This window comes from Lissotriton vulgaris, chromosome 6 (genome assembly GCF_964263255.1).
Source record: "Lissotriton vulgaris chromosome 6, aLisVul1.2, whole genome shotgun sequence".
Lineage (NCBI taxonomy): Eukaryota > Metazoa > Chordata > Amphibia > Caudata > Salamandridae > Lissotriton > Lissotriton vulgaris.
In genome coordinates, this window is record NC_141694.1 from 848,785,774 (window position 1) to 848,929,952 (window position 144,179).

A 144,179-nucleotide genomic window follows, 5' to 3' on the forward strand; every position below is an offset into this window, starting at 1 on the left:
AGAATAAGGTTTTTCAATGCGCAAATTAAAGTGACAAAATGGTTAAAAATGTCTTAGCTGCCTCAACCCCCGGCTTTCCACCTCAGGGGAGAGTTTTACACACTTAAAGGTACACACACTTAAAGGTACACATTAGCAAAAATACTGCCTATGAACTCCACCCAAGGAAGCTTGAATTGCCTACCAGCGTGGGGGAGAGTTGTGTTAAAAACTGACACAGAAGACCACTTATGTTAGAATACCAAACGACCGTACGAGTTTTCTTAAGTATTAAATTCTAACTAGAGTTACATTCATGGAGGAAGCATTCCGTAGAAGTGTTTAGAGTAAAGATTTCACGTGTAGATGGTCACAATCTTTTGTTCATACACATACCATATGTAATGACCTTCCAGTCTCTTTTTATGTTCATGAAGAAAGTGAAAAGTTCACAGGAGGGAGGGAGGGAGAGAGGGAGAGAGAGAGAGAGTGTCTCAATACTTCTACCCACAGATTCCTCACCTTTACCTTATTCCTCAGGTGCTAGACCGAATCTAGAAACTTTTAATAGCAGTACACCTTCACGCCAGTAGCTGGCACAATGCAGCTCCACACCGACTTCGTTCCATCCACAGAAGAGACTGAGCAGAGCTGCATATGATAAGCGGGATACCTCTGTGCTGATGTTGGTTAATTTTCTTTCCGCACCTTGAACGCGGATCTGGAGCTACGCTCCCACTTTTATGCGCTTCTTTAACAGCTCCCAAAATAAAATCAAGGGAGCAATGTTCCCTTCTACAACTACGAGCTTCAAACTGTGACTGCAGAAAACAGATGTCAGTAACGAACACACATGAGGTGTCTTTGGTGTTTGAGATCGGCAATACCTCAGCAAGTTGAGGCATTTAAAGAGGCTATGCTGCTTATCTTTGGCACTCTTCTGGCTCCCTCCAACACGGCTTTGGACCCCGAGGATCTGCTGGGGCTCTCAGTCAGATTTGTGGTGGATCAGTCCTCTGTGCCTTCTGAACCCCTCACTGGTTTAGTGCTGATGCAGACTTCCACCCCAGCTCGGACACCAGCTTTGGTCCCTTCTTCATCAACACCAGTGCTGGTGCTGCCGGAGGAGAATCCAATACTGACTATGATGTCTGACCCTGAACCTGCGGCTGCTTGGTCCCAACCGAGGTGAGGCTACAAATTCGCTGCAGCACACTCAGTCTCCATAAAACCGGAGTCTGAGCTTCAACTTCTGCAGAGGTGCCCTCAGAGGCTCCACTGTCTTTTTAGCTCGGACTATGACAATATGTTCCACCACCCAGAGACAAGGATGTTGGGAATGGGGGATGATCCCTGTGATGAATACAGATCATACGAACTCCAAACACAACATAGCCAATAGATCTCGCTTTTGGGACCTTATAAGTGTTTAGCCATGCAACAGTTGATGTTGTTGCACCATGGATATTGTGCTGGATAACTAAACGCTTATAAGGTCCCAAAGGCGAGACCTATTGGCTATGCCAATGCTTGTTTTGATAAGGTCAAGGCTAGTGTCTTGCCCCCACATCGGAACTTTGATTTGGCCCATTTATTTGGTTCCAGGGGCTACTTTGCCATGTAGTCATATTTATGCACTTCCTGAACCAGAAGAGCGGCATTTGCGGACTTATATGGATGAGATGTTGGCAGCCGGGTTTATTAGACACTCCTCTTCACCTGTGTCATCTCCTATCTTTTTCATACCAAAGAAAGAAGGAGATCTCTGTGCCTGTATTGATTATAGTGCTCTCAATAAGGTGACTATTAAAAACAAATATCTGCTCCCTTTGATTCCGGTGTTAATGGATCAATTGCGGCATTCCCGTTTTTACTAAACTTGATCTGCAGTGAGCTTATCATCTCATTTGTGTTCGCAAGGGGGACGAATGGAAGACCGCTTTCGTACAAAGTTTGGTTTGTGTGAGTACTGTGTTATACCTTTCGGTCTGTGTAACGCCCCTGCTTCTTTTCAGTTTTTTATTAATGAAGTATCACAAGAGTATCTGCATTTGAGTGTTATCGTTTATATCGATGACATATTAATTTTGTCCGAAAATGCGGAGGAACTTGACTTACATGTAACACAGGTGGTGCAGAAACTGCGTGACAATTGTTTGTTTGTGAAATTGGACTAGTGCAAATTTCGGGGTTCTTGTGTGGAGTTTTTGGGTTTTCTTATTTCCTCCTTAGGGTATTAATTTGGACCCTAAGAAGACTGTGGCGATCACTACATGGCCAGTTCCTAATTGTGTGAGAGATATACAGGTACTTTTAGGATTTGCCAATTTCTATAGTTACTTTATCTCCCATGTCTCAGATATTATAACTCCTATGACTAACCTGTTGAGGAAAGGAGTGCCCATTGTTTGGTCTTCTGCAGCCCAACTTGGTTTGGAGATATTGGTGGAAAAGTTTACTTCTGCTACCATCCTCAATCATCCTGATCCCGCCCTCCCTTTTTTTGTTGCCCCAGATGCTTCTCAGTGTACTGTGGGTGGGGTATTGCCACAACGGGATGTAGATTTGGGACTTATGCATCCCATTGCTTTCTTTTCCAAGAATTTGTTACCGGCTGAACAGAATTACACTGTGGCCGAAAGAGAGCTGATGGCTATAAAAATGTCCTTTCAGGAATGGCAACATCATCTGTGGGGAGCCAGACATACCCTCATGATTTACACAGACAATACAAATTTGGAGTTCTTTCGATCTGCACAGGCTTTAACTCCAAGGCAGATGAGATGGGTGTTGCTTTTCAATTAATATGATTTTACGATTACGTATAGACCTGCTGTTCAACAAGCTAAATCAGATGCTCTATCACTGTGGCTCCTTTGGATGATGTCTCTGTTCTCGAGGATAGGCCTATGATTTCTAAGGAAAAGACCGGGGTGTAGCTCCACTGATGAATTCCTTATTAAGGTCAAGGAACAGTTGATAGCCATTGACATGACTCAGTGGTTGATTAATCTCATCTTTCAGTTGACGGATGGGTTGTTGTATCATGGGGACCAGATGTTTATACCACTGGAGCAGAAGAACCAAGTACTTACCTGGTGTCATTTCTCTACATTAGCGGGACATCCTGGGATGACTAAGACAAAGGAGTTTTGTCTTTGTTGGTTTTGTTGGAACACGTTAGGGCATGATATATAGGTGTTTGTGGCATTGTGTCCTGTTTGTGCTGGCAGTAAAGCCACATTCTCCTCCTGTAGGTCTTTTACACAGTGGCGGCTCGCTGAGGGAGTGCTGCGGGTGGTGAGACGGGTGGGGAGGGGCAGGCTAGGGAGTAGTGGACTCGGACATACGATGGACAGGATTAAAGTAAGTAATTAAATAAATAAAACTATTTACCTTGTGCTCGCTGCATCGCCAACTCGAAGATGCAGAGTGCAAGGTAAATAGTTTTATTTTTATAATTTCTAACTTTACTTCTGTTTGTCGTATGTCCGAGTCCACTACCCCCCACCCAGCCCCTCCCCGCCCCACCTCACCACCCGCAGCACTCCCTCTGCAAGCAGCCACTGCTTTTACACACACTAAAAGTACCCCCTTCTCCGTGGCATACTATTAGTATAGATTTTGTTACCGATCTTCCCTTGGAAGTAGGGTACACTACCATATTGGTGGTTGTAGATCTGTTTACAAAAAATAGCTAATTTTAGACCTCTGCCTAAAGTGCCTACAGCTAGGGGATTAGCTAATGTTTTCATTTCTCAGGTGTTGTATTGATGGTATTCCCGCTGCCATTGTTTCTGATCGGCGAGTACAGTTAATTTCCCTTTTTTTAAGGGAACTGTGTTCCTCATTAAAGATGGAGCTCCGGTTGTCCACAGCTTACCATCCGCAATCAGATGAGCAAACAGAGCGTACCAACCAGACTATTGAACAGTATATCGTTGTTTATTGTCCACTTTGACAGGTAGTTGGGTAACTCCCTATTGCTGAGTTTGCATATAACAACAGTATACACTCGGCCTTTGGTATGACCCCTTTTTTTGTTCAATGGGTTTGCATCTCAAAGCTATACCCATTCAACCCTCGGGCATGTACCAGCAGTAGACACCTTGAGCCAAGCTATGATGGAATTTTGAAAAAAGGCACTAAAACATCTATTGGTAGCCAAGTATAGCATGAAGGTACAGGCAGACAGACATCGCGGTCCGGCTCCCTCCTATGCCCCAGGGGATATAGTTTGGTTGGCTACCGGGAATTTGAGATTGGGGGTCCTAGGAAATTACAGCTTCGTTATGTTGGTTCCTTTAAGATTGTGCGGGTGGTAACCCAGTTACCATGAAACTAGAATTGCCTGATGACTACGGGATTCACCCTGTTTTTTATACTTCTCTATTAAAACCTTACACTCCCAAGCCTTGCCCCGCCTCCTCCTGTGGTGGTTGATAAGCATGAGGGGTATGGGGTTAATGCCATTTTGGATTCCCGGAGAAGGCGGGGTAGACTGTTTTATTTGGTGGACTGGAAAGGTTATACCCCTGATGAATGTACTGGGGAACCTGGCAGTTATGTGCATGCCCACAGTTTGGTGCGCTTATTTCATGCACAGCACCCTTCTAAGTCTGTCCAGTAGGGGGTCGCTTGGGAGGGGGTACTGTTATGCCCTGAAGCTAGTGTACTTTCAGTCCCTGAAGCTAGTTAGCGTTTTGAGAGGTTGGGTCTGTTTCCCTTCTATTTTCGTTTCTTACCTTTTTGGCTTTTGACCGCTACCTTTCTTTTCCTGGTGCTAGGAGCAATGTTCCCTCTAATTTTTTTACTCTGTGTGCGGCAGTGTAGGGTCTCTGTGCACTTCAGCCGTGGCTATGTGCGCCAGGAAACACAGCACGCGTGTGTGCAGCGCCAAAAATCGGATGTACGTTGTTACAACGCATGCTTTTACCACGCATGCTGTTAAAACGCAAGTTTTACAACGCAAGCCATTACAACGCATTGCTTTGGGGGGTGCTGGATAGTGAATAGTTTAATTTACTATTCCAACTCCAGTCCCCGTGGATAGTAGGGAAGGTGTTGGATAGTAAATTAAAACTATTCTCTATCCTAGAGCGCCCCCCAGTGCAATGCGTTGTAATGGTTTTCATTGTAAAACCTGCGTTGTAAAGGTACTGCGTGGTAAAAGTTGCGTGGTAAAGGATGTTTCCCCCAAATATCACTCCAAACGTTTGCTTAAAACCCTAGCAGCCCAGCTCTGTTGAGAAAAGACATTCTATTCCTCTCTCAGATGTAACATTTCCTATACATTGATTTACACACTATGATTCAGTGTCCCTGTGTAATGTGTATGTGATGTAAAGTGCTTAACACCTTACACTGGTATGAGTGGCGCTATTAAACAATATAAATATGAAAGAAAGAGGGGTTTTGGAGACTTGAGGGTCACTGTTAAAGGTTGGTAATGAGAGTATCCGTGGCTGAGGTGGTCATTGGGTCGCCAACAAACACGGTCACAGCAGGCGCCACCAGCACTAAAGCCGGCCCTGTTCAAATGGCACTAATAATTACAGTGAAAGTATGAAAACATCCCACATTGCAATTTGAAAAATTGGCAGCTATGTTGCTGTATTTCTTTTCATAATAGGGTTGGGCTGCGGGGTGATTGTGAGCATTTGTTAATGTTTTCATGTTAATTGCAGCTCATGATGGGTGCTGCGATTAACATGAAAACTTTAACAAATGCACAGGATTTTGAGTGCCACGGACAAACTTATTTCCGGGGTCCCTGATTTGAACAGCTTTGGATTTATTTCAGCTTTTTCATGTCCTTTTTGGCCAGGTCACCGACACTGCAGAGGCACACTGGTCCAAATTCTAAATGTGCTTCCATGTAATATTCAGAGATAGTTGGATGTAAGTAAGTAAGTAAACTGAGGTTATAAAGTGCATGGTTACACTGGCCAGTGTGTCCCTTCGCTGTAGTACCAGCCTAGCACAGCCTCCCTTGCCATCATATATCCCATTCCCCCGGACAAACCTCTCTGGCCTACCCCCTATGGAATAAGTAGGTTTCCAGCTCTTTACGAAAAGCCAGCTCTAAGGTTTCCAACCAAAGCGTCAGAGGTAATCTGTTCCATTGTTGTGCTGTCAGAAAGCAAAACGAGCGCCCTCCCATTCTCGCTCTTCTGATCTTAGGGACCTTAACCTGTCCCGTCCCGCTAGATCTCAATTTCCGGGTCGGATTGTATAGGGTTAGCAGGTTCTGGAGATAACAGGGCCCTTTCCCCTGTGTGATCCGATGACTCACACATAGGGCTTTGAACTGCACCCGTTCTTTCACTGACAGCTAGTGTAGCATCTCCAGAGCTTTCTTAGAGGGAGCTCTCCTTGGCAGCATCAATACCAGATGAGCTGCCGCATTCTGTATCCGCTGAAGCCTCTGGATGCACCTCACATTTGCTCCCAAATAGAGGGCATTACCATAGTCCAGCCTCGAAGTGACCAAGGCATGGACTAAGGGCACGAATTCTAGTTACCTGAAATAACTATAACTGGTGAGTTTCTGTGGTTCCTAGAGTCCAAAACGTTATCCTGCTACTAAACATTTCACCTAATTACAGCATTACTTCAACCTTTGTATTTTTTCAGTGAATTTCTATTTTTTTTTAATGTAAAGAAAATAACCTGGGGGCAGCACCACTTCCCAATAAAAATAACCAAAAAATAACCATGTGTCATCCCCTGGGACCTGGCTCACCCTGGGATTTTTTATAAAAAGTGTGGGTGCCTGTGCTTCTTTCTCTAAAATGTTGCTGCAGATTTGCAGATCCTCCAGCAAAATGTAATTTATTTTTTTTAGAAAATAAAAGTTTGGGGCCCAAGGCGTGTTTCTGTATGATGATAAACAGTATATCAACGCATGGAGACAAAGTTACTGCGCTATTCCTGGTTTCGGTGGTCTCCTATCAAAGCCCGTCACATCTCAGCCTGAAACACATCTGATTACAGATGTCGGTGCACTCCTGTGCGCCTGGAATGTCCAGCCATCTCCAGGTGGAAAGTAGCACTTGGGTGTGAGCACACTGAGGAAGAGGGAAGAACAGCACATGTGGAAGAGGGCATCTGCAGGCTGCAACAGAAACCTACTGCTGTCTCCTGACAAATATAAGTGTAATCAAATAAAGATGGCTCGGTCTCGGTTTTGTAAAGGGCCGCTCCTGACAAAAGCATTATTCCAGGAATACTCTTACGTGGCTCTGTGATGTGCTCCAAAGCATCTAAAACGTGAATATTCCGCGACTTTTCATTTACAAATAGTACAAATCGAAAGGGACTGTGCCCTCTGCCCTTTAACTACTAAAGGCTGGTTCACAAAGGCATGAATAGAGTGTAAAAGAGCCCTTCTATAATACTACTTCTGGGCCTCATCAATGCTGGTGTGACTCTGCCCCTGCGTGTCTAAAGGGAGGACACGCGTGGAAGGGGCATTGGTTTGTCTATGTGTTCATCAGCCATGCCTACTCGAACGACAGAGCCATTAAACAAGAACATCGCAAAATGTAGCATCTCAGGGACAAGACAAATACATTCGGTTGGAACATTTTAAGACTTGTAAAATCCCAAATTCCACATGGAGCTAAGATTAGGAAGGATCGGATAGAAGTGGTAACAAATCCAGAGAATATACACAAAATGTGCCTAAACAACCAATTTTTTATCCTGGCATATGGGGAGATTCAGGGCACCTCAACAATAACAATGGTTATTCCACGTTCTTCGTGTATCACCAAACGTCCCTTGATTTTTCACGATAAGACTGACAGTAGATTTCAGGTTAATCACAGCGCCCGTCTGGGCTGTGATTAACCTGAAATCTTTAACAAAGCCCCACAATCACCCTGCAGCCCAGCTCTGTTAAGAAAAGAAATGCAGCAACTCTACAAACACGACGTGAAAAGCACACATCGAGTTTGTAGAGTTGCTGCATTTCTTTTCATAATAGAGCGCAGCTCCAAGGTGATGGGCACATTGTTTGCTTCTGTTTAAAGTGTTCATGTTAATTGCAGCTTGTGACGGCGCTGCAATTAACATGAGCACTTTAAACAAAAGCACACATTAAAGAAATGCCCGGTTTCGCGCCGCCCGCTTTTAAAAGCAGCCGCGCTGAATGTTGTTGATTGATGTGCTGTGTGTGTGCGCGCTCCACACACAGCACTGCGCGCTTCATACTATAGACGTGGGCGCGCGCCCACGCGCGCACGTTATTGGGAACAGTGGCTAGGAGTATGTGGTACAGCTGCAATGGTGCCTGTGTGCAGCCAGCGGGTATTTATACACCGCCCACCATCGCCTCTTTGCTTGGTTTTGTTTCCCATTTTCACCTCCGGAAGGACTACACCGACAGAGTCTCCTGGATACATGTTGTTCCCTGCTTTCTTCTGCCCCTTGCTGGAGTCGCTTGCCAGTTTCTTGGCTCCTGTGGCATTTCTACAGATTTCCTTAGTGAATTCATGAAGCTTGCAATACAGTATTCATGCTGGTGAGGTGACGGGGTTGTTCATTTGTTTCCCAGAGGAAGGGTCCATTTTGTTGCTTCTTCACTTCGCTGTGAGTTTTTTGGTGCTTTTTATGAATCACAGAGAAACAGATTATTTTTGTTAACGGATCCCTTATTTTTTAGTATAGTAGGTGTGGGTTTTTTGCCGTTTAGGTTTTTTCCCGCAAGGAGATGGTGGTACTAAATTAAAGGTAGACTTTCAAGGATCACTATACATTTTTGCTGGAACAGTATCTTGTGTGCCTTGTCTACCCTCAATGGATTGAGTTGAACTTTGTTTGCCCTGATTACCTTCATTGACTAGGTTTTGCTTTTTAAAGGGCTACCAGTGCTTAACCTGAGATCCATCATCAGCCAGACAGGGGAGCATAGGACTGGCAGTCCATACCTCGTTTTTCTCTTCCCTTATTTCCTCACCTTCTCCCGGTGCACTCTTCAACATTTGTCTTTATATATTCAGGCGGCTGTGATTAGTGCAAGGGTAGTGGAATGGGACGTTCTTTGCTCCTGCAGTGCTGGTTTTATATGTGAGTGTGGGTGGAACAACAGCAAAGGCTTCTCTCTCTCTCAATAGATGACCAATGTTTCTCTCTGGGGGTCAACCTTCTCCTAATAAAAGCTACTGGTTGATCTTGACCCTCTGCATTAAGTTGTGACAACACAACCCCTACCCCAACTCAGATGCATCCGTTTGGACAATAAATTGCTTGGAGTAGTCAGGACTCTGCAGAATGGGAGCAGTGCACATGGCTTGCTTGAGATCATCAAATGCCTTCTGACAGCTAACTGTCCACTGAATGTGGGCATTTTCTTGGAGGTGAGATCATTCAAGGGAGTCACTATGGACCCATACCCTTTTACAAATTCTCTGTAATACCCAGTCAGAAAGCTCTGACCTGAGTTTGGGTAGTTGGAGCAACCCAGTCCATTATGGTCTGGATTTTGCTTTGAAGTGGATGACCCTGGCCTCCACCCACAAGGTGGCCCAGGTGCACTACCTTGCTCTGCCCTATCTGGCACTTAGTAGCCTTGATAGTGATGCGTGATTTCTGCAGAGCCTCCAAAACCTTCTTCAGGTGGATCAGGTGATCCTCCCAGGTGGAGCTAAAGACAGCTATTTCATATGCTGCACTATAGGCTTCCAGACCTGTGAGAACTTTGTTCACCAGCCTCTGGAATGTGGCTGGGACATTCGTCAAACCAAAGGGCATCAAAATTAATTGATAATGGCCACTAGGAGAGAATGCTGTTTTTAGTTTGGCATCTTCAGCTAGTCTGATTTGCCAATAACCAGCAGTAAGGTAAAATGTGCTGAAGAACTTGGCTGAGGTCAAGGTGTCAATAAGCTCATCTGCCCTTGGAATTGGGTGAGAATCAGTCCTAGTGACTGCATTGAGTCCCCTGTAGTCAACACAAAACCTCATCTCTCTCTTACCACCCTGGGTGTGAGGCTTTGGTACCAAGACCACTGTACTAGCCCAAGGACTATCTGAGGGCTCAATTACCCCCAATTCAAGCATCTTGTCGACCTCTGTCCTGATGCAATCTCTGGCATGGTCAGGCTGCCTGTAGATTTTATTCTTAATAGGTAGACTCTCCCCTGTATCCACTCCATGGGTACACCAGGTGGTTTGACTGGGTATCAGAAAAAACATATGCCTGTACTGATTGAGGACCTTCCTGCAATCAATCTGCTGTTGGTCAGTGAGGCAGCCTACCACGGATAGACTGCCATGGATTAACCATCAACTGACCTATCATCAGGGTTCTGTGAGAAGAGATCAAGGGGAGGGTCACTCTCTTCCTCCTGTCCCTCATCAGTTGCCACGAGCAAACCCATTTCAGCCCTGTCCACAAAAGGTTTGAACCTGTTCTCATGGAGCACCCTGTGGGGGTTCCTGTGAGTGCCTAAGTCCGCCAAATAGGTGACCTCACCTTTTTGCTCAATAATAGTGTGGGGTCCACCCCATTAGTCTTGGAGAGCTGCTGGGGACACAGGCTCCAACAACCACACCTTCTGGTCTGGCTGGTAAAAAGTCAGGACAGCCTTTTGGTCATGCCATGCTTTTTGCAATTCTTGACTGGCCTCCAGGTTTTTGCTTGCCTTCTTCATGTACTCAGCCATCCTGGAGTTGAGACCAAGTATGTAGTCCACTATGTCTTGTTTTGGAGGTTTTAGAGGTAACTCCCATCCCTACTTCACCAAACACAAGGGACCCCTAACTGGATGCCCAAACAGAAGTTCAAAAGGGTTGTAGCCAACCCCCTTCTGAGGGACCTCTCTGTAAGCAAAGGAAAAGCAGGGCAGAAGAACATCCCATTTTTGCTTAAGCTTTTCTGGGAGGCCCGTGATCATGCCCTTGAGGGGTTTGTTGAACCTTTCAACTAACCCATTACATTGTGGGTGATAGGGTATGATGAATTTGTAGTTCACTCCATACTCCTTCCACATTGCAGTGATTTAACTTGGCATGAAGTTTGTAACTCTGTCAGTTAAAACCTTCTTAGGGAAACCCACTCTGGAAAAAATTCCCAAGAGGGCCCTGGCCACCACAGGGGCTATGGTGGTTCTAAGGGGGATGGCTTCTGGGTACCTAGTGGCATGGTCCACCACAAATAGAATGTAACTGTGCGCAGATGCTGTAGGAGGGTTCATGGGACCAATTATGTCAATCCCAACCCTTTCAAAGGGAACCCCCACCAATGGAAGTGGTATCAGAGTGGCCTTTGTGGTGCCACCTGCCTTACCACTGGTTTGGCAAGTGGTGCAGGAGCGACAAAACTCCTTTGTGTCTTCAGACATGTGAGGCCAGTGAAAGTGAGGTACACACCTGTCCCAAGTCTTAATTTGACCTAAGTGTCCTGCCAAGGAAATGTCATGTGCCAGAGTGAGTAGGAAGCCCCTAAACGTCAGAGGTATAAGCAACCTCCTGGAGGCACCAGGCTTGGGTTCTCTATCCTTTGAGCAAAGAGTCCCTCATCCCAGTAGATCCTGTGGGACCAACTCACACTCACAGCAGCCTCAGCAGCAGCTTGCTGTCTGAGGGGTTCAAGGGAGGGGCAGGTTTGCTGCTCCAAAGTCCAGTCAGCCTTGAAAGAGCCCTTTGTCCACAATAACTCAACCTGATCAGGCTCAATCTCATCTGGAGAGTTCCTTCACAGGGACTGAGATCATCTCCCTCAAGAAACGGATCCTCACTCTGAGTCTGGGGGGAAGGCTCAGCCTTACCCCTCTTGCTCCTTCTCTTGGAAGGCACCACATCCATTGTTCTAGGATCCAGGGCCTGTTCAGTGGATGTCAGTTCTGCTTGTGACCTGGTCACAACAAACACATCTGCAGAGATGCCCAACATTGCTCGTTGAGTCCTAAATTCCACATCAGCCCATGCTGAAGTCTCCAAACAATTGTCCAGCAAACAATCTACTTGTAGCTCAGAACTTACCACAACCTTTTTAGGGCCAGTTACCCCGCCCCAGCTAAAATTAACAACTGCCAAGGAATGGTCAGTCCTGGCATTGTTTGCATTGGTCACTTTCATCAAGTATGATCTATCCAGGAGAAAAAAGGTTCTCTTTCACCATTGTGACACTGGCCCCTGTGTCCCTGTAGGCCATTTCTTCTGTTCCATTAATCAAAGGCTGTTGCCTGTACTTGCCCAGGCTACTGGGACTGACAAGCAAGGTGGCAATATCTATGCCCCCATCACAGACTAGCGCAACCTGAGCTGGAGTTCTGACTAAGCCAGAACCCACCTCAGTTCCCAAGGTTAACCCCGCTGATCCCTTGTTCACTGTGCCACCACTTGTACTTGTGCTAGGAGAGCGGTTGCCTTGGGGGCAGTGGTGGTAGTAGTTTCCTTGGCTTTTGGACAATCAGCATCTCTTGTCCAATGGGTTTTCTGTTTACAGAGAGAGCACCAAGGTTTATGTTTGTCTTTTCCCTTGTTGGATTGTGACTCCCCCTCAGATGCAGGTGTTGGGGTCATAATGACTCTTTGTCTTTACCCTTGTCCACACCCTTATCCTGAGCTCTGAAGAATCTTGCTTCTTCTGGTCACCACCATGGTTCTGATTTTTCTGCTTCACCCTGGGTCTGATCCATTTATAAGCCTTCTTTCCCAATTATTTGGGAGAAGTCAGATCTAAATCTACCAGGTACTGATGCAATAGCTGATTCTGCCAATTATTAAGGATCTGCTCCCTCATAATCAAATTGTACAATCCATCAAAATCATGCACTTTGCTGCCAAGCAATCAACCTTCCAGAGCCTTGATATCATTGTCCACAAAGTCTACCCAGTCCTGATTCTGCTTCTTCCGAGTGTCTCTGAACTTAATTGTGTACTGTTCAGTAGTTAAGCCAAACCCACCAAGGAGAGAATTCTTCAGGACTGAGTAATTGTCAGCATCCTCCTCTCTAACAGTGAGGAGCTCATCTCCAATAGCTCGCTTAATCTTCCAGACGGCCCCAGCACCGGGACACCTCACACAGAGGTAGCTGTGTGCTTTAAAAATACTGGACATCTCCACCTTTGTCAGCAAAGGAGAGCCACAAGATAGCTGCCCACTGCTCTTGAGGGACCCTCTGAACTTTACAGGCCCTCTCTAAAGCAGATATCCATTTATGGATGTCAGCCCCAACATGTTAGGAAGGGACAATCTTGCTTAGGTTTCTATTATCAAAGGAATGTTCTTTATCTCTAGGGACACTATTACTGCCACCATGGGACTCTAGTCCCAACTTTTCCCTAGCCTTCTGGACTTCTAGGGACTCTCTGTCAAGGCCAAATGCTCTTTCCTGAGTCTAAGCCTAGCTTTCTCAAGTTTAAGCATTTGGTACTTCCTATCCAAAGAGTTCCCCCTTTATTAGAAATGGAGGTCCCTACTGACTGTCTAGAAGCATAGACGTGTGTGGACTCTGCAGAGGATGATCTAGACCTCCTTGGTCTACTCTGCACCTTCCCAGGAGGATAAAAGGGGGCATCCTTTTGTCGCTCTGTGTTCTCCTCTCTGAGGTCTGAATTGTCCAGGTGGGAGCCATCAGGCTCCACCTGGTTAGGGTTAGATTCTTGGTCAAAGAGGGATTCCCCTCCAGCCCTATCTTCATACCCTGCCCTACCCACTCTGCCTTGTTCACCTGACCCAGGGGTTTTCCTCAAGTCATCTAACAGTAACACTTCTACCAGGCATTGAGTGTTGGCACTCCTCCCTGTCTTCAACTTCCTAGAGGCACACTGTGCAGCAGACTGAGAGGGAAACAAAGTCAGGCCCAAACGAATTCCAGCAAAGTTCAGAGTGCCCAGGCGGCCGAAGTGCAGTGGTTTCAGTTCTGAATCTTGTCCACAATGAATCTAAAGTCCTACAGCCAAATAAGACCTTAAGTACCCTAAGGAAATGGTTGGGACGCTTCAGGGGAGGGTTTGGACGGGGGGAGGTTACTCCCATGTCCTTTGTCCAGTTTCACACCAGAGTGGGCGCCAACTGCTCCCAGGACTCGTTTGACCTGGACTATGCACAGGGACACCAAATTTGTCCCTGATGCAGACTTTCAAGCGCAGGCAAGTGCACCCATCAAGCCATAATACACTAAATCCTGTCTGGCAGGTGGTCACACCTCCCTGTGACAGGATGCCTATTGTCCTGCCTTCCTCTGCTCCAGCTCTGTTCAGCAGCAGGAGAGCAGAAATGTGTCTCTGGTCGGCAGCAACCATTTAGTGCTATCCGGAGCTAGAAGGCTGGTACCGGGAACACAGAAAGCCCCAAGGAGGGCTTTCTTGGTGAGTGAAATCATACCTCCCACACGGGTTACCAGTGTGGGGGTTTGATTCTAACATGTTTGACACCAAACACAATAGGGTTCGTTGCAGCCATTTTCGAGATGGTCATCGCACGGTCACTTAATGCCCCTCTATATTAGTATATGGCTGCTTCACTGACAACCAAGGAGAATGGACTCTGTAGGCTGCAGGGATATCCTGCTCATGCAGGGGCGCCCTTGCACATAGATCCAAGCACCCTGTCGTCAGGATTGTAAAGGCCTGCTATAGGGGTGACTTATAAGTTTTAAGTGCTGTTACCCTTAGATATAGGAAATCCATATCTTAAGTAAGTGGTGCATGCACCAACGTACACAGGCTGCAATGATAGGCCTGTGGTTTCATTTTGAATGGTCTCTCGTGGGTGGCATAATACATGCTGCAGCCCATGGGAGAACTCTGGGGTACCTATGCCCTGGGTACATGGGTAACATATACTAGGGACTGACAAGGGTACCCCAGTATCCAATCTGGGGTGTAGCTAAGTGCATAACATAACAGTTGAGGAAGAAAGTAGATTGACTGGAGTCCTGATTAGCAAGATCCCAGTCAGACTAGTCCAAAACATCATCCCATCAAGCAAAAGGTGGGGGTAACCATAAGAAGCAGATCCTACTGTCCTACAGGAACTGCGAAGAGTATGAGAAATCTTGGATTTGGTTGCTGTGAACTTCGACTGCGTGGCAATTGAAGAATTTATTGGAAAACCTGGGAATTCGATATGTTGAGAAGGTGTGAGAATGTACTTTTCCGTGTTCAAGAGGAAACCGAGATCTGAAAGAAGGGAACAAGTGAGATGCAGATGTGAGAAAAGAGTCTGACTGCCCTGACTCATGAGCAAGATGTCATCCAAGTATATAATGTGTCTGACTCTGAGAGATCTGAGGTAAGTTACTACAGGTTTCATTATCTTTGTAAAGCACCAAGGTGCTGAAGACAGACCGAAAGGAAGAGAGGAAGACTGGTAAGTTAAACCAAGCCACAGGAACTGAAGGAATTTTCTGTGAGTATGATGAATGGGAATCGTGAGGTAAGCATCTTGTAGGCCTAGTCTAACCATCCAGTCGTGTTGTCGTGGAGAGTCTCTGAGATAAATAATTGTTTCCTTCTTGAAATGACAGTATACCACAAACTGGTTGAATAGACACATCTTTTTGTTTTTCTTATGCACCAGGAAGATGGAACTGAGGAACCAAGAAGGATCTAGATGGGATATCTGGATTGCTTGCTTTTGCAAAAGAGATTCAATTCTTTGAGAGATGAGATCAGTAATGTCTATGGAGAAGATTGGAGGAGGATGAAAAACCATTGGAAAGGTGGAGCGTAAAATTCTATAAGGTAACCTTGGATGGTTTCGAGAACCCAGGAATCTGCAGTTAGAGTTTGCCACTTTGAAAGAAACAACTTTAGAGGCTCCCTACAGGAGGATGGCAAGAAGAGAGACTCACCTTGTTGGTTGTAATTTCTGTAGCTCTTACTCATGTGGGTGGCACAACCAGCGCTGCAGGTCCACTAGTAGCATTTGATTTACAGGCCCTGGGCACACACCGTGCACTTTACTAGGGACTTACCAGTAAATCAAATATACCAATCAGGGATAAACCAATCACCATTACAATTTAGACAGAGAGCATATGCACTTTAGCACTGATTAGCAGTGGTAAAGTGCTCAGAGTCCTAGAACCAACAAAACAAAAAAGGGGCAAAAGAATTGAGGATAACCCTGCAAAAAGGGCTTGGTCCAACATATGGCAACACAGGTCTTCTATCTCCTGAGACCCAAATGTCATCTTCAGCTCTTTTGACACACCCTGCTCTGACCCAATCTTGCTGTTCTGCTTCAGATGCTTTTTCCTGTAACCTCTCAACTTCCTCTCAGGTATCAACTACAGACAACAACAGATTGCAATCTGTATGTCAGGATCAATGGTGGTTAGTGACCCACAAAAATGGTGGGGTGACATAAATACAAATAAATACAAACAAATAAACATTTAAAAATGAAAAAAAGAGTTTCACTTACCATAGCCTGCAGCACGTCTATGGCGTTCTCCAGTCCTTTGCTCCAGACTCCTCCATTCGCGAGGTCTCAATGGTCTTTAATCAACCTAGACACTGCGCTCATGCTACACGAGTGAAGCATTAGGATTGGCTGGAGAAGGCTACCTCAGCACTCTGAAGACAACTAAAGGAATGTGTCTGCACTTTAACCCAGATGTCTGAGACAGTTAGTTTTGAGAGGTTGAATTGCACTTATTGTAGCAGGGTATCCGGCCAAACCAACATGCGCTATTCTTACTGAGGGGCAACCCGTCATTGCTGCCAATCAGCAGCAAAGACACACTAGCTGCGCCCTGCCCTCTCCGTTCAGCAGAAAGCCGGAAATATAAAATTGTAATAAAATCCTTTGTTTACCATGGTGGAGGGGGGGCAGTCCTCCTTCCCCATGGAGGAACCGCTGCTGGGCAGGATTAGGCTTGATTCACAGTTCAGTACCATCTAGGGAGTCATGCTTCACTTCACCTTCACCCATTTTGTTCTCAGGAAGGGGTAATAGGGTATCAGGATTTAGTACAGTACATTGAGGGATGCATTTTCGGCACCAAGTATGACTTGTTCATGCTTGGTAAGTCAACTATTGGTATGGTGCTGTGTCCGAGTACATGTTAGGAACACCTCAACAGAGTGGGGTATGAGCACTGTCAAGGGGTGACTCATAACAATGCTCTCGCACTGCTCGATGATAATGCTTGTGGAGGTAACAGCTTTAAGACATCCAGGCAAAGCATCAGCTACGGTGTAAAGTGTGGCAGAAAAATAAGCCACAGGTCTGTGAGCATTGCTGTGCATCTGGGTTAGCACTGAGTGAGCGCAGCACTCTCTCACTGCAAAACAAAGCAACGCATTTATTATAATCAGGCATTCCCAGTGTCGGGAGTGGCAGAGACATTCTCTTAGGTCTGAGAAGGCACGCATGCAGTTATCATTCCAATGTTACCGGATCTGACACATCTTTGTGTGTCAGCCTCTGTAAAGGCTTGGCCATCAGGGAAAATTGGGAATCCTTTGTCGGCATTAGCCACCATTCCCAAAAACATTTTGACTTCTTTCTAGGTTGTTGGTGGATTCATTCTCAGAATTGCCAAGATTCTCTCTTGTGACACCTTCCTTGATCCTTTCTCAATGTGATGTCATAGATACAGGACTTCTTTCCTTACAGAACTGCAGTTTGGTCAGGGTCACATTATGTCCATTCTCAGCTAAGTGGTTCAGCAATGCAATAGTGTCACGTTTGCAAGTATGCTGCATATTTGACACCACCAATAGGTTGTCAATGTATTGGACCAGAACAGAGTGATAGGGCATCAGCAAGAACTCTAGATATTTTTTGAGTATCTGATTAAAGATTGAGAGGCTCTCTGTGAGAAGTTGGCCCGATATGCAGCGTTCGCTATTCTAGCGACCACTATGTATCGTTCCAAACGACCCTTATGGTGATTGGTTGTAAGTCAACCTTAGACCAGCTATCCTAGTAGCGTGGATACGAGCAGTCTTCGGGCTAAACTCTAGAGGGCGTGTTAAGCCAGCTGTAATACCATCACATACCCCTTGAACACCAAGTGAAAGGACACCACACAAGAGTTATGAAAATAAACAGTATATTTATTAGAATCACAACAGCCCTGGACTCTTTATGAGGACAGGGTACTAAGCACAGAACAAAAAGCTCTTAGAAAATACTTCAAGTGCGCAATTTAAAACAAGTGCCCGAGGGCACGGAAAGTTTAGTGGTCTCGGGCGGACCCGATAAGGCAAGTCGGAAGCGAGGGACTCGGGACCCTAGAGTAAGGAGGCTATGCAGGCACCGAAATGCCGAAGTTACCTAGCCACGAGGGCTGCGGCTGCACAAGTCTTACAGGCGTCGGGGGTCTTCGCTGACGAGCCAGGAGCCGGAAGAAAAGGAGTTGCTGGCCGGCGACCAGTGATGAATAGTTCGTAGAGATCCAAGCCTGGATCAGAGATCGATGATACCTGAAAGCAGAGGGGACCAAGTTCGTACTACTAGCCAGTAGTCAGAGGGTACCAGGAAGGCACCGGATGGCCGTCACCTCGACTAGGTGAGTGGGCGACGCTAGGCTCTGCAGTCTCACGGACCAGGAGGCGTTGTCGGCGACCAGGATGGAGGTGCGAGCTGTCCCACAAAGGTTGGTGCTGTCGGCGTCGCTGGACCCAAGATTGGGGCAACAAGCCTTGGCAGATCTCAGGGCCACGTGGTGGGCCTAAGATGGCGTCTGGAGTGGACCAGGAGGGTCCGGGGTGCTCCTCTCGAAAAAGGGAGCAAGGGCCGATCTGGAGCAACCAGACCAGCAGCGTTGGTTGTCGGATGTCGTCAAAGAAGGGCACAAGCCAGCGGCTAGTGACCAGACAACGTGCTGAGCAGCGAGCAGAAGGGCCCCACGCAGATCGTGGAGATGCTGGGAGACTGCACTTCGGTGCTGGAGCTGCTCAGGGTCGGGGCTTCTCGGACCCCAGAGCACTCACCAGAGAATTGCTTCGATGGTCGTGCTGGTTAAGAAAGCGTGCAGGTTTTGATGATGGCCGGTCCCTCGAGGTCTCGTCGCACCCACAGAGCTCAGCTGAGCTGACGACGTGGGTAGAGGTCAGAGGTGCCAGGGAAGCCGGTTCTCGTCGAGCTGGGCCGTCGGATCCTTGAGGAAGGACTTGCAGCAAACCGCAGAGTTCTTAGATGGTGCCTGCGGATGCAGGGTGACTACTCCTTAGCCACAAGGGAGAAATCTTGAAAAGAGTCTCGAAGTCCTTTCGTAGAAAGTATTCTTGATTCAAAGATGGTCTAATTTGGAAGGGTCCCCGCTCCGGCCTTTATCCTAAAGAAAGGGGCGGATACATGACTAGGTCCTGCCCTAAGGGTGGGACCAGGAAGGGGGGTAGTTACACCCCTCTCCCCCTGCTGGACTTTCCCCAGGTCAGGGGCTGCGCGCCCCTGGAACTGGTTCTAGCCGGCAGATGCGTAGTGAGCACCGGGGTGCCACTCCGCAGTCACCTTCTTGCAAAGCCCTACCTACCCAGAATACACAAACCGTGTCTGGGACGGTGCGAACACCGCCCTTGACAGGAAACCCTTTGTCCAAGCTCTCCTCGCTGGAAGGACTCCCAGCAGCAGGAGGTCAGACTCGTGTCTATGGTGGCAGCATCCATTTTGTGGAGCTGAGGCTTCAGTTGACTTTAACCGGGGTTCACAGTTACGTACATGTCGTGTCCCTCTAGAAGGGCGGAAGGCTAACCTCGTCACCAGGGTTGGTGAGAGGGCAGCACCCCGATTCGTATGACACCTTACTCGACATGTCTTGATAACGCGATACCGAAGTTACCGATATGATACGCGTTATCATGGAACAGCCATTGGGTCTTGGTTCCGCAAGCTGCACCCGGGCTCGGCTCGTGCCAGAGCCCAATTCACACGGTTCCATGCACTCTGCCTTCAGGATTGTCAAGGCCTGCCATAGGAGTGACTGATAGGAACTCGGGTGTCCATTTTAAGGTTAGGTATAGGGATACTACACCTACAGCAACGGGCGAGTACGCCACGTTGCCCCAGCTGTCGTGCAGCCAGTTGTGTCAGATTTAGATGGCCATCCAGGGGTGGCATAATACATGCTTCAGCCCCTGGTAGGCCCTGGGTACACCGATGCCCTGAGTTACAGGGTCTGACAGGGTGGCCCAGTTCCAATTGGGTAATGCACCTAAGGTACACACAGCAATTTAGCGAGAGAACAGCTAGGCTGTGGGTCTGATTGGCAGGCCCACAGCCCGAGAAAGTCGTAAACCAGTGAAACAAAAGCAAAAAGTCCGGGTGATCATAGGATTGCAGACCCTACTCTCCTACACTCTCCGTATACCTTTGTGGGACTCAGCACGATGCCAACCACAGCTGCTGTAACAGAAAGCGAAGAAAAAATAACTATCCTCATGCAATGGTATAGAAAAGCAGACTTGACTCAAATCTATGACAGAGAACCCCTCGGCCTCACATGGAATCGGAAACAAAATCCCAGCTGAATTTGGTTCCACAGGACAGCAAGGAACAACGAAGTTCACCTTCCTCAAATCTTGAACAATGCAGTACTTGCCATGGACTCCCCATAATTTCCTTCAAGATTCCTTGCTCATTCATTGAGTCAATCATAGGAGTAATCCCAGCAATAGCTTCAGGGGTCAGATTATATTGTAAGATTCTTGGGATACTCCACAGTTGGCTTCACAGCAATGCGGACTGGTTCAACACCTTTGATAAGTCTGATGTCTTTACCTGAAAAGTCTCAGACTCCAGGTAACATTATGTCTCTCAATTCTTGGGGCAAATCGTCTTTTGTCAACATGAGATACATTTTGATTTCTGCTATCGGTCTGATAAGTTTAAAGACAATGTTCTCATTATGGGTCTGGAATTCAAGCCCATGTGGGGTGCAGTAAATGGAGCAATTCAGCCTTACACAATAAATGTTGTCTAAGCAAATTTACAGGACTAGAGTCACATACGAAAATATCTTGATCGGTACCGCTTCTGAAACTGGACAAGTCATTTGTTTGTTTGCAACTCCTAAAACTTGGATTCTTTGTCCCGAGAGGGGTAGGTTAGGAACCACTGCTGTTCTTACAGTGGAGATGGTAGCACCAGCAACACCTGTCCTCAGACCCATCAGGACAACTCGTCCTCTACCCTGCGGTTGAAACCCTTGCTGTTGAAACTCATTAACACCTTGCATCATAGGAACTCCCTGTTGATACACTCCCTTCATGGGACCTGCATTATCAACAAACAACTGGTTCTGACCTCGCCATGCAGCATTTCTTTGTGCTATCATTAATTTTTCCTTCAATTTCTTGTGTTTCGTCTCACATTCATTGCAGCAATACTTTGTGAATCTAAATATTTTGTCAATAGGCTTGCTCTGCTAGCAAATCAAATGCCGCTCAATTATGGAACTAACCTCAGGCTTCAGTCCATACACAAAATGCCCTATGTCTTTTGCTTCAATAGTTTTGGTCCACTGAACTGTTTAAATTCCTGCAACAATCTCTCATGGGAAGCGTGTATTGACTCTTCTGTTTCTTGAGTCGTTCTGTCAATTTTGACCCAGTCAATCTCTTTAGGAGAGATTTTTGATTAAAAATATGTAGTCACCTTTTCATTATCAGTCCTGATGGAGGATATGATTGAGTATTTCTTATGGACTCCACCACGAGCCAATTCACAGAAACCTTGCATTCAACCCAAAGGTCACTTGGAACCACCATTTCAAATAAAGTATCTAAATGTTTCCACAAATTTGTTGATATTTTCAAAAATTGACCAACCTGTCTGTAATATTCCACTGTAACCTCACTCAATTGCGAAAAATCATTTGTTAAGGATGCAAGATATGATCTGCTTCATGGAATATGGACATACTCCCAACAGGTATGTCTCTCATCTTCCTCCTCTGTTTCAAACAGAGGGATATGTAATCTGACGTTCTTTGGTTCCTTTTTCTTTGACCATCTGCCTTCCCATTTATCTAATTCACTCCACTTTCGAACATAAGCAATTTATTCCTTAACCTGTAATTTCATTGCTGTCAGAAGCATATTTGCATGATCTCTGTCACTAAAGCTTAACATATAATTCCTTTGTAGTGCTTTAGATTTCTGTATTTCAATTCCATGTCTCTGAGACAATCCAGACAACTGGTCATGAGCTTGTCTTGCACGTCTTTGCACAGGATCAAAAGTTCATCATCCTAGTAAGCATTCAGTTGTGATAAGTCAAGGGTCCCAATTGTAAGTTCTTCTAATTCTACTTTCACTTTGGTCACATCCATCACCCTTTCTCTCTGGGGTTTGAGCAGCTGTCCCACATGTTCCCCGATTTCCACTGTTTGTCTAATCATCAAAAACTACCTACCATAATAACCAAAATACACTAACAACAAATTTAATTAAAAGTTTTAAAATATATTTATTATGTCAAAAATGAAATAATAGTTTAACCATAATAATTGACATAATATAAATAAAATTAAAATAAACATTACTGACAAGTAACCAAATAAAAAAATGAAACAAACTAAATCAACCATGAATAAAAATAAATCCATCACACATAAATTAGTACATAAAATGTATTAATAACAAAACACCTAAAAAATATTTCATTTTCCAGCCATATATAAAAAAATTGAAATAACTTACAATTTTGTGGAGGTAGATCATCCTTAAAAAAAGTTGAAATCCCAAACAACAGCGATCCAAATCATATTCCATAAAAAGACAAAATCCCCCCAAAAATGAAAAAATACAACTACACAATTCTCTCTGTAGTCAAACCACCAGAAACCCAAAAAATACATTTAAAAAAGAAACTCTCCAGGAAACCAGAAAAATAAAAGGAAATGTAATTTAAATTAACAGTTTCAATAAAACGATATAACATTTCCTCATTAAACATAAATAAAATGCATCTTTGTTTCCACAATAACTTTGGAACGTAAACCTGCAAAAAAGAAACACAACACCCTCCAGCAAAAACAAATACATTCCCACATCATAATTTAGGACAATAAAACATAAATTACCAAACATAACATAATTAATAACACGTAGTAGTAGTAAAATCAAAGTTTATTTAGACAATAGTCTATAAACCATACACAAGACCATGGATCCACTTAGCAATATAAATTTTACATCATAGTTCATTTTAACACTCAGTACACATTTAAAACCATAAAAGCACTAAATTGACATTTTCCATTTTTTAAAATCTTAATATCTTAAAATTTCCCAACTTCCTTGGTTGTCTCCTTTACAGCTTCTCTTATTGCTTTCAAAAATTTCCCCAACGCAATTGTGATATCTATAAACGACATTTCAGTAAGGAGAACAACAGCCTCTGATCGTGTGTTTACCTTATACTTTAAAAATATTGGACGTAAAAACATTTTACACGCTGTTAAAATCCATGTAATAACACATAACTAATAAATTACTACATTATCCACCAATAACAAATCCCGAAACTAACACTAATGGCCTGATTACGATGTAGGTCGGAAAGCTTCTTTAAAGTCTACCTTAAAGAAATAATAAGCCCCACTGGCAAATGGTCCAAAAATGGGAACTCAGGAAGAAATTGCTAGTGAAATTAAAGACATATCTGCTACTCAGGAAAAAGTACAAATGGTTGAACTGTTTCCAATGATAATATTTCTAAGGGGTCTGAAAAACAACCAAGGCACAGTACAACATCTATCAATAAGTCCAACAAGCAAGCTAGTCAGCAATGCCAGTCCATTTTCCATCACAGGGTATTGATATACTCCCATTTGGGAAGAATACAGACCAAAATGTGGAAGACATAACTGATAAACAGGAGTCATCGAAAGCGAATAAAGGAGCAATCACAGCTGTGAAGGCTACGGTACCTAGGGGAAATAGCAGCAGCAACATCATAGAAGATGCATGGAGGCCCCATTTGTTGAATCTGGACCAAGAGCAAGACTGGGCTACTCCCAAAAATGGGCAGCTACAACCTAATGAGCAAGAGGATGAAAGCCTGCGAGTCAGCTAAAACAATGGAGTGCATTTTGTAGAGTGAAGTGTGATGTTATAAAGTGGTGTGCCGTACAATGTCTTATGGTGGGGGGGCTTGAAATGGAGTGGTGTAGAATGGAGTGGCATAGAGTGGAGTGGCATAGAGTGGAATAGCGTAGAGTGGAGTGGCCTACGGTATTGTGACGTAGAATGTTGTGGCCTAGAGTGTTGTGGTGTACAATGGTATTGAGTACAGAGGATAGGCGTAGAGTGAAGTGGCACAGAGGAGAGTGGCGTAGAGTTGAGTGGGGTACAGTAGAATGTTGTAGATTGGCATAGACTGGAGTACAGGGTCACAGAGGTAGAATACGGCAGTGTAGAGAATCATAGAGGGGAGTCTAGTGTCTTAAAGTGGTGTAGGGTGGAGTGGCATAGAGTGGAGTGACATGTCGTATAGTGGAGTAGCGTTTGTAGAGTGGAGCATCATGTCATAGAGTGGAATACCATGTCATAGAGTGGAGTGGCGTGGCGTGGAGTGTTGTAGAGTGGAGTTGAGCGTTGTACAGTGGTATGTTGTAGGGTAGAGTGGTGTGTCATAGAGTTGAGTGGAGTGTCAGAGTGGAGTGGCATGTTACAGAGTATCATAAAGTGGAGTAGAGTGGTGTACAGTGGAGGGCGTACAGTAGAGTGTTGCGGAGTGGCGTAAAGTGTATTGGCATTTCGTACACTAGAGTAGAGTGGTGTGTCATAGAGTGGCGTGATATACAGTGTTTTAGAGTGGAGGGGCATAGACTGGAGTGTCATAGAGTAAAGAGGGATGTTGTAGAGTGGAGCGGCGTAGGGTGGAGTGGCGTGTGGTAGAGTGGAGTGGCATATCATATAGTGGAGTTGAGTGCCATTCAATGGAGTGGACTGCCTTAGAGTGGATTGGCGTGCTGTAGAGTGGAGTGGCATAGAGTGCAGTGGCGTGGTGTACATTAGACTGGAGTGACATGTCAAAGAGTGGTGTTTGGGACAGTGTCTTAGAGTAGAGGGGCATAGAGTAGATTGATATAGAGTGAACTGGAATGTCTTAGAGTGGCATGTCGTAGAGTGGAGTGGCATGTGGTAGATTGGAGTGGCATGTCATACAGTGGAGTGGCATTAAGTGTCAAATTGGAGTGGCATGTCATCGAGTTGAGTGGCATGCGGTAGAGTGGAGTGGCATGTCGTAGAGTATAGTGACATAGAGTGGAGTGGCGTGGAACTGTGTTTAGTACAGTGGAGTTGTAGTGTGGGCTGGGCCTTGTTATTCACACTGCTAAGTTAGCATAGGCTTATTAGAAGTTGAAAAGCCATTTTTCCTTTTTGCTGCTTTTGCACACGACACTGCATATAGCTGTTGTTGTAAGTTAGGCTGCGTGAAATGCTTCACATGAGAATGGCTTGTTTTCAGCATCCCTAGACTTACATCGTGACTCTAGTCTGCACACTGAGTGCTAAAGCCTCCAAGGTTATGATAACAAGGTAGCTGTTGTTCGAGCTGAACGGCTCACGTTCTAACCATAACATATATGCAGCTGCAAGCCAACGTAATTCTGGAACAAACTGAGGTTCTAACTCCCAACAATCTCTACTATGTATCGCTTCGAGTTTGGAAGCGATACATAGATGACATTTTTGTAGTTTGGCGAGGTTCGGGCGCAGACCTTATGGAGTTCCACCAGTGGTTGAACTCACGTAACATCTATTTAAAATTTACGGTTGAACCCAGTAAGACACGTTTACCCTTCCTAGATCTCACCATTCTGGCCACGACAGAAGGTTTGGGCTCTGAATTGTATAGGAAGCCCATGGCCCGCAACACACTTTTAAGTTACGAAAGTTGCCATCCTAGTGCACTTAGGAACAACTTGCCCTTTGGGCAATTTGTAAGGGTCCAGAGAAATTGCTCTACCAAATAGGCTTTTGAGGTTCATTCCGCTAAACTGGCAAAACAACTACGAGAGAAGAAGTATCCCAACAAGATTATGCGCCAGTCTAAGAAAAGGGCGTCCAAGAACAACCGTGAGGCCCTTCTTGAACTGGCAGCACCCAAAGAGAAAACAGAGAGGATAACATTTGTAAATACTTTCCACACAAGGTCGAATCAGGTCCAGAGGATTGTGAAAAAACACTGGTCCATCTTGAATACTGGGGGTGACAATTTGCCCATGCCACTTTTTGCATTTAAAAGAGGGCAGAATATAAAATACCTACTTGTACATACCAGACCAAAAAATAAAATTACAAGACAAGTGGGAACACTGTGGGATCTCCCCCCGGTAGAAGGTCATCACCCTTGTTCCGATTGTCCTCAAACCACCAAATCCACTACTGTAGATATCGGTACAAGTAGACCATGGCAGCAGCTGAAGTTCACAAATTGCAATAGTGCAAACATCATTTATCTTATCACTTGCCCATGCCACAAAAGGTATGTAGGCATGAAGACAAGAAAAGTAAAGACTCGATTCTGTGAACATAAAAGTACTGTGCGCTGTCGCAAACAAGCAACCCGCTTAACATCACACTTCTTAGAAGCGGTTCATGGTCCGAATGATTTTACCTGGACGTTACTGGAACGACCCACAATTCCGGACCTTTGCCCTGATGTGAGCAAATTTTTTTTTCAAGAGAGAACAAAAGTGGGTTTATAAATTAAGCGACAAAGGAGGTTTGAATGAGCCGATACCTTGGCTGTCGCTGTAACCCATCGAAGATCGAAACATTTAAATGAATTGTCCGTTCTACTATAAGTTTTTGTGGCTTCGTTCTCTCCTTTTCTCAAAAACTCTTGGGTTTTACATAAGACACTCATGAATATATTTGACCAAGCAAGTCTTTTTTCTTAGGAAGTTTTTTAGCAATATTAGTTTTAACTGATATATTCAATAGTCCAGGAAACATGTGTGAACCTATAGGGTATCACTTTTGTCCCAATTCTTTGCAAATCCGCTACACTTATTAAAAATATCCCTTCGAAACAAGGCGCCAATGTGTAACATCAGAACGATTGGTAGCATTGTGTAAACTCTACATGCATTTATACTCTCTGAGGTTTCCTTATCCCCTTCTGCTGCTTTTTTGTATGTATATCATGCAGCATAAAGTAAAGTGATAGCATCCTCTTTTTCTTGTAGAAGTTTAAAAATCCAGATATGGAACGCACTAAGGAATGTCCATACTACGATATGTGGTGTTCCGCACTACAACTCCCAGAATCCTTAGGTGCGTTCATGTGTGCGGAAGGGTGGTTCCAACAAATAAGTCGCTCTAGAGACGCCTCCTCAGATAGCGCAGAGGAACGCCGGGAGACACCGACGGATAGGCAAGGAGTGAAGCCGTTACAGCGCTTTTGCTGCACCTTTTTTGCCTTTGCAGCTTTTTGGCTTTGATACTAACAAGAACGGACTCGTGTGGAGCCGGTTGTTCCAGCCACTTCGGCTTAAACTTTGATCATCTGTGTTTGGATACAAATACAATTGCTCTCGCGTCTTTTGAGTTACCGATTAGGAATAGTATGGCGCTGTTTAAACATAAGGGGTCACATCTTTGAGTTTGATACTTATATGTGATGCTAATCGAATACATAAAACGATTAACAATAAACACCCCGGAATAGATCGGTGTTTGGTACAAAAAATGAAAAATAGAATTCTGCATGTTGACGTTTGTCTGTTGATTCTATGACGAAATTGAAGACAATTAATTTGTCGCCCTCGTGACCAAACTGACATCTTGCAGTCTCTTTTCTTTTGAGAATACGGTATTCACTAGTAATATAATCTATTGAGTACAGTTCCTGACTACACTGTTAGGACCTTAATGAATAGATTAACAACAGAATGCTTATACATATAATTTATTTCAAACAGAGCGGTGCTCCTCATTACCTGAGCTGCAGCCAGGTAGGATGAGGCGCCATCTCCACAAACATTGGGTGAATGGCTATACACTAACATGTGTATGAGGATGATCTGATTAAATCTCAGAAATGACATATACATTACATATGAGTGTATTATGAAATGTTTCTAATTTTCTTTTTGTCTCTCTTCATTGTTTTCCCTTTGACATGACATTACAGTAGGATTGTGGTGGAGTATTCAACCTGAAATGCAGGTGATATAATACCTTTTAAACTTTTTTCACTCACTGAACAGCAATAGCAACATCTAGGTCCTGACGAATGCAGTGGTACATCATCCACTTATGCAGAAACATGTCGACCATTAATTACTGAACAGATATTTTGTTAAATCTGTTTCCATTTGCACTTGATTTTAGATTTGGAGGAGCTGAGAGAAAATATTAAAAATCATATCTCTACTCAGCTTGATCTAACTTTATCTTATCATCACTTACACTTTTTGCACTGCTTTTTTCAGTTGCCTATTTACATTTATTCTTTATCTGCACCACCAATTTGCTGATATATGAGTCATAGGGTTCCCACAGTCCCCACTATATCCCTTCGACTGTGAAAGTCCTGACTTCTGGGTAAGGAGAACCCATATGCTGTAAAAAATGGCGGAACAGATCGGCAACTGATGGAAAATTTCACCTACCCTCGAGGTTTTTCTTTCCTAGTTTTGCATGACCACGTGTATTTAACCTGATTAAACTACACATAATGGATCTTGTGGTGTTCCCACCAACTAGAAACTAACACTTGCTATTTCATTGGTTTTCTTTGGATTGAGCTTTCTCTTCTTTTTCTCTGACTCCTAGATACTGTTTGTGTATTAGTGTTTTTTGGTACACCACAATTCACTGAGGTCCTGGGTCTCTGTGCACAGTTCTGTGTAGGAACAGAATCCCTGCGACATGGTGGTCGCAGGGATTGTGGTCTTATTGTGAGACTCTCAAGTAGTGCTTATATCAGTCCACGACCCCCTCGCTGTTGTTTCCGGTTGACGGTGGTGACGGATAAACCTACCTATAGTTAAATAGGTCTTTTCATGCTTGATAATTTAAAAACTGTTTCTATTGGATTACTTCCCAGTTGTGCAATTTTCTTTGCATTGTTCTTTTTTCATTCTGTGTCATAATGGCGGCCGTTGACATCCCGCAGCAGAGTAGGATGGCGGTACGTAATCATTTACAGGCTTATAACGTCGCCTTAAAAGGCATGGCAGTTGTTTTGGTTGCAAGTGCTGACGCGGCTTACCCATTTGAGCTTTTCTACTCATGGGTTACGTTTCCTGCGGTCAATGCAGATACCAATTTGTTTCATACTTACACTCCCACTGCCATGCCTATGGAGTATACTCCTTATAGGACACAAGAAATTCTGATTTCTGCTTGGCAGCACGTAATTTGGTTTGATGGCGCCCTTCCTTACCCTCTAACTGCAATTAGATTGGGTCCTTTGTCCACTACAGGCGCTTCTTGGTCTGTTTTGGCTGGATTTACCCTGCACCCGCGTGCAGGGAAATGTCCCTTACTTGAATTGAGGCCCCTTTATACCTCTCAGTAGCGGTTATTAGGGCTTTGGTTCATTAAATTTCCCGCAACATGCCAGGTGGGGGCCCTCTTGTTGCGGCGCATCCAGTTGGGCCAAACGGGTTGAAGCTTAGTCCTGTTATGGTTAATGCGGTTATGGGCAAGCGTCGCCAAGATAAGGATGAAATGCCTTTTTGGCTTGCCGAGAAATTTGACCAACTGGAGGTAGTATTTCCTAATACGACTCCTGTGGAGAAACACAGGATTCTTACGATTAGTTTGCAGAAATACTTAGTACCTGAAGTGACTGATGTACCACATGGGGTATGATTTTTGCGACAGTCTATACAAGATGCTTCGGCACCCCATCAATGTCTGTCCTACCCTCGGTCATTAAGCGTGTTCAGGATAAGCAGGGACCGGAGGCGGCTGTTGAATTGGGAATGAGACTCGTTGGAGTGTTTGATGTAGTTTCCGATCTTGTCCTTGCGAACGTTAAGGGAAATGCAGTAAACTTCGAGGTGTCGAATGCTTTGTGCGATGTCCCCGATGCAGAGAAACCCCGTCAGTTACAGAGAATTATCACGGCAGCTTATAAGACCGTTGGCTGCAATAGTTTAGGTGTTAAGCCTTTTGCCGAGGCAGCGCAAAAGCAAACACAGGCGGCGAAGTCTGACAAAGATGTTCGCCCCTCAGGTCCAAAACAAACTTGAACTAAAAATTAAAAACAGGGGAAAAAGCAACAGAAACAGGGGTCCCTTTCTGCCTCGCCCATACCAGTGTCTACGGAGCACGCTTATGAATTGCGCGACCGCGCTACGATTAAGTTACGTGATCAGTTTCAGGTTCCTGAACAACGTTCTCCTTGTTCTTTGCAGGATTCATCAGTCTCACCCACCGGTGGAGGAGACGACGGCCGCGGGAAGGGTGCGAAGCAAGACCCACCGTGCAAGACTGACGGTAAAGGCAAGCAGGGCGACTCTTCACGTCAGCGACCCCAGTTTCAAAAGAAGAAACTTGCCTCTGTAACAGCGAGATATGCCACAGATAGTGAGAACGCAGCTTCAGAATCTGACATGGACGCTGACGCTGTTGGACAGCACGGCGGAGATTACCATAGTGCGAGAGGCCCTGCATCCACTAATGAAGGTGACAGCAACTGACACGTTTGTTATAGATGAGACAGCTGACACTAGAGTGGCTCCCCCTGAAAGACTCTTTGAAATTGTCCTTTTAATTGAAGGTGACATGCAACATACCATAAAAAGGGTATTTTGGGAAAATCTAACTACTACCTATGACATTTTGTTGGCAGAGGTCGACTGGCCCCCACCGTTTGTTTTAGCAGCTCCGCAAAGGGAGGAGGTAATCCCCCCTAGTTTCGCACACACAGTCCCGAAGGAGCAGGCCATGCATTTTGCAGAAGATTGGGCTAAGGCGCTTGCGCCGGCTTTGTACGGTACTCACTGTGGGTGGGACAAATTTTCCCCCAGAGATGAGATTCCCTTATGGTCTATGACAAACTCAGCATCTTTTTCCACCACAAAATCAAGAGCATCTACGACAACTTCGACGAAGACAACCAACACACTGAACCCTCACCAACCACCCCCGACACCTGGAAACCAGCGCTTGATGACTGGACAGCCCTCACCACCGAAGACACACTGAAGACAATGAAGTCAATCCACTCAGGGGCCCCCACGGACCCCTGCCCCCACCACATCTTCAACAGAGCCGCCAACACCATCGCACCCATGCTCCGCCAAACCATCAACCGCTCCCTGGCGACCGCCTCGTTCCCCGACGACTGGAAACACGCCGAGGTCAACCCCCCCCTAAAGAAACCCTCAGCGGACCCCACCGACCTCAAAAACTACAGACCCATCTCCCTGCTCCCGTTCCCAGCGAAAGTCATCGAGAAAGCCATCAACAGCCAACTCGCCACATTCATTGAAGAACACAACATCCTCGACTCCTCCCAATCCGGCTTCAGAAAAAACCACAGTACGGAAACCGCCCTCCTCGCCGCAACAGACGACATCCGCACCTTACTGGACAAAGGAGAAACAGTAGCCCTCATCATCCTCGACCTATCAGCGGCGTTCGACACAGTCTCCCACCGCACCCTAATACGCAGACTCTACGATGCAGGAATCCAGGACAAGGCCCTCGACTGGATCTGCTCCTTCCTCTCCGGCAGGACGCAGCGGGTCAGACTCCCCCCTTTCCTCTCGGACCCCACACCGATCACCTGCGGAGTCCCCCAGGGCTCCTCCCTCAGCCCGACTCTCTTCAACGTCTACATGGCTCCACTTGCCCCCATCGTCAGAACCTACGGACTCAACATCGTGTCATATGCAGACAACACCCAGCTCATCCTCTCCCTATCCAACGAGCCCAACACCGCCAGACGCAACTTTCGAGAAGGCATGGAAGCCGTCGCCAAATGGATGAAAAACAGCTGCCTTCAACTAAACACCAACAAAACAGAAGTATTCATCATGGGCCCAAACCCCGACGCCTGGAGCGACACCCGGTGGCCCACCGCCCTCGGAAACCCGCCAACCCCCACAGACCACGCACGCAACCTGGGAATCATCCTGGACTCCGAGCTCAAAATGGACCGCCAGATCAACTCTGTCTCATCTTACTGCTTCCACACCCTCCGCCTCCTTCGTAAGACCTTCAAATGGATCCCCCTCGAACACCGAAAGACAGTCACTCACGCCCTGGTCACCAGCAGACTCGACTACGGCAACGCACTCTACGCCGGAATAAACAAAAACCTAATCCGCAAGCTACAGAACATCCAGAACGCCGCCGCAAGACTGGTCCTCAACCTGCCAAAACACTGCCACATCTTCCAGCACCTGCACACACTCCACTGGCTCCCCGTTGAGGCGAGAATCTCCTTTAAGATGCTCACCCACGCACACAAGGCCCTCCACGGCACCGGACCAGCATACCTGAACAGCTGACTCAAATTCCATGCACCCCAAAGGACCCTACGATCAGCCCAGCTTTCCTATGCCGTGGTCCCCCGCACCAGAAAGACCAGATCAGGAGGCCGCTCCTTCTCCTTCCTCACGGCCAAAGCATGGAACGCCCTTCCGCTCCACCTCAGACAGACAACATCGCTCCCCATCTTCGCAAGAAACCTTAAAACCTGGCTCTTCGACAGACCCCCTCCTTGATGGAATGGAACCTGCACCCCCCACCCCTCCCACCCCTAGTGCCTTGAGACCCTTACGGGTGAGTAGTCGCGCTCTAACAAACTCCTGATTGATTGATTGATATGCCACAACTTCAACCCCAATCCACCATGCGGCGTGAAGCGAAAGCTCCCGTGGCTGAGCTCCTTGAACAATTTGAATATCAAGGTGTGATTGAAATGTGTGTGTCTCCGATGAATAACCCTCTTTTAACTGTGACTAAGCCTGATGGCACGTACCATTTCGTATTGGATTACTGCCACCTGAACTCACACTGTCGTACGTGTGCGTAACAGAATACTCAGAGTTCTGCTCTTGTGGATAGTCTCGTGCGCAAAAGGTGTAAAGCCACACTTGACATATCCAATGGCTTCTTTGCCCACAATCAGTCCCCTATTAGTAGTAAATGGACCGCTTTTACCAGTGGTGGCAAAGAACGCCAATTCCGACTTTTGGCTATGGGCTATAAAAATAGTCCAGGCGTCTTTGCCGCCCACATAGTCTCTCTTTTAGAGGGGCTCAACCCAGATGCCTGTTCGTGTGGGATGACATTTATCTCACAGACGACGAATTGTGGCCGCATCTGTGTCGTGTAGACCGCATTGTTTGCTGTTTGGCGGACGTTAGCTATAAATTCAACTTTGCAAAATCTCACATTGCAGAGTACACAGTGTTGTTCCTGGGCTATGAGCTCAACAATGAAGGTCAAGGTTTGGCTCCTCACTTACTGGAGAAATGCGCACAGCTGCACGCTCCAATAACACTGAAAAAACTACAATCTTTATGGGCTTTTTGAATTTCAGGCTTACTTACATTCCCGATTATGCCCAGCGTATCAAGCCTCTTTACGCTTTGGTACAACCTACTTCCTCAAATCTGCGCTGGCTGCCTGAACATTCAGCCATCTTGCAATCTTTGCAGTCTGATCTTCTAGAATCTAAATTCTTGTTGACTCGTGATAACAACACCAACCTGGTGATAAGAGTCGTACCAGGCGCAGTGGGTTTCACGTACCTCACTTTTAATGAGAGTGACACAGTCCCTATCGCTCACAAGTCACACTTGTACACTTCGGCTGAGTTGCGGTTTTCCACTGTGGAAAAAGTTTTGACAGCAGTGAAAATGGGGATTCTTAAGGAACGTCCACTGTCGCAGGGAAAACGGATTATGGTTGTTATACCGTATCCTACCTTAGATGCAGTGACGAAAGCCAGTGTACCAAATTCAAAGGCTTTGCACCCGAGGTGGATACAATGGGCCACGTCCTAAACATCTCCGGATGTCACGTTCATTTTTGATTCCTCTCTGCAGACTTAAGAGTTTTTGCAGTATGAATTCGTTCATCCTGCTCCTCTGACCATGCGACCATTAGAGGATTTCCATTGTATCATTTACACTGACGGTTCCCCACAAGCGGCTACCGGTTCAAAGCACGCATATTCTTTGGCCTGCGCAATAGTGGTTGGTACTATGGTGGATGGTGAATTCAAATCCGATGTCGTGCATACACAGACATTAGGGGACTCTACCGCTCAATTGGCAGAGCTTCGTGCTCTGATGCTTGCATTGGAGTACACAGATCTTGTTGTGACTACTATTATCATAAGTGACTCTTACTATTGTGTGCAATCATACAATGACAATTTATCCTTTTGGACTCAAAATTACTATCATGACTCCAAAGGTAACACAATAAAACATAAAATGATCTGGGTTCAAGTGGCTGAGCTTAAAGAAAGGCTCCCACTAATTTTTGTAATTCATACTCTTGGTCACCAGCGTGTTAGAGTTCACGCTGTTGGCAATAGTCTTGCAGATGAAGCGGCCAAGACAGCAGTTGCAGCATACTCAGTAGCAACAGTTACATGTTCCAAAAGTAAGATTCATGATGACATCTTGGCAGCTATTGCCGTAACAGAGAAGGGAGGTAATTACCCAAAAGGTTTCCCTTCTACATACTCTTATAATTTAAGTCCTGATAAAGTTCCTTATGTGAGAATTAACTACGTTGGTGACAGGTTGATTCCCAACGCGGACCGCAGGCAGACTTTGATAACAGCAGCTCACGAGGGCATGGCATCAACGCATGCCGGCGTGTTGACTACTGTATCTCTCCTATAGCAGCGTTACTGGTGGCACAGATTGTACAAACAGATGCATGATTATGTCCTTCATTGTGACATTTGCCAGCAGATACAACCTTCTACTGCTGCACACCCGCCCTAGACACAGTTGTACATATCTAATAAACCACTTGCACGTGTTTATTTAGATCACTGCTGTCCTTTCTCCTCTGATACTGCGTATAAGTACATCTTAGTTGCAGTTAATATGTGCACACGCTTTGTGTGGTTGTGGCCGCAACGGAGTGCTGATTCTCGAACTGTTGTAAGGGATTTGCGTGTCTTTGTGGGAATTTTTGCATATGGTACCTTCCATTCAGACCAGGGTCCAGCGTTTGCCTCTAAGGCATACAAGGATGCCATGCGTTCATTGGGGGTCCAAGTCAAACTTTCGTCTCCATATCGGCCTGAGGGCAATAGTGTTGTGGAGCGGATGAACCGTGACTTAAAACAATCCTTGACAGCTAGGGTTTTAGGTACAGGCTAACTGGCTCACCCACCTCAATAGCGTTCAGCGTGCATTTAATAATCTCCCTAGAAGGTCTCTGGATGGGCGGACCCCATACGAAATGCTCTTTGGCATCAAAATGTTTGTTCCAGACCTTGAGGGTCTAGACATGGCGGCATCAGCCGTATCCTTTAACGTAGATGACCATTCTACTGTTTTACGGAACCTACAAAAGACCAGAGACAGTCTTGCAAAGGAACATTTGCCCTCCACATCTGATGCTGCGTTGCAGATTCGGGTAGTTGGCTGGCTACCCCGAGTTGGTGAACTGGTCTGAGAAAAGGTCGCCAACAAGAAGCAGTTTGGTCCCTCATACCTTGCTCCAGTTCCTGTGCTTGGCGTGCAGGGTACAGGAACAGTCATTTTACCTCCACTTCCTGGTCGAAAGGAATACAGGTACATTTCTATTGACAATGTCAAACTACACAGAGTGTCTGATTCTTCTTAGTATGACCCCTGCGGTCTCTTGTCCAGCTATGGTGCAAAACTCTGTTTTGGCTCCGACACCTGCTGCTGGACCTGATGTTGCCATCGAGATGACTACAGTATCAAATCCTTTATTGAATCCTCCTGCTGGTGAATCTCTTGATGTTACTGAGTACACTTATTCCACAGACTTATCTATGCCCGATTTAGAGACTTGTGTGGCTAATCAATCACGTTTTTCATTTGACATTAACTCTACCACATCAAAGTCCCCTTCGAAAGTTTCGATTTTTGTTTGGTTTAAAAAAACATTTTTTAATTCCCCCCTGGACTTACATTTGACTGGTGCTTTTTTCAATTTTTGTATTCATGTCCATTGGATTTGTGGTGTATTTTTTCCGTTTTGTGAATGGACATTATGTTAAAGAAAGAACTACAATTAGACTAATTGCTGGAACTTTGGCACCCCACTCCTCATAGCATAGAATAAAGAGGGACCAGACTTTGGTGAATATCACTGCTTGGCCTGTCTTAGATGGGATAGTATGGGATGCTGTAAAATTTCAAATCCACTGACCCACCGAAGTTATTAATGTCCCTAATGTACTTCGTGTTTCAATGGGGGATGTGGTTAAACAAAATATTCACTCTGATGATTGTGACGCCCAAGCCGTAGAGGCTCTGTTTTCTGATTTGAAATATGCTGCCTTTGATGCTGAAGATTTGTACTTAGATTCTGCTAATTATGCTGATTTGTACTGTTACCAACACTATGGCAATCACTTTCTGCACAAAGCAAACACATTTAGAAATGTGGTTAATTACACATAATGGACACATTGTCCCACTCCTGTTGAAGGCAGTTCCAAAACTCTTTTGAAAAAGTTTTTTTACTTTACTAATTTAAATCAATTAAATCCTGATGCATTTTATTTTAAGATGACTGAGAAGTCCTCTTCCAAGGTTACACTCACCCACACAAAACTATTGTATTTGCAGTCCTTTATCGAGCAATTAGCTGTAGGGGGCTATGAGCTGTCGAGAGATACTATTGATCTTAAATCTGTTTGGGGTTCTAAAAGTTGGCAAGTGCAAGGCACCGAGGCTTAGCATCGTGCATGTCGCATCCCAAACCATATGTTGTTTCTGAATTAGACTATTTCACAAACCACCTGCTTTGGATTGGCTACGTCTAAAAGATTAAATGCTCCTTCTGTTCTTGATTTGGGTGAAACCTCCAATTAGAATAATCAAACAAGTAGGTCCCTTAGTGATTTACAGGCTCTATTACATAATACATCCTTTAACATTTCCAGTTTGGATCCCAAAGGCTGGCTTTTATGGCAAAAAAAGTGCAGATTCATGCCAGCATCGTTTTCTAGGTTTGACCCCTGGCTATACACAAGTTCAAGTTGACCCCCGTTTTGCAAATGACCATTCTGTCACTGCCTACTCTGTAGGCAAGCTATGCCAGTCCTGGCTCAAACATTCCACCTTAGCGTCAGTTAAACTCCATTTGTCCAAATTGACTGACGCCGTTGACTTGAATGACTTTGTAAAAGGTCCTGCAAAAAGGAAGGTCCAAAAGATGGATTTATGCAGTGTACAACGAGGTTTGGAAGCTGTCCCAAATTGAAGCTGCTTAAGGTTACGTGCTATTGGTCAAGCTTTTGAAGTTTGAAGTTTTTATTAATTTAGGACAGTTACTTTAAACCATTGCTATAAAAAGCAGCATTAGCACATTTGTCGTATTAAAAAAGACAAAGCTGAAAAACAACTCTCCAAGCTTAATGACCATTACACTTATAAAGGAAACAGTCTTGTAGCTGCCAAAGAAAACGTATTACTGTGCTAGACCTAAAATAAAAGATAGATTATGACAAAGGATGCTAAACCAGGGGACAGAAAAAGTCTGTGATGAGTTTTTGAGGGGGAGGGGGAGGGAACACAGAAACCAAAGAAGGTAAAAAAAGATTGCCCAAAAGTTTCACAAATTTTCCAGACCTTGCAAGTACTTGAGTGTCTGTGGACGTGAAGCACAGGGCCGATGCCTACCAGCATGTCCTGATGCCCCATTTTAAATACAAAGGTTTTAAGAGAGACCTTCTAGGGGCAGCCAGGGCGGGGCAGAGGCACAAAAGATGCAGCCATGATTCAGAGTGGTAGTTGCACAGTCTGTAAGCCCCCCGCCCCCTCACTTGCTGGAGCCCATCTGTTAAAGGCCGTCGAACGCAGGCCTAGAAGTCGCATAAACATTATGTTCTTCCGTGCCGCTGCATTCAAATTTTCCTAGAGATAGAATTGCGGTTTCCCGGGAAGATACGAGGAGTTCAAGGGAAGCAAAATGGTAGATGTTTTTACAGCTTGAAGGTCCATACGATGGGAGATTAGTTTGACCTGCTTATTGATAAGTTTTTTCCAGACTGAGTATGGAATAGTGCCTGAAAAAAGAGATAAGTTGTCAATCTCTAGCACTGTTATGGCCTTTACAATCTGAGTGTTCCAAGTGTTACCAGGGCTAGAAAGAGTTTCTTTTAGCAGGGATTTTAAGGTATTATCTCCAGCTTTTAGTGTCCTTATAAAATATTTTAGGGTGTCTGCCTCACAATAGATTGATTGTCTTTGTAAGCCCAGCTCCAAACGTAGTCTTGCCCGCTGGATGAAACTTAGGAGATGGAAGATTTTTTTAAAGGTGGAGATTTGAGCTTGATCAAGACTAACAGAGCATGCACCGGGGAAGGCCTGATGCCCGTAGGTTAGGGCAGGAAGTAGAGTAGCTTTGGTCACTTTCAGAATGGATTCTGCGGAGGGGCCGTTCAGGGACAAGTTCAATCGTGTCAGGGAGTATGTAATTGCTCCTGCTCTCTTTTTCAAGGCGGCTAGCTGAGCTGCTGGTCTAGACGTCTCGTTGAACCAAACTCCCAGGTAATTATATTTTAGGGTTGTGTTAATCCTGGCAGGCCCAATATTCCACTTTAAACTTTTCTTATTCTTGCATCCGCCAAATATCATTACCTTGGTTTTTTCCTGGTTAATTTTTAGGGCGTTGACGGTATTGTATGTGTGGAGCATACTTAAGGCTCTTTGGAGACCCGATTTTGCTTGGTCCATTATTAGCGTATTGTAATATATGCAGAGTCTTTTTTGCAGGGCCCAATCTTGGCGGAAGAGGATTACTATTCTCCAGGAATGCTCCAAGGTCAGCTGTGTAAAGATTGAACAAGAGAGGGGCAAGAACGCAGCCTTGCTTTAGCCCGTCTTCAATGGCAATTTTTGAAGAGACTGTCTTTGGGCCGGTTTTAATTTGCACCCACGTGTTCTTATGCAGGGAAATGAGTGCTCCTAGAAGGCTCTGCGGGATCCCCCACTTGTTCAGCTTCCTCCATAGGATGTTACAAGACACTTTATCAAAGGCCGCACTGTAGTCTATAAAGCAGCAGTAACGTGGGAGATGTTTTTTTTGTGCTGCTTGTTGACTCAGAATGGCTAGAGTTGTAATGTTGTCTATTGTAGAGGCCAATGCCCGAAACCCTGTTTGGTAATAGGGTATGATGTTATTTTCTGCAACCCATTTTTCAAGTGACCTTAGAAGACACCGGGCGTATGCCTTTGCCTCAAGATCTAGTAGGGCGATGAGTCGATAATTGGCCGGTAGCGTGGGGTCTCCTTTCTTAAATATGGCGCACAGAGTCGAGCCTAACCATGAGTCCGGTAGCTGACATGACTTAAACACGTTGTTATATAGGGGAGTCAAGCATTCCGCCCACTCTTCCAGGGCACATTTGAATACCCCAGCAGGAAGGCCATTGGGCCCTGGGGCACCGTCGTTCTTCATGGCTCGCAGATATTTGGAGACCTCAGCTACAGTGGTCAGCTCCTAAATTTCTATTTGGATGGAATCATCGCGGTCTCTTAATTCAATCACCACGGGGTCCGAGGTGTCACTGCGATATAGCTGAGTCACGTGCAGGGCCCAATCTTCTTCACGAACCGCGTTACCTCTCATCTTGTTCGTGGAGCGGAGCTTGTTCATGTAACTCCAAAACTGGGACTGATTGTTGCCTTTTAGCAGGGTGAATATTTTTAGCTACTCATTCTGATCTTTTAGTCTCTTGGCCTCCCATGAAAATTTCTTGAAGGCCTTTCGCAGTGAGGCTATATTATTGGCAATGTGTACAGTTCCGATCAATTTGTGCTGGCGCACAGCCCTCCTAAGGGTCTTTCTTTGAGAGGCAAATCCTGGATCATAGGTTTGCTTCGGGTGTAGCCCGGGTAATCTATGATGAGCCACAGGGCCCACTAGGAGATCTTGTAAGTTAACAATGGCATTGTCCCACCGGTGATGTAAATCTGTGGGAGGATTGTTCCTGAAATTAGGAGTTTCGCCCTAAAGCCAAGTTCCCACCTTGACAGAACCCGATGAGTCCCATTTGATTCTTCTAGCCGGGTGTGGAGTTCGACCCGTGTTGAGTACCCCACTTCTGTTATTTCAACGACGACTTGCATTTGCAGGTGCATTGTTACCGTTAGGGGTTTGTGGTTTGTGGTCGCTCTCCGAGCGATAGGGAATTTCCATCCTGGCCAGGTTATTTCCCAGAAGCGGTGATAGAAAGATGTAATCAATAGCAAGAAATGAGCACCCGGGTGCTGTTCCAGGGGAATTTGCTGAGCAGAGCGGAGGTTGTGAATTGTTAGAAAGGTGGTCATCGCTTCTTGCTCGTTGGTTTTCATTGGTGATAGGGAGTTGGTAGCAAGGTCTTTGATGTTAAAGTCCCCTAATAACAGTACCTCCGTAGACGCAAATTCCAGTAAAAGATCTTCCAAGTGTTTTATCAGTAGATCTGTTACAATTGATTTTGTGGTTTTTGTTGCATTATGGTAACAGTTAATTAGGAGCATGGAAAAGGCCCTGCCTGAGGATGAGAGGCCGGTGATAAGTGCAGTCTGCCCTGTCGTCATATTCCGAAGAATAGGTGTTGCCGTTATCTTACACCTGTGCTTGAGTTGGCCTGGACGGCTGGTTGAAAAAGTTCGTAATAGCCGAACAGAGGCGATGGGGATAAGGACCAGGTTTTCTGGAAACAAATGATGTTGCTTTTGTTCAGAAATTCCATGTCTGATTTTGAGGCAAGAATTGACTTAAGCCCGGCCACATTCCAGGACGTGATTGCTAGTTTAGAGTCAGACCGGTTGGCTTCCTTGTTAGGAAGGACGCTGCTGGGCGGAATTGGTTGGAGATTCAGGGGCAGGATGCCCGTGGCGGCTATCATTAGCGTAGGAGACAGGGCAGTTGAGTTTGCAACTTATTAGGCGTTGATTGTTGTGGCATGCGATGTTTATAAGATTGTCCGCTTTCGACGCTTTTGGAAGCCAGGCATGGATAGCACCCCGGGACCCCTTCAGTACGCTAGTGATTTGCTTCATAGGGGCCTGCGGGAGAAGAACGTGGGGATATTTTTGTTGAGTAGGGACCCACATTTCGATGCCCCAATTTTCAAATAGACTGGCTTCCCTGAAAATTGCATTTCTGATAGATTCCTGGGACCATGTTGTAATGGTGGCCTCTGAGCCCCCTTTCCCTGATATTGAGGAGAACTTGACCGATATAAGGTCTGAGGAAGTGACCCCAGACAGTGCTGGAACACAGTTAAATAAACGGATAAGGTTATTTCTGCTAAGAATGTCATATGGACCCTTATGGTCGTAGTGAGGAAAAAAGATGAGTTCTGCTCCATTTTCCGGGTGCTGATGATTCTGACTCCTAGCTATTTCAGTTAGAAGTGCTGGCACCTTCAGATGTTGGGGACGAGCTTCGAGTGAATAATTGTTCCCCCCCGGTTGGTTTGTCATTCCCGGGACTTGTGTCAGTTCGGGCAAAAAATGCCTCTGCATGTGCATGGAGGAATCCCAACCGATTTTATTTGGATCCTCTAGTAGATGACACGCGGCCTATCGCTTTACCTTCTTTCGCACTTTGAAGGTCCGTGTTCAACATTTTTGCCATTCCCTGGCATTTGAGTGGAATATTCCGTGCTTCTGGCGTTGCTGCTGCGGACTGTACAGTGTTGTTCTGACTGCCAAGGCTTTGGTCATGGATGATTGTTCCTATGGTTTTGTTTGGCAGTGATCCATTCGCTGCCGTTGTAGAATATAATTCGATAGCTCTTGTGGCCCCAGGTGCTCCCTGTGTTGATAGCCTGGGCTGTTCACTGGAATCCTTTGGACCCACGGGGGTTGTGTTTGTCTCGGTGGTTTTTGTTTTGAATTTTGAAGACAGGTTGAAGATGGGGAAGTAAAGGGGCCCCTTGTTTTGATAGCTAGCGTACTGGGTACCACTGACCCTTCAAGCCCCACTCTCCTTTTCGCTAATCATTGTTTTTTTAATTGTTTTTTAAGTTTCTTTCTCTCCCTCCTTGACAATGAAGGTTTCGTTTGAAGATTAAAGAACTGTGGGTCAAATCAGTATGGGCAATATCAGCACAGTCCGGTCGCATAGTTACTAACTGTGTTGTTGTTAGATAGCTAGTGTCAGTGAGTTCCGAGCCGAGGCTGGTTGTCGGTAGCAAACAAGCCGAATTTTTAGTAGCTTGATCGGCAAGGGGGGGAGTATTTTTTCTCCCTGGTAGTGGACCGGCTGATGTAGTGGAGCATAAAGGCTCTTCAAAGGTGAATGGAACTTGAAACTCTTGCGTGGACTTAGGTGACCCATATCCGTTAATGTGACACTTCATGCTTTTCATGATTGCTCCCAAGATTTCGGGGAGAGACAAAAGTTTATTGATTATTGGAGAGCAAGAGCAGGAAGTCAAGTTGTCCATTGGCCCCACCAAGCCTTCGAGAGAGCTTATTCTGGAACCCAGGTCCGACAGTGCTGAAGCCAAAGTTTGCATTAGATCGATCTGCAGTTCCATTTTCTGCGACTGCCATAGCGTGGCTTTAGCAATTGCATCTTGTTTTGCATGAAGGGAGGTCAATGAGACTGAGATAGAGTTTATGCGGTCCAAAGAGGCAAACACGGGTGATTCCTGGTCCTCTAGTAGAGTTCTAAAAGAATTTGAGTGCAGGCCGAAGCCCGGAGAGTGGGCGAGTGATTCTTCAATTCGGGTTTCTAAGGAAGCCAAGAATCGGTTGGATAATTTATTAGATGACAAAGGGCCTTTATAGTTTGGGCTCTTATTTAAAAATGGAGGTTCATTATGGCTGATTGGAAGTGCCCCTGGACATAAACCTAGGCTATGTTGTGATGGGGGCTTCGATGATATATCATCCGCGTTGCAATTGTCGGAGTATTCTGGCGATGTGGACAAGGCGCTGCCGTGGACTTGAGCTTGGACTTGGAGTTTGGTTGCGGTGTTTAGTGCAGTGATGTTTAAGGAATCAGAGCCGAAAACTGGTGAAGGTAGATTTCCCAGGGCTGTAGAGGAGGCACTTAGTGAGACAAAAAACTGTCCTGGGTCATAATGACGTCTTCCTGGGAGAGCGTATGCAGCTGGTGAGACTCATGTAAAGCAGAGGATTTGGGCAAGGGTGGAGGGGGGTTCTCCGGGGTTGGGCTTTTGATGTAGGCAAGGCTGGGAGAGCAATGATTGTCTGTCTGAGTATCAGCATTTGAATCCGCATCGTGCTGTATTGTTTGGGTAGACGGAGAGCCATTTTGGAAAACAGTTTTACCAAAAAAGTCAAGCTAATTTAGAAAAAGTGCTTGCAGTTGTAGATAATAGCATTAACACCCTTTCTTCCCGAATTTACACATTTGATAATCTTGTTTCTTCTGTTGTTGATACTGTGCAAGGTGAAGTATCAGTTTTATACCATGGTCAAAAACAATTGCATTCTATTATGCAGTTTGCATGGACTTTACAAACGGGTAAGGCTGGGAAGGTACCTTGGGACTAAATGAACACTTCCTTACTGTTTTTACCATTTAATCTGACGGTTAAACAACAATTTATGTCGATGAAAGATGCCACGTTTTCACTTTTGCATATTGAAAAGTTAGAACCCTTACCATTTTCTGTGGGCCAGACAAATTCTGCAGTTTGGCTTATTCATGGATTAATAACGTTCCCTTTCCCGCTGTTTAAATTTGAAGCATGCACGAAACACTATGCCATAGGCAGATATGAGCCATTAGGTAGTGCATACCTCCATGAGGTTTGTCCTCTTCCTTTCACCTATAGTTGTCTGAGAGAGGGAATAGAAGTTTATTTAAAAGGTGAAGATTGCACATCCACACCTGATCACTCATTGGTCTGTAGGAATATACAATTGCACGGTTCTTGCAACCAGGAAGCACCAAATTTGGCCTGTATTTTAAAAGGTACACCTGCCCAGGCTATTACACCTACTTTCACATTATTAGCAAACGGTAGTTATTTACTTTTAAGTAATGAAGATTGCTGTGGTATGCTGGCAGGAATTCTGTACATCGTGACTGTTTCCTAAAGTGCTGTCTGCTGTAAGAATGTACTGTTTCCTCCTCCACATGGGAAGCTCAATGTATCCATCTGGTCTTCTATTCCGACCTTGAAAGTAGAGTTCAACAAGATGAGTCGAATAAGAGCGCTTTTGTCTCAAAAGGAAGTCGCCCTTACATCTGCCCGTGAAACATTCGTCCTTCACGTGGCTAATACTCGTACTGAGATACATGCTTTGATAAACACAGATCTCCCCCTGCATTTTGAGGTGTTGATTCACACAATCTTTAATGTCTCTTCGACTGAAGGCTTGGCACACTTTTTCAAAGAAGTAAATTCTGGCCTTGTCACTTCATTCCAGACTATATTTGGTGTGATACCTGCATTTTTTCATTCTATTTTTTCCAGAGTCTTTGTCGATTTTGCGTTAATTTTCGCCTTAGCTGCCCGGGTACTGTTGTTAATTTGCTTGCTGCAAAAAGGTAGCACATTCTGTGCCCCACGACGGTCTGCCCCGGCTGCTCCTGCTTCGTAACCGGATGCTTGAATACTATGGATCGCCACCTCTGGCGACTGAGTGTGGCGTATGGTTGATCTTTCCAGTTTTCGTATTTTACATGCGTGCAGCCAGTTTTCCACTGCCTGGATTGCAGATTTGAATGGGCTCTGGGTTTGTGTCGCTGCAACACGGTGTCTCCTAACACGGATTATGATCTACTAATGAGTCCCTTAGTTGCTTATGAACTAGATGGTTCTGGAGTCGGGATTAAGGCCTGGGCAGCGGCTCATGGGGTCCTGGGCAATTGGAACATACGGACTGCAGCCCTTGACTTTCTGGCACAGAGTTATCTCGAAGAACACCTGAGTTTTCCTCTGATGGTGCTGGAGACCCCGGCTGTTGAGGAACATGTGTGTTCTTTTCCATTGTTAATTTGGAGGGCTGAAATGTTCACTGACGAAAACAACGACTTCCTGTTGGAGGCGGTTGCAACGTACTGTGCCTAGACGCTGTTGGTTTGAAGTTGCAACTTTTTTAAGCTTCATAGACATGTATTGCTATGATGGCCTTTTTCCCTTCAAATTTTAGCTTTTATTAAGTCGACAAGTTACATGTGTTTTGACAAATATACATCCCTGTTGGGTTTTAAAAAAACATTTTTGGTTACTAATTCGGATTTTACTCCCAATTATCCACTTTGGCAAACCTTTGAACTTGGTTCTGTCCCATTTGAACTTGAACGGGCGCCATTTTGGGACAACATTCGAGTTGTCAGGCGGTCACCTAAGACGCCTATTTAAACCTGCTACATGCTAGCGCGCCGTGTTTGCATGCAGCGTGCGCGCCGTGGGCGCGCCTGAGGCTCGCCAAAGGCGAGCCCATCTGCGCCCATCTGCGACCTAACGGGACCAGGGGCCATAAACCCTGGCCCGTTTGTCAGGTATAGTAGATCGGAGCTGATGAATTTACATCAGGGGAATCCACAGCTCAGTAGGGATTGTCTAACATTGCTGCGGAAGGAAGGATGTGGTGGCCTCCCTCCCTCCCAATTATATGGCTATTTGTCAGAATCGAGCAAATGCCAAGAGAGGAGGGGGGGTCGCTTTCCTCTTTAATAGCTGCTGCAAGGCTGAAAAAGTCTGTGCTGAAAGTTTGGGCTGTGCAGATGTCTTAGGGGTTAAATTCGAGGTGGGTACGGACTGTTTGGTCATCCTACTGGTGTACCGTCCTCCTCGGGCTGCTCCAGACTTTATGGATGGTTTTGTTGAGTTGGTGTATGACCTTAGGTCTTGTTATAAGGACCTGCTGGTCATGGGAGATTTTAACTTCCTTTGGGAGATATCTCCCAAAGAGGGGAAGGCAAGCCATCTAGAGGAAGCATTAACAGCGCTTGGACTGATACAACATGTAGCAGGTCCCACCCATGACAAGGGCCACACGCTGGATCTGGTGTGGTCGACTGACCCCGGGGTCAGGCTGGTAGTTAGTAGATCATGTGTATGGTCTGACCATTATTTAACCAGGGTACAGAAGGTGGCACTAAAATGTGGAGGGAAATCCAGGGTAGCCTGGAAAATGGATGAGGAAATGGAACTCTATAAACGAGGAAGAATTGGTGGGAAACTTACTAAATTCCGCCGCACCAACCACATGTGACGATAATATAGAGGTCACTTGTCAGAAGGTAGTGGACAAATTAAAATTAACCATCGAAGTGGTGGCACCGGCTAGAAAGGTGAAAATGGTGGACAAAGGAGCAGGAGCTCCTTGGTTTAATGACTCGCTGAGGTTAAGGAAACAGGCCCTTCGGAAGGCTGAGAGAGCATGGAGGAGGGACTATAATACGACGGCACAGAACCTATATCTGCAAGAGCTTGCCGCGTATAAAAAAGCTATCCTAGCACGAAAATCTGAGTTTTTTGAGACTAGGATTGCAACAGCCCGAAATCCGCAGAAAGAAGTCTTCAAGGTGCTCTCTGAATTGAGGAAGAACAGGGAGCAAAGGCCTGAATTTTTGCAGGAGGATTGTCCAAAATTCCAGGATTTCTTCACTAATAAAATTGAAGATCCCCTGTTAGAAATCTCTCGCTCTCCCGTCCTAGAATGTTCACTACAAGGTACGCCTCTTAGTCCTAAAGTCGATAACCCCCTGAATACTATTCCCTTGATTATGAAGGAGACGCTAGCCAGCCTGGTAGGGAGGGTGAAGTCAGGCTCTCAGGCGGATCCTTGCCCCCTGAGGGTTTTTAAGCTAGCTATGCCAGGGATGGAAGAGGATGTTCTTAACCTCCTAAATAAGTCTTTGGAAAACTGGACAAGTTCCGTCTATGCTTAAGGAGGCCCGGTTGATTCCGCTGCTCAAGAAGCCCGGGCGGATGTCAAAATTCTAAAGAACTTCAGGCCCATCTCCCAATTACCCTTCTTAGCAAAGGTTTTGGAACAGCATGTGCTGACATACCTCTCAAAGCATCTGGAGACCAATGATCTGTTAGAGCAGAATCAGGCTGTATTTTGGGTACATCATAGTACGGAGCTGGTGATGGTGTCCATTTTGGATGAATTGAGGTGTAGAGCTGATAAAAAGATCCCAGGGGCCCTGGTGCTACTTGATCTGTCTGCGGCTTTTAACACGGTATGTCATAGTCAATTGCTGTCGCGTGTGAGAGATCTGGGCATCGGGGGGACCGCACTAGGTTGGCTTACCTCTTTCTTGCAAGATAGATCGCAGAAAGTGCAGTTGTCCGACCTAGTATCAACATCAGCGGCCATCACCTGTGGAGTGCCGCAAGGCTCGGCTCTCTCACCGCTCCTATTTAACATTTACCTGCAGCCATTGATTTCAGCTCTTAATCAGATGGAATATCAGATCAATAATTACGCTGACGACACGCAGATCGTCATCCAAATAGAGGATTTTCCAGGAGCACAAGCCAGGTTGCATAACATCTTGAGGTACACGGTAAACTGGATGTCCGCCAACTCCTTGAAGATTAACCCTGACAAAACCGAGGTGCTGCCTATAACCATCTCAGGCAGCCCTTGGAATGCTGGGTTTTGGCCCAAGGAGTTGGGTAGGACGCCGGTACCAGCAACCGTGGTGAAAAGCTTGGGAATCCACATTGACAGCAATCTGTCTATGAAGAAGCACGTGTCTGTAGTGGTAGGCACGTGTGTTGGCCTTCTGGGACAGCTTCGTAAGATCTCCCAATTGCTGTTGTTTCCCACCCTAAGAAGCGCTGTGTCAGCTATGATTCTGGGGCGAGTGGATTACGGCAATGCGCTGTATATAGGGCTGCCCCAGCAACAACTCTCGAGGCTTGAGACAGTAATGAATGATTCTGCGAGATTGATCTTTAAGAAGCCCAGGAAGACGCATGCCTCACCTCTCCTGCGTCAGTTACACTGGCTCCCTGTTAGACAGAGGGCATTGTTTAAAGGATTGTGTATCTCCCACAAGGCACTCTACGGTAACGCGCCCAGTTACATTAAAACTAGACTATCTGGCTATACCCCTGGTAGGGTGCTGCGGTCTTCTGAAGCCACTCTCCTGGTCAATCCACGTTTCCGCCTGTCTACTTAGGGCGGGTGTGCTTTCTCCACTTTGCTTCCTGCAGCATGGAATAAACTACCTCTTAATCTCCGCAAGAAGCCAAATCTTCTGCCATTCTGCCAAATGTTAAAAACCATACTCTTCCGAGAAGCATGGGGAGTGTTGTAAGTTGGCTACCTGTTTTTGTAGAGTTGTTTTTTTCTCTTGTACAAGCGCTTAGAGACCCCGGGTGATAATGCGCTATACAAATTGAAATAAATAAACTCTGCGTTCTAAAAATTGCCCCCGCTATTGTCCCGTCTCCAATCAAGAGAGGGTGTAGTGTGGGCTGGGCCTTGTTATTCACACTGCTAAGTTATCATAGGCTTATTAGAAGTTTAAACGCCATTTTTTCTTTTTGCTGCTTTTGCACACAACACTGCATATGACTGTTGTTGTAAGTTAGGCTGCGTGAAATGCTTCACATGAGAATGGCTTGTTTTCAGCATCCCTAGACTTACATCGTGACTCTAGTCTGCACACTGAGTGCTAATGCCTCCAAGGTTATCACAACAAGGTAGCTGTTGTTCGAGCTGATGGGCTCACGTTCTAGCCATAACATATATGCAGCTGCAAGCCAACGTGATTCTGGCGCCTTTAATATCACGCTGTAAGCATGATTTCAGGTACTTGGAAGAAGCCCTTTTTTCCAGCGAGACAGAGAGCTTTTGCAGATCCTGATGTGATTCACACCTGCTGATCTTGGAGGTATGGGGTCCCCCAAACAAGCCTAAGAGACCTTCTATATTTTATAAAACATAGTCCCTAGCTAGGGAGGGTGATTTACTAGGCGCTATGGTACCTATTATCACCATCATTGTAATATGATTTCTCCTTTTGTGTTTTATGGAATTGTAACAACACTGATAATATTATTTCTAATCATATGTCTGCTTATGTTAGCAAAAATACTGCATCTCAGAGCACGTCATTAAAATAAATATTTTAACCTTTCTGTGTCTCTTTTTTACTCCTGTTGTGGACTGGTATGAGAGAATAACGAAAGAATTTTCTTGCTTCCCACCATTCCTGAGTATAACCTAAGTTGCATATTCTGGGTTGTCTAATCATTGGTTCCTTTGCTATAGGACGAAGAGCTAATGTGACACTGATGCTAGGTGGTTAGGGGTTCTAGGTACTGAGGTGAGTTTTTTGGTAAACCACAATTCAATGAGGTCCTGGGTCTCTGTGCACAGTTCTGTGTAGAAGCAGAATCCCTGCGACAGAGTGATCTCTCATAGAATGGAGTGTCATACAGTGGAGTGGAGTGGGGTGTCATATCGTAGAGTGCCGTTTGCACAGACATAGCGGGTAAATGGCAGAAACTATTTAGGATTCAATCGTTTTTTTATTGGCAGAATATATTTCAAAAAAATACACTGCTTCATCGCCTACAACACAGTTGGCCGGCAGCGTTAGAGATCATCAAATGAAAACCAGGAAGGTGAAGGATAAGGAATTACTGTAGCAAGTTAAATACACTGCACGTTGCCTACAACCCTTCCAGGGCCGGCTGCGTAAAGAAAAGGATAAATCAACCAAAAGGAAACCAGATCAAATTAGACTTCATACCTCAAGCGTACCCACATTAACCACTGTAAAATGCCCTTGTAGAGAGATCTGATGCAAATGCTACAGGTGTTGAATCAAAGAATCTGCGTTTTCATAAACTACAAACAAAAATACAACAAAAGAAACACTGAAGATTCCTCACTAGAGGGTTCCCCTAACCCCCCCAACCCCTTCTCCCCTCACTTCTCCAGATGAGCCAAAGTACAAAATCAGAAGCATGAAAACCCCCCAGCCGGGGGCCCACAAAGTAACCCTCCCTTCATACGGTTTAACCCGAAACCTCGGTCCCATGCCCTCCCTGCAAGTCCGGTATCCATTTCAAAATACGCAAATAATTAGGACAGGTTAATTCTTAGAACTCTGAGGGAAGAATGGTTATAAAGGGAGACTAGATCTTAGCATAATCAAATTTATCCCCCAGAGTGGCCATTGATAATCTTTACATCCCTAAGAGAGACCACAATTGATGAAGCCACTGTGTGTGCTCCGGGAATCTATCCGTCTTCCAACAGGCCAAAAGTGCTCGGTGGGCGGCGTGAAGTACGAGGGCCACCTGCCTCCCTCTGAGGGAGCGCAAGGGGAAAATCAGTGCGTTGGGTAGGCCTAATATTGTATAGGCAAGGAACCTCGGGTTATAAGTGACAAAAGCCCTGTCCACGTCATCCAGAATTCTCTCCCAATACCTAGAAAGTTTCAGGCAATTCCACAGCAAGTGAAGAAGACCCAGGGCTCCCACATCCCCTCCAGCATAAGCCATCACACGAGAACTCCACTTCGTCATCCGAGAAGGGGTATAATACCAGTAAGTAATAATCTTTTATGCTGTTTTGGTATGTCTCATAGAGTGAGCAGTGTGGTGAGCCATGTAGTAAATGTCTTCCCACTCTTTGTCCGACAGAGTCTGGCCGATTTTTGCTTCTCACCGCCTCTGTCCAGCAGATCTACTCTTACCAATGCCCTGGGAAAGAAGTGAGTACAGTTTAGAGATACGTTTGTGATCATCATTCTTAAGGAATAGCCATTTTTCAAATGGAAGCATTGGTCTGCCTACCAGGGGATGAATGGATGCCTCCAAAACCCAAAGTAACATTTGTGTGTGTGAAGAAAGTGGTTCGACTGGGAAAGGTCATAGTCCTCCATAAGTTGCGCAAATGGGATATAGCCTTTAAGGTCAAAGAGACAGTATAATCGCTTGCAGCCACCCTTTATCCAGCTCGAGCCCACCCCCTTGGCCATACCAGGCGAGAAATCACGATTGGAGAATATTGGGGCCAAGGATGACAGAAACATTGTTAGGTTCGCTGACTGGGATACCCTATCCCAGGCCTGAAATGTCGGCATTGTAACAGGAGATTAGTACAGCCCCCTCGCACAGGAGGCCCTAGGTAGCCAAACCTACCTCGAGATATGCCGACAGGCAACCGTCTAGTCCATAAAAACCCAGTGTTTCTCTGTTATCAGAAGATTCCACTCCACCAGGTATCGCAATAAAGAGGCCTGAAAATATCGGGTTAAGTTCGGCAGAGCAAGGAAGCCATCGTTTTTAGGACGTTGTGACGGAGTCTTTTGCGTCCTCGGGGATTCTCTTTGAATGTTAGGACTCACCCGGAGGCAGGAGAAGGGAGAGAGTCTGAAATATGTACAGCGCCCTTGATAGGACATTCATTGTGACTGTTGCAAGCCTGCCCAACCACGACAGCGGCAGTCTCCGCCACTGTGCTAAGTCTTTCGGTATATGCATGAGCAGGTTAGAATAGTTAAAGTCTGACGTTTTTGCTAAATTTTTATTAAGGACCAGTCCCAGGTAAGTTATTTCCTTGGGCACCCAGTCAAAATCAAACTGGGCCTTGAGAGCATCCACCGTAAGCTGTTTAGATGTTAAGTTCAAAATGAGTGACTTTTGCAGTTTGATTTTAAAACCGAAATCCAGACAAAAGTCATGCAAATCCGCGACTATAGCTAGAAGAGAAGTCAGGGGGTGGGAAATAAAGAATATTACATCGTCAGCGTAAAGGCTGATGAAATGCTGGTCGGTACCAAATGGAATACCCTGAGCATTGGGATTGTCTCGAAGTCTCTGTGCAAAAGGCTCCATATAAAGGGCAAAAAGGGGGGGGGGGGTGGGAGAGTGGACAGCTTTGACTTGTGCCTCTCCCGATTGCAAACCCTTCCGATCGGACACCATTTACTTTAACCGATGCGCTGGGAGAGCTTTAAATACTAGTAATCCAATTGTGGAATTGGATGCCCATCCCAAAACGTTCCAAGGTAGCGGACAGTGTGATATGTGCGTGATATGAGAGCGATCGTGCCTCAATAGTAGAGGCTTGGGTACGTTCCAAAAATGGGGAAGTGACCAGAAAGTGGTCCAAGCGAGCATAGGATTTGTGAGCTGCACAATAATAAGTGTAATCCCATCATCAGAATGCAAAGATCTCCAAGTATCTTTAAGCCCACAATCCTCCAGCCACTCCCTACCTGTCGACAACAGGGCTCTCGCTCCCCTGACTTTGAGGCAGAACGGTTTACTCCCGGGTCCATCACTAAATTTAAATCCCAGCCCAGCACAACAGCAGGATCAGGTGTGTGAAGAACTTTGGCGATGGCTTCAATCAGGAACTCTTCCTGGTGTTCATTGGGGGAATAAATAAAAGCTACTGTATAATGGAAGGAACCCACTCGAACCCTCAAGGCCAACAGCAGCCCCTTAATATCCCCACAGGGCCCACCACCTTACCCCTAAAATACCTGGAGAGTAAAATGGCCACACCTCCCCCTTACCCCTTCCGTGGGACCAATACTGATAGGGAAATTCTCTGGAGTGCAAAAAGTAAAATGGAAAGTAACTGTGTCTCCTGATGGAGGCAAATATCCCCCTCAGATTGTTAAAGCAAGGAAAGTATTGCTTTCTGCTTTACAGGATTGTTGAGGTCCTTGACATTGAGACTAACTATTTTGTTCTCCATGTGCCTGTGGGGGATAGTAAATCTATGTATGCTTGGATGTAGAGCCATGAAAGCTGGCAGGCCCGGGAAGGTACCGAGCATTTGAAAAACCCATGACAAACCAACCCAGAAGGGAGCAATCGAACAGGCTCATCGAAGACCCCAAACCACCCCAAAACTATCCAACCAAATCAAAAAGCAAAAAACAAACAAGAATAGGAAATACGAAATTACCATCCCAGAGGGGGGCCAAAAACATAGGGGCAACCAAGAGAGCAGCCGACAGCTCTCATCAGGAGACGTAACCTACCCCGCCTGAAGAACCGGGTTTTAGAACCCAGCGGGACCCGGGGCATGCCCAAAGTCTTCGGGTTCACCTGTCTTAGAATACAGAGACACGGGATACTGCTCGGTGACTTCAAAGATCAAATTTATTGGCTGCAACCAGGAACAGAAGTCTACGAAGTACGACACAAGTAGGTTCGTCAGAATCTGCTCAATTTTCGTATTGCGAGACATGGTCTCTTATGCTAAAAATCACATTTCGGACAAACACCCACTATTTACAATTTGTCCAATCACAAGTAACATTGCAAAAGGTATCGCATGTCGACAAACCCACTTTTCAGTTGTCCAGCCCACCATCAATTACACGGGAAAGCCCCAGATTCTTTCTCGAACAGGCCGGACAAACCCATAATAAAAAACCACAACCCATACCATAAATAGACCATAAAAGAAGGAACAGAAACAGATGAGAAGCAGGATAAGGGATGTGTGCGTGTGCAATAAACTCAACAATGTCCTGTTCTTTGATCCTAATCTCGATCAACTACCGGACAAGGAACTGGCTCAACAAGATTAGCTTCAGGCAACTGGGCCAGTTCGCTCAGGTCACCTAGGAGTCAGCTAAAGTGTACGTGTACCAAAGACTCGCTCAGCCGTAGTCATTGGCCTATGTGAGGGCAACCACAAAATGGCTGCCATGCACAAAATGGAACCCAAGGGTTCAGAACGAAATCCCTAAATACGTAGTGAATCCATCGATCTAGCATGGCGAAATCACTCGTACATGCCGCACTCACTAGTTACGGTCCGCTGCTATCAAATTCGTAACAAAACCATGACCTTTATGAAACGGGTTCAGAATTCACGGAACCTCAGACCCTCCTTTTGCCCTTACATAGGCAATAACCTAAACTCACGTCAATCTGAATCCAGGTCTATATTCATCAGATCATTAAGATGTCGCTGGAGCATAATCCTATTACTTAGTAACTCTCTCGAGACAGGTCTCCTTGCACACGTAGTAGCACAAAGGCCACATATAGCAGGAGCACACTGTACACAAAGACAGAACAGGAAAAGAATAGCTAAAGTCATCCCAATGATCATCAGAATCATTCATCCCCAAGTGGATAACAATTCCCAAAACCATCCCATCAACGACCAATCTCCTTCGTCCACATGTACAGACTCGGAGATCTTATGTAGCTTGGAAATGGCCTGGTACACTGTCGGAGCATTGTCTGGAATGAACTGGGTTTGAGTATTTGATTGATTCAGATGCTCCGTCCATCACCACCCCCTTTTGTACTGATTTTGGCCGCCATAAGTGTGGCAGGGTATGCTCAGACGTGAGTCCCTTGCTCACTTTGCCACTGGATTCAAGCAAGCCGGGCTGAAGACGGCTGGAATGCCAGAAACCGGTCCTCGGAAGCTTGTTTCCGGTCCAGAGTAGACATGGCTTGGCAGTTCGGGCTGGACTGTTCCCATGAGGCACAGGGTCAGACTGATTTGCATATAGCCATGTCTGAACTGGGGTGGCAGAGTGGGCTAAAGAACGGTGATGGATTAAACCCAGATCTTTTGACTGGGTTTGAGTGTTTGATTGATTCAGATGCTCCGTCCATCACCACCCCCTTTTGTACTGGAATGAAAATGCAGCAGCTCGATTGAATCAATTTACATACCCCCTCCTCTATCCGCAAGTATGACATCTAACGCAACTCGATTCTGCAACGTCATAAGACGATCCGATTGGAGCTCAGCAGTCAAATTACTAAGGGCACCGGCAGTCTCAACTATGGTGGACTCAACCACTCTCGTCAATTGCTGTATGTTCCTACTGTTGACCACAGGTCCCCAAAACGGCAGGAAACCCTTAAGAAAATCTCCCAATTCTTGTCCTGCAGTATCTTCCTTACTGAAGACACCTCTAACTACTCTCGTTCTGTGGTAATCTACGGCTGCAGTATACGTAGGGGGCAACAGAAACGAAACATAACATGTTCCCGAAAAGTCAGGGGGCAACCATGTATATGCTCTATCATAGCAGACAAAATACGTACCCTTAGCTGCTAAAAACGATGGGGAAGTCTGGGACGCAAAAACATACGTCTCAGTGCAAACACTCTTCCCTAACTGAGCTCTCGGATTCTTGCCATTACCTTGCAGACAAAAATTACCACGATGGGGTACGATCCAAATCGGGGATGACCTTTTCCCTCGCTGCTTTTCACTCAGACTAATACCATATCCAGTCACGTTCCATCCAATATATGCTAGTGTCTTATCTCTAGGAATAGTCTCATAGGAATTGATTCCTCTAATCATATCTACTATTCCCTTCACTAGAGCACTATTACTCAGATTATCTTTCATGGAACGTAGGGGGTAAACTTCATGGGCATAAATATATGCCCACACAGATCCATTATAGCTGAATGGCAGGACCAAATAAGGAATACCTTTATCCGTAGTATGAGGCATAAGCCCATACACCCAACAATTAGTGGTGTTCACTACTAACTGATGCTGATGCAGAAGTTGCACAAAGGAATTATTAACAAATTCTGATCTTCTAATAGATTCATGTTCAGGCAAAGGATGAAAAGAATGCGTGAAATAGTAGTAGGAAAAGACATAGGTTGTGTGGTGGGTGCAAACGTCACTTGAAAAGAGAAAACAACATATCCCATCAAAAACATCGTCATGCTAAGTAGCATTAAAAGACACGTTATCAAAAAACATTTGATACTCATTAATTTACACAGTCTTGTCTTAAAATTCATTTCCACAACAGCTCTCTCGATCTCAAAAAACTCCATCCTCTAACCGTGCTGTTCGCGGCAGTTGGTTCTCTTTGGCTCAGATGTACGTCTGTAAGTCCAGGGAACGCCCTAGAACAAACCAGACCCGTCGACCTTGTGTCTACACGGTTGTACACTCCAAGGCTTTATACCGCGACCCTACAGCTGAACCCGGATGGCGGTTCGAAAAAGAAAAATAGATCAAAACAGCTTTTCGGATGAGAAAGCGTAGTTTCAAAAGCAAAAAGGAATTACTTCTTTATTTGTCCATCGACTCTCGGTCGTAAATTATAGCAGCCTTTACCAGGCAATGTCTGATCACGAAACAACAACTCAGGCTCAGTAGTGTCTAGTCTCAAAGAAGGGGACACAGCTTTTTGCAAAATATTGTCGTCTTCATGCTCAGAGCTTGTCCCAACCAAACACGCGTCACTGAATGGAACAAAACGTGGCACAGTCTCAGTCTCTGAATCACCAACACCTTCCTGGACCCACTGGTCGTACGGCAGAGGCAAAGAAACCCTCTTACAATGTACGCCGTGGATCCAGTTCTTCTTGCCGTGCACTCTCACTGCGGTACGCGTCGCCAAAAGGACCTGAAAGGGTCCAGTCCAGCGGGGCTGATCGTTCTTGGTCCGCTGAAAGTTTCTCACCAATATCCAGGAACCAGGATCAATGGCGTGTCCTGGATCTTCAGATGCTTGTGGCAGTGTATCGTAAACCTGTTGATGTAAGACATGCAATTTAGCCGTCAAATCATACAAATAATCGATCAGCACAGGATGTTCAATCTCGCTAAACTTTGTCGGCCTCGGCACTCCCCATACATTTGCCGGGCGACCGAACACAATCTCGTAGGGGCTAAGGCCCACTCGAGAATGTACTGTAGTCCTAGTTGACAAAAGTGCCAATGGCAAAGCATCGGGCCATTGGAGACCAGAGCTCGCCTGAATCTTGGCTGACTTCAGCTTCAGAGTGCCATTGTAGCATTCGACTAAACCAGCTGATTGGTGGTGATTTGCAGAATGAAATTTCTGCTTAATGCCCAAACCTTCACACACTCTCTTCATGACTTGACCCACAAATTCACTTCCGTTATCACTCCACACCATCCTTGGCAAACCATATCTGGGGAAAAAATCCTTGAGTAGGGCTTTGGCTATGGACAAGGCAGTATTATCTTTCAGGGGGTATGCTTCTACTCATCTTGAGAAGGCACAAACAACTACAAGGACATATTTTAAGTTGTTACATCTCTCCATGTGTGTAAAATCCAATTGCAGCCCCTCGAACGGATACATCGGAGGCGCAAAGTGACCAGCTGGAGTTGGAGTTCCCTTGCCAGGATTATACATCAGACAAACCATACAATTTTTGACCAGATTCTCTGCACACTTAGGAATTCCAGCATTCTGCCATACTGGAGCCAACAACTTACAGATCCCTTTCGCACTAATGTGAGCCATTCCATGCGCCATCGTAACCACTGCAAGCACATACGCATCAGGTAACAACCATCGCTGATGTTCTGACAACTCAATCCAACAACCAGTCTAATCCAATTTTCCCGTACTCTCTCTCCATACACTCAATTCTTTCTCCGTAGCTTGAGCCTGAATTGACTTCACACTCTCTATCGTATCTTCACACATTCCTCTATCCGGAACCCATCTTGCTGGACCCGCAACATACATTTGACTCGTCACATCTTTCACCGTCTCTTTCGCAACTTCATCCGCAAACGCATTACCACGACCAACGTCATCGGTAACCTTCTTATGTGCACTGCATTTCACGTTCGCAACTTGCATCGGCAACGTAAGTGACTCAAGAAGTTCATTCACCAACTGACCATGCTGAATTTTTGTACCATGCGACGTCAGGAACCCACGCTCTTTCCACAGACGTCCGAAACTATGAGCAACACCAAATGCATACTGGCTATCTGTATAAACAGTCACTTTCTTTCCTTTCGACAACACACATGCTCTTGTCAGTGCAATCAACTCTGCTGCTTGAGCTGAATTTTGTGGGACACGTGCAGCTTCAACAATGGTATGCAAAGTCGTAACCGCATATGCTGTAGTCGTATCACCATTCGGAAGCTTAAAGCATGAACCATCTACCCATAAGGTACCATCAGACTTCGCAAGAGGAGTATCTTTCAAATCAATTCTACCCTTTGTTTCCTCCTCTGTCCTAAGAAAGCAAACATGCCGTTCCTGAACATCTGTCTCTACAGAAATCGGCAACAACGTAGCTGGATTCAACGTGTTGCATCGCTTTATATGCACATGACTTGCCAAAAGCGTCAACTCGTAACCTGACAATCGAGCACTAGTCAAGTGCTGTGTCTTAGTCCTGTTTAATAAAGTATCCACTGCATGTGGAACCATCACAATCAACGTATTATCCATTACCAAACCAGCAGAATGTCGAATAGAAACAGCTGCTGCCGCTGTAGCTCTCAAACAACTCGGCAACGCTCTAGCTACCGGATCCAAAGTCGACGAGAAATACGCACATGGACGCTGTTTGTCGCCGAACTGCTGAGTCAGGACTGACAATGCACATCCCTCTCTCTCATGAACATAGAGTGTAAAAGGCTTACTGTAGTCGGGAGTACCCAACACAGGAGCCGAACATAATGCATTATGCAATTCAGAAAAACTCTTCTGACATTCGTCAGACCAAGGAAGAGGATTCGGAGTATCCTTAAGAGTAAGTGCTAACAACGGTTACGCAAGCAACGAAAAATTTGGAATCCATTGCCTACAGTACGAAGTAATACCCAAGAAAGCACGCACTTCTCTCTGTGTAGTTGGCACATTCATTTTCGCAATCGCTTGAATTCGTTCTGGGGTCAACCTTCTTCCCTCCATCGATAAGAGATGACCTAAGTAGGTCACTTCTTGTCGACAATACTGCAACTTCGAAAGTGACACTTTTATGATGAAGGTCAGACAAATGTTGCAACAACAAAAGAGTAGCTTCTTTACAAGTCTCCTCATCATCAGCAGCAACTAACAAATCATCAACATACTGAATAAGAGCAGCACCATCAGGCAAGACAATCGTATCAAGCTGTGTTTTCAAAGCCTGACTATAGATGGATGGACTTTCACAATAGCCTTGAGGAGCGCGTTTAAACCGGAAACTTCGGCCTCCTAAAGAGAAGCCAAAATATCTCTACTCTCCTCGGCAATCGGGATGCTGAAGAAAGCATTCTTCAGATTAATCACCAAAAACCAGGTAGCTGAAGCAGGAATCATAGTCAGCAAAGCAGTAATGTCTGGAACAACCGGAAACTGTGGCACAACAATCTTGTTCACTTCTCGAAGATCGATCACAAACCTATACACAGGTGGTTGCAAAGAATCAGTACGTTTCAGGACAGGCAAAACCGGACTATTACACACATTACCTCTCGTTTCTTCAATCACACCTTTCTCAATCAGATCATAGATGATCGCTAAAAGTGCTCTTTCACCATCACTAGAGATCCTATATTGGGGAATACGTGGCAATCTAGCATTCGCTTTCAGCGTCACAACATATGATGGAATCTCCAAAAGACCCACGTTATTAGGACCAGTAGCCCAAAGAGTATCAGGGAGAGAACGCAATTCCAATGGAAGCCGATCTTTAGACAAGTACATCGGAGAGATCACTCTCTTACCCAAGGTAAGCTGTACTCCTGAAGGAGAACAATGCAATGTCACATACAATCTCTTCAACAAATCCAAACCCAACAAATTCTCACCACAGCCTGTCGTCAGAATGAGGGGTGCTTCTAATTCACAAGATCCAACCGAAAGAGACAAAGGACTAGAAACCGTATTGCGAACTGAGGTGCCAGAAAAACCTACCGAAACATTCGTCAAGCCAGACAAAGGTGCGCCAGGGAGTTTAGAGTGCATAATAGAACTCTTTGCAGCACCAGTATTCAACAGAAAAGGCTCTGACACACCTGATGTAATCATTTCAACATAAGGTCCACTCTGATCTACTGGAACTGACACTACTCCCTCTCTTTGTCTATGGCTGTCCTAGCAATCATAACCGTCGGCATTCTCACTCTCAACATAGTAGTCATCAGCATAGTACTGAGTCGACCTACCAGACGCAACATTCTGTTGATCAAAGCAATTCATCGTATTCTGTGGAGGAAAGGAACGTGTATTCTGGGGGGGCACACCACGTCCTCTACCTCTAGGAGCTTGCTGAACACCTCGACCTCTCACACCAGAAACACTATTCGTACGCTGCAACAGAACCGGACAACTACTCTTGAAATGCCCTTCTTCTTTACAATACGCACACTGATTAGGGCCTACTGGAACACGCTGCTGAAAAGACTCGGGCCTTTGAGATCCTCTCTGAAACTGCTGAGGTTGCTGAAATTCACGCTGATTATAACGAGGCGGATACGCCTGTTGCAAAAGAACATTCGTCTTTAAATCTTTAGTCTTTCTCTCTGCTTTCTCTTTCTCATCCTTATCCCTATTCTCGTAATACTGTGCAGTAGCCAATATCTGGGCAGACGAAGAAACAGCCCATGAACTCTCTGAATCCTTCAACTTATTACACAACTCGGGAAGCAAGTTATGAACAAACTTGTCTACGAACAATCTTTGGCCACCTTCCGTACTCATGTCTTGACCACTGTGATCTATAAACGTCTCTTCAAACCTAGTGAAGAAATCAGACACACTTTCATCTTTCTTCTGCTTGCATGCAGACAATTTATCCCAATTCACTCGCATAGCAGGCATCAGAGTCTTCATATAATTAATAATCCTACCAGGGAGTTCTGCAACTAAAGTCTCAGGTTTAGCTCCACCACCTTGAAGACCATCTGCAGCAGTAATGTTAGCCCATGTATCACCTAACTCTCGCGCATGATCCACATGACGAATCGTTCTCCACAAAGGTTGAGGAATCACATTACCAAACAACATATCTATATCGGCTAAATTCATAATGCACGCGTCAGCTGTCTGTGACAACTCTTTGTAATAAATAATACAGAACACCTTGGGTCTGACGGAGAGAATCAGAAAGTGAGTCAAAGAAGAGCCAACAGATAGCACACGCTAAGACACCAGCCTCCCAAACAAGGAGAAGAAATCCCTTCTGCCAAGACCCATCATTCACAATGCGTGATGTCTCATCATTTGGATCTGGCCATCTCCTGTCAAGGCGCCCAATCTTCGTGATTGATCGGGGAAAACCTTGATATTTCAGAAAGACTACAGGATGGCTGGTGGCTCCACATAACACATTCTGGAACCCAGAGACATACTCAAAGTGGTATTAGAAGAGGGTCAGCAAAGTGTGACAAAAGTGCAGCGCAAAAGAATATATACAGAAAGGTGGCTAAAAATGACTAAGGGTACTCTATCTCAACTTTATTCTCCAAGTGCCCCTGCCATGATTAAAAAAGCAGTATGTTGACACTTGTAATTTACAAGATGTCAGACAAAATAATAGGTCGACATGTTTCTGCCCTCACGTGGATCTAAAAGTATCGGGGCATTCTTCAGGACCAAGCTATAAACAAATAAAGCTACTGCTCATTACTACAAGTGAAAAGATACTCTATATAGTGAAAAAAGAAAAAAGTTACTCAAGACCGTCCTGGGGTACCGACGGAGAGAGTGGGCCCCCTTCCCTGAGTAAGAGACCAGGTAGAGGTGAGGGCAACACCCAACGAATTTGGGTTCCCGGTAATTACTCACATGACTGTTCACGTTGGACAATACCGGTGGAGTATTTGTTAAAGAATAGAAACTTTTTTCTTTCTTCACTATATAGAGTATCTTTTCACTTGTAGTAATGAGCAGCAGCTTTATTTGTTTATAGCTTGGTCCTGAAGAATGCCCCGATACTTTTAGATCCACGTGAGGGCAGAAACATGTCGACCTATTATTTTGTCTGATATCTTGTAAATTACAAGTGTCAACATACTGCTTTTTTAATCATGGCAGGGGCACTTGGAGAATAAAGTTGAGATAGAGTACCCTTAGTCATTTTTAGCCACCTTTCTGTATATATTCTTTTGCGCTGCACTTTTTTCACACTTTGCTGACCCTCTTCTGATACCACTTTGAGTATGTCTCTGGGTTCCAGAATGTGTTATGCGGAGCCACCAGCCATCCTGTAGTCTTTCTGAAATATCAAGGTTTTCCCCGATCAATCACGAAGATTGGGCGCCTTGACAGGGGAAGGCCAGATCCAAATGATGAGACATCACGCATTGTGAATGATGGGTCTTGGCAGAAGGGATTTCTTCTCCTTGTTTGGGAGGCTGCTGTCTTAGCGTGTGCTATATGTTGGCTCTTCTTTGACTCACTTTCCGATTCTCTCCTTCAGACCCAAGGTGTTCTGTATTATTTGTACTGACTTAGGGGAAACACACCTTGCAGGTCTATAAATTTTCCCTCAGACCCTCCTTTATCTTGTTGTTGTTATATATACTCTTTGTAATACCCTGCAGGATTCTTGCGGGATCAGGTAGAGTCTGCTTAAGGGCCAAAACTTCAGCTCTCTTCCACGGAACATGTACCCAAACACGCTGAAAATGAGCCGGTACAGATTGAATACCCTGGTTAACATCGGCCTTAACTGCCTCTTTCCATACCGGAGGAACCTCTCTCATTGGGTACTGTCGCGCTTTTCTCCTAACAGAAGAATCAGGCTCAAACAACGACTGAGAAGAACACTCACTCCTAAACGCAAGCAACGTCGCAACTGCTTTCTAAACATCGGAACCCACTATCGTTCCTTTCGCAAACTCTAACTGTACATTAGACAACTCCAATGGGGTCTGACCCAACTCACCATCTTCCCATTCCTCATGGAGGAAAGTACACATGATATCGAAAACATACCTCTGCTTTGGTGCTTCCCATTGTCGGAAGACATCTATAACCGATTCTAAATCATATCTCAAAGATTTAGTAACCCATTTACGAGCCAAATGATCCAATACTGCCCGCTCTTCGGGACCAGGAAGCTGGCTACGCAATTGTTTACGCGCCGAAACAGGGGGTCACATTCAATGACCCAAAGAAAGGAGACAAAAGACCAGTAACAGTATCAGTCATTCTCTGTCGAACAGAAGGAGAAGCTGTCATAAGGACAGGAGGCAAAGCAGGCTGAGATAAAACAAACGTAGGAGTAGTAACAGAAGAAGTAGCAAATACAGGAGAAAAAGTCGTAGGAATATCAGGCGGAACTGATAGCAAAGTCGGCGGCCCTAGAGAGGGCTGCACCAAAGGAGAAGGAACCAGCTGAAGAGGAGCTGGCGGCTGTGCAACAACAGGAGGCTGAACAGCTGGAGGTTGTGCAACTAAACACCGCCAAGCTCCAGAAGAGACTCTAGCGGATCCAGAACGCCTCAGCCAGACTCCACCGCCAAGCTCCAGAAGAGACTCCAGCGGATCCAGAACGCCTCAGCCAGACTCATCCTCGACATCCCCCGACGCAGCCACATCTCCGGACACCTGAGAGACCTGCACTGGCTCCCCGTCAACAAGAGAATCACCTTCCGTCTCCTCACCCACGCACACAAAGCCCTACACGACCAAGGCCCGAGCTACCTCAACAACCGCCTCAACTTCTACGCTCCCAAACGCCACCTCCGATCGACCAACCACGCCCTCGCCGCCGTCCCCCGCATCTGAAGAGCAACAACAGGAGGAAGGTCCTTCTCCTACCTGGCCGCCAAGACCTGGAACACCCTCCCTACTGACCTCCGCCTGACCCAAGACCACCTCTCCTTCAGGAAGAAGCTCAAGACCTGGCTGTTCGAGCAGTAGCGGCTCCCCACCCCCTCCCCCAAGCGCCTTGAGACCCTCTGGGTAAGTAGCGCGCTCTATAAATGCCTTGATTGATTGATTGATTGAAAGGTTGCGGAGGTGCCGTAACACTCTGCACATAAGGGGGTGGTGTATTCAACAAATGGGACATCAAAGGATCCTTTTCAGGGTCCTTCGTTGCACCTTGTAGAAGAGGTGACAAGGCTGGATAACATTTATCGATGGCCATTTTATGTTGCCTATGCAACTGCTCACTTGATTGTTCTTCTTCATTATCTTTAAACTGTATAATGGCTTGCATTATCGATATACCCTTCTCTCTTTTATTTCTTTTCGCTAGTTTAATTGCTTTCTGTTTGGCTTCCTTTCGCCAGAGGTGGAAAGAGTCAAACATCGCCGGCCGGGCTTTCTTCTTAAATAGTTTAACTTCCAGATTATCTAAAATCTCTGTGTCATAGCTACCATGTTGGGGCCATTTTAAAACACCGTCTTTCCTCGTGTATCGGACCCACAATTCATTATACGTAATGGGGCCCACGCCATGTTTAGAATAGAGCTCATAAGTCGGAGTTCCAACCGGAGGTATCGGACACGAGTCCTCCAATCGGGAATCCCGGTTACAACTACAACAAAATATCTTTCCAAGTTTGCTAAGACCAGGCATCTTCGCTCACTGGTCTAGCTTCAAACTTCAAGGGATTACCAAAAACGATAGTCTCGCAAATATACGAGTCCCTCGGCTTTGGCACTTGCAAGTTCCAAATCAATGATCCCGAAGGAAACCAAAACTAAGGACTGGGAGCGACCCACTTATACTTAACTGAAGTATCGATCATGCCACCAGAAGACTCGTCTATCGTCTCGCTCTACAAATCGTCACGAAGGGTCCAAGACAGGGCGACAGTCAGGGCAGCAGTCCTTCGTAGCTGTCGGAAAGCGGGAAGCCTCGCAGCAAAAACCTTCAGTCCACGTTCGACATGCCGGGGTCGATGAAGTGGGGGCCTTCGTCCAGAATTTCCTCACAAAGCTCCTCACAATCTTCAGGCTTGGACCGGTACCACTGAAGTCGCCCCAGTGTGGGCGCCAACTGCACAACCGGGTTTTAGAACCCAGCGGCGCCAAGGGCACGCCCAAAGTCTTCGGGTTCACCTGTCTTAGAATACAGAGACACGGGATACTTCTCGGTGACGTCAAAGATCAAATTTATTGGCTGCAACCAGGAACAGAAGTCTAAGAACTACGACACAAGTAGGTTCGTCAGAATCTGCTCAATTTTCATATTGCGAGACTTCATCTTTTATGCTAAAAATCACATTTCGGACAAACACCCACTATTTACAATTTGTCCAATCACAAGTAACATTGCAAAAGGTATCGCATGTTGACAAACCTACTTTTCAGTTGTCCAGCCCACCATTAATTACACGGGAAAGCCCAACATTCTTTTTTGAACAGGCCGGACAAACCCATAATAAAAGAACACAACCCATACCATAAATAGACCATAAAAGAAGGAACAGAAACAGATGAGAAGCAGGATAAGGGGTGTGTGCGCGTGCAATAAACTCAACAATGTCCTGTTCTTTGATCCTAATCTCGATCAACTACCGGACAAGGAACTGGCTCAACAACGTTAGCTTCAGGCAACAGGGTCAGTTCGCTCAGCTCACCTAGGAGTCAGCTAAAGAGTACGTGTACCAAAGACTCGTTCAGCCGTAGTCATCGGCCTATGTGAGGGCAACCACAAAATGGCTGCCATGCACAAAATGGAACCCAAGGGTTCAGAACGAAATCCCTAAATACGTAGTGAATCCATCGATCTAGCATGGCGAAATCACTCGTACATGCCGCACTCACTAGTTACGGTCCGCTACTATCAAATTCGTAACAAAACCATGACCTTTATGAAACGGGTTCAGAATTCATGGAACCTCACGCCCTCCCCGGGTTGGGACACAATAAACAGCAAGCCCAACTCATCATACCTCAGTCATTAGAGTCTAGAGAAGCCTTCTCAGCACCAGTAAGCGAGCGAAGCACCGCTGATCGCTCTTTGACCATAGTTGCAGGGTCAGGGCAGAGTCGATCCAATGGCGTTTCTGTAGTTTGCAGGTCTTAGCCAAGGAACGAAGTTGGTCAAGTTTCCCTTCCAAGCGAAAAATGATATGGAACGGATGGCCCCAGGTATAAGCTATGCCTGCCGATCTCAAATGGTTGGTTACGGGTCTGAAGTCTCTTCTCTTTTGTAGCGTGCTGGCACCAAGGTCTTGGAAAAGCTGTGGTTTGTGATCGTGCAACTGTATCGTTTGATTAAAGCGGGCCACCTTGAGAATCTTCTCCTTAACCTTAAAGTCGTTCACACATACCAAGATATCCGCCGGAGGGTGGTTGGGCTGTTGGGGGGCCCCAGAGGATGGCAGCGGTCTATCTTAACTGTATATTCTATTGGGAAGTTCAGGACCGCTTGGAATAGCGCCTGTAGGTAACGATCTAGATCTTAACCTTCTGCGCCTGTAGGGACTAAACAGACCCGGATATTATTCCCTCTAGACCAGTTCTCCAGGTCGTCAGAGTGCGCTTGCATGTCTACTTGTTGTTCTTGCAATCTTATAACCTTCTGCTGGAGTGCTGCAATTTCCTCATCCCTAGCCATTGTAGAATCCTACAGGGTCGCCACCCTCTCGCCCACCGCATCTATATCTCTCCGAACTTCCCTAAGGTCCGCTTGCAAGTCCGTTTTGATAGCCAATATAGATTTGCGCTGCGAGGCAAATAGAGACTCCAGGAACTCACAGGTGACAGCGCCTTTGGCGCCAATCTCCAGCCGGCGCCAGGCCAGAGCCAAGCGAATCACAAGTAGACTGCAGCAGGAAGTCCTGCACAGAGTGCTCCTTTTTGCCGTTAGTCGTCGTCATGGTTAGGTCGAGGATGGGTTCTGTGAGTAGAAAGGTGCGGCTGTGTTAGTGGAGAATCAACCAAGCTCAAGCACTCCGAAAGTGGCCAAACAGGAGGGGGGAGGGCGAACACCACAATCCCAAACCCTTTCAGGGCATAGATGATCCTATACCTGATCCACCTGCTATGATACACTTAGGTGCTGTAGAGCAAGAAGCACTTGGCCACCTACCCAAGGGGCTGCCAAACGTGCCATGTGGGATCGCCACCAATGCGTCCTTGTTGGGGGCAGGTGGGTGAGATCCAACTGTACAGGGCTAAGCCTCCATCAAGGTACCCTCTGATATGACAGCGGCGGGGACACAACCTTCCATGTGCATTGGGTAGGAAAACATGCATGCAGCGTGTGCAGACACTATTCCAATAGAGCACTCCTGTTCTGGGCCCCTACGAGGGCGTTGCATCCGCCATGGATAAATCTTAGCCCCTGAGCTAAGCAAACTGCACACCCTGTTGCCAAATACCATCTGTTCTGGAGGGAGGGGTGCTGTGGGCGAAAGCAGGGGTCATGCGACACCAATACCCCCGCTCAGCACCAGTGGCAATGGATGGGCCCAACGATGCAGCTAAGGTAGGCCCAAGCAGGCCACAGTCTCAGAGAGCTCTCGCCATAGCTCCTAGTTGGTTTCCTTCCATCTTGAGTCGATGGTCTGCGCGGACCTCCTCCTCTGCTTCACGTGCCAATGTTGGAGCTCAAGGGCTTTGTAGTCCTCAGGCTCCAACTCAAATGGGAGGAAGCCAGTTATTCCCCACTTTACGGCCCCCAGCAGATCACCAAGGCTGTTGTGCAGGGAGCCGTCCATGCCCTAATGCCGACGCGTAGATGCCCCAGGCCTGGGACCAGGTCACCACCACAGGGCCTGAGGCCGATGGGAGGGGCCCAGCAAAACTCACAGCCCCTCTTGGGATTAAAGAGACCAGACTCCTTCTTTTGTCCCCAGCAGTAGTCTGCAGGACAGGGGGGCTGCCCCGTGACTGTCGGGCTGGCCTGGTTTCACCTCGATGATGCAGTTAACACAGGCTCCGTCTTCTCCTCATCCACTGGGCTTGCGGGTAGCGCCGTTCCCCGCACTCCGACGGCAGCGTTCAGCAGACACAGGAGATGGCCAACGATAATCCGAGGCGATTGCACAGGATCCTCTGGACCGGGCCGCTCAGCATCTTAAGCCCGCGAAGAGGGCCTAGGCTCGAAGTATCTCACTCCGGGGGGCTAGCTAGCCCCCTGTCGACAAGGCTCTACAGCTGCGAGGGTGCACCCCCAGCTAGAGTGGATCTACGGTGTAGCCTAACAGGGCCACAGGTGCTATGAAGATGTGTTAGGCCCAGCGGGGATGGAGCGCTGACAAAACACGTCTGCTCACTCTGCCATCTTGGCCACGCACCGCAGAACATATTTAGATGAAATTTGGCAGAAATATAGATAATGGGGTGGAAATGATCCTTTTTGGTATTAGATCTAAATTGGTTCAGTAGTTTTAAAATTATAAGATACAAAAACGTAGTGTCTGATCTACATCTTCGGAAACGAGTTTCTGCGTCACAACGGTGATGGATATTCGTACGACGAAATATAAATGTCATAGGATATAATGAGATTTATATTTCAGCAAACAGGATATCCTTCACCTTTGGAATGGAGTTACCCATCCGCCAAAATCTAAATGCGACCCTTAGTGATATATTGGGCCGCAGTATCCCATAATTGCACTATATACCGCAGTACATCTCAATAATAAAACAGTATATGATTGAATAATGAAATTCCTTACAAAATTAAAAGGCAGCCATATTGTTTAGACCTCACTAAGGGGCCAATTATGATGTCAGTCAGAAAGCTTCTGACCGCAGGTTGGAGGCTTTCCGACGGACATCTCCGGTTTCAATTCCACCTAATAACAATGTAGTGGGGTCTGAATTGAAACAAGTAGGTCATTCCGGCTGGATTCCAAGGAGCCCATCGTCCAGTCAGAAGCTCCAACATAATCCCTGAGGATGGCGTTTCCGCTGTCAGGATTATGATGTTGGTTTCTGACAGGCTTTCCATGTCGGGCTTTCAGACTTGGAAAGCCTGTCGGAAAGTTATTTTGGGGGCATCTAGGAGGGCCCCCATTCCTCCACGACCTCCGGTCGGGGGGCCGAGAGGATACTTAGGGTGCCTCCCTGTTAATCCCTGCACAGTGTGGCAGGCACCTTGTGCTGCCGGCCACGTGGTGCAGGGATTAACAGAATCCTCCATTTCTCCATGGGAGCTTGTCCTACGGCTGGTTTACGGTCACAGTACAAGCTTCCAATGAGAAATGGGAGTATGCAACCACACCATCTGCGTAAAAAGAACTATAGCAAGTTTCTGAATTTTAAAGCAAAGGATAATCAATTTTTTTAGGTGTGAATATAGGTTAAATACTTAGAACTCATGGAAATTAATCACTACAAATATAAAAAAAAATCCATTTTATTAATCTTATATTTTTATAAAAAAAGAGAAGAAATTCATAAATTCACTGATCATCCATATATAACATTTTTTGGTGTTGCTTATATCCTTCTTCATAAGTTTTAGGTTCATATATATATACACATTTACAGCTCATAACAAGTACAATTGTACAATGATGTCAATATTTATATATCTGAGAATTGATGATATGATGATGGCAAGCGGCAGGGTTGAAAACTACGCACGTTTCGGCACTGCTGCCTTCATCAGGAACACCGTCTATGTACATACATTAAGTGATGGGTACTTCATGGAGGTATTGAAGCTTATTGAGATGGATCAAGGTCAATGAAAATGCAAAGAGGTACTTGATATAAAAAGGTTGATATTCCACTCTTTTTATATATTTGATGATCAAACTGCCACGTCGGATCGCACTACTCATCCAGTTTAAAATTGCACAGGGAAAACCACAATGTGGATCACTGATAATGATTCCTTACATATGCCACAAAGATATCCACAGGTGGATTGTAGATATTGGTCCATGTAATTGAAGACAGATTCATGATTCGACTCACTCGTGCTGATGGTTTCTGGCTTAACCTCTGTGATGATGATGAAGTGATATGTGCAGCGAATGAAAGGAAAGTTGTCCCTATATGCAGCGTTTATATTATTTTCACTTGGCATGTCGACAACCTGATCTCAGGTTCACAAACAAACGACGATCGATACGCGACAGCGTATTACCTGTACCGCAGAAGTCGGAGACATGCCGAGCGATTGTTAAACAAACAAAGGATATCCTCTACCTCGTTTGCTTGTGAACCTAAAATCAGGTTGTCGAGGTTAAGCGAGAAACCATCAGCACTAGTGAGCCAAATCGTGAATCTGTCTTCAGAAACTTGCTATAGTTCTTTTTACGTAAAAATCTTAGTTCCCTCCGCATGGCAAGTATATTTGTTCTGTAGGGGTCCCCGCATTTTCCTAAATTACCACACCATCTGCGGTCGTATTGTAATGGAGGTGTCGCAACCTCGTAATCGGGTTGTAACCTGGTTCTTTGGCCCAGGCTCACGCCATCTAGGGATACTTACCAAATCCACACGTTTCTGAAAACTAGACACCCTGGGGAGTCCAAAGAGGTATGGCTTGCGTGGATCTCCCAATGTTTCCCTACCCAGAATCCCCTGCAAACCTCAAATTTAGCACAAAAAAACATAGTCTCCACATATTTTTGCGCGGAATAACAGTGCTGGCACAAATGTCCTGCCACCCAGCGTTCCCCTTGTTCTCCCGAGTAAAATGATTCCTCACTTGTGTGGGTATCTAAAGCAGAACTGGCGAAAATCGTATTTTTAAAAAAAGGTAGCGCTTAGAATTCTCGGTGCTTGTTCTGACCGACTTTTTCGGCCCTCCTTTGAGGGAGAATGATTGAAGGTGACTCCAGCCTATTACCTTTCTAGTGCAGGGATTAGAACTATAAACAGGGCCTATTCATAAGGCACAGTAATGCACTTTTGTACCCTTTTCCTTAGATCATGGCTTATAAACTTAAGCTAGGGGATAGATTCATTAGTATTAGTGATAATCCGTCCTTTTGCAAGAGTGTTAGTATACCTTCTATGGAGTTATGCTTATTTCGGGCCTTTTAGGCCTCAAACGGGAGAGACTCCATCTTGCTTTCTGCCCCGGCAGCTTGAGATGCTTCTAGGCCAAGTGTAATGTTTTAGTTTCGAAGTGTTGTTCGCTTGGAGAGAACCGGCTCAGGCTGGCCCTTATCGAAAGACTGTATTTTTCTCCACTCCGAAGACACAACATCAGGCTGGCCAGCTGGGAACGTGTCCTTGGTACGGGGAGGTACAAGAATTTGGTGGGCGGCAGGTTACTGGCCGTAACTTTCCATGAAAGGACAAGCTTCGATATTAGCGAAAGTGTTAGGCAGTGAGTCAGTCAGTCTGTAGGCGGCAGCTAGCCGTTAGCATCAATGCCATTAATTATTTCCAGGCAGACAGTTGCCATTTTGAAGTCCGAGAAAGATCATGAAGCTGATACTCTCTGAGAAAGATTGAAGAAGAGGGAGAAGTAGCGCAGAGCGATTGGAGACAGAGAGAGACAGCAGCTAATAAAGAGGAAGGTTCCAGTGACTTGGAGGGAAGCAGAGGAGACAGAGCATAGCGGTGCAGACGTGTACTCGTGACTGCTGAGGTGTGATTACGAGACGAGCCAAGGCACAGACGAGAAGGGAACCTAGATGACTGTTGAACCCCGACTTCGTGCTCACAAGGTGATCTCTGCCCCATTTAGTATAATGTGCACATTCTAACCTTTCACTTTTCTTTGCAGGATATATGTTATAGTATAGTGCTGTGTTTATAATCATTGTAATAAAATACCCCGGTTCTTAGTGAACCAACATGTGCCTTGTATTCTTGTTCAATCAGGGTAACCTGGTCTTCTAGTCAGACATCGTTTTCATGAACGGATGTAAATCCCGGTCAGGTAAGAGGTGACTGAATAAAGAGGGAGAGAGGGACCATTTGATGCTGAGAGCAGAAGGTACATGATTCAATTTGGCAAGTTGTGCTAATTTCTGTTATTGTAGTATCACCCCGAGTAGCCAATGAGAGATTCCTTCCAAAGGTATTCATAGGAGAGTGATCGTCGTTGGTAAGCGGCGTTAATGAGAACACCAGGTGGGAGACTGGTGTATAGATCCGCCGGATTGCGGATCGGGCTGTGAGTGAGAGAACACTGGGAGGGATACCAGTGTCTAGGTCCGCCGGATTGTGGACCGAATTGGGAGAAAGAGAGCACTGGGGCTGCAGCTCAGTGTGTAAGGCACGCCGGATTGCGTGTCGAGTGAGCACTGATGGTGATCAGTGTGTAATGGTACATAATCAGAACTGCCCCAGGGTAGATTAGTCTGGGCCTAAGTGGCCGTGAGACTAGCTGGTATGAATGGGATATTGTAGAAAACCTATGCATGCGTATTTCTATTTTCCCCATCCTTAGGTACGAGATGTACATACATATATATATATACCTATTGTAAATACGTTCTAAGGAGGGAGGTGATTACGTTCCGACTGGGTTGGAGGTGCTCTAAGGAGCTGATCCCATCTGGTTCGAGAATCCGGTCGTTACATCTGGCGTCACAAACTGTTTACGAAGCCTGTGTGAGCTGTATTGTTTTGATCTTGTTGGTTTGCGCTCGGCTCGTACGTATTTTCTTTGTTAATTGTGTATATATTTTTTGTGTGTCAAAATGTTTTCGCGTAAGTCGAAATCTACTTTCAAATTGCCTGTTGAAATTCCCGGCTGGGAATCAACGCCTTACGAGGCCTTGGCCCGTGAGTGGGCCGATTCTACTGGTTTGAGTGAGAATTGGATTTCTTGTTTGGAGCAGGCGGAGACTGCTGATGTGGTTTCTTGCTTGCAAAAGGCACCAGTAGTGAAGGGTGATGAGCTTCCTATTTTAGGACGCAGAGGTTGGATTGTGTTGACTGCATACAGAATGCTTCATGAGAAATTTGTGAAATTACAGAAACGATTTGTGGATATGGAAGAAAAGTTTGTTGAAGTGCAGAATGCGCATACTCTTTTGCGATGTCAAAATAAATTGCTTGCCGACAAACTTGAGACTTATCAGACTATATCCAAAAGGGCTGCTGTACGAATTGCGAAATACAAATATAGACACTGACGCGGTCGTGCTTGTAAACGGAAGGTGCGTCTAGTCGTGGCGAAAGCCAGACTGGATTGGAACCCCGACGAGTGGGATGGTAATATCTGGGACTCGAATGATTCTGGCTCCTCGGCTGAGGAGGGTGACAAGCGCGAGTCTTCTCGCTCCGGACGTGATTGTAAATCTGCTTCTTGTGACAAAGGCGATGATTCTAGCGGCCGTGGTCGCTCTTCCCGTTCTGGTGACGTAACTCATCCTGATTGTTCCTCTAAATCTATGGATCCGGCTTCTTCGGAGGCTCGTCCGGAGGTTTCTGCACACCCGGTTTTTCGACGCAAATTACAACAGGCTCCTGGTAATCCTAATGGTATTCATATGGATAGTATTGAAGATTTTACTCAACAGGAAGTTAGTGACATTTTGCGATGATTTCGACAACGGCCTGGTGAGGCTTTGCTTACGTGGATGGTGCGCCTTTATGAATTAGGTGCTGCGGGTATCATGTTGGATGCAGGTGATTGCTTGCGTTTTTGTTCTTTGAGTTCTGATTCTACTGTACAGGATCATTTTCGAAATTTTAATGGTGTCGGCCAAATTAGTCTACTCCAGCTAGCGACTGATGGCTGTAATCACAAATACCCTACTGAGTCTGATTGGCCTGTCAATGACAAGCCGTGGTATACTTTGCGCGATGCGTCGCAGCGTTTGAAAGAGGAGGTGATGAAAACTGCAATTTTTCTCAGTACTGCTGACAGGCTGTTGGATGGCTTATTGACATCTTCTGTGCAGAATCGCATTATCCGTTCTTCCCCTGTTGTTTATAAGCAGGTTATGATGACTTTGTTAATTAATCAAACTGGCAATCCTTTGTCCATGGTGCTTGAATCTGTCCGTCAGCTTGGTGAGTTGGGTGACTGGTTTAAACCTGAGAGACAATCTCGACCGGAGGGTCGTACTGCTGGAGATTATAAATTCTCTAGACGTGATATGTTTCTTGCACTGTTGGCTGATGGTGTGAAAAAGGAAGACATTGACGGTGAACCTAATAATCGCTTATGGGACATGTTTCGTAAGCGTGGTTTGGATCGAAAGGAGGGTGCCCGTCGTGTGCGTAAGAATGATTGTGATCGTGAATATTCTGATGACAGTGGTGATGACAGACGTCGTGTGGATTCTGACCGCCGTGACGAACGGCGCTATGAGCGAGATGTGTCCCCTCGTCGTGAAAAAGTAAGGGGGAGAGAGGGGGAAAAAGAAAGGGGGAGAGATGATTGTGTCTACAACAGATATAGAGATGAAAGGGATCAGTCCCCTGAGTTGAGGAGAAGGGAGGATCGACACAGGCTTTCTGATCGTAATTCACAGTACTATGGAGATGACAAAAATCCATTTCGTAATCGAGATGGATATGAACAGGATGTTTTGATACCTAAGAAACATGAGAGCATTTACCCTGATTTGTCCTGGTTGACAGAGCGCAGTAAAAATGACTAGGAAATAGGTCAAGCTCCAGTACGCAGGTGGGCTCACAAAGATAATAGACCCTATGCAGGTATTGAAATTTTTTGGAAACATCGTAATATCCAAAGGGCCCGAGCATTGGTAGATACAGGAGCGGAGGCCACTCTAATTCATGGTAAATCAAAGAAATTCAAAGGCCAATTTTTGAAAGGAGACTCCCGCAGTGCAAACTACACTTGAGATGAGAATAGGTAGAATTCCCCGAAGAGAATATTCTGTATTAGTTGTACCACTCTTGGAGTATATAATTGGAATTGATATTTTAAAAGGAATGATTTTGCATTTGGATGACGGTTGTTATCAATTTGGAACTAAACACTACATATCGTCCAGACCCGTACGGGTTGGCCGTTTACGAATGCCCCCCATAAAAATTCCCCAAGCTACAAAAGTGGTTTCTCAGAAACAATATCGTATTCCAGGTGGCCATGAAGAGATCAGTGCCACAATTCAGGATTTGGTTGACGCAGGAGTTATAACTCCGGTTACTTCTGCTTGGAATAATCCCGTTTGGCCCGTGCGCAAGAGCGATAATTCTTGGCGCATGACCGTTGATTATCGAGAACGGAACAAACACACACCCCCTTTAACTGTTGCAGTACCAGACATTATTACTTTAATTGAAAGAATTCAAAAGCATCTAGGTACATGGTATGCGTCCATTGATATTGCTAATGCTTTCTTTTCAATACCGATTGCCCCCAAGTGTCAGGAACAATTCAGTTTTACCTGGAATGGGCGTCAAATGACATTTAGAAGTCTTCCTCAAGGTTATGTACATAGTCCTACGATCTGTCACCGGCTGGTGGCGGAACATTTGTCCGAAGTAACTGTACACCCGCAAATTCAAGTGTGTCATTATATTGACGACATTTTAATTCAAGGCGAAACACAAGATCAAGTTCAGACTCAATTGGATCAAATCCTTGACTGCTTACGTGAAAAAGGTTGGGAAATTAATCCTGATAAGTTACAAGGTCCATCCCAAAATGTCAAGTTTTTAGGTATCAATTGGTATGAAGGTCACAGAGAGGTGATCCCGCAGGTTAAACAAAAAGTTTTAGATTTTGCAGTTCCGAGGAATAGAAAAGAAGCTCAGAGCTTCATTGGCTTGTTTGGTTTTTGGTGTCAACATATTCCCCATTTGAGTCAGATATTGGCTCCTTTATATCGAGTCACTCGCAAAAAGAATGCGTTTGAATGGGGTGAACCACAACAGAATGCATTTAATTTGGCAAAAGAAGCGATTCAGTACGCCTTGGATCTGTGGCCTGTGGGCGAGGGTGATGTGGATTTAAATGTGTCCGTACAAGGTCTGTATGCAAATTGGAGTCTGTGGCAAAAGCAAGGCAGACAAAAAGTGCCGTTAGGTTTTTGGACTAAAAAGTTACCTAAGGCTGGTGAGCGTTATACTCCTTTTGAGAAACAGTTACTTGCGTGTTATTGGGCTCTGGTGGATACCGAGCAATTGACTTTAGGTCATGATGTGATTTTGAGACCTGAAATTCCTATCATGCAGTGGGTTTTGAGTTCACCGAAAACTCATCGAATTGGACATGCTCTAGAGGCGAGTGTGATTAAATGGAAATGGTACATTCAGGATAGGGCACGTGTGGGTCCAAAAGGTGTGGCAGCATTACATGAGCAAGTGGCGCAGGCGCCATCGAATGAGACTGGGAGTGATTGCTCCGTACCTATAGTACAGGAATCTCCTGTCAAGTGGGGTAAGCCATTTGATGATTTGTCCGCGGAGGACAGAAAACATGTGTGGTTTACGGATGGTTCAGCGAGGTTCATTAGAGAGAAACGACATCGGAAGGCAGTGTCCTATAATCCAATCACACAAAAATTGCTGAGTACAACTGGTGAAGGAAAGAGCAGTCAATTTGCTGAATTATATGCAGTTTACCAAGTTTTGAAACAGGAATTACCTGGCACATGTCATATTTTCACTGATTCCTGGTCCACAGCTAATGGACTGGCGGTATGGTTACCAACTTGGCATTCTCATAATTGGGAATTGCATTCAAAAGAATTGTGGGGAAAAGAATTATGGCAAGAAATTTGGGAAATGCTCCCACAGAGTACTGTGACAATCTTTCATGTGGATGGTCATACCCCGATAGACTCCCTTGACAAATTATTTCATAACATTGCAGATGAGAAATCTAAAATTGCTGAGGCAGTGGTGGACATGCAAGATTCTGATTTGGCAGGATTGGCGAAATGGGCCCACCAGAAAGCAGGACATTTTGGAGAGAGAGCCACTAGCAGGTGGGCCGCCGATCGAGGAATTTATATTCCTTTAAATTACATTAAAGATACTATTCTGCATTGTCCCATCTGTCAACATTCCAGACAACGAAAAGTACCACAAATTGTTAAAGGTCATTTACATCGAGGAAAATTGCCCGCTCAAATTTGGCAGATTGATTATATTGGCCCGCTCCCTATGAGCAAGAATTGTCAATATGTTTGTACAATTGTCGACACTTACAGTGGCCTTTTGGTGGCCTTTCCCTGCAAACAAGCTACCCAAGTAAATACCATTAAAACATTGGAATTAATCATATTATATTATGGCATTCCATTTCAAATTCAATCTGATAATGCATCCCACTTTCGTGGAAGATTGCTACAGGAATTTTGTGCGGAAAACAATATAGAATGGGTGTTTCACATTCCTTATTATCCACAGGCATCAGGCCTTATTGAAAGAATGAATGGCTTACTTAAAGAACAGTTGCGAAAGTTAACTGACAATAAGTATAAAAATTGGAGGGATTACTTATTTCAAGCATTATTACTTCTGAATAATCGTCCCTTGTTAAATGCTGAATCCCCCTTGATGCGTTTGTTTCCCCCAAATGTTGATGCGAAACCCAACACCATTGGCAATACTGTAATGTACTGGGAAATTTCCCCCAGAGCCTTGGCTCCATGCAGAGCAACCCCAGGTTCCGCAGGCTTGGACCTGCATGCCATGAATGACACTGTACTTAAGAGTAAGGATCGAATCATTGTTGAGACAGGCGTTGGTGTCTGTATACCGTCTGGAAGTTTTGGACTGATTGCCCCTAGATCGGGCCTTGCCTTAAAAGGTGTTCAAGTACTTGGAGGAGTGATTGACAGTGATTATCAGGGAGAGATTAAGGTCCTCCTGCTGAACAGCAGTGAGGCTGATTTATCGATTCAAAAGACTGCCCAAGTTGCTCAATTGCTAATTATGCCTGTTTTCAGTGGTGAGATTCAGAAAGGCACTGCCCCAACTTTACTAACTGTGCGAGGCCAAAAAGGTTTTGGTTCCTCCTACAATCCTGGAGCGAGAATATGGGTGCAATCGCCTAAAAATCCCCCTGAACAAGCCGAAATTATTGCAACCGGTCATGACAACACCATTTTGGTGATGAGACCAGGGAAAGATAGCTGGGAAGCTGTCCCGGCTGACACATGTTACCTACGAGAATGAATAATGCCTGTATTTGATGTTCTTTCAGATCATTCTCTGGACTGCTGCTGCAGGATGTGCCGGCGTTGGACTCCTTTTGGTCTGCTACGTCGGGAGAGGAGGGAACCCACAGACTTTGGTTGATTCGAGAACCCGAGTACCGCGTTCCTTCGCTGCGTGGGATTCATCATCAAACATTTGGACAACTCTGGCTAAACGAGTTACTAATTCTCCGCATTTTTGCCTGACACCCATGCGCTCAGTAACTGACATTTTAGCGACCTGTTTGGTTGCTGTCCCTGCCTCCATGGAAACTCTGAAGCATATTTTCAATATATCAAATGCCCGACCCAATGTTATTCTGGGCGATTTCGCGGCCCATGAATTTTGTCCCTTATGTACTATTCTCTCGGATTCTATTCCCCCAATACATTCTCAGATTACTACGTATAATATCACGCAGGGTGACTTGTGCTTTTTCTTGACTTGTGATCCTAATGCAATTACTGAATGCGTAAAGCTAAGACTTAGAGCTGCCACTTCTTTTTCGACTCATGAACGATTGCTGTGCTCACGAAGACCCCCAAAATCATGTGTTTCTGTTAAAAATAACATGACCTGTAAAAGTATAGTAGTTGCTCCTAGCCATTACCGTACAATGCTGTTACCTTCTGGTTGGCTCTTCTCCTGTGGCAACACCTCTTGGCCCTATATTCCTTCAAATATTTCCGGAGGCCCGTGTGCCATCACTAGACTGAGTTTGTTAATGTTTTCCTCACATCCCAATACCTATTCCCGTGTAGTTCGTGATGCTATGATGTTACATGAGGAGTGTGATTCTTCCCTACATCTCTATTCCAAATCTGAATACCTTAGTTTAGCTATTTCAATTATTGGTGTCCCAGCATTGGCTGTTTACAACGCTAAATTCATCGGGAAAATGGCCTGTTGGATGGTAAAATCGATTAACCAAACTTCTACCATTTTATCTGATATGCTATTAGATGCCCAGGGTGAACGCAGAGCAATTCTGCAAAACCGTGCAGCCATCGACTATCTTTTGTTAAAGCATGGACACGACTGTTCTGACTTTGAAGGTCTTTGCTGTTTCAATTTGTCGGACCATACTAAATCAATTCAGGCCCATATTGACAAACTCCATGATTTGACTGCAGAGGTTAGAAAACATATTGATCAGGGTTGGTTTGACTGGCTCTTCGATTGGTTACCTGACTTACATTCCCTACGACAGATATTAGGGGGTATTATGATTTCTATTTGTATTTTAGTAGCTATTTGCTGCTTTATTCAGTGCATTCCTTCTCTACTCCAATACTGTAGATTTGGCAAGAGGAATAGATCAGTTAGTTTTGTTTCCTATTATTCTCCCACAGATGTTAGTTCCATATAGAGAATGATTAATAGACTGGAGTCAAGGGTGAAGTGTTCTGACCGACTTTTTCGGCCCTCCTTTGAGGGAGAATGATTGAAGGTGACTCCAGCCTATTACCTTTCTAGTGCAGGGATTAGAACTATAAACAGGGCCTATTCATAAGGCACAGTAATGCACTTTTGTACCCTTTTCCTTAGATCAGGGCTTATAAACTTAAGCTAGGGGATAGATTCATTAGTATTAGTGATAATCCGTGCTTTTGCAAGAGTGTTAGTATACCTTCTATGGAGTTATGCTTATTTCGGGCCTTGTAGGCCTCAAACGGGAGAGACTCCATCTTGCTTTCTGCCCCGGCAGCTTAAGATGCTTCTAGGCCAAGTGTAATGTTTTAGTTTCGAAGTGTTGTTCGCTTGGAGAGAACCGGCTCAGGCTGGCCCTTATCGAAAGACTGTATTTTTCTCCACTCCGAAGACACAACATCAGGCTGGCCAGCTGGGAACGTGTCCTTGGTACGGGGAGGTACAAGAATTTGGTGGGCGGCAGGTTACTGGCCGTAACTTTCCATGAAAGGACAAGCTTCAATATTAGCGAAAGTGTTAGGCAGTGAGTCAGTCAGTCTGTAGGCGGCAGCTAGCCGTTAGCATCAATGCCATTAATTATTTCCAGGCAGACAGTCGCCATTTTGAAGTCCGAGAAAGATCATGAAGCTGATACTCTCTGAGAAAGATTGAAGAAGAGGGAGAAGTAGCGCAGAGCGATTGGAGACAGAGAGAGACAGCAGCTAATAAAGAGGAAGGTTCCAGTGACTTGGAGGGAAGCAGAGGAGACAGAGCATAGCGGTGCAGACGTGCACTCGTGACTGCTGAGGTGTGATTCCGAGACGAGCCAAGGCACAGACGAGAAGGGAACCTAGATGACTGTTGAACCCCGACTTCGTGCTCACAAGGTGATCTCTGCCCCATTTAGTATAATGTGCACATTCTAACCTTTCACTTTTCTTTGCAGGATATATGTTATAGTATAGTGCTGTGTTTATAATCATTGTAATAAAATACCCCAGTTCTTAGTGAACCAACATGTGCCTTGTATTCTTGTTCAATCAGGGTAACCTGGTCTTCTAGTCAGACATCGTTTTCATGAACGGATGTAAATCCCGGTCAGGTAAGAGGTGACTGAATAAAGAGGGAGAGAGGGACCATTTGATGCTGAGAGCAGAAGGTACATGATTCAATTTGGCAAGTTGTGCTAATTTCTGTTATTGTAGTATCACCCTGAGTAGCCAATGAGAGATTCCTTCCAAAGGTATTCATAGGAGAGTGATTGTCGTTGGTAAGCGGCGTTAATGAGAACACCAGGTGGGATACTGGTGTATAGATCCGCCGGATTGCGGATCGGGCTGTGAGTGAGAGAACACTGGGAGGGATACCAGTGTCTAGGTCCGCCGGATTGTGGACCGAATTGGGAGAAAGAGAGCACTGGGGCTGCAGCTCAGTGTGTAAGGCACGCCGTATTGCGTGTCGAGTGAGCACTGATGGTGATCAGTGTGTAATGGTACATAATCAGAACTGCCCCAGGGTAGATTAGTCTGGGCCTAAGTGGCCGTGAGACTAGCTGGTATGAATGGGATATTGTAGAAAACCTATGCATGCGTATTGCTATTTTCCCCATCCTTAGGTACGAGATGTACATACATATATATATATACCTATTGTAAATACATTCTAAGGAGGGAGGTGATTACGTTCCGACTGGGTTGGAGGTGCTCTAAGGAGCTGATCCCATCTGGTTCGAGAATCCGGTCGTTACAGTGCTGTACTCTAAATCCCTATGTTTTGGGCTCTTCCTAGTCACAGGCCTTTGACCCACCCAAACAAGGGAGGTATCATGTTACTCAGGAGAAGAAGGGGAAAGCTGGGGGTTAGGACATTTGTGCGGGTACGGTGATCCCACGCACAAATGTATGGAAAAAGTGATTTTTTCAGTTGAATTTGAGGTTTGCAGGGGATTCTGGGCAGGAACATGTTGGGGGATCCACACAAGCAATACCTCACTGGACTCCCCCGGGTATCTAGTTTTCAGAAATATATGGGTTTGGTAGGTTTCCCTAGATGGCCAGCAAGCACGGGGCCAAAAAACTCATGGTACCCCCCTTGCAAACCAGGTTGTTTTGTGATAGGAAATGTTGATGTCGCCTCAATAGGTTTTGGGCCCTTCCCTGTTGCGGGTACTTGACTCACCCACGCGAGTGAGGTATCATTTTTATCGGGAGACCTGAGGAACGCTGGGTGGGAGGAAATTTGTGGATCCACGTAGATTCCAGAACTTTCCCACACAGAAATTTGAGAAAAAATGTGATTTTTCAGCTAAATTCGAGGTTTGCAGGGGATTTTGGGTAGGAAAATGTTAGGGGACCCACACAAACCATACCTCGCTGGTCTCCCCCGGGCGTCTAGTTTCCAGAAATGTGTGAGTTTGGTAGGTTTCCCTAGATGGTCGCCGAGCCCAGGGCCAAAAGCTCATGGGACCCCCCTTTGCAAAACCTTGTTGTGATAGGTAATTTAGATGTCGCCTCAATAGGTTTTGGGCCATTGCCTGTCATGGGTCCTTGGCCCACCCATAAAAGTGAGGTACCATTTTTCTCAGAAGACTTTGGGGAACGCAGGGTGAGTATACATTTGTGGATCCACGCAGATTCCAGAACTTTTCACCACAGAAATGTGAGGAAAATTTGTTTTTTGGGACAATTTTTTAGGTTTCCAAGGGATTCTGGGTAACCGAACCTGGTGAGAAGCAGTCGGGTCACCAATACTGTATTCCCCTGGGTATCTAGTTTTCAAAAATGTATAGGTTTACTAGGTTTACCTACGTGTCGGCAGAGCTAGGGTTAAAAAACTACATCTAGGCACTTTGCAGAAAAAGGGTCATTTTTCACTGTGAAATTGTGATGTGTCCACATTGCGTTTTGCGCTGTTTCCTGTTGCGGGCACTAGGCCTACACACACAAGTGAGGTACCGTTTTTCTTGGAAGACTCTGGGAAACGCGGGGAAATTTGTGGATCCACGCAGGGTGGGGGCTTTGTGACAACCATTTTGGGCAGCCCCCACCCCCATTCATAAAAAAAGCCTGCATAATCGCTGGCGCCTAGTGGGCTTTCTGCCCTCCCAGGGAGAAGATAAGGGGCTACTGCCCATCTGCCCTCCCAGGGGGCAGAAAGACTGGAATTTCTCTGTGGGTGGGGGTGTTGTCATGCCCATTTTGGGCAGCCCCTACCCCTACACGGATAAAAAACAAAAACATCTGTGGTTTCTAGTGTGCTTTCTGTGCCTGGGACGGGGTGGGGCAGATTGGGGCTACAGCTCCCATCTGCCTCCCGAGGGGGCAGAAACACTGTCATTTTTGTGAGGGGGTGGGGGCATTGGCGTGCCCCTTTTGAGCAGCCCACACCCTAAAAAAGAATTGGGCAAAAAAAAATCCCTGGTGTTTAGTGGGATTTCTACCCCTCCGGGGGGGTTGATTGGGGGCTACTTCCCCCCAGGGGGGCAGAAAGGCTGTAATGGTGGCAGGGGTGTTTTGGGGCAGCCCCCACCCTAAAACAAATTGTTCAAAGTAGAATCCCTGGCATTTCGTGGGTTTTCTGCCCCCCGGGGGGGCAGGGTGGGGTATCAGTGTGCCCATTTCGGGCAGCCCCCACCCTAAATAGACTTGGGCAAAAGAAATCCCTGGCATCAAGCGGGCATTCTCCCCCCTGAAGGGGCAGATTAGGGGCCAATGCCCCATTTGCCCCCCACGGGGGGGCAATACATCTAGATTGTGGCAAATTGAATTGAGGGGAGCAAAGGCCCTTGCCCAAGGGGCCGCTCCCCCCTCCCTGGTGTCTAGTGGGTGGATCACTGCTTGGGAATCGCCCTCCTGTGGCAATCCCCAAGCAGGAATCCACAGGGAAGAGGTACCATTGGAAAGGAGAGATTCTCCCCTTTCCAACAATACCTCTCCCGTCTTTCTACGTACTCAGGGGGCTGAGATAGCCCCCTGAGCACGTAGAAAGTGAAACTGAAATGAGCCTCTTGGCTCATTTCAGTTTTGGTTTCACTGAAATGACGTCAGTGCGAAGTGCGCGCCGATCGTAATTTCAGGGAAACCGGGGGGGGGGGGGGGCGCTCCCCCCTCCCTGGTGTCTAGTGGGTGGATCACTGCTTGGGAATCGCCCTCCTGTGGCAATCCCCAAGCAGGAATCCACAGGGAAGAGGTACCATTGGAAAGGAGAGATTCTCCCCTTTCCAACAATACCTCTCCCGTCTTTCTACGTACTCAGGGGGCTGAGATAGCCCCCTGAGCACGTAGAAAGTGAAACTGAAATGAGCCTCTTGGCTCATTTCAGTTTTGGTTTCACTGAAATGACGTCAGTGCGAAAGTGCGCGCCGATCGTAATTTCAGGGAAACCGGGGGGGGGGGGGGGGGCGACCTCGGGAGCTGGGGAAGCTCTCCCCAGCTCCTGAGGTTCTTTTGGTGTAAAGGAAATCAATTAATCAATCAATCAATCAAAGCATTTGTATAGCGCGCTACTCACCCGGAGGGTCTCAAGGCGCTTGGGGGTGGGGGTCCGCTACTGTTCGAACAGCCAGGTCTTGAGTTGCTTCCTGAAGGAGAGGTGGTCTTGGGTCAGGTGGAGGTGGATGGGGAGGGAGTTCCACGTCTTGGCAGCCAGGTAGGAGAAGGATCTTCCTCCCGTTGTGGCTCTTCGGATGCGGGGAACAGCGGCGAGGGCGTGGTTTGTCGATCGTAGCTGGCGGGTGGGAGTGTAGAAGGTCAGGCGGTCGTTGAGGTATCTGGGGCCTTGGTTGTGGAGAGCTTTGTGTGCGTGGGTGAGGAGTCGGAAAGTGATTCTCTTGCTGACGGGGAGCCAGTGCCCATCTCTCAGGTGTCCGGCGATGTGGCTGTGCCGGGGGATGTCCAGGATGAGTCGTGCTGAGGTGTTCTGCATGCGCTGGAGTCTTTTCTTAAGTTTGGCTGTGGTTCCGGCGTAGAGGGAGTTGCCGTAGTTCAGTCGGCTGGTGACGAGGGCCTGTGTGACCGTCTTCCTGGTTTCGGTGGGGATCCACCAGAAGATCTTGCGCAGCATGCGTAGGATGTTGAAGCATGACGAGGAGACGGCGGTGACTTGTCTGGTCATCGAGAGGGAGGAGTCCAGGATGAAGCCCAGGTTGCGTGCGTGGTCCGTTGGTTTGGGTGCGTTGCCCAGGGCAGGGGGCCACCAGGAGTCATCCCAGGTGGAGGGTGATGATCCCAGGCTGAGGACTTCCGTCTTATCTGAGTTCAGTTTCAGGCGGCTGTTCCTCATCCACTCGGCTACGTCCTTCATCCCTTCATGTAGGTTGGTTCTGGCGGTTGTGGGGTCGTTGGTGAGGGAGAGGATCAGCTGGGCGTCGTCGGCGTAGGAGATGATGTTGAGGTTGTGTTGGCGTGCGATGGCTGCGAGGGGGCTCATGTAGACGTTGAAGAGGGTGGGGCTGAGTGATGATCCTTGTGGTACGCCGCGGATGACTTCGGTGGCATCGGATCTGAACGGGGGGGGGAGGTGGACTCTCTGGGTTCATCCGGCGAGGAAGGAGATGATCCACTCCAGTGCCTTCTCCTGGAATCCGACGTTGTTCAGGCGCTGCACTAGGGTGCAGTGGCAGACCGTGTCGAACGCTGCTTAGAGATCCAGGAGGATGAGGGCCGCTGTTTCCTTGTTGTCGAGCAGGGCTCGGATGTCGTCGGTGGCTGCGATGAGGGCGGTCTCGGTGCTGTGGTTGGCCCGGAAGCCGGACTGCGCGTGGTCGAGGGATCCATTCGTCTCGAGGAAGGCGGCCAGCTGTCTGTTGACGGTCTTCTCAATGACTTTGGCAGGAAAAGGAAGGAGCGAGATGGGGCGGTAGTTTTTGAGGTCGGTGGGGTCCGCTGATGTTTCTTCAGTAGGGCGCTGAGTTCGGCCTGCTTCCAGCTCTCTGGGAAGATGGCGGTGTCGAAGGAGGTGTTGATGATGTCCCGGAGGTGGGGTGCGATGACGGAGTCGGCCTTATCGAAGACGTGGGGAGGGCAGGGGTCGGTTGGTGATCCGGAGTGGATGGAGTTCATCGTGCGGATGGTGTCTTCGATGTTGACCGGGGTCCAGGCTCGGAGGGTGGTGGTGGGGGGCGTTGGTACGGTCGTAGGGTGCGTCGGCTGTGTGCTGAAACTGTTGTGTATGTCTGCGATCTTGCTGTGGAAGAACGAGGCGAGCGAGTTGCAGAGGTCTTGCGAGGGAGTGATGTTGTTGTTTCCGGCACTGGGGTTCGAGAGCTCTTTGACGATGTTGAAGAGTTCCTTGCTGTTGTGGGCGTTGTTGTCCAGTCGTTCCTTGAATGCGGTTTTCGTGGTGGTGTGGATCAGCTGGTGGTGTTTCCGGGTGGCGTGCTTGAGGGTGGTCATGTTGTCTGTAGTCGGGTTTCTGCGCCAGGTTTTCTCGAGGGCCCGGCAGTTCTTCTTGGAGCTCTTGAGTTCATCGGTGAACCAGGATGCTTTCTTGTTGCCGGGTCTGACAGGGTGGGGTCTTCAGTGGGGCGAGGTTGTCTGCGCAGTTGGTGATCCATCTTGTGAGGTTGTTGGCGGCTTGGTTGGGGTTCGTTGAGCTGGCGGGAGGGTTCTGGCTCAGGGATGTGTTGAGTTGGTCGGTGGTGATCTTGTTCCAGCTTCTGCGGGGAACCTGTTGCGGGTGGTGGTGAGTGGTGGTCCTACTGAAGCTGAAGTGGACGCAGCTGTGGTCTGTCCAGTGGAGTCCGGCGTGTGGCTGAAGGAGACGTCCTTGCTGGAGGAGAAGACGGGGTCAAGCGTGTGGCCGGCGTAGTGGGTGGGGGTGGTCACCAGTTGCTTGAGTCCGAGGTTGGCGAGGTTGTCCTGCAGGGTGGTGGTGTTGCGGTCGTTGTTGTTCTCTAGGTGGAAGTTGAGGTCCCGAGGAGGATGTAGTCAGCTGAGGGGAGGGCGTGCGGGCTGATGAAGTCGGCGATGTCTTCGCTGAATTGTGTGCTTGGTCCCGGGGGTCTGTAGATGAGGGTGCCTCTGAGGGTGGTCTTAGGGTCGGTGTGTATCTGGAAGTGCAGGTGTTCGGCGGCTGTGAAGGTGTCGTCGGATTTGGTCGTGATGCGGATGGTGTTCTTGTGGACGATGGCGATGCCTCCTCAGGTCTAGTTGACGCGGTCCCTCCGGGTGATCTTGTATCCGTTCAGGATGGCGATGGCGATGTCGGGCGCTGAGGAGGCGTTCATCCATGTTTCCGTGAGGAATGCGACGTCTGGTGATGTGGAGTCGAGCAGGTTCCATAGTTCCACGGCGTGTCTGTGGACGGTACAGGAGTTGAGCAGGATGCACTTCAGGTGGTTGCTGCTAGTGCTCGGCTTGGCGAGTGCGTGCAGGTCCTGATGCAGGAGAACTTGCAGGATTGGCAGGTGAAGGGCCCGTGGGTGCGTCCTGGGGTGGCACGGTGGTAGCTGGGGATTCGGCCGGTGTTGAGTGCGTTGAGGGTGGCGGTGTCGTAAGTCCGGTGGGTGGGTTGGCAGCTGCGGGGGCCAGGGGGTCTGGCGCTGGGCGCGGGCCATGCGCGGACGGGCGCAGACGGGCTTGCCTTTGGCGCGCCTTTGGCGCACAATCGGCGCACCCGCTGTGCACGTCCGCTGCGCTTCCGTGCGGCGACCTCCATAAATGGCAAAATGGGAGGGAGGAGCAGCTGGGAGACGGGAGCGGGGTGGCCAATGGCGGGAACACAAGGAAAAAGGGGGCAGGGCCGCAGGGGAGCAGTGGCGGTGAGCGGGGAGGGGAAGAGACGGCGGGACAATCACGGGGGCACAGGCAGAGGAAATACAAATCTGGCGAGAAATACGGGGCACAAGCAGAGAGACACAATACTGGTGACAAGAAAAAACGGGGGCACAAGCAGAGACAACAATAATCCCAAATTATAGAAATAGCGCGACAAACCGGCGCGTGGCCGGAGTGAGGCAGCTGCGGAGGAGAGGGGTCCTGGCACTCACGGGGGGGGGGGAGCCGCGTGGTGTATCGAGCAACCAGCCCTGCAGGCAGGGGCAAAAATCCCTCTGGTGCCTGCACCAGAGGGATTTCCAGGGTGATGTGTCATGACGGCCTGGAGCAGTCATGAGCACACCCCCACCGTGTATCATGACGGCTCCAGGCCGTCATGAGCGCGGAAAGGGTTAAACAACGCCACACCAGTGATGGCTGCAGTGTTGTAGTAGCCAGGTTGTGGCTCCAGCAAACGGTATTTGAGCAATACAAAAAAATTGTTCTGCAACTGTAATGAGGGGTGCAGCACCCTGTCGGGTCCTACACTGGTGGTAGGAGTACGAGTAATCAAACGTTGAATTAACCATTGCTGAGCTGCTCTTGCCAGAGGTGGGGATTACATCACTTTCTTGCGTTGGGGTTGGCTCTCCGAAGAGGAAAAGTTGCACTCCTCCAGCAACAGGACTCTGGCCATGAAACGACAGATGGTGGAGTGTGCAACCCTTCTCATTTTTTGTCCTTCTCCTGGTGGTATGTCAGCCTATGGTGCTTACCTGTTGCCGTGACCCACTCAGGCTCTATACTGTGCGGAATGACGCAGCACGCACTCCTCTGGCTGGACGAGGCTGAGGGGATAAATAAATGGGAGCTCTGCTGCTACAGGTCAGTCTTAACAGTGACAGAGTGTTTGATGTGCAGCTGTTAGCACCAGCAGGCAGCCAGGGTAGGCCTGCACACATTGGCCATTAGAACCTAGTTCATCATGTACTACCTTCCCCACGTACAGCACCTCAGTTCCTTACCTGAGGGCCCCATGAGGATGGGGGGGATTATCCTCCGGTACGACACAACAGTTTTGTGTCTGCTGCCAATCCCACATCATTCTCTAAAAGGATTTTGGGGGCCCTGGGCTACTGCCCCCAGGGGAGGCAGAAAGGCTGTAATGATGGCGGGTGTGGGGGCAATGGCATACCCATTATGGGCAGCCCCCACCCTAAAGCAAATTTTCCGAAATAAAATCCCTGGCATTTAGTGGGTTTTCTGCCCCCAGGGGGGCAGGATGGGGGCATTGGCTTGCACATTTCGGGCAGCCCCCACCCTAAATAGAATGGTGCAAAAAAAAATTCCTGGCATCAAGCGGGTTTTCCCCCATGAAGGGGCAAATTAGGGGCCAATGCCCTATCTGCCCCCCAGGCTAATGATTGCAGGGAGGTGGGGGCATGGGCATGCCCATTTTGGTCAGCCCCCACCCTTATTTTTATTTTCTAAAAAAAACCCTAGTGTCTAGTGGGCTTTTTGCCCCCCCCCGGGGGGGCAAACAGACTAAATTGTGGCAAATTGAATTGGGTGGAGCAAAGGCCCTTGCCCAAGGGGCCGTCCCCTCCCTGGTGTCTAGTGGGTGGATACCTGCTTGGGGATCGCCCTCCTGTGGCAATCCCCAAGCAAGGATCCACTGGGGAGGGGTTCATTGAAAAGGGGAGATTCTCCCCTTTCCAACGATGCCTCTCCTGTCTTTCTACGTGCTCAGGGGGCTGAGATGGCCCCCTGAGCATGTAGAATGTGAAACTGAAATGAGCCTCTTGGCTCATTTTATTTTCCGTTTCACTGAAATGACGTCAGCGCAACGTGCGTGCCGATCGTCATTTCAGGGAAACGAGGGGGGGGGGGTGCTTGGGAGCTGGGAAATCTCTTCCCAGCTCCTGGTGCTCTTTTGGTGTAAAGGAAATCCCTCTGGTGCCCGCACCAGAGGGATTTCCGGGGCGATGTGTCATGACGTCGTGGAGCCGTCATGAGCTACCGCCCACCATGCATCATGACGTCTCCAGGCCATCATGAGCACGGAAAGGGTTAAACAACGCCACACCAGTGGTGGCTGCAGTGTTGTAGGAGCCAGGTTGTGGTCCCAGCAAACGGTATTTGAGCAATACAAAACAAAGTTCTGCAACTGTAATGGGGGGTGCAGCACCCTGTCGGGCCCTACACTGGTGGTAGGAGTACGTGTAATCAAACGTTGAATTAACCATTGCTGAGGTGCTCTGGCTGGAGGTGGGGATTACATCACTTGCTTGCATTGGAGTTGGCTCTCCTAAGAGGAAAGGTTGCACTCCTCCAGCAACAGGACTCTGGCCAAGAAACAACAGATGGTGGAGTGTGCAACCCTTCTCATTTTTAGTCCTCCTCCTGGTGGTATTTCAGCCTGACTATGGTGCTTACCTGTTGCCGTGACCCACCCGGGCTCTATACTGTACGGAATGACGCAGCACGCACTCCTGTGGCTGGACGAGGCCGAGGGGATAAATAAATGGGAGCTCTGCTGCTCCAGGTCAGTCTTAACAGTGACAGAGTGTTTGTTGTGCAGCTGTTAGCACCAGCAGGCAGCCAGGGTAGGCCTGCAAACATTGGCCATGAGAACGTAGTTCATCATGTACTACCTTCACCACGTACAGCACCTCGGTTCCTTACCTGGGGGCCCCCATGAGGATGGGGGAGATTATCCTCCGGTACGACACAACAGTTTTGTGTCTGCTGCCCATCCCACATAATTCTCCAAAAGGATTTTGGGGGCCCTGGGCCAAACATATTTTTGGGGCCAATGTTCGGAACAGTTTTACATTTATGATCAGATTTCAGCTCTTTCACGCCCTCCTTGGCCAGGTGACTGACACTGCACAGGCACACTGGCCCAAATTCTAAATGTGTTTCTATCTAATATTTAGGAATAGTGATGTATGTTTTAAATATTGTAATATAGCAGCTGCTCACTAGTATTAATGCAAATAATCTCTGTGACCAAGGTCCTCTTTTGCTCTGAAAGGAAACTTTTTATGAATGTTGCATGGTGTTGAAAAACAAACGGTTCTCTGTGAAATATCTGCAATAAACTCCCACGCATCACTCGTATTAAAAATATATGTAAAATAATATTTAAAACAATCTATGTTTAAGATTCATTCAAGGTCATCAGGGCAGGACTTTGTTGAGATCAGAGTCAGATCTATCAGGGGCCCCCCTGAAAGGCCGGGGTCCTGGGCCAGAGCTCACTTTGTCCATGCCTTAAAATGTTTCTGAGGAGCAGATGTTGCCCTAGAGCAGGCAGAGGGATGCCACACAGCAGAGTTGCGGCTTGACAAGAGCAGGTCACCCTACCTATTGGACATACAAAGGCCAGGAAGTAGTCTCCCCCACTGCTAGGCTCAGCCGCAGGCCTGAGGAAGGTGCAGGGGCTAGTGGTACCCCTTAGAATTACGGCCCCTCCAGCACAGAAGCAAAGCATGGGCACATGTGTGTAGAGTGGGCACACATGGGTACTTAGACCAGGCACTAGTATCAGCAGACAGACGAGGCTGCAGAGAGACCACGAACAGCAATCTCTCAGGCAGGAATAGCATGAGTCAGAAAGGGAGTCATCATGCACAGCACTACACCTGCACCCAGATAGGAATGATGGAAGATGCACAGAGAATGCCTGGACAGACAATGGGCCTGGCAGTACACCTCACAGACAAAACAAGAGCCCATCCTTTGGCACTCCAACCTTTCAGAGAGTTAATCAGTCCTGCCACAGTATCCCTCAGGTGGAAAACATTGGTTGACTGCCTCAATAATTAATTACTTCAGAGGAACCAGGGATACAGATCGAACCATAAAACAATTGCTACTGCTGCACTTCACAGTCAAAGAGATCTAAAAATTATTCAAGCACCTCCTAAAGATAACTATGGCACTGCTATTACTTTGTTAAATGCCCATTTTGACCCTCAGCTGCACCTCAACTTTGAGAGGTGGAAGCTGAGGCAAGCTCAGTCAGGGGAATGAGAGACAATTTACAACTTCCACGCCCACCTGAGAAAGTGGACAAGTACATGTACGGGCGGTGACCAGTTAAAAGAAGTCCACGCTTAGTTGATCCAAGGGTGTTGGTCATCCACACTACGCCACCTTATTCTCTGCCAGCCGTGCATCAAACTCGAGGACATGTTGATCCTCTCCCGGTCCCACAACATATCAAGCTCTTGCACCAAGGAGATGGGAATGGCTCTTCAGGAGGGCCTGTCCAACAACAAGCCAGCAGGATGCTTGTCATCAAGGTAGAAGCAGTAGATGCAGTCTGAGAGTGACCCACCCCAAAGACGAGTGTCCAGCCTCAGAAAGAAACAGGAGGACAGTGCTGAAACTGTAGTTTGGAGCCCTACGTAGCAGACAGGTGTCTGGCATAAGGCAAATCCTGTTCTGCTTGCGAAAAGACAAACCATTTGCCCTTGTATGTCTGAGCTTTGACAAAAAGTGCAGGGCTCGAGGCAGCAGTCCTACCGCGCCAATGGTCCGACAGATCAATCTGGAGGGAAACGAGATGCCTCACTCCAGAAATACTAGAAGATAGATGAGTGGAAAGCCAGAGGAAGACAAGACAGAAGATGAAGAGTCCATCAGGATCTCTTTTACGTCCCCCGTGAAGGAGTAACAACCACAACCGGTTTGTTAAGTGGTAATTGCAGGTACAACAGTGAAAGCCCTCATAGACACCCATAGTCACCAGGACCTTGGTGAATGTAATGAACATAACCCACCTTTACACAAACAAATACATAGATATACAAGTTTGGGGGTTGTGTGTCAGTGAGAAGGTCGTAGATGTGATGCTTGTTTTGAGAGAGTAATCAAGCATTTGTTAGTAGGCAGTTTAGAGATTGTGTTTTGGTGATGGAGTGACTTTGTTTTTGTGGGCTTGTAGCAGGTGTGTCCTTAGTGCTGGTATTCACTTTTTGAGGATAGCAATAGTGTAGTTTTTCTGTATTCTTTTCCTAATCCAGCAGGCTAATTAGGCATTTTGATGGGTCTGCTTGTGTATGTGGTGGAGATAGTGGTTGAGAGTGGGTTAGTGAGCTGTGTTGTTTTTGTAGAGTAGCCTAGTTGTGAAGTTGACATGGAGATTCAGAGTTGTGAAGAGTAGAACGCTGTTTATTTTGTGTGTGTCTGTTTAGGGTGGAAGGTGTATGGGTTAGGGGTGGTGGTGGTGGTACAGCATGTGGGTCATGTTGTAAGGTTCTAAATTGTCCAATGGATGAAAGGTAGTTGAAAGAGAGTTGCTTTGTTGCTGTATATGTGTTAGGTGTGGGGGAAGCAAGAAAAAAAGCAGGAAATTTCGTTTAAGGTGTGTATTATTTGTGTAGTCAGGAGGACTGTGTGTATGTTTTTAGTTTGTGGTGGAAAGTATTATGAGGTAGTGTATGTGTGAAATTTTGTTGTCTTGGTGTGTGTGTTATGTTTTGATTTTGAGGAATAGTGAGACGAGATGATGATCTAGTTGTTTCCTGAGAAGTATTTGTATGTAAAGTACTTTTGGTGGGTGGAAGCTGAAAGGTAAAGGGGTGGTGGTGTGTTTTGGAAAAGGCTGAATTTTGGGTATGAGAGGGGATGGACAAGAGTAAGAGTGTTCGTGTTGGATTTGATTGCTCGAAGAGGTCATATGTTTAGTAGAATGGAATGTAAGGGTTGTGTTTTTGGGTAAAAAGAGGAGGAGGTTGATGGTGGATATAATGACAGAAGGCTGAGTATTGGTTTGATTTTGATGGAAAAACGTCTGTTAGGAGTTAGTAGAGGTTTGAGCTGGTGCTTTTTATGACCATGAAGCGTGTGCCTGGAAGGGATACAGTTATGTATAGTGTGGATGTGTATTTTTTTTGTTGGTGATGTGTAGATTTGTTAGTGATGTAGGATAGAGTGGAGTTTTGTGTGTGAGTGAGGGTGCTGTTGCGTGGTAGTTTGGGTGCATAAGTGTTTTTGATGGTATTTTTTGGTGTTTGTTGTGATAATAAAAACTGGTTTGGGTTTGTTTGTAGTAAATGAGTAGAATGCATTTGTTGTGAGTGTGTTAACATGTTTCTAGATGTGGATGAGATAAGGTGCTTGCTAATGAATGGAAAAAAAGGGCAGCATTTCTGGCCCTGGGTCAGATCTGTCCCTAACAGGCCGAAAGAGTCAACCGCCCTTGTCCACTCCGTCCTTAGCCACAATGTAATGCTGAGACACCTTAAGCTTAAATAGCCCTAGGTCATGTGGCCTTTTGCCAATGGAAGCCTTAGCCCTTACCCTAACCAATCAGAACCCTAGCCCCAAACCCTAGAGCCAATCACAGCCCTAGCCCCGTTAGCTAATCAGAACTCTAACACTCAGCCCTAAATCCAATAGGCACCCTAGCCCCAGGAACCAATCAAAACCCTAGACCTATCCACCAATCAGAACCCTAAGCCCTAAGTCCAATACAATTACTACCGCAGGGACCAATCAGAACCCTAGACCTATCAGCAAATCAGAAACCTAACCCTAAGTCCAATAGAAACACCAGATACAGCAGCTAATCAGAACACAGATTTAACGTCCAATGGCAAACTTATATGAGTGTGACCTCAAGCACAAGTTGATGGCCAGAGGGCAGTGAGTTGCTCCTGAAGGGTGGAATCTCCTTTGATACCACACTTCGTTGGTCTTGGATCACCCTGCAGTTAGGCCCAAATCTGAAGCACTTAAATATTGCTTTTTGCATACTACACCTAATCCCTTTTTCTACCCAAAAACAATGAATACAAACACTTTCCAAACACAGTTTTAAACTCTAATGCAGATTCAGCAGTCTCAGAAACAAACTCTGCTTAGCCTCTGAGGGTATAGTTAACCTTTTTAAAAGACCCAAAAGGATGAAGGTTGGGGGTTGGCCCCTACACACATAGGCACAGTACAGGGGTAACTGGGACAGATTTTCAAGCAGTTACGAGTGGAAAAGCAGCAGTTTAAAACAGTACCCAATTTACAGATACCAAGAGTTCAATTCAAACAGTCACAAGCAAAAAAGGCAATTTTTAACAGCACCAATTGCACACAAGACAAGTGATTACATTCAGACAGTGATGGGTAGAAAAAACAACAGTTTTAAAGCTATAAAGCACCGCACAAGTCTGTGTCCTTACCACCTTCTCTCTCCTTTGTTCACTGGACTCTGTAGGGCACAGAGAGTCTGAGGCTACAAGACGGAGGTGGCAGCTCGTTTGTTCTAAGTGGAAATAGTGGAGAATTCTCCAATGGAGAACTGAAATGTAAGTGAATGTCGTTATTGCCTTCAATATACAAATCACTTCTGTTTTCATTTTCACATACTATTTTGATTGAAGTATTTTCTAGGCTGAACATTACATTTCTACAGCTAAGCCTTTTCAAGATTCTGAACAATTGTGATTTGTAAACTGAAAGTTAATACTTGCTTTCATAATGAAGCCTCACTATAAAGAGGTGGAAGGCATATAGAATATGTTTATCTAGTGCATTATGGCTAGGTAAAAGCTGATAATACAGCCCACTTAAACCACATATTTAAGGGTTTATTAAGAGTGTGCTGGGTTGGGTGCATCTTATAAACTGACAGTGCTCTTGTCCTGCCAAACTCCTAGTTGCCCACCCTTTCTGGAGGTGGGGCAATTCCAGGGTTACCACGGACAGAATCTCAGATGGCTCCACTGTTAAGAACACTTAAACTGGTGGCCCATCCACCACAGGGCTGCCAGGTAACACTGGAAGTAGCCCTGTCCTATTAGGGCATGGCTGCCATCCTTCATTTTGCTTTTAAGCAATGTAGTGATTTTTTGTTGCAAAAAAGAAATGTTGACCAGGCAAAATAAACATGGTGGAATGATCAGCATTCCTCAGTGTAAAGGTGCATTCTTCACAGGGACAGACACATTTTGTCACAGACATCCCTGCCTAGCAGGTTAAATGTTTTGGAGGGAGATGTTTCTTCTACCAAGGTAGTCGAGGTACCATGTTTGGCACACACAAAATGTTTGCTTTGTGAAAAAGCACTCTGCGTTCCACATCGAACATTTACATCAAATTCCATACCGACCTTTTACTTTGTTGATAGCACTACAAATGTGGTGAGGGTTTTCACCTTTGAACAGTGGCAGCTGCCAGAAGGGAAAAGTGGAGGGGCAGCCTGGGGGATAAATACATTGACATTAAACTTACCTGCCACCTTGGTGCTCTTCTCCTGATCACAGGCTCCCCCTGTGCCAATCCAGATGCTCCTGAGAGACTGGGAACCTGTGCCTGCTGTTCTTCAGTAATAGCCAGGAGACATGTAAGTGCTACAGCTGGAGACATCTAAATACGCATGACAGTTTGGCCATCCAAAGACACCAGACTAAACTTTCATGAGCACTTGCAGTGCCCACCACTGCATGTGCCCTCCATTCTTGCCTTGGCCCCTACCACAAGACCTAGCTCAGCTCTGGCTAAGGTCATGAAAAATAAAATTTAAATTAACTGCTTTATTATCATTTTATTTTATTTTACATGTTTTTACGCTGCTGAGGCAGTGGGACAACGCTCCTTCGCTATAACAGAGGAGCTGCCGCTGCCTTAGAATGTGCGTTCAGTTGGCCTTCATTTCATGTAATTGATGGATGTGACTGTAGTACAGGCAGAGACTTCAATTTTGGGCCATCCACTTTCTCTTGCCCTCAAAGTAGAGTAATGGAAAGCTGCGGAGTGGTTGAGACACCTCTAAATTGTTGGCAGAGGTTTTCTCACTACTTTTCTTTAAATATAGCATTTAGATGCAACAATTCTTTATGTTTGCAGTTCAAGAACAAACAAAGTCATTACTCCACATTCTATTTTATACTGACATTTCAAACAGATGGAATGATGACAAAAAAGAGGACCAATGTAGGAACTATGGCAAACAGGGATTACTGAGCTCAGATTGTGACGATCAGAGCCTTTTAGAACTGGTGGTAGGCTAATCCTTACAACTGAACCCAGAACTGAGCACTAAGTACAGCCCTTTAGCACTTGCCCCTCAGGGTAATGAAGTTGAGCAAAGGCTTACTCCAGGAGGTGGTGTTGGGTTAGACTCAGAATTCAACAGATAACCAACAGTAACCAATACATTCAAGGCTATCCAGTGATTTTACATATGAAAGAAAAAGTAGTTTACATTTGTAGATAACACAATAGTGTATATAAGACTTAGGTGGGCACTCTGCATGTTACACCGGTAACGAAATTAAGAGTAATGGTGCCCTTGGGGGTACAGCCTCAGCTTTTCCATATCTGACAGATCTCAATCAGAAGCTGTACAAAAGTAGACCTTGCCCTCTTACTGGGATACCAGGGGAAGCAGTCCAAATGCATTTCTCATTCCCTTGTTTGAGTTGACCCCCCTGCCCCAGAGCTGGCCAAGTTCAACAAAAATACTGATTCCCATCCTCTGTGTCTAGGGTCACAGATTTGCACAGTACCTTCTCTGTCTCTTATGGTTATGTGTACAATCTGGGCTTGCAGTTGTTAAGTGTTGGCACATAGGCACATATGTGGTCAATAGAATGTTGCCCACACCAGTGCTACAATTAGCTGTGAGCAGGTCACACTGCGTGTAGTCCAGTCAGTCTTGGCTTTGTTGTTACTTCCTTGAGCCCAAAAACATCCCACCGCCCAAACTAGGCTAGAAGCCTATCCTGGTTGTACAGTTGATCTTCGGGCATTGATTAATGGCCTTTCCGAGCACAAGAAAGACTTCTTCCTGGACACTGGTCACTGAGGTGGGACCATCACATGCAGCTGTGAGTTACTCAATACTTCCCTCTTCTAGGTACTAGATAGATTCTCCAAGTGTTCTAATTGCAAGGTGTGTTGGCAGTCCTCCACAGATCATGCGCTGCAGGGAGTCCTGTAACACTCAGATCTCACCCATCGGCATGAAGGTGTTGGTCCTTTTGAGTTTTTAGGAGCATAAAAGAGTTTCTATGTCCCAATTGGCATAAGACCCTGGATTCTGGTAGAGAAAGATTGGCACAATGACTGGAAAGTATTATTATTATTTATTATTGAAAAGTTCTTATAGAGTACACAGCAACCCACAACGGGCTTCCCGGGCCTGACAGAACAGCGAGTAAATGAGGACAATGCCCTACTTAGATAAAAAGATGAGTTTTCAAATGTTTGATAAAGGACAGTAAATTTTTGTCTGATTTAAGACAGATAGGAAGGCAGTTCCAGAGTTTAGTCACCAGGTAGATGAATGAACAATCCCGCCTCTTGCTCTCCTTATTCTGGGAATGACCAGAAGGAAGAGGTCATTCAATCTCAGTTCTTCAGGGGCACTGTAATGAGTGATGAGATGCTGATGAAGATGCAGATCCTAAGAATGCTTTATCCTGTTTGCAGGAAGCTGGCTCTATATGTGATATATCAAGAATCTGGTCAGGCCAGCTGCTTCTTCTCTCCTGTCTGCTTTTGTGGCTCTTCAGGGTCCTCTCGTATCTTAGGTCATCAGGATCTCCTTCTCTGGGGCCAGGGACTCCCTTAAATAATGAATTTAGGGGCGTTAGGGGAGTGTAGGGTAGTAGCCAGTGGGCTACTGATCCTTGGGGTTACTACACCCCCTATATATCCACTTCCCGTGGGAAGTGGGCATAACCCTGTCCCAGAATTTCTAAGTTTGCTATCCCAAAGATGGCTACTTCTGAAAAATCATGTCCACCTCAGTATAGCCCACCTTCGGGGTGGTACTAGCCTGGAGGTGGCACGCCTACCTGACTAGCTAATCCTCTTGCCTGTCCAGGTGCCAAAAGGGTCCTGGAAAAAAGGTGGCAGCTTACTGTCCTGTGAGGGGAGCCAGAATCACATTCCAAAGGTGGCCACTCTTTGAAGCTTGCCCGCCTGAGCAGACTAATCAGCAGGTTATCCTGTGGGAGGGGGTGTTACACCCTCTTCCAAAACAGGCTTTTGTTCTGGGTCTCCTGAGAGGAGAGACTCTCTCCCAAGAGGTCAGAATAGTATCTCGGTGGCAGGCTGGCAGAAACCAGTCAGGGAGCACACCAGGGGCTGGTAGGGGTTCAGGGGTCACTTCTAAGTTGACCTCTGGGAGCATATATTGGTAAATCAATCACTGGAATCAGTATGGGTTTATCAGTATGAGATGTTTGATACCAAACCTCCCTATTTTCAGGGAAGCCATCATGTAGCTGGGGAACTCGTTTTCACCAGTGTCCAGCACATGTTTAAAAATGGTTTCACTGTCCACTTGCACTGGCAGCACAGGGGCATATCTTTTCATGCAGGTATGCCCTCACGTTTATTATTGAGCACCCTGCCCTAGGGCTGTCAGACCTGCTGTAGGGGTGCGTACAAATATCACGTGCAGTATTAGTAGACCTGATACACAGGGATGTGTGACATGTTGTGTTTTCACGTTTGTCTGCAATAAGACATGCAGCCTGCAATGGCAGCCTTGTATGTCCTTGGTGAGGGGTCCCTTAGGCTGGCACAATTTGTGCTGCTGTCCTTAGGAACCCTGTTTAGTAACTTAGGTCTAGGTATGGGGGTACCATTTACTAGGGAGTTACAGAGTGTGATAAAAGATTTTCCAATTGGGAAAACAATTGTACAATTGTACAGTTTTAAGGAAAAAACACTAGTACTGGGGACCTGGTTAGCAGAAACCCAGTACACTTCACTCAAAGTTGCATCAAATATCAGGCAAAAAGTGGGTGTGGGGCTACTACAACAAGAACCCAGTTTTCACACAATTGGCAATACATAAGACTATTATTTTATTTCTAGCCAACCAATAAAGGGGAGCAGGCCCTGAGTGAGCAGATTGAGTTTTGGACAGGCCCAGCAATGCCCTGGCTGCGGCATTCTGAGTAACTTGCCAGTTTCTAATGACATATGAGGGGGCTACCAAGATAGAGTGCATTGCCATAGTCCAGACGGGAGAGTATCAGGCGTTGAACCACCGTCCTACGACACTCCATAGGGAGCCATTTGAGTGTCTTCCGAAGAGGCCTCAGAAGGCCAAAGCAGGTGCCTGCAACCTTCTTTGCATGGTTAGATCTTTATCTAAAATGACTCCAAGGCTCTCTACTTAAGGTTTAATAAATTTCTTTCATATCTTTACATGAAAGTTGCAGACGGTTTGTGTATTCTGATGATCAGCGTTGAGATGGGTTTGAGGTAATTGTGGCCGTTTGCTTAGTCCTCTCAGACTGGCCCAGCCATAGACATTGTTTTCCATTGTGAGCAGGATGATAGAGAGGAGTCAGGTATCCTCTGTCAGGGGAGACCCACAACAAGGGCACAACAGAGGTAGAGGCCAGCCAACTTATCTACCCATCACCCGAGTGGAAATCATTCCAGTGAACATAAGGATAGGAAAGAGCAGGTACTTTCCCCTGAAGTTTAAAGGGACCATCTCCCCCCCTCCACACCATAAAGTCTGACCCATAACAAAGGATCTTCTGAATGCCCTGGACGACCCTTATTGATCTGCCCTGCTAGCCCATAAAGGACATTACATACTGAAAATCATGGATATTCCCTCTAGTAAAAGAAATACAATCTTTATTTTCTCAGATTTCAAATAAAATATTAAACATATGACGAAGGATGGTGTGGATACATATTTAATACCCACTCATTGTGCAGAATACTTACTGATGGATATGTCAGAAAATGTCTCATCTGGATAAGACACATTTTCAATGGTAGCCCCTAAATGGCAGGAGGTCTGTCGAAGGAGGTCGGTCTCCTGTTCACATTGATTCAGCAGAAATGGATTGCTGAAAAAACTCTTGAAATCAGATATAGCCTTCCTCTGGTAAGTTTGTTGAAAATTAGTTGTTTTTAAAGGTTTAGATGTCCAGCGGCCTCCCACTATGTCCATCGGATAACGTATTCCTCCGCGGATCTCCTTGCCCTTCAACACTCTGGCCCACTCCATTCCCATGCTACTGGTGCCGCCCGGGACTGCGGTATTCTGAACTCTCTGGGCCCCTTTTTGGGAACACATGCCCTGAGTACTCCTACAAATTGCAGTGATTCTTCTATTACTTCACCAGTTGCTAGGCCCTCTATACCACACTCTTTGGCAATAGTCTACCTCAATACCCGCTCGGTGGTGAAGCATGAGCTTGAGATATTTCAGCTGTTGGACGATAATAAAGTAGACATCCTTCTCCTTTCGGAGACTTGGTTAACTGATGACTCTACCCCTGATATCCTCGCTGCTGTTCCCACAGGCTACTATGTCTTACAACCTAACAGGGCAGTTGGGAGAGCAGGAGGGGGGGTTGCAGCTATTATTCATTCTCAGTATAAGTTTACTATCCTTGAAACTTTTACTCTCCCTAAAACTGACATTCTCACTTTGAAATTTACTTCCCCTAGGTTTTCTTTCATTTGTGTCCTTGTTTATAGACCTCCTGACTATATGCCCCTTTTTTCCCAGAAGTTTGGCGATTTTGTTTCTCGGCTAACTAATAATTCCGCCAAAATTCTCATCATTGGCGATTTTAATTATTGGCCTTCAGACCCTCGTGAAAGCAGTCTTTCTGAAGAATTCACTGACCTCTTACTCGGTCTGAACTGTAATCAGCACATTACAGTGGCCACTCATAGCAAGGGCCATACCCTTGACCAAGTTTGGACGGCCGATCTTGACATTTCCCCTCCTTCAGTGTATTCCTGCCCTTGGTCCGATCACCTTTTTATTTCTTTCTCCCTTAATTTCATCCCGTCTTTCCACCCTCCTCTAACTACCAACTTTATCGCGCGTAACTGGAAGCGAGCTAACCTTGCGGAATTCCACTTCATTTTAGCTACGACAGCCCCCAGTGACCTGGCCTCGACATCTGCCCAGGCTGTTGTCCTTGAGCAGTGGCTGGTACATGCTAGCGATATAGTGGCCCCACTAAGAACCATTAAAACTAAACGTCCCCACGACGCTCAGCGGTGGTTCACTGATCAACTGAAATTGGACAAACTTGCCCTCCGCCAAGTTGAGCGCCGTTGGAGGCGCAACTACGACCCTCCATTAAAAGTTAGACGTTTGTCTCAATTTACCTTTGTGAAACGAGCCTAAAGAGTCAGACTTCCACCTTTGCTCTCAGAACCCACAGAAATCAGCTGCAGAGTGCCACAGGGCTCCTCCTTGAGCACCACCCTCTTCAACATCTACATAGCCGCACTTGCAACCATCATCAAAACCACAGACTCAACATCATCTCCTACGCCCAGCTGATTCCCTCCTTCACCGAAGAACCTACAGCCACCAAGAACAACTTCCACAGCAGAGTGAAGGCAGTAGCCACCTGGATTAAGGACCTCAAGTTCAACTCACACAAGACCGAAGTTCTCATCCTGACCCAAGTCCTTCTGCCTGAAATGACTCCTAGTGGCGCACAGCGCTCGGACCTACCCCGTACCCATGGACCACGCACAAAACCTCAGCATCATCCTGGATTCCACGCTCTCAATGAACCACCAGATCAATGTCGTCTCGTCCTCCTGCTTCCACCTTTTCCTGAAAATCTTTAAGAGGCTCTCCACTGAGTTCAGGAAACTCCAAAAGAAGCTGTAAAACATCCAAAACCCCTCCGCCAGACTCATTATAAACATCCCCCACTGCATCCACATCATCGGCCACCTAAGAGACCTCTACTGGCTTCCGTCAACAAAAGGATCACCTACGAGCAACTCACAAGCCAAACCTGCATACCTCAACCACGTCTCTCCTTCCACACTCCCACCAGACATCTCTGCTCTGCCCACCAGGCCCTGGCCACCATCCCAAGGATTCGCAGAACAACTGCTAGAGGAAGATCCTTCCCCTACCGCGCTGCAAAGACCTGGAACTCACTACCTCTGCATCTCAAGCAATCTCCATCTCTGCCTCAATACAGGAAGGACCTGTCTCTTGGACTAAACAGCAGATCCCCTTGCCAGTGCTCTGAGAACCTTACCGGAGAGTAGTTGTGCCTTACAAGAACACTGATTGATTGATTTTTCATGGACTCTGCAGAGTCTCATTTGGAAAAGACCCACAACATCCTGCTGTTAGCGTAAACATATCCATCAATGACAATTTAAAAAGTATGTACCTGTAATATTTTTTAAGTGTGTTTGGTGCGTCTTGGGGGGTTACTTGATTTCTTGGTCTGTTGTTCTGAAGACTCTTCGGGATTTCTACGATGTACCTAGAGATTTTATGTTATGCACTTCCTTTGTATTTTCCCTGTTGGGCTACACCCATCTGGTACGCTGAAAATTCAATAGCACATTTATCAGATATGCCATGGTATGCACTTACAATCTGATGGACCGTAAAAGTCTGATAAGATAGTTGAATGCCAGTTGTACACCGTATGTATTATAATCAATTGATGTTCATTTCAATGATTATAATATGAGTAACAGAAACCTGCTACCCATTATCTACCTCTTTCAAGATGTCAGACATCCATGGCGATTTAATTGGAAGCCTGAGCTTTGGCAAAAGCACCTGGATATTGCAGCTAAAAACAGTAGACCTACTTGAAATACCTCTAATTTAATACTGGATGTCACATTTTTAGACTAAAAATGGTTTATTAACTTGAGTCATAATTTAATATATAATGTGTTCCTGGAGGATTTCCTCTGCTGTTTCCTCTTCATGCCTTTTTCCTCTTCTTAGCAATGAGTTTTCACATCCTTCTTAGCCAACCAAATTTGACACCTTCCTTAAAAGACAACGGCCCCTTCCACGTGCAGTTGGTTAATACATCTTTCACTTAAGAGGGTTTTGCTTCTGATGAAGTGGGGGTTGCATCCCCTACACTAATTGTTTGGCAGAGGGTTACATTGGTAAATGTGTGGTTCTCCACTCATAAGCCTCTCAAATTGTGTTTCTGCTGTTTGCTGACACTGATTTCCATTCATCATTTTCCAAAAGTTTTTGCATCTCTTTATAAATATCGGAAATCTGTTCATTGGGTTACTAATAACTGATCACTGGTTTCAAATTCTTGTTTTTCTTCGAAATCTTGATATCTATATCTGGATATGGAATATAGACCACCATAATTTTGTTTGAAGACTCAAGATCTAGATTAAATTAATTAGTTTCTGTTTAATAATCATATGAGAAACCAAATGATTGCATACTATCCTAATATGCCACATTTTGAGCACGTGAGAATGTCATGCATACAATTAAATTAAACAGGAAGCTGTTTATATTAGCTTGTTACAAATGAGATTAATCATGAGAGGAGAGTTATTGGGCTAACAAATGGTGTTCTGCAGAAAGAGTGTGATGTCTATTGGGATGGGAACTTGGATATTAAGGGGCTTACCAATCGTATTAGACACAGACCAGGAGGAATCGGTCACCTGGTGACTTCCATAGCTGTTTCTGTGGCTCTTAGCCCTCAGTCACTTGACAGTTGGATCAATTCACTTTTCAGTGGTGTACTGTAGAAGGAGTATCTAGGTTGTGCTCACATGGCCAGTGGGAGAGTGTTCCTGAAATTATCTTTGGATTTTAATCTTTTGAACTTTGACTAGTGAACAGTCTTCATTTCTGCTGAACAGATGTTTACACCTGGTATTTAGAAAATGTCCCTCTGCTGGATGTATCCTAGATCATTGTATCACATCACTTTGACAAGCATTGGCAATGCCAATAGGTATAGCTGTAAATAAATGTTGTATGGTAACATGCAAAAGAAACAAATGATGGACGGAATGATGAAGAATGTAAATATTCACCCCAGTCACAAAGATCTGGGTTTAATCCATTGTTCTTTTGCACACCACGTCACTCCAGTTTGGACGACCCATATGCAAATAAGTCTTGACTCTGCTCCAGTGGGAACAGTCCAGCCTGAACTGCCAAGCCAGGTCCTCCCTGGACTGGAAACAAGCATCCTGAGACCGGTTTTTGGGCATCACCCCATATCAGCCAGGCTAGCATGAATCCATGGTAACATGCAACATTACATGTAAATAGCATGGGAATAGATATGTATTTATGTGAAAGCAAAGAACTGTAGAATATTTATGTGGCAGCAAAGAACTGTAGAAAAATATTGGTGTAGGTTAAAGGGTCAGGTGAGAGCCAAGTCAGTCAAGTTAGACCTAGGAATTTAAGTAGGCTAATGACTGGCCCGCTCCCATCTGTGCTGCTGACAGAGAAAAACAACATAAATTGTCTCTAGTTATCTTAGACCCTTTGATTGCATTCCAGTGTCTTGTGTGTGCCACTGAAAGTTGAAAAATTGAAAAATCTAAGGTTGCCCAAATGTGTGCAGTGATTGAGGAGTACTGATATCAGTGTTTTACAAACAGAATAAATACCTTATTTTGGCTTTACTTCACTGAAAGCTATATTTACAGTATGGAAATGTGTTTGCATGCATTGGTGACTGGTGACATTTGAAAGTGGTGGGCCGTAAAATCATTGTCATACTGCACCTCCGGCGAGCGAGCGCAGCGAGCGAGCCTTCACAACCGACAAGGGGTTTGGGGGGTTCTCCCCCCGAGAAAAGTTTGAAAAAAGAGTGGACAAATGGTGTATTTTCAAGCAAATTTGAGCAAGCAGGAAGGTTAATAAAGTAATACGATTGAATTATTTATCCGGCAAGAAATTTCCAATTTTTAAGAGCTGCAGAGGACAATCTTTGCATTTGCTGATGTTATCATTTGCCCATATTAACTTTTGAACACACTGATACACTTGTAATGGTATTAACTATACAATAAATACATTCATTGACTGTGCAGTGCTGAACATCAATATGATGACACTATTTCCTTAAATTAATTTTCTGTTTTTATGCACTGGAACTGCTGCTCTAGTACACAGAATTTTCTGAAAAAAAGGATGGTTTACAAACATGACGTCTCTAATACTGTCTGTCTCCAATTTAAGTGTATTCTTTAATAATATGATGTTTGTGGCTTACTACATACTTTCTAATTTAAATGTTAAATCAGAGGGAATCGAGTTGACGCAAATGAATGTGTAGCTTTGATTTTATTATTTTTACCAATCTGTGGATATTTATATTGCTGCCTTTATTAATGTATTGCACTTTACTCCAAACGTCAAATAATATGGCTGCTAGGAATATCACAATATGTGTAATCTCAGGCACATCTGCACTTTATTGAAAGTTTTTAAAGTCGCTCTGATGAGATGCATTTTAATGCTCATATTTAAAGACACTACCTCAATAAATGATGAAAATTGTTGATGAAATATTGATTAGTGATTCGGTATATTATTGATGACACTATGTATCTGCTTGAAAAAAAAAAAAGATATCCAGGGGGCACTAGAATGTCCTCGAAGATAATCTTGACAACTTGTAAACACTACAGTCCCACTCCTGGTTTGAAACCTGTTCATTAATTTCTTTTACCTTCGGCAGCCCTCTGCGGATGGAATGGCCTGGATGACTAGCAACTCCGTCTAGTTGTTGACAAAGAGATGCCTCTTCCAGGCTGGCCTCCTATATCACTAAGATGCACATGCCTCAGTGACTGATTACATAATCTTGTTTTCTTTTTTCTTTTTTGAAATTTCATTTTTTTTTTGTAAAACTGTTTTTATTGCAGACCCAAATCATACATATATCATGCACTTATGAGCACCTTACATGGCCATTATCAATGCTTATTTCTTGTTTGGGTGATTCGTTTACAAGGCCTGTAAGCCCACAACCCGGGGGTCGGGCGGCGTCAAACAGTGAATCACCCCTCCCGGCAACCCCTGAGCACTGTTAAGTCCGCGTGCAAGGATTTCTTCAGTCTGCTTTTACATTTTTCACCCCTCCACCCCCAAACCCCTCCTCCCCCCATCTTCTTAACTCCCTAACTCCCCCCACCCATCTCCTAGTGCCTACGCCTACGCCTGGACTCGCAGTCTGTGTGTGCATATGAGCGTTGTCAGGAGTGATTTGATATTCACAAAGAAAGAGCACCTGGTGTGTCAGTGGGATCCTCAGTTCCTGAGTTGGAGTGCTCTTCTTCCTCCCCCAGCGTACTATCTCGTAGTGCTTGCACTAGCGCCTCCCATGCTGCTGCCGCTTCCAGCGCCCTTTCGTCAGATTTGCGGCAAGCCAGTTGATACCTGAGAGTACTTTCGCTCGCCGCTCATTTGAGACATTCATTAAACCATCTTTTGTGCGTGGGACCCTTTTTTGATTTCCAATTTCTAGTTATTTCCCTCTTCGCCAGTATCAGCCTCATATCTATAAACTTGCTCGTGATTCTATTCTTGGGTGTGTGCGGAAACCAATGCAGCACTCCTATCGCCTTAGTGTATTGGAGTTCTCTATCCGTTGCGTTGTTCAATGTCTCGCCAATCTCCTGCCAATAGTCTCGTAAATGTGGGCAGTCCCATAGCATATGGCCTAGGTCTGCCTCTGCTGTGTTACACCTGGGGCAAGCCGCATTTTCCACCCCAAAATATTTTCCGATTTTCCCTGGTGTAAGGTAGGCTCTATGGAGAATATAAAAATGTATCAGTTGGAAGCGTGTGTTCCTCGTGCTTTTCCTTGCCCGCCTCAGTAGTTGCGCCCAAGTTGTGTCAGGGATCATCAGCTGGAGATCTAGTTCCCATTTGGCCTTCAGTGTTGTCAGTGGTTTTAAGGTTTCTCGCAGCATTCTAGAATAGAGGCACGTCACTGCCTTATAAGTATCAGCTGCCATCATAGTGTACTGGCAGGCCATGGATGTGGCGGGCTCCAGCAACCCCTCCCCCCAGTGCGCCTGCATGGCTCTAGTCACAGCAGCATGCATCAGATAGTCTCCTCTCGGGAGATGAAATCGATCTTGCAAGGACTGGTACAGAAGTAATACCCCGTCTTCATACAGGTCTCCCAGCATTTGTAGCCCTGCATCTTCCCACCCCTGTAATCGCGACCAGTCGCCGCCGTGAGGGAGTGCTGTCACCATTCCCAGTGGTATCTCAGGGGCATACATACGCCGCACTCCTGCTCTCCGTCGAGCTCGATTCCAACAGAACCTAAACGTCTGCTCCTCTAGGGATAAATCTCTGAGGATGAGCCTCTGCTGTAGAGTGATGTACGCGAGCACATGTAGGGGGTTGCCCCCGTCCCTCTCTTGCTCCGGGCTTCGATACACCCTTGCCACTTACTGCGTGAAGGCTTGTAATTGAGCCGCTAGGTAGTAGAACTCTAAATCTGGTACCGCCATGCCCCCCTCGTGCTTTGGTCGGATCAGCGTGTCTAATGCTATTCTCCGTCTGCTCGTGCCCCATAGGAATGATATCAGCAATGATCTCAACTGCTGAAAGATAGAGCCAGGTATCCACACCGGCATCGTACGGAAGTAGTAGAGGAGGCACGGTAGGGCTATCATTTTCATTAAGGAGATGCGGCCTGTTACCAAGAGCGGAAGAGTGGCCTAAAATGACATGCTTCCCTTCAATGCCCGGACACAATGGCCCACATTGCCCTCTAGCATATCTGCCGCCTTGTGGTACACATACACTCCTAGATATTTCAAACAAGTAGGTTCCCAGTTGATTAGCGGGCGATTGGTAGGCCGCTTTTCTCCCTGTCGTAGTGGGAATAAACAGGATTTAGACCAATTAACTTTTAAGCCTGATAGCTTACCAAACAGTTCGAGAAGTCTTTCCGCGCCCTCCAGCGCCTCACTTGGATAATCTAGAAATAATAAGAGGTCGTCCGCGTACAACGAGATAGCCTGCGGGTTTCCCCTGTAGACTAGGCCCCTGTAATAATGACCCGTCTGTGCTTCCGCCGCAAATGGCTCTATCGCTAAGGCAAACAGCAGGGGGGATAGCGAGCACCCTTGCCTAGTGCCACGGCACACTTGGTACTGGTGCGATATTAGGGAGCCTACCGGACTCGCGCCTTCGCCGAGGTGTACAGCACTTTGGTCCAACCTATATAACTATTGCCAAGGCCGAAGCGCTTCATGACCCTGTATAAATATTCCCATTCCAAACTATCAAACGCCTTTTCGATATCAATTGATAATACTAAGGGCATTCGCATCTCTGGCATCGGGTCACCCATTAGCCGTATCAGCCGGCGTACATTGATGGTAGTGTTATGCGTGGGAATGAAGCCAGATTGATCGCTGTGGATTAGCTCCGTCATGTGGGTCAACAGTCTAGTGGCCAGTATCGTACTCAGGATTTTGTAGTCCGTTGTCTGCATGGACAGCGGACGATAAGAGGCTAGTTTATTATTCTCCCTCCCCGGCTTCAGCAATGGGATCATCAAGGCTTCGCACATGGATTGAGGCAGTCTTTCCCTAGACTTAGCTTCGTTGTAAACCGCCTGGAGCCGCGGAGCTAGTTGCCCCAAGTATTTACTGTAAAACTCTATGGGCAAGCCGTCCAAGCCCGGGATTTTGTTTCGAGCCATCTGCTTCACCGCGCTTCCTATCTCCCCCAGTGTAATATCTCTGCCCAGGTCTTCTGACTGTTCTTGATCTAGTTGCGGCAATTGCAGTCCCTCCAAAAAGGTGTCGATCTCACACTCTTGACCTTCCAGTCCGCTTTCGTATTGCGTTTCATAATATGATCGGAAGCTGTCCAAGATTTCTGTTTGGGTGTTGCATATGTGTCCCCCTTCTTCCTCAATGGCCAAGATCGGGTGGCTGCGCCTAGTTGGGTTAGCCAACCAAGCGAGCATCGTCCCTGCCTTTTCCCCCCCTCAGCGTGCGCCCTCGTCAGGTAAATCTTATGGTCAAAGCTCCGGAGCCGCTCCATTTCAACCGCCACTTCTTCCTTGGCCTCACTAACAACTTCCTGTAGCTCGGGATGGTTAGGGCGCGCCAACTCGGCTTTTCGCAATGCACCCTCTGCCTTATCCAAATTGTCTAATAGCATCTTGCGGGCTCCTGCATATTTCCCGATACAGTGGCCTCTGATGACAACCTTGAAGGCATTCCACTCCATCGCTCTGGAGGCCGTGGTGCCATTATTTTCCTCAAAGTATTGCATGATTCTCTCCCCTAGCGCCTCCCTAAACAGTGGGTCGTCCAGGGTGTCCGGACGTAGTTGCCACATCGGGACTCGTGAGGGCTCAGTCATCCAGTTTAGCGTCAATAATAGGGGATTATGGTCGGACAGCGTGCGAGTTAAGTACTCAGAGTTTGCCACAGTAGAGATCACGAGCGGGGAGCACAAAAACACTTCTAGACGGACGTGGAGATCATGCAGACTAGAGTAATACGAGTAATCCCTCAAGGTTGGGTGCAGTGCTCTCCAAGCGTCTACCAACTCCCATCTCTCCTGCCATTCGAGCCTGCGCCTCGCTAGTCGATGCACTGGTGACGCTCCCAGCGGCGGGTGAGACCTGTCCAGAACAGTGTCTACCACTGAGTTAAAATCTCCTCCCATGACGATAGGGCCTGCTAAGTAGCTCGCCAGTGCACCAGAAAGCTTAGTTAAGAAGGCCGGTTGATCAACATTGGGTGCGTACACACTGCATAGCACTATATCCCGGCCTCTAAGTTTCCCCTCTATGGCCACAAATCTGCCCTCTGGGTCTATTACTTGTCTATTCACTTGGAAGGGAACCCCTGCTCGGATCCAGATCAGCGCCCCCCTTGCGAATGCAGAGTATGTGGTGTTGAACAGTTGCCCTCTCCACCTTCGCTGTAGCGCAATACCCTCCTGTTTTGTCAGATGTGTTTCCTGTAATAGTGCTATCTGAACTCCTCTACAAACTAAATAAGCATGCACCTTGTGTCTTCTCGCCATAGTGTGTAGTCCCCGCACATTCCAGGTTACACATTTCATTGCTCCAGAGTTAGCCATAGTCCCATGTTAACCAACATGACATAGCATAAGTCCGCTTCCAGGCGCATGTGGCGGCACCCCCCCAACCCAACCCCCCCAAATCAACAGTCCCCCACACCCCATGTCCCTCGCCTCGAGCCACCCCAACTACTCTCGGCATCCTCCCCCCCAGAACAGGACCTAACTTTGCAAAAGCAGCTCCCATCCAAACTTCAACAAAAGGGCCAGCTAAACCAACCGCTATTCCCTTAATCCGCAGTCTTCACTATGGTGGCCTTATGGACCAACAGGGCGTGACGCGACTCCGAGGGTGGTTATCACAATCCCATTCCCCCCGCCCCACAATCCCCCATGATCACTCACAAGCTTCCGATCTTCTTTGCTGTAGTCATCTATGTCGGAGGGCCCCGGTCTCCCCAGGAACTTTGTGTTGTTAGTTCTACTCCCCTCCCCCCTCAAGCTTCTATAATTTCCTCCGATGTTTGCGGCGTCACCACTGGGCCCCTGGCACCACCAAGTTCCGAAAGGTCCGTTTCCGAGCCCGTAGCATGGCCCTCTGAGTCCGAGCCCCTACATGATCGGTTGCTCACCGTTCCCGATAAGTCCACCACCGCTTGTAGTGCTGCCCTTCTCTCCTCTTCCGTTTGTGATTCCGTTGGCTTCTTAGTTCTCTGTCGATGCCTCCGGCGTCTCTGCGATTTCCGGACCGGCTGTTTACGCTTCTCCTCCTCAGCTCTGAATTGTGCTCCGTCCGTCCCGGCCTTGTAAGTTTCCCACCACGCCCAGGCATCTGCTGATGTAGGAAAGAAGAGTGCCTTGTCGTCCACCACAACTCTAAGCTTGGCTGGGAAGAGGAGTGAGTATTTTATGCCCTCCACTCGCAGTTCTCGCTTGAGTGACAAGAAGGAGGCCCGCAGTTTCTGCGTTTCGAATGTGAAGTCAGGGAACAATGTTACGCTGTTATTATCTACTTGGAATGGGCCCGCATCTCTGGCCCTTTGCAACAACCAGTCCCTGTCCTTATAATGTAACAGTTTTATCACCACTAGACGGGGTGGTTGGCCCGGCTTAGGTGGTCTGGCCGGGACCCGGTGCGCTCGTTCCAGCGTGAAGAAAGGTGAAAGTCCCTCTGGCGCCACTTCTGTCCGCAACCATTTATCTAGATATCCCACCATGTCGTCACCTTCTTTTTTTCTCCGGCAGACCTACCAAGCGTACATTATTGCGCCTACTGCGATTTTCAGCGTCCTCTGCTCGCCGTTCCAGTGCCAGTATTCGGTCTAGAGAACATCCCCTAATCGTCCCTCCATAGATTTGTGCCCTGGTACCATCTCTTGTAGGGTGTCCTCGGCGCTCTTGATCCTGGCCTTCAATTTATCGTGATCCGCTCGCAGAAGCCCCAGTCCTGTTGCCACCTGAGCTATATCCTGTCGCAGAGCGTCTTTCGTGGCCGTAATAGCTTCCAGGATACGGTCTTGCATTTGTTGTAAGTCCGTAGGGCCCTGCACCATGCCATCCGCCATCTCAGAGCTGGCAGCCCCGTCCACTCTCCCCTTGGGTTCCCCATCTCGATCTGTCCGCCAACTGACTGCTTCTCCCCTGTAATACTAGAGGGGGGTTCGCTCACTGCCCCCCTTCAAGGAGCGTAGTCTCAGCAGCCCCTCTTTAAGCCTTTTCAAGAGCACCACAGGCTTCAGCTTATAAGTTCCGGCCAGCGCTCAATGCCTCATCCTCCGGTCAGCACCTTTTCGTGGCGGCTTCCAGTTCTAGGGGGCCACTCACAGCATCAGCCCGCCCAACTCTTCTCGTCTTGGTTCGGCCAACCCCGGTGCACCAGTCATATCTTTAGCCTTTACTAGGCCTGCGCTCCGCCAGGAACTAGGGGCTCCCCCAACACTGCACACTTGCCGCTTCGCTCACCTCCAGTGTAGATTGAGGCCTACCCCGCTCTTGTTGCTGCTCTATTTGCAGTGCTCTTGGCCTCCTGATCCTCCAAGCGCCATCCCAGCCTGGGCTCGAGTGTCGATCTGCATTAAGGCACTCCTTCACAGGCCAGGGGCCCTCCCGGAGACTTTGCCATCTCCGATGTCGCTCAGGCGGCTTGGGTCCACACAGGGCTCCTTTTCACCCGCTCTCTCTTTGGGCTGTATAGCCGTCGCCTGCGCCGCTGGCATCCTAGTCCCAATTCCGCAACTATTCAGCCCTTTACATGGGGTTCCGTGCACCCCCAGTCCTGCTGGAGCGCTTGTTTCCGCCAGTTCTCCGCAGCCTGCGCAGCCTCAGGACCGCTCGACTTCGTGCTCCCTTAGTCTCGGTATGCCGGTAATGGCCGCCCCTCACCCGCTTCTTGCTGGCCTCTGCCCGTCTTTCTGCTGCGTAGGTAGGCGCGCTGCACTCCGGCCTCAAATCGCCGGGAAGTTCGCTCCCCGTATATGCAGGTGGACCGCTTTCCTCTCATGCAGGCTCTGTGTAGGGTGGTCACCACTCACTGTATCTTTGGCCCTCTTGCACTGCGGTCCCCTAATCCGCCGATTCCCGGGGCAGCCGCCATCTTGTGGGATCCTGCGGGGGAGCCTGTCGGTCAGCAATCAAGTCTGCAGCCACTGTTGCTAGGGGATCCGAGTCGCGGCTTCCGTTGTTGGTGCCGATCGGGAGGGTCTCGGGCGGCGCCTCCTGCTTGTCCGGTGCGTCCGGGGAGGGGATTGCTGTTCTCCCTCGGCACTCAGCTGCGCTGGCTCCGAGCGCCATCCGCCATTTTGGGCCGAAGCGTCGCGACCATCAGTTAGCCCGTCGAGTAGGTTTTAGAGCGATAGAGTGGCGTTAAACTCGATCCCTGGGGTTCCTTCACCCCTCCGACATTCTCTGCTGGCAGGATGCTCCTTGCACGCCAGAGTTTGTGCCTTTTAACAGGATTTCGGCGGGGATCGGGCGCGGAGCTCCGGGCTCACGCTGCCTGTCCCCTCGGCATCCAAGCCACGCCTCCCTGTTTTGAAATTTCATATAGCGCAAACTCGACTTGAAGGTATTGGAGAGCGCTACATGAGCAGCAGTTACAATACACACGGTCACTGAAATCTGAAATTCTATTCGATGTTATCACTGGAAGCCCTAAAAGCTTTAGAAGCGACAGTGCAGGTGACATCTCCATGACAAACAAAATGTAATGACCTGGATACTATTCAAAGGTATTTCGTGAAACTCTCAAATAAATCTATGAAGCGCATGATCAAACTCAAACTCAAAAGCGTGTGGGAAGGAAACAATAATTTAACTGGGAAAATGTCCACTAACCCCTGGAAAGCAAAACTAACCATTGCTAATTATATACTTATCGTGCGTGCTCCATGCTCGGGCGCCCCAGTTTTAGATGATATAAAGTTCAACCTCATAAATTCCTAGCCTGACTGCCACACATACCAGTACTGTGGCATGTGTGGAATTTGACACCAGCACAATAGTCAATTATGCCTCCCATTACACCTTCAAGATACCACATTACTGATGAATACATCTGAGTCTTTTACAGTAGAAAAACGGGAGGGAATCGTGGGTGGGGGGGTTCTCGCAGGTGGGAGGTTCACGCGGGGAAGAGTGGGGGGTTAATTTACTTTAAAGAAAAGTAAGAAAAACGTACCTTTGACTCCGGTGTTGGACTCCCGCGTCGCGCCTGCTGCTCTCTGCAAACAGGAAGCAGAAGCAGGCAGCCTCCCTCTCTTCCCCTAAGCCAATCACAATGCTGCGATGGCAGCGTTGTGATTGGCTAGGATGCTGTCCTTACGGGCGTCTTAGGGGAGGCCTTTTTTTTCATGCAGGCTGCGTAGCAGCCTACATGAAGAAAACGGAGTGTGCTATGACTGGTTTGGTCGGCCCTGGGGTCGACCAAACTGTCAGCGCCCATAAAATTGGGCTAGCCACTCCTCCCTGAACCACCCACCCGCCCGCCCCCAACTAGGCAATCAGGAATACCCTTCTTCTGCTTTCTCACAGTGCGAGAAGCAGAAATGTAAAATGGTATTCATACCATTTTACATTCTGCTTCTCGCACTGCGAGAAAGCAGTGTGGGCCACCACTCCAACGCCCCCGTGGAGGAGCCGCCACTGTATGCATGTTTGTGTCTTATTTTGTAAACTGCATGCCATCCACTAATGATACTCATCTTGTCACTAAATCCTGGCATAAATCGGACCAGGTGGCTTTCCTTGCAGCCTTGAGCAGTCAACTTCCTGGAAAATTCATGAATATGGAAGAGGCTGATGCACTCTTTCATGGCTGGGTCACCAGAGCCTTGGATACATGCATTCCACTCAAGCTTACACATTCTAAAAATACACGGGCCAATGTCTGGTTCAATGAGCCTTTGATATTGGCCAGGAAGAACTGCAAGGTCCTGGAGCGAGCCTGGAGGAGATCTTATGACCCTCAGGCCAAAACTCAATATAGGTGTGCGATTAAGGCATTTCAGAAACTGGTCCGCAAAACTAGGGAAGCATACTACTCAAAATTGAATACCATGAGTAATAAACCCAGTAAAACTATATTCTCTCTTCTGATGGACCTGGTTACATCCCCCTCTGCTTCAGGCAGCACCGAATCCTCTATCCTACAATGTGAAGAGCTGGAAAATGTCTTTTTGGAGAAGGTGGACTGCATTTATTACAGCTTTCTCCTAGACGATGCCCCCAGTGCCATGGGGAGGAAAGTGCCCATAGGCCCTGAGAGTTATTCGCTTGTATCGCTCCCCTGTATCTCTCCTAAAGAGATGGAAGCACTGTTTGTTAAGATAAAATCAGGGTCTCCAGACAACTCTCTGAGACCTGACGTTTTTCGAAAATCTTAACAGTGTCTCCTGTCTAAGTGCCTGGAGTTGATCAATCTTTCTCTAACATCAGCAGTGGTTCCAAAGTCCTGAAAGCATGCCAAAGCTGTCTCCCTGCTGAAGAAGCCATCACTAGATGTGTCCAAACTCGAAATATCCGTCCAATCTGGCTTCTACCGTTCCTATCTAAAATCACAGAATCTCATGTTAATTCGATCTTAACCCAGTATTTGGAAGCTAATTCAATACTGGACACATCCCAGAGTGGGTTCCGACCAAGGCATAGTACCGAGTCAGCTTTGCTGACAGTCATAGAACAGCTGTGGACCGCATCAGATGCCGGCAGAACTACAGCATTAGTTCTGCTGGATCTGAGTGTGGCCTTCGACACGGTCTCCCATGAAATCTTGCTCCATCATTTGGAGATCGGGGTTAACAATAAAGCCCTTTCTTGGTTTGCGTCTTTTTGATGGATCGGACATTCCAATTAACCGCTCCTCCTTTTTCTTCCTGTACCCATCCACTGCGTTGTGGTGTTCCACAGGGGTCAGCCTTGAGCCCTACGTTATTTAATATTTATGTGAGACCATTGACATTGATAGCCAAAGCTTGGGGCATCTCCCTGGTGTCATATGCAGATGACACCCAGTTGGTGATCACCCTTTCTAATAATCCCAGCCAGGATGCGGCAAAATTCAAAGCAGATCTAATGGCCGTCTAGGAATGGATGACGGCAAATTTTCTGCAGTTGAATTCGGCCAAATCTGAGATCCTTCTGGTAGGCAAGGAGTTCCATCTTTGGGGCAATGAATGGCGGCCTCCTGCCCTTGAAATAACCCCTGTACCCAAACCAGTGGTGAAGAACCTGGGCATTATGTTGGACAAAGAACTTAATTTGGAGATGCATGCTAAATAGGTGGCTGGGAAAGGTTTTGGCCTGCTACGAGGCCTAAAGCCGATACTTGGTTTTTTTGATTCTCAAACACAGCAGCTGATTATCCAAGCCTCTATCCTCGCCCGATTGGACTACTGTAATGTGCTTCTCTTGGTGTCCAATAAGTCTGATTAAGTGATTAACGCAGTGGCACAGGCTATTTTTGCCCTCCCCAAATACTGTCATGTCTCCAACCTCTTCCATGGCCTGCATTGGCTACCCCTTGAACAAAGAGTTCGTTTTAAAGCGCTATGTATTATGCATAAGATTCTCATTGGCATCGGCCCAGGAACCTTGAGTGATCTATACACTCTTTATGCACCCACACAAGCAGGGGCGTAGGAGACACAACGTTTCTGGGGGGAAGACACGGACAACCTTGTGTGCATGCGTGTGTGTGTGCCCATGTGTGCGTGTGTGTGTGTGCATGCATGTGTGTGTGTTTTGAGGATGCTTGTTGCAAGAGTGGTGAAGCACCTATGCAAATACTGTATTTCCCCAAATCCCCTTACTTTACTTCTTCAAATCTTACTGCTGCCTTCAGGCCTTGTTCGTCAAGGCGGCAGGTAAGGTAGGGCTGAGGAGCGGCTTTATCAGACAGCAATTAACAAAGGACGTCTCTCCCTTTATTCTCAGAATGCAGACTGCAGGCAGCTGTGGCTGAGATTCTAAACAATTCCTAGAGAGTTGCAGTGCGACAAAAGTGTAGGGGACGGGTAGCCTCTGTGTCTGTCAGATTGGTTACAGTTAACTGGAGTCTGGTCACAGGTCACGTGCAGTCAGAGCCGGCTTTTCGAGCTGGGCCCAGGCCCGGTCACCAATTTTCTGAGGGGCGCATGGAGCTGTGTGCATTATGGTTATGCCAACAGCTGAACCCTTCTCACATTGCTAGAGCCTTGTCCTTGTCCCTGCCTGTTTGTTTCTGCCTAATTTGCCAATTTAAAGTGGTTTTAGTACTTCATTATCACATGGCAGGTGATGTTTTTAACACCCCTTTAGCCCCCTTCCTTACCCTTCCTTCACCCCCTGACCCTTGCTGGCACACATCATCAAACCCATCATTTGCCTGGGCAGCTAAGCTAAATGTGAATAGGTGATCTCCGGGAGGTCCAGGATGTTTGTGTTCAAGTGCGAGTCACTGCTCATCCAGGTATTGAAGAGTGTACACAAATGTAATCCTCTGCTGCCTCATTCAATTCACTACCATCAGTAAGGACGCCAAATGTCTCTCACCCTGGGTGCTTTATTAGCAAAGGCTGGCTCTGCCTGTAGGGCCATTAAAGGAAACGCTTTTGGGTGCTAAAGGCCCTGTAAATTAAAGAAGGGAAACAAGAAATTCTTTTGTCTTCTCATTCCCCCCCACCCTTGTCCCCTGCATCCCCTCAATTCCAAAATCTGGGGGGATATGTCTCCTGTGTCCCCCACACTTCCTACACCCATGCACACGAGCATTGCGCTCAGCAGTTCTGTCTCTTGCTAGAATTCCATGATTACGGAGAGCTAGATCTGGTGGTAGATCTTTTAGATGGTTGGCACCCGCTCTATGGAACTCCCTCCCTCTTCACATTCGCTACATTCCTGATCACCTGAATTTTAGAAGGCCGGTTAAGACCTGGCTTTTCACCCACTGTTAATTTTCCTGCCGGCCGCCTTACTCAGGGCATTGCTTTAGCGCTGGGACACCTCGTCGCTGGGGCATCCATGCGCCATATAAATATTCTTAACTTAACTAATCTTCTACTGCCATTACTCTTCCATTACTGCATGAAAATCATGTTTCTAGAATTGTATGAAGGGGCAAAGTCAAGAGTTGCCTGCAAATGATATCAAAAGTCCTTCCAGAAAAGAGCAGTCACATGGAAAAATCTATGGTTGCCCAAATGTGTGTAGTGATTGAGGAGTACTGAAAATGATTCAGCGTTTTACAAGCAGAAAGCTCAGAATTCTATTGAGGACTAACATCCTCTGTACCAAAGTGCACCTTTAGCTGTACCTGTTTTACAAACAATAATGTCTTAAAAATCAAGACTTTCGACTGGTATCTAATGAATTAGCCTAAGAACACGAATAATATGATCAAAAAGGCAGTCATGACTGGAGGCCACCAAGCAGCATTTCGCAAATGTGCAGCCATCTCAACAGATAGTCACAATATCAAGATAGTGTCCCATAGCATAGTATACCCTGGAGAGGATTTGCAAATTTACCGCCTCAACCTGCTTATAATGAAACAAAACAGGAGCAAACCATATACCAGTTGGAACCTGGGGATATTAATTATACTCAGACACAGTGGTCATTTGGAGCTCATTTGGAACACGTTCACAGCATTTTTGCGGTGTATGGAAGGCATAGACTCAATGGATATATATGAGAGTCATTGGCATCACAATATAGGTGTTATAAAAAATGTAAAAAAAGGTAAAATGTGTTAACAGATGTTGAGCAAAGTATATATACAGTACGTGAAAAAGCACACAACTATACTCCAATTAGATTTTATAGACATAATAATATTAGTTCCTTGCATCAGCATGGCCATGTCCAGTTAATTTCTGCCATCCTGTCTGATTGAAGCACCGGAAATAAGCACGAGCATAGCCAGAGCCCTGAGGGCCTCACTGAGTCCTGTTAATTGCTGTATCTACTAACCCTACAGAGCCAAAGGGTCATTTTTTCTTTGCTTGCAAATGGGACAAAGCAAACACAAGGAGATGAAGGACGGAGTGCTGAAGCTTTTCAGACACTCACCCCCAGTCATAGATCTTGGTTGAATCCATCATTGTTCTTTAGCTCACTTTGCCACCCCAGTTCAGACACAGCTATATGCAAATCAGTCTTCACTATGTGCCTCATGGGAACAGTCCAACACACAAGATGATGGACGAAATGTTGCACATTGGCAAAACATTCACCCTCAGTCACAGATCTGGGTTTAATCCATCGTTATTTTGCTCACCACGCCACCCCAGTTCAGACCAAGTTTGCTGGATCGAATATATATATATATATATATATATATATATGTATATATATATATATATATATATACATATATATATATATATATATATATATATATATATATATATATATATATATATATATATATATATATATATTCAATGAAAAAACCATAGGTTTTAGCCCATATATAGTTAGGGATTAGCATTTTCAAAACCTTATTTTACTCGCATAAAACCATTGAAATTCGCATATATAGTTAGATGCGCTAACTATATATCGCGCACCCGCAATCCACTGCTGATGATGTCACATATTACATCATTCATGACATGCTCAGTGACATCACTGATGACATCACTGATTACATCTCAAATGACATCACTGATGACATCACTGATGACATCTCAAATGACATCACTGATGACATCACTGATGACAACATCCAGTGACTGTATGTTTCTGTAAAGTTAAAATATGTCTTACATATTGAAGAATGAGTGGATGTATAAGTGTCTGGATGAAGGATTTAGTAGGTGCATGACTGACTGTATGAGTGAGTGATTAAATGTGTCTCACTGAGTGAATGGGTTAGTGACTAAACTGTCTTAATTTGTGCATCATTATGTCTGTTGTTCTGTAAACTGCTGCATGTGTTGATCAGTAGCTATATGAGTAACTATATGGGTTATTGATTGGTTGCCCAAGTATTTGTATGGGAGACTGAGTGTGTGTGGGTGACTGGGAGGTGTATGACTTTGTGCATAGATGTGTGAGCAGTTGATTCACTAGATGTATGGGTTAAAAGTGCATGTGGAAACAGCTGTATGGGCGGTTGACTGTGTGCATGAGTGTATTGGTGAGTGAATGTATATCTCAGTGCTACATGTCAAAGTAAGTACATATGTAAAACACAGTACAGTGAGAGTTGACATATATAAATAACTGTGCATAAGAGCCAGTGAATGTGTGAGTGGCTGTATGGATCATTGTGAACTTGTATCAGGGATTGTATAAGAGAGTAAATATGTGTTAGTATATGTTTGAATAAGTAAGGTGTGTATAACTGTATAGTAGAGGAAATGGAGGTGTGATTGATTCTTTGCATGACTGACTAGGTGTGTGAGTAACTCCATGGATGAGTGACAGTCTGTGAGTTTTTGTTTACACTGAGTGTATCTAAGGTTATATTAGAGTCTGAAGAGGTTCATCGTATTATCACATGAATGATGTCATTAGTGATGTGCTCAGTAATGTCAAATGAGATGTCAAATGAGATGTCATCAGTGATGTCATTTGAGATGTCTTCAGTGATGTCATCAGTGATGTCATCGGTGATGTCATCAGTGATGTCATTTGAGATGTCATCAGTGATGTCATCAGTGATGTCATTTGAGATGTCATCAGTGATGTCATCAGTGATGTCACTGAGCATGTCATGAATGATGTAATATGTGACATCATCAGCAGTGGATTGCGGGTGCGCGATATATAGTTAGCGCATCTAACTATATATGCGAATTTCAATGGTTTTATGCGAGTAAAATAAGGTTTTGAAAATGCTAATCCCTAACTATATATGGGCTAAAACCTATGGTTTTTTCATTGAATTTCAATGGTTTTTTTAATAACAAATATCAAAAGCTGTCAAATGTCAAGTACGTGATAGGTAAAAACATTTTCGTGTTTATGCACGCTGATGTGCTTTAAACGCTGCCCCACCCCCTCTTTTCTCTTAGAAGTACTCTCTCTTTGCAGATAGTGAAGGGTAGTTAACGCAGGCCTTTGCCCCCGTTGTAATCCGTCGTGCCTGCTTGTCTCTCCATTTGATTGATTGTTATCCAAGCATTTACTATTTTAGAATTTTTTCTCTTTGGTTCATTCTCTATTTACTAACAAGCACAAAGCCGCAATACTCTGTTTAGTCTTTGCAGATAGTGAAAAATCGTGTTAAAAAAAAAAATAATCGAGCAAAATCAGTAGGCCACTAATGGGATCTCTTTTTGACCTCGCTAAAATAGAAACATTAGGAACAACCCTTCATGAGAAATACGAAACTAGTGAGATGAACTGAGCTCCACACCATGATGGCTGCAAGACAGCTCGGCTCCGCCACCCACCCCGCCCAAAATAACGATAAACTCTATGCAAATATTATAAATATATACAACACACCAGCAAAGTAACAGGGTAAAACATTTTATTAAATAACTATTTACATAACTATTTTATACTTTTTGTTGCCTGATCCGGCTAGCTCAATCGATCGAGCATGAAACTCATGCATTCTGATAGCAAGCGTTGCTGCTGATGCTATGCAAACAAAAACTGGTTTTCAGTTTGTACATTCTTCAAGATTTTTCATCCAAGGCTGGTTGAGAGTTTGTAGAACGATGGCTTCAGATTTTCAACATACGGTGTGGTGGCGCAGACTGGGAGGGTGCGCTTGACTTCTGCCCCCTCCCCAAGTCGTGTTGCCCTGGCGTGGCCTAAGATCGCCCCCGACATAGGCGGCCGGCTCCCGGGGTCCGGCGGAACTTTTTGCCTTTTGATGACTCTTCCATTCTGGACCTTATCCCACAATCCGTTTGACCTGAAGACACGCTGTAGTGGGGCGCCCCTTTACCGTTTCAGTTGCCATTCCGCCCGCTTTTGCTACACTGTGCCTCTTCCGCCATTCAGCTGTTTACTGCCCGCTCTTGCGACTACAGCGTCTCGCTCACCATGTAGTTGAGTTGCTCCCGCTCTTGCGATGCAACTATAGGCGGCTGCCACAGGACTCTCAAAATGGCGGCCGCCTCTTCAGATTTGGGCGTGGTCCACTAAAATGGCCATGGGACACCTTGGAACTCGGACGCTTGTCTGCTAGGGCTTGGGCCCCATTCTCGAAAGCGTCCACTGAGCCTTGAAGATTCTACAAAAGTCTTGGGGGCCCCCGACTCCCGCAGGCTTCTGGTGGGGAGCGGCTGCCATGATTGCTCGTGGAATGGCCACGACTGAGATACGAGATGGTGGTGCTCTCATGCTAACGCCAGCTTCAGTCTGAAACATCCAGAAACACTGTAGACTACCAATTCGATCAGTTCCGGTAGCGCCCCAACGTGACCCGGTAGGGAAGAACTTGCCCTCCCCTCTTTGACTGATGGTTCTTGTTGCCTGTCCCTTCTGTTGTCATTTAACAGAACTTTTTAGACTGCTGAAAGGGGTTGTGTTCCGACCGCTGGTTGGTGGAGACATTTTGACTATATTCTGGACCTACGTTGTCGCGTAATGCGTTATATGACACGCCGCGTTAGCGCACCCGGAAGTACTCCAGTGCGCGAAGCGCAGCTTCCCGGAAGGGATCCGGGACGCGGCGCGCAGCGCGTAACGTAAGCATAACAGGTTATGTGACTTGTTAATAAAACTTTTCATTGGTTCATTTTACTTTAGTTATACTAATGATGAAAGGCTTGGTCATATGACCTAAAAATTACGCTTTTTATTGCTTTCGAACATTATTTTTTCTTAAACATATATGTTATAATGTTCCAGGCTAATGTATTTTCCCGGAAAATTTACAACTGTCCTGCAAGTAGAATATATTCCTTTTTCTAGCAAAAGGGCGTTTCTTCGTCCCATGACGGAGTCGTTGAGCAAAAGATGCTCGGCCTGCTGTCTTAGTCGCCGATACGCCCGAATATCAGATTCTTATCGATCACTTTATGTTGCAGGAGTAAAAAACACAACAGCCCTTGACCATTTATCTTTACTGCGTTCCTGCGTATTATACCTTTTATCCGTCATGTAATTGGACTGCTTTACTTCACTTGCCTTTTACTGATTCGAAAACAGTGACTAAAATTAAAAACTTTACCAATGTAAATACTACTACCATGTTTTGTTTTAAAAACCTTTATTGTGAAAATGTCAGTATACAAATACGGGCCTATAACCACGTGGGCCGGCCACGGAGCAAACTGGAATCGTATATGATGAGGAGACATTTACACTGTAGAGGAACGCAACGAGCGGGCCATTAGGTTGCAAGAACTAAGGTGTCTAACAGTTGCGGAATCGGTGGACGTACATTTTGTAATAAAAATACGACAGGGCCACTTACAATAAAATTATCTAGATATACATTTGCGGGCAAGTACCATGGGTGACGTTAATTCGAACTTTCAATAGTACAGTAATCAATAACACATCAGAACTTAATATCAATAGGGATGTCGAAATATTCAATCAATTCTCATTCCCGCCCGCCATGTGCTTCAAAACTGCATACGTATCTCGTGATATCAAGGTTGTGCAACCAGTACACAACAAGGAGGTACGAGTCCCATTTATACCGGCGCCATTTTGGGCGAGGCCGGGCAGGTCCAGGATATAGTCAAAATATCTCCACCAACCAGCGGTCGGACCAGAACCCCTTTCGGCAGTCAAAAAAGGTTCAGTTAAATGACAACAGAAGACATAGGCAACAAGACCAACAGTCAAAAGAGGGGAGGGCAAGATCTAAAGCCATTGTTCTACAAACTCTCAAGCAGACTTGGATGGAAAAATCCTGAAGAATGTACAAACTGAAAACCATTTTTTGTCTGTATAGCATCACCAGCAACGCTTGAGTCAGCTTTGTGTGAAGCCGCCATTTTGATTCAATCAATAGCGTCCCCCTGCACACATTCAGGGACCTGGTCGTGTCTAAAGGTTAAACGGATTGTGGGACAAGATGCAGAAAGGAAAAGGAAAAAAGTTCCGCCGGACCATGGAACTTTCGGCGCAGCATTGTAGGATGGCCACACCAGTGCGGCAACTTGCTAGACACCACCTCGGTGCCATCCAGATCTCGGCGCGTTGTGCTTCCTTCGGCCTACTGTAGCCGCAAGTGCGGACGCAACTCAGCTGGATAGCGAGTGAAACACCAAGGGGCGCCCCACTGCAGCCGAGGAGCCTCCATCTTGGGGGCGACGCACAGCATCACATTGCTTTCTCAAACAGCCCCCACTGACTGACGCGACCTCACAGGCCAACGGGGCGCCCCACGCCGAATTTCGGCACAGAATTGTAGGATGGCCACACCAGTGCGGCAATTTGCTGGACACCACCTCGGTGCCATCCAGATCTTGGTGCGTTGTGCTGCCTTCGGCCTACTGTAGCAGCAAGTGCGGGCGCAACTCTGCTGGACGGCGAGTGAAAAGATAAGGGGCGCCGCACTGCACATCAGGTGCCTCCACCTGGGGAGGCGAGAGAGGCCAGTTTGCGCCACCTCCCCCCCCAGGCACCCCACGCCGACTTTCGGCGCAGCATTGTAGGATGGCCACACCAGTGCAACTTGCTGGACACCACCTCGGTGCCATCCGGATCTCGGCGCGTTGTGCTGCCTTCGGCCTATTCGCACATCGGTCCGCTACTGACGCCGCCTCACGTGCCAACGGATTTTCTACGCTTTTTATAGCAGCGCGTAACGTAAGCATAACAGGTCATGTGACTTCTTTATAAAACTTTTCATTGGTTCATTTTACTTTTGGTTTCCTAATGATGGAAGGCTTGATCATATGACCTAAAAATATCACTTTTCATTGGATTAAAACATTTTTTTTCCCCAAACGATGAAAGCCCCACCTTGTTTCTAGATGTTTCAGACTAAAGCTAGCGTCAGCCTGAGAGCACCACCATCTTGTGGCTCCGTCGTGGTCATTCCGCGAGCAATCATGGCAGCCGCTCCCCACCGGAAGCCTGCAGGAGTCGGGAGCCCCCAAGACTTTTGTAAAATCTTCAAGGCTCAGGGGACGCCCGAGTTCCAAGGTGTCCCAGGGCCATGTTAGTGGACCAGGCCCAAATCCGAAGAGCCGTCAGCCATTTTAAGAGTCCTGTGGCAGCCGCCTATCGCTGCACCGCAAGAGTGGGCGCAACTCGACTACATGGTGAGCAAGACGCTGTAGCCGCAAGAGCGGGCGATAAACAGCTGAATGGCGGATGAGGCACAGTGTAGCAAAAGCGGGCGGAATGGCAACTGAAACGGTAAAGGGGCGCCCCAGTACAGCCGACGAGCCTCCACCTGGGAAGACCCGTTCACGCCGCCTCCCCCCCCCCTGGGGCGCCCCACGCCGTTTTTCGGAGCAGCATTGTAGGATGCCAAAACCAGTGCGACAACTTACTGGACATCACCTGGGTGCCATCCACATCTCAGCGCGTTCTGCTGCCTTGGGACTATTCGCACAACAGACCGCTACTGACGAGGCCTCCCCGCGCACCCCCCGGGACGCCCCACGCCGTTTTTCGGAGCTGCATTGTAGGATACCAAAAACCAGTGCGGCACCCAGGTAACATCACCTGGGTGCCCTCCAGAACTCAGCACGTTGTGCTGCCTTGGGACTATTCGCACAAAACACAGCTACTGACCATTGTTGCTTCTTTTTTCAAAAAAATGTTTAAATGTATTTACTGTTTTTGTTGCGTTCTATATATTTAAAAGTTATTAAAGTGTTATAATCCTACTTTGTTGGAGTACTATATATTTATAATGTGACACCTAATTGTAAAAACTTTGATGTACAAAGAGGCATCCCTGGAATCTTCCGCTTCAGGCTCGGTCCCACACACCCTCACAGTGAGAATCCCCTCCCCAAGCACAATACAGGATGGTTATCAGATAGTAGGAACGCGTGTGGTGTGACAGATCTACTGTAACTCCTTTGAAGAGGGGTGATTCTCTACAGCTGGGGCCATAAACTACATCTGCAGGGCTAGGTGATAGCCTGGGACCGGCCTGAACAATCGGACACAGAGGAAGAAGAGTGTCAGAGGGTGCGGTAGTGAATAGGGTGAAAGGGTGGTGTCGGGCGGGCACAGGGTGTGATTCTCAGGGAAGAGCAGCGCACATGGGAGGAGGTTTCTGGCCCATGCATGAGAGAGAGAGCGGGGGTGACCAGTGCGTGGGGGAGATGCTTGCGAGGGTGAGGAGCCATGCTGAGGATCGGCGGCGTGCAGAGAGTGGGTCTGGTCAAGGCATCTAAAATGGCTGCCGTGCTCAACAAAAGTGTGGCATTGCAAAAAAGACAAGATGGCGCAGACAATGTTTATCAATAAGGATTAATTTATAACAATTATTTAAAACAAAATATTTACTCGCAGTGACAAAATGGCGGTCAACACTTCCTGATTTCCATCGAATCGAACGTTAACAGACGTCACGCAACAAAAAAAAACGCTCACGCACAGCCGCTGGAAGACATGTATCAACATATATGAGCCTCCTCAGCCACACTCAGAAAACAAAAGGGGTCAGGATACGTCTCCCGTACCCCCTTACACCTAGTAATTTAATGAAATTGAAACACAAAATGGCGAATTCACGTTTCGCTACCAGTTTGCGAACCGAGAAGCGCTTCTACCTCGAAAAATCAAATTTTTATTATTTGCCCCACGGGACCCTTTAATAACCCCAACATCATTCCTAGGGGGTCAAGAGAGGTCTACCTAGCCCCCTTTCATTAAATTCCCCCTTCGTTTTTTCCTCCTCTTGTCTCTCGATTCTACCGACAGACAAGATGGCGGCCGCACCGGACTGTTTAGAATGTTGACAGACACCGGAGAGCCAATCAGCTTCGCTACGCAAAGCTCCGTTACGCGAAAAGTACGCGATCTGGGACGCTGTCACAGATATACCTGTTTTTTAAACGTTAATTTCTCAAAATCCACTGGAGCACATATATTGAGACCCAGCAAAGGCACATCGGGCTAACAGTCCCTATAATTTTGCCAAGTTTCGTGCAAATCCATTCAGCCGTTAATTTGCGAACCGAGAAACGCTTCTACCGTGAAAAATCACATTTTTTTAATATTCCCCACGGGACCCTTTAATAACCCCAACATCATTCCTAGGGGGTCAAGAGGGGTCTACCTTGCCCCCTTTCATTAAATTCCCCCTTCGTTTTTCACCTCTTCTTGTCTCTCGATCCCACCGAGAGACAAGATGGCGGCCGCTCCGGACTGTTTAGAATGTTGACAGACACCGGAGAGCCAATCAGCATCGCTTCGCAAAGCTCCGTGACGCGAAAAGTACGCGATCTGGAGCGCTATCTGGGACGCTGTCACAGATATATAATTTTTTTAAAACGTTAATTTCTCAAAATCCACTGGAGCACATATATTGAGACCCAGCAAAGGCACATCGGGCTAACAGTCCCTACAATTTTGCCAAGTTTCGTGCAAATCCATTCAGCCGTTCGAGCTAAAAGTGAGGCCAAACGCCCTATGGAAATTAACATGGGAAAAACGCGTTTTGGGACCCCCCTTTTTTCTCGGCCCCCCCTTGACGAACCCCCCCAAATTTTCAGGGGCTGCTCAGAAACAAAATGTGCCATTTTCCTGAAACTTTCAGCCGATTCTGTCCACAAACGCCAAAGTTATTAGACATAGAATTTTCAAAAGTTCCATAGACAAATAATCCTAACTATATATACCTGCTGGCTATCGCCAGTAGGTAATATATATATATATATATATATATATATATATATATATATATATATATATATATATATATATATATATATATATTACCTACTGGCGGTCGCCAGTAGGTATATATAGTTAGGATTTTTTTCCTATGGGATTTTTGAAAATTCTATGTCGAATAACTTTGGCGTTTGTGGACGGAATTGGCTGAAATTTTCAGGAAAATGGCACATGAGCAGCCCTTGAAAATTTGGGGGGGGGGGGGGGGTTTCGTCAAGGGGGGGCTGAGAAAAAAGGGGGTCCCAAAACGCGTTTTTCCCATTCATTTTTCCATAGGGCGGTTGGAATCACTTTTAGCTCGAACGGCTGAATGGATTTACACGAAACTTGGCAAAATTGTAGATATGGTTTGCCCGACGTGCCTTTGCTATGTCTTAAAATATGGATTTTGAGAAATTAACGTTTTAAAAAACAGATATATCTGTGACAGCGTCCCGGTTAGCGCCCCGGTTCGCGTACCTGACGGTAACGGAACTTCGCTAGGAGAAGCGGATTGGCTCCCCGGTGACTGTGAACATTCTAAACAGTCCGGAGCGGCCGCCATCTTGCATCTCGGTAGGATCGAGACACAAGATGTGGCAAAAACAAAGGGGGAAATGAGCATAAGGGGGCAAAGTACATCCTCCCTGACCCCCTAGGTTTGACCATGTCATGAATGATGTAATATGTGACATCATCAGCAGTGGATTGCGGGTGCGCGATATATAGTTAGTGCAACTAACTATATATGCGAATTTCAATGGTTTTGTGTGAGTAAAATAAGGTTTTGTAAATGCTAATCCCTAACTATATATGGTCTATAACCTATGGTTTTTTAATTGAATTTTCAAGGTTTTGTAAATGCTAATTCCTAACTATATATGGTCTATGACCTATGGTTTTTTCAGTGAATATATGTATATATATGTATATATATATATATATATATATATATTCACTGAAAAAAACATAGATTTCACACCAGTTATAGTTAGGAAATAGCATTTAAAAAACCTATTAAATTCACTGAAAAAACCATAGGTTTCACACCAGTTATAGTTAGCTGGAAATTTTACTGATATAAAACCATTGAAATTCCCACGTTATAGTTAGTCGGACTCACTATAACTTGCGCGTGCAATGCACTGCTGATGACATCACATATTACATCACTCATGACATGGTCAGTGACATCACTCATGACATCACTGATGACACCATCCTTGTGACACAGTGACAGACCTCCTCTCACTGTAAAGTAACCTTTGAAACACATATTGAAAAATAGAAACTAACATTTTCAAAAAATTGCATATACCCATACCAGTTACAACAACTAATTCAGTAATTTCACCATCTATATACAAATTCACACATTCACCAACAGTTTTATGTATTCACTCATACATATACTCATTCATCATATGTAGTGATACCCCTATTCATTCTGTTACACACCGACAGTCATCAAAAACTTACTCATACATATACTCACACATGCAAATAAACTAATAAACATCCATTTATTTGCATATACAACTATACACACATTAGCACATTACTTCTAAGGAAACTTACACATACTTACTCTCTTAAACAATGACTTACAGAAACACATACTTATTTAAACAGGAACTCTTTCAATCTCTCACTCTCACATATACTTACTTATATACATCAATGCTCATATATACAAGATTAAAACATATGTAGTTACTCATAAAGACACTAGTGAGAGAGGCATTCACTCACTAACACACACATATACACACTCATCCACCCATACAGTCCTGCACATATGCTGTCTTCAAAACACATATAAATAATGAGTTTTGCATTCATGCATCTATGTGGTAAGTAACACCCCACCAAACCATACAGACACTCATACTGATACTAAAAAAACATCTAATAACCCATATACACACACATGTAGCTACTCACCAACCCATGCAGCCACTTGTACACAAAGTAAAACACTGATACATATATTTAAATATTTAAACATTACTCGCTAATATATGTATTCACTAAGATACACTTAATAAGCCAGTTAACCAATCAATTTTTTTAAAAAAAACATCCATTTAGACACTTATTTAAACATTTATTCTTCCATCGACCTTAACATATACATATATAAAATATATTTATTTTTCAGAAAGATACACATTCACTGGACGATGTCATCAGTGATGTCATTTGAGATGTCATCAGTGATGTCATGAGTGATGTCACTGACCATGTCATGAGTGATGTAATATGTGATGTCATCAGCAGTGCATTGCACGCGCAAGTTATAGTGAGTCCGACTAACTATAACGTGGGAATTTCAATGGTTTTATATCAGTAAAATTTCCAGCTAACTATAACTGGTGTGAAACCTATGGTTTTTTCAGTGAATTTAATAGGTTTTTTAAATGCTATTTCCTAACTATAACTGGTGTGAAATCTATGGTTTTTTCAGTGAATTTCATAGGTTTTTTAAATGCTAATTCCTTTCTATATCGAGTTTCTAACCATTTTTTTTTTACAATTTGCTGTTTTTTTGTAAGTATTCATTTTTTTTTATATAATTTTTTTTTTTGCGCTCTGGGTGCGCGCTCAGGGAAGCTTTCAGCTAAGCTCTCCGGTAAGCTTTCCGGTGAGCTCTCCTGAAAGCGCACCCAGAGCGCTACTGTCGTTCGTGAAAAAAAATATGAATGAAAAGTTAATAATAATGCAAAACATTTCGTACCATACAAATAAAATCAGTTTTTTTTAATAAGGAAAATGATTATGCATTTCTGTAAAAGTTTGATGACGTCACTTCGGCGCGCAACGTAAGTGCCCTCGGAAGCGCCTACGTTCGCGCCGCGTAAAAGCACCCAGAAGCGCCTTCGATCGCGCCACGTTTGCGCCCCGGAAGCGCCTACGATCGCGCTGCGTAAACGCACCCGGAAGTGCTCCGGAGCGCGCAGCGTGAACGCGTCGGGTCATGTGACCCTAAAATAACACTTTTCATTGGTTGCTAACAGTTTTTTTTACAATGAATGAAATCCCCACCCATTTCCTTCACTTCTTCTTTCACTTTTGTGACTGAAAGACCTGTTTTTTGCACCTGGATCTTTTGTGATTTACCATGGCTGCCAGAGAATCCAGCAGTGAGGATGAACCTGAGTTCATCAATGAAGAGCCTCCTACCCCAAAGGTGAAGGAACATTTCATATGGAAATTTTTTAAGATTCCAGCTGACCAGAAGAAGGTGAATGCACCAAAAGTGGAGTGCAGGATCTGCAAACAGGTCCTGTCACGGGGTGACCCCAAAAAAAAGTACTCTTTTGGGAACTTTACGATGATCCGACATGTGGAGAGGAGGCACCCCCAGAATTTTGCCCGGGAAAGTGTCAGGGCTCTGGCACAAGAGGTTCCCAGAGATGGGGCCTCTACATCAACCGGAGGAGCAACTTCTTCTGGGAGAGGGCAATCGCAGGAGCAGGTGCCAAACATACAACATGCTTTTAACCATGGTGTCCTCAGATGCAGATACTGCAATCAACTCCTCACCTATGGGGAGCAAAGTGTCCAGCTCATGGTTCGAGCATTGGAGAACCATCGCTGCCCTTCCCACCCCTAATTTTTTTTGTTTTCTTTTTGCTCCTGTTGAGCAGTTTCCATTCCCTGTTTTTGTTCCTGTTCAGTTAAAAGAAGAAAACCAAAAGTTCTTTTCAGAACTACCTCCAATTCTCATCAAAGAGCTATATTCTTAAAAAAATGAAGAGTAAGTGAAATATAGTGCATTGATAATTGAAAGGAGAATGAGTAAGAAAGAACAGAAAGGTATGAGAGGAAAAAAGAAGTGAAGTAGGAGGAATGAAAGAAGGTGAGTGTTAGAAAAGAAAGTTATGAGAAGAAGAGTGAATATGGGGAATGTTGATATTCAATGAAAATGTTGAAAAAGAACAGGAGTGTTGAAGGATAAGAAAAGATGCATTGCTGGAGTTGAAGGTAGAAGGCTTCATTTATGAAGCCATGCGTCACTTTAACGCCACCAAAGCATCACTTTTTGTGACACAACATTCCAATAAAAAATGCACCTTATTTATTCATATTTACAAAGTGGCGTTTCTTGGTAAATACATCACTTTGTAAACCCCTGTGCCACATTATTCCTACCTCAGGTGTAATGTATGCAAAAGGGACGTATTGACGCAAGAAAGGGTCGTAGAGGTGACACAGTGAATAAACTGGAGGCCTCATTTCTGAAAAGTGACGCATCGCTACGTGAAAACAGCGATGCGTCACTTTTCTGGACGCACTCCTTATGACATTCCAGATATGTCATATTTAATATATGACTAATCAATTCGCAAGGAGTTACAGATATGTCAGTATTTCTGACGTATCTGTAAACACAAAAGTAACGCATTGCTGGAGTGCGTCACAAAAGTGACGCAACTCCAGTAATGTGTCCTTTCACATGGAAAAAGCACCATGTGAAAGGTCTGCTGTGAAGCAGGCGCAAGATTTGGACGCAACATCATCCTAAAAGTGACGCACTGAAATCTCAAAGATTTCACTGCGTCGTTATTACCAAGCTTTTTGCGGGGGAACACCCCCTCTGCATGCATTATACCTGACGCTATTTTTAAAAAGTGACGCATCTAGGTACATGGGTCACTTTTTAAAACTCTGCGCCACATTATATCTGCGTCAGGTATAATGTATGCAGAGGGGGCAATCCCCTGCAAAAAGCTTGGTAATAACGACGTACTGAAATCTATGAGATTTCTCTGCGTCACTTTTAGGATGCTGTTGCGTCAAAATCTTGCGCCTGCCTCGCGTCACTTTCATGTTTACAGATATGTCAGAAATACTGACGTATCTGTAACTCCTTGCAACATGATTCGTCATACATTAAATATGACACATCTGGAATGTCATAAGGAGTGCGCACAGAAAAGTGACGCATCGCACCAGCAGTGTAAAAAAATGTGCCTCGTTGCACTATATTTAAAAAGTGACGCATCTAGATAGATGCGTCACTTTTTAAATATAGCGTAACAATGCGCATTTTTTTACACCGCTGGTGCGTCACAAAAATTGACGCACAGGCGGCGCAAAACTGGCAGCGCAAGGCCTTCATAAATATGGTCCTGGATTTTCCCCGTGCTTCGCTTCCCGGTGCGCGTACCATGCGCTTCCCGCGCGCAAAACGAAAAAAAAAATAAAAAATGTAATGCCCCGCAGGACCCTATTTTAGCCCCCACATCAAACCTAGGGGGTGAGAGGGGGTCTACTCTTCCCCCTTATGGTCATTTGCCCCTTTTTTTTTCAAACCCCTTGTGTCTCGATTTTACCGAGACACAAGATGGCGGCCGCTCCAGACTGTTTAGAATGTTTACAGACACCCAAGAGCCAATCAGCTTTCTGCGCACAAGTCACGTGTCGCGCCAGGAGCGCACTCCGGTGCGCGCACCGGAGAGCGCCTATAGATATATATATTTTTTTGAACCTAAATTACTCAAAATCCACTGCAGCACACATCTTGAGACATAGCAAAGGCACATCGGGCTACCAGTCCCTACAATTTTGCCAAGTTTGGTGGAAATCCATTCAGCCGTTCGGGCTAAAAGTGAAATCGACCGCCCTATGGAAATTAACATGGGGAAAACGCGTTTTGGGACCCCCCTTTTATCTCGGCCCCCGCTTGACGTATCCCCCCCAAACTTTCAAGGAAGGACCGGAGCTCGACGAGGCCATTTTCAGGAAATTTTCAGGCAGATTCGTCAACCGGTGCCAAAGTTATTCCAAATAGAATTTTGAGATTTAACATTGAAAAAAATCCTAACTATAACTACCTACTGGCGACCGCCAGTAGGTAATATATATATATATATATATATATATATATATATATATATATATACATATAACTGGTGTGAAACCTATGGTCTTTTCAGTGAATATATATATATACTCACTGAAAAAACCATAGGTTTCACACCAGTTATAGTTAGCTGGAAATTTTACTGACATTAAACCATTGAAATTCCCACGTTATAGTTAATTGGACTCACTATAACTTGTGCGCCTGCAATGCACTGCTGAGGACGTCACATATTACATCACTCTTAAACAATCACTTATAGAAACACATACTTATTTAAACAGGAACTCTTACAATCTCTCACTCTCACATATACTCACTTATATACATTAATACTCACATATACTAGATTAAAACATATGTAGTTACTGATAAAGACACTAGTGAGACAGTCATTCACTCACTAACACACACATATACACACACATCCACCCATACAGTCCTGCACATATGCTGTCTTCAAAAGACATAGAAACAGTGAGTTTAAGAGAGTATCTGTAAGTTTCCTTAGAAGTAATGTGGTAGTGTGTGTATAGCTGTATATGCAAATAAATGGATGTTCAATCATTTATTTGCATGTGTCTGTATGTGTGTGAGTAACTTTTGGTTGACTGTCGGTATGTAACAGGATGTATATGTGTATCACTACATATGATGAGTGAGTATATGTATGAGTGACTATATAGAACTGTTGGTGAATGAGTGGATGTGTATATAGATGGTGGAATTACTGAATTGGTTGTTGTAACTAGTATGGGTATGTCCTTTTTTTTGAAATGTTAGTTTCTATTTTTGAATATGTGTTTCAAGGGTTACATTACACTGAAAGGAGGTCTGTCACAAGGATGGTGTCATCAGTGATGTCAAGAGTGATGTCACTGACCATGTCATGAGTGATGTAATATGTGACGTCATCAGCAGTGCATTGCAGGCGCGCAAGTTATAGTGAGTCCAACTAACTATAACGTGGGAATTTCAATTGTTTTATGTCAGTAACATTTCCAGCTAACTATAACTGGTGTGAAACCTATGGTTTTTTCAGTGAATTTAATAGGTTTTTAAATGCTAATTCCTAACTATATATAAGGCCCCAAACCTATGTTTTTTTCAGTAAATTTAAAAAGTTTGTTAATAGCAAATGTCTATAGCTATGAAATGTAATATTTTTGAAAATGAATGAATCCTATATTATATTTGTATTTAAAACAATTTTTTTAATGTATATTTTTATTTATTTATTTATTTATTTTTTTGCCCTGGAGCACTCCCGGGGCGCGCCCCGGTGAGCGCCCCTGAAAGCGTAGTCTTTTGAAGCGCCCAAGGGCGCGCTCCGGAGAGCGTCCCGTTAGCACTATTGCCGCGAACGAAAACATCATCGTGACGTATCGCATAGCCGCGTCCACGTGATACGCACAGCGTAAGCGCACCCGGAAGCACTCGAGCGAATACGATCGCGCAACGTAAACATCCGATGCGCTTACGCGACCCGGGGCGCGCCTACGGGCGCACCCGGGGGCGCGTCCCGTAAGCGCGTCGAGTCATGTGACCTGAAAATAACACTTTTAATTGGTGCAAAACAGTTTTGGTTTCATAATGATGAAATCCCTAGTCTTGTGACCTTAACATAACACTTCTCATTGGTTCAGGACATTTTTTTTTCCAAATGATGAAAGACCCCACCTTTTTTCCTTATTCTGACTTTGTCCTTTGACTGAGGAAGACCTGTTTTGAAATCTTTTAGGCATATTTTGTACTTTGAAATGGCTACAGTTGCAGCATCAGCTGGAGCATCTGCACCACCACCACCACCACCACCACCAAGAGGACCACCACAACATCACATTGGTGGTCAAGAAGAAGAGGAGGAGGAGGAAGAGGAGGAGGGGACGAGGAGGAGGTGGCCGGAAGAACACTATACCCCATACTAACCCTAGCCACACATTGTATGGGAGTTTTTTTTCATCCCTGAGGGAAAAAAGAAAGTGAATGCGGCAAAGGTGACTTGCCTTATCTGTGACATGGAACTCTCAAGGGGTAACCCAAATAAAAAATATTCATTTGGGAACAATACCATGATAAGGCACATGCAGCGCAAGCATCCTAACAACTATGCTGCCGCAGAGATGAGAGAACTGGCCAGCAACCCTCCCCAATCTACACCCAGCACCTCCAAACGAAAACAAACCACTCCATCGGGACCAGAGACAAGGGAGACAATCCCTTGCATTCAACCACGATTTGGAGAATTTAGGGTCACCTGTATTTTTTGTGGTAAGACCATCTCCTATGGTGAGCAGAGCCTAAAGCTCATCCTCCTTGCTGGTGACAACCACAATTGCCTCAAAAAACCCTAATTTTTTCCTGATTTTTTTTTGCTCCTGTTGAGCCATGTTCAATTCCCTGTTTTTTGTTTCTCCCCATAAAAATAACCAAAAAAAATACAAAATAGTTCATAAAAGCCAAAAAAGTACAAAATGTTCAAAAAACGTTAAAGAAATATAAAACAACAAAAAGAAGAAAAAAACAGTTCTTTTTAGAACTACCTCCAATTTCCAAAAAAAGGCTACATTTTTTTATAACTCTATCATTCATTTTTCTGTGTATACTGGAATTCTGAATATCTTCTAGCTACCATCGACAAACATGGGACAAACATGATTGACCTATGTCTTAAGAACAATATATTTCTCTTCAATAAACAACTGTTCAAGTAAGTATGTGGTACTGCCATGGGCATTTCTCTATCTCCAAACTACGCAAACATCACCATTGGGTGGTGGGAAAAGACCATAGCATGGAATCAAGACAAACAACTGGATTTGGATCGAATAATATTATGAGTACGTTATATCGACGACCTGTTCATTATTTGGCATGGCACAAACACTCAGTTTCAAAGCTATTTCAACAAACTGAATGAAAACGATCTAGGTCTACAATTCACATGCATGACAAGCACACAAGAAATAGACTTCTTAGACACCAAAATATATGTGTCTGATGGCAAACTGGAATCTACTCTATTTCGCAAGAAAACGGCAACAAACAGTGTGCTACATGGGACTAGTTTTCATCCCTAATCCCTCCTACACACTATACCATACGGAGAATTTACACGTTTGAAGAGAAATTGTTCTGTACCAGAGGATGCGGAAAGAGTGATACAAGAGAGCAAGTGCAGATTCAGAGCAAGAGGATATGAAGAACGTGTTCTGAAAAAATGCAAAAGAAAAATTGATTTGAAAACGAGGACTCAAACACTGATTGAACAACCTAAAAAAATTGAAACGAATGCACCACCCAGATTCATAACGACCTTCAGCAAAGAAAGTGGAAATATTGCCCGCATAATGAAGAAATACTGGCATCTCCTGTTAGGGGATCCTGACATTGGAGCAACACTCGGTGAAGTACCATCAATAACGTACAAAAAAAACACATCTCTGAAAGATCTACTGGTCAAAAGTTACTTTCAAGCAGAACCAAAATCGAACTGGCTGCAAAATCAACGAAAAGGCTTTCAACCATGTAATTCATGCAAAGCTTGCAAGATCGGCAAAAGTATGAAAGTAATTCAAGAACCAGATGGTAAAATAATGAGAATCGACCAACAGATTACTTGTACTTCAAAAAATGTAGTATACATTGTGGAATGCAAGTGTGGAATGAAGTACGTTGGGTGCACCACATGTATGCTAAGAAAGAGGATTCTGGAGCATATCCGGGCGGTAAAAAATTCCAACATGCAATACGCCACCGCCAAACACATGAGTACTTGCCAAAATGGAGATTGGAGACAAATGCAATTCTACGGGGCAAAAATGCTGGACAAAATGGAAAGAGGTGGAGACATAGTTCGTAAACTACGTCAAATGGAGTCCCGAATGATAATCAGACTCAGAACAAAACACCCGAAAGGGATGAACTTTGGAGAGGATCTGCATATTCATCTGGAGTAATATGTTCTTGTAAATGACCAGGGTACTATACCCAACAACGAAAGGCAATATTCTATATGTCAGAGAACTACAAATGGGACCAGGGTACTATACCCAATCACTGACACTAACAAAAAACCAGTACGCCACAGTGAACCGCTAGTCACATTACAAAAATGGAGTAATGTAAAAGCACACACGATGTCTTTCTTTTTCTTTCTATCATTTTTTAACAATTGTAACTACAATTCCCATAATGCTTCGTAATTGGCTAACATGGGATAGTACAAAAAGCAACACTGTGGAGGGACTAACCGACCGTGAGCAAGGCCAGTTGTGGCTGAAACGCGTTGGTGGGGTGAAGTGGAATAAATAAGGCTTGAAAAGTATCCTGGTTGTGCCGCCTCCTTTGTATACAAAAATTTCCTCTGGGTCAGGATCCTACCCCTGGGCAGAGCACACACTGCGGAGCGCTCTCGACTGGCTTAAGGATCACTTTGTGCAGCGATATATATATATGTATATATATATATATATATATATATATATATATATATATATATATTCACTGAAAAAAACATAGGTTTCAGGGCTTATATAGTTAGGAATTAGCATTTGAAAAACCTTTGAAATTCACTGAAAAACCATAGGTTTCATGCCTTATATAGTTAGGAATTAGCATTTAAAAAACCTTGCAAATTCATTGAAAAAAACATAGGTTTCAGGGCTTATATAGTTAGGAATTAGCATTTGAAAAACCTTTGAAATTCACTGAAAAACCATAGGTTTCATGCCTTATATAGTTAGGAATTAGCATTTAAAAAACCTTGCAAATTCATTTAAAAAACCATAGGTTTCAGGTCTTATATAGTTAGGAATTAGCATTTAAAAAACCTTGCAAATTAATTGAAAAAAACATAGGTTTCAGGGCTTATATAGTTAGGAATTAGCATTTGAAAAACCTTTGAAATTCACTGAAAAACCATAGGTTTCATGCCTTATATAGTTAGGAATTAGCATTTAAAAAACCTTGCAAATTCATTTAAAAAACCATAGGTTTCAGGTCTTATATAGTTAGGAATTAGCATTTAAAAAACCCTTGAAATTCACTCAAAAAACTATAAGTTTTAGGGGTGTTATAGTTAGCTGGACAATTCACTCATACAAAACCATTGAAATTGCTCCTACATAGTTGTACTAACTATATTTCGCGCACCCGCAATCTACTGCTGATTATGTCACATATTACATCATTCCTGACATGGTCAGTGACATCACTGATGACTTCTCAAATGACCCCGCAAAAAATATATTTGTTTTGCCTTGGGGGTCCTTTGGGACCCCCTGAGCAACCCTAGGGGGTCAGGCTGCTTCTACCCTGTCCCCTTTTTGAGTTCTACACATTTGTTTTTTCGCTTTCTTCTGCCTCAGTCTACCGAGGCACAAGATGGCTGCCAACAATTTCTGTTTTGGAGTGTTGACAGATATTGGCAGACAATCAGCCTGCAACTCGCGCATGCGAAGGTCCGTGCACGTACGCCAATCAGCATGCAGCTTGTGCGTACCGTACGCGTACCGTAAGCGTATGTGCGCGCACGGGTGCGCGCTTATAGATATATACATTTTTTCTCTCTTAATTTTCTCAAAAACTACTGGAGGGATTTACACCATTTGAGCAAAGGGCGAACCATTCAGCGGTTCGGGCTTTAGCCATGTCTAAAGGTCCTATGGAAATTAACATGGGGAAAACACGTTTTGAGACCCCCCTTTTTTCTCGGCCCCCACTTGACGAATCTACCCGAGACTTTCAGGGAAGAAGCGATGCGGAACGGGCCATCTTCTTTGAGAAATTCGCAAAGATTCAACAACCGGCGCCAAAGTTATTCCCAATAGAACGTTGCGGTTTTCCTATGGAAACTAGGTCCTAACTATATATACCTACTGGCGACTGCCGGTAGGTAATGTTTATATATATATATATATATATATATATATATATATATATATATATATATATATATATATATACATATATAAACATATATAATCTGCATATCTATATAAATACAAATATAAATGCATGCATACATATACATATATGCATACATATGCATGTTATTTACATGAAAGTTTGAAAAACACTAATAAAAGAAAGCTAAAAAGCCACCTCATTACAAACAGAATGGCTTTAACTTAAACGAGGACGAGATCTATTGCATTTTCAATGCTTGTTTACTTTGGTTCCAACAAGAAGGCATTCAGATGTGTCACACATTTGCCATAAGTTCTGAATGTTAGCACTCTAGTTGCTCATTAGATCACTGTAGTAAAGCTGCTGCTCACCAGGGAAGTCTGCTGCTGGTATTCAAAGTGCATGTTTCAGTCTGCATGTCAGAATTTTTTAATGAAATAGAAGAGGATTTGAGAAGTCACTCAAAATATTCCCTAATTTTTCTTTCTGAAGCACTAATCATACTTTCTATGGCAAAATGAACCCCCTCATGTTGTTCCTTTTTAAATTAAATGTTTTCAGACTTACCACTTCATTCCAATCAAGATGGCTTCTGGTGTGCCATACTTTTGTCATAAGTAAGACTGCTAGCGCTCTAGTTGTTCTTTAGGAATCTCTGACAGAATATCGAGAGACAGGATATCGACAGATAAAATACCGACGCTGGAATATCGAAGGCAAGTATATCGACACCCTATCTACAACATGGTAAGTACAAAAATATCGAAACTAAAATATCGATGTTAAAAATATCGTAATTAAAAATATCGTTGTTTTTCTTAATAAAAAAAGAAATATGATGTAAATAATACTTTTATATAATTTAAACTTATGTAAACATATTTTAGAATGTTTAAAATGAATAAATAATACATATATAATGTTAAACATTGAATTAAAATTAAACATACAATATGTAATATAAATTTCATTAAGTATTTTTTAAATTAATTTAAATTATTAACAAATACTATAAATTACAAATACATCAACACTCATAAAATAATAACATAAATAATAATAAATATTTATATTTAATACATAAAAACAATGAAATATACTTTCAATATTAAAAAAATTAATTAAACACAACATTATGTAACATAATAAAAATATTATAAAATACATAAATAAATATAAATTATATTGGATAGCGTAAGGCTGAAAATTACTATTCAAACTCCATAGGGTGCAACAGTAGGGAAAGTGTTGGATAGCGGATAGGTAAAAATTACTATTCCCACTCCAATGAGTGCAACATTAGGGAAAGCGTTGGATAGCGTAAGGGTAAAAATTACTATTCCAACTCCAAAGGGTGCAACAGTAGGGAAAGCATTGGATAGTGTAGGGGGTAAAATTACGATTCCCACTCCAGAGAGTGCAACAGTAGTGAAAGCGTTGGATGGTGGGTGGGTAAAAATAACTATTCCCACTCCAGAGAGTGCAACAGTAGGGAAAGCGTTGGAGAGCAGCTGGGTAAAAATTACTATTCCCACTCCAGTGAGTGCAACAGTAGGGAAAGCGTTGGATAGCGTAAGAGTGTAAATTACTATTCCAACTCCAGTGAGTGCAACAGTAGGGAAAGCGTTGGATAGCGTAAGGGTAAAAATTACTATTCAAACTCCAAAGGTTGCAGCAGTAGGGAAAGCGTTGGATAGTGTAGGGAGTAAAATTACTATTCCAACTCCAGAGTGTGCAACAGTAGGGAAAGCGTTGGATAGCGGGTGGGTAAAAATTACTATTCCCACTCCAGTGAGTGCAACAGTAGGGAAAGCATTGGATAGCGTACGGGTAAAAATTACTATTCCCACTCCAGTGGGTGCAACAGTAGGAAAAGTGTTGGATAGCGTAGGGGTAAAAATTACTATTCCCACTCCAGTGGGTGCAACAGTAGGGAAAGCGTTGGATAGCGGGTAGGTAAAAATGACTATTCCCACTCCAATGAGTGCAACAGTAGGGAATGTGTTGGATAGTGTAGGGGGTAAAATTACTATTCCCCCTCCAGAGAGTGCAACAGTAGGGAAAGCTTTGGATAGCGTAGGGGGAAAAATTACTATTCCAACTCCAAAGGGTGCAACAGTAGGGAAAGCTTTGGATAGCGTAGGGGGATACATTACCATTCCAACTCCAAAGGGTGCAACAGTAGGGAAAGCGTTTAATAACATAGATTTTTATTTTAACATACTTCTAAATAATGTTTATATTTGAAATAATGTATAATTAATTTTTCAAATACATCAACATCAATAAAAACAATTAATAATTAATAAAACCAATTACATTTGAATAATTAATTGACAATAAATTAACAACAAACACCAATAAATAATAACTATTAAATATTACTCACCAAATAATAAATATTTATCATAACAATAACATATTATTTAAATGTAAATCAATATTAAAAATTAAAATACATTATACAAAATATTATTTTTTTAAAAACATGTTTAACAATTAATTAATTAATTTTTCTAGTTATTAAAATATATTTACAAATTACAAATATTAATTGACAATTTAAAAAATAATTCTCTATTACAATAATTAATAACCAATTAATAATTATTTAATACATTAATTATCCATAACTAAAAATTTATAAGTAATTACATATTTACAATATAATTACTTTCCATCCAATACCCCTATAAACCCACAACACGCTCTGGTACTAAAACATAACATTTAATTAAAATTAACATTAATTACCAATTAAATAATTAATTTATCAATTAAAATAATTAATTGCCAATTAATAATTAATTACAAAATAAATGATACATAAAAAAATATTTTATTAATTGCAATTAAATTACTTCCCACCCTATTCCCCTATAAACCCACAACCCGCTCCGGTACTAAAACATAACATTTAATTAAAATTAACATTAATTACCAATTATATAATTAATTTATCAATTAAAAAATTAATTACCAATTAATTACTAAATAAATTATACATAAATACATATTTTATTAATTACAATTAAATTAATTCCCACCCTATTCCCCTATAAACCCACAACCCGCTCCGGTACTAAAACATAACATTTAATTAAAATTAACATTAATTGCCAATTATATAATTAATTTATCAATTAAAAAAAATAATTTCCAATTAATAATTAATTACTAAATAAATTATACATAAAAAATATTTTATTAATTACAATTAAATTACTTCCCATCCTATTCCCCTATAAACCCACAACCTGCTCCGGTACTAAAACATATAATTTACTTATAAATACATTTATTAATATATAAAATAAATACCCATATAATATAAATTATTTTAAATACTTAGCTAAAACATATAACACATACATAATAAAAAACAAAAAAATAATACAAATATCGATATTAGTGTCAACGAAATTAGTTACATCGATATATATGCTATCGATAATACTAACTTCGATATTACTTACATCAATATAAAGAATGTCGATATTACTTACCTTAGGGTCGATATTCTATCCAACGATATTCTTGACATCGATATTCTGCACCTTAGAAATTTGAAACACGTTATTTTGGTAGGTCGAAATTTAAAACTCAATATTTTGACTGTGTACCGTTCTTTAGAACACTCTGGGACATTCTGTCATAGTGGAGTTCTGGACTTTTTGGTTCCGTCCAGAGGTGTCAGGGATAACACCCGAAGACCCCGGAGTTCTACCTGTCTCGGTGCACAAATAAACAGAAACACGGGCTTCTCGATGGTGGCGTCAAAGACCAACGGTTTATTACTGCAGGGACACAGAAGTCACAGAAACTACACACGGGCAGTATCTAGGAGCCTGTTCAATTTGTACAAAGTGGGTTGCTCCTTATATACTAAATTTTAGGCTTGAGGCAAATTCTTTACATGCTCGTACATTTCTAAACCTTTGTGTCCTAAACAATAAATATTTGGCGTTGCACAGGAATCGTCAACAATATCTGATGTCAAAACATTACGAACGAGGGGTTCCCACTGTTCCATCATAATCCCATGTCAACTTTTCATTCAAGAGCCGGACCGCCTCATCGTAAATTTCGTTACCTCCCCCTAATAAAGGCCCAGAAAGAAAGGAGCAGAGCCAGGTGCAGAAGATAGAAAAGCAGGATAAGAGATGTTTGTGGGTCGTAAATGGGCAAGGCTACCAGCTTCGGCCGCCTAATCATGATCAGGCCAACGAACACGAGAACCAGTATAGCAGGACTGGCCTCAGACAGAGGAGGCAGTTTCTGTCGAGTCATGCGGCCACAGCGTGTTCTGTCCTAAGGTGCACGCGTCACTAGCAAGGTGAATCGCCGGCTAAAGCCTACGTGTCCTTAAGTGTAAGGAATTGATCAGAGGTCACTGTGTGTCCATTGACTATGTGAGGGCAAGAAATACAAAATGGCTGCCGTAATCTAAGATGGATGCCATGGGTAGATCAGAAATGTGTTCTTGCTCATAGCATAGCGAAAACACCAGGATAGGCTAAATGGATTATTTGCGGTTCACTGATACCAAAATTATGTATTTACGACAATGTTGAAAACACGGGTTCAAATCGTCACGGAACCTCAATAGGCCTATACTTGGGCTACATCTGGGTGATATTTGGGCTACATTTGGGCTCTTTTGTCTATGGTGGCCATCTTGGGAGACTGCATGTAAGAATTTTTTAATGAAATAGACGAGGATTTGAGAAGTCACTCAAAATGTGCCCTAATTTTTCTTTCTGCAGCACTAATCATACTTTCTATGGCAAAATATACCCCCTCATTTTGTTCCTTTTTAAATTAAATAATTTAAGATTTACCACTTTATTCCAATCAAGATGGCTTCAGGTGTGCCATACCTATGTAATAAGTAGGACTGTTAGCACTCTAGTTGTTCTTTAGAACACTCTGGAAGCTGCAGTAGAACACAAAGGAATCAACTGACAGTCACTGTCCTTGTTGGATGTCCATGTTTTACTGAGAATGTCAGACTTCATTCTCACATGACTGAGAAAGATAATGTGAATTTACAGAAAATATGCTTTCAGTTTAGCTTATAGACCCCCTTCCAAACCACTGTGGGAAAAGCATGAGATAATAGTTTTCTTTTAAACATGATTCATGATATCCCAGCAGAAGGCTTTTTCACATGGTAAAATCACCTTAGAACATACCACAATTCCTAAAATGAGTATGGTAGCATCAACAAATGATTTATAATGTAACTAAAGTCCTAAAACATTTCTATTAACTACAATGCTTTTTAATGAGGTGCTATTATGTATATTGGTCCCAAGATGGCTGACAGCCAATCAGATCTCAGGATGAGATGTGTGGTTAGGCTCCGCCCAGATATATACATTTTTTCTCTCTTAATTTTCTCAGGAACTACTGGAGGGATTTACACCATTTAAGCAAAAGGTCGATCTACAAATCAGACTCTACCATTTTGCCAAATTTGGTGTTATTCCGT